General features: G+C 44.4%; 1 long non-coding RNA gene across 1 annotated transcript; it reads left to right on the top strand.

Annotated features, from left to right (window-relative positions):
• Positions 1-86,485: 86,485 nt before the first annotated feature.
• Positions 86,486-133,977, top strand: LOC130310514 (uncharacterized). The gene is made up of 4 exons (XR_008859031.1): positions 86,486-86,551; positions 122,071-122,213; positions 132,154-132,212; positions 133,891-133,977. It is a non-coding gene; the product is annotated as an uncharacterized LOC130310514 (long non-coding RNA).
• The last annotated feature ends 10,202 nt before the right edge of the window (positions 133,978-144,179 follow it).

Below are 144,179 nucleotides of genomic sequence, written 5' to 3'. Positions count from 1 at the left end.
AAAATAAAAAGAAAACAACAGTGCAATTTTGCAACTGGTGGTGGTGGGTTGTTTTTATGATGTGCACTTTATGGTAAAACTGAAATGTTTTCTTTATCCTATGGGTCAATCGGATTACAACGATACCCATATTTACATGTTTTTCAATTATTGTACTAAGTCAACTTAAAATTGTTCTATTCTGACTCTGATAACTTTCTCATTTTCCTGTGTATGCTGCTTTTTTAGGGCTCATTTTATTGCACCATGATCTGTCATTTTTAGCAGTACCCCTTTTGTGGCTATGTGACTTTTTGATAAATTTTTATTCCATATTCTCTGGGATATGATTAAACAATAAAAGCTGCAATTTGGGGCTTTTTATTTATTTATTTAAGTCATTCATTATATAGGATCATTAACATCATATTTTAATAGTTTCGTTATTTAAGTAACATGACAATACCAAATATGTTTGTTTGGGAAGGGGGTAATTACATTTTTTATTGGGGGAGGGCCTCATTCACATTTTTCTTTTAATTGCTACTACTGTTCATTGTATGCATTGCATAGCACTGATCAGTAATATTGGTCAATCTACTTGTACATCCTGCCTGGGTAGGAAGACTATATAAGAAGATCCCAGGATCGACAGAGAGCAGATGGGATCACCTGTGCAGAGGAAAATTTGACCAGTTGCCCATAGCAACCAATTAGATTGCTTCTTTTATTTTAAAAAGGCCTCTTAAAAAAATAAAGTTACTGTATATGCCGGCGTATAAGACGACTGGGCGTATAAGACGACCCTCAACTTTTACAGTTAAAATATAGAGTTTGGGATATACTCGCCGTACAAGACTACCCCTTCCACCGCGATGTACAGTATCTTGTAGTTCCCCCCACGTCAGGTAGGCAGTATAGTTCCCCCCACATTAGGTAGGCAGCATCTTCCCCCACATTAGGTTGCAGTTCCCCCATATTAGTAGGCAGCTCCCCCACATTAGGTCAGCAGTTCCCCCACAATAGTAGGCAGCTCCCCCACATTAGGTCAGCAGTTCCCCCACAATAGTAGGCAGCTTCCCCACATTAGGTCAGCAGTTCCCCCCACATTAGGTCAGCAGTTCCCCCACAATAGTAGGCAGCTTCCCCCACATTAGGTCAGCAGTTCCCCCACATTAGGTCGACAGTTCCCCCACAATAGTAGGCAACTTCCCCCACATTAGGTCGGGAGTTACCCCACATTAGGTCGGGAGTTACCCCACATTAGTAGGCAGCTCCCCCACATTAGTAGACAGTCCCCCCCCTCACAGACATACAGTCTCCAGCCATATACAATGTATGGCTGGAGGCTGTATGTCTGTACTGCCCCCAGAGTGTTCTGATTACCGCTCCTCCGTCCCGGGGTCACCATCTACTGCTATGGACCAGGGATGTCCGGCATAGGAAAAGCTATGATTATCTGCTCCCGTGATACTAAAAACCAGGGTGCCTCCAGCTGTTGTGTAACTACAACTACCAGCATGCCCGGATCGGCAAAGGCTGTTCGGGCATGCTGGGAGTTCTAGTTTCACAACAGCTGGAGACACCCTGGTTTTTAGTATCAGTAATTAGTTTTTATCTGCTCGGGCAGATAGTCATAAGTTTTCCTATCCCGGACCCCAATACCCAGCGTATAAGACGACCCCCGACTTTTCAAAAAAAAAGTCGGGGTTAAAAAGTCGTCTTATACGCCGGAATATACGGTATCTGATTGGTTCATATGGGCAACTGTTCAACTTTTCCTCTGCACAGGTTTTGATAAATCTCCCACTGATCTTTGGCCATGCTACCTATGTTTAAAGGAGAACTCCGGTGGAATTATTTTTTTCAAATCAACTGGTATAAGAAATAGTGTTGAGCGGCATAGGCCATATTTGAATTAACAATATTTCGTGAATATATGGACGAATATTCGTCATATATTCACTAAATTCGCATATTCGTAATATTTGCATTTATATGTGAAAATTAGCATATGCGAAAATTTGTACGCCAGTCTCACACAGTAGTATTAGAGCCTTCTTTACACCACACAAGCTGGAAGCAGAGAGGGATGATCATTGTGATGTGTACTGTGAAAAAAACAAAAACACGAATATTCGTAATTGGGAATATATAGTGCTATATTCGTGAATATTCGCAAATTCGTGAATAAAATTCGTATTGCGAATATTCACGAGCAACACTAATAAGGAAGTTAAACAGATTTGTAAATCACTTCTATTTAAAAATCTTAACCCTTCTAGTACTTATGAGCTGCTGTATACTACAGACATACTACAGAGACATTTGTGAAGTTATTTTCTGCCTGACCACAGTGCTCTCTGCTGACACCTCTGTCCATGTCAGGAACTGTCCAGAGCAGGGGAGGTTTTCTATAGGGATAGGATTCTAATCTGGACAGTTCCTAACATGGACAGGAAGCACTGTTGTCAGACAGAAAATAAATTCACAAATGTCCCTGTTTTGTACAGCAGCTAATAAGTACTGGAAGGATTAAGATTTTTTAATAGAAGTGATTTACAAATCTGTTTAACTTTCAGGCACCAGTTGATTTAAAAACAATTGTTTTCTACTTGTTTCCACCGGCGCTCCCCTTTAAGCCACGTGCAGTATTCCTAGCAAAAATCTTTAACATAATAGGCATTGAAATTCCCCAATATGACCAAAAATCTTATTTTATTTTATTTTTAGCTTTATGTGAATGAGGTTATAAAATCATGGTACAATGTACACAACAAATCCTTCAGGTCCAAACACAGTAGTTTTTTATTATTTTTATTCTAGTATGCTTTATACTACGCCACACAGTACATTCTATCAGTAAGTAATGTATTATTATATGAACATAATTTTTATACCTATTTGCAAGGAAAAATTGCCTCCCACACAAAGAACATTTAAGACGGAAGTTCAAGATGCATTTAGTTATAAAGAAATAAGTTTTGCCAGTTGTGAAGTGTTCTTTTATAAAGACAAGCGGTATATTGCTGTAGATATAATAACTGTGTGAGGAATAGTATGTATAGCTTCCCTCCTTTGTTCTCCATTCTTTGTTCCTCAAAAACAGCAAATATAAAAAAAAGTTGCTTTATGCTGACAAAGAATATAATGTTATCTCATTAAGATTGCAACTTAACTCTTCCCACAGACGGTAACAACTTGGCAAATTCTGTGGAGACTCATAAACTCAGCTCGAAATGAAAGGCGAAAACTGTGTTCCAACGCATCAGCAATGGCCCCAAGCATGTGCTAGATCGGGTCTGCATCTGTATTCTCTTATTTTCTTTCCCCTCGAGCCCATTCAATCATTCTAATAGCCAGAAAGGATTAAGCAAGAATATGTGTTTGCCGGCATCTAAACTGAGATAACAAAAAAATAAAGCCATTGAAATTTATAATAGAAATTCTTTCATTTTGGAAAGTACTGAAATGTTTTGTGCCGGTGGAGTCGGCGTAGGACGTACACAATTATTCTCCCATGTATTCACTTTTCATAATTTCATTAGTATTTTCCCTTGTACTGTGTGGTAATTATAGGTCGATTGCGATAAGAAAATGTAAATATTTTAATGATGACATCAGAGGGGAGTCTACTTAGGATAAAACCATGCGCTGGGTTCAGACTCTGATTTCTTTTTCAATAAGTCATTAATTATTTACCAGTTCACCATCTATCTGCGCTGCCGAATGCAGAGTACAAGTACAGACACCCACTGTCAATAGAGACCCCAGACTGCGAGACTGCTATCAGGCCACACAATGTTCAGATTTCTGTACACATAGCATAGTATTTATATCTGAGAGCTTTTCTTTAATATTGCAAACACAATGGTACTGAATAATTTAGAGTGAAACATACAGATTAACGGCATGTAAATGGAACACAATGTACTGTGAATTTATTATTAGGAAAATGTTGCATTTTTTGAAGAGAATAGTAAAATGGTCTGTTCACAGCTAGAATGAGTAGTTAGTTCTCAGATAGGTGCACACACTCCGCACAGTTATCCTTTTTATTACATGTATTGTTTTCTTCTACTAATTGGTCTCTTCCTACTATCCCTACACTTATATTTCCCCAGGGAAATTTGGATTTCTGTGGCATGTATTGATACACTGACCACATTTCTGTCCCATTTCAGAAGCAGATTAGCCAGTTTAAATAGGAATAATCTGTGCCTTACATTTGCAATACGCTTTCCCAAGGAATATGTTTGGAATAAGTTAGATTTAACTTCTTTCAACATATTAAGAATGTACACTCAAAAGAATGTAAGCTGCAAATCCTCACTGAAAACAATCGGGCATGCACATCTTTACTGCGTATTTTGATGCATGATGTGTGTGAACTTGGTCAAAATTTACGATATGAGTATAGGATACATATTGGCCCTGATTTACTATTGTAAACCCAACCTGTTTTGTCAGGTAATGCACCACATAGTGGCGCAGTGCGTGGCAAATTGTGTCTGCGACAGAATTTGTGGTGCAATGCGCTAAAATAAACTTACAAACTCGATAAACTCGAGGCCTGTCGGAAAATGGGGTCAGCCAGAAATTGGGCGTGATTTTACAATCCAACCAACAGTATATACTATTGAATTCCCAGAAATTCTGTGAATAAATGGCTGGACATTTACACCAAAAAAACGCTGGTCAGGAAATTCTTCCAACTTGTAAATTTGTGAATCCCCATAGTAAATAGAGTGGAAACCTGCAAATCGGAAAAAACATTTCACACTAGTAAAACCCCAACACTCATATTAAATGAGGGCCATTGTGTGTTCTTTGTTTTTTTTTTTATGTATCGGAGCTGTGGCACCAAATATATTTCTGCTAAAGGCCTTGAAATGATCTAGGCAGAGACAGGTGTGTAAGGAAGGTGCCACATGTGTCTCGATGGTGGAAAGGAAACTAAGGGTCTATTCATCTGGCAGAATTTCCGCTTGCGGAATTCCACCTCAAATGAAAGCACAATAGACTTCTATGGGATTCTGCACTTCAATTTACACTTTTGAATTTCTGCAGGTGGAATTTCCACACCAATTCTGCACCAATTCCACACAAGCCAGAAATCACCCAAGGAAGCGGAAGCGGAATTGGTGTGGAAATTCTGACATGTGAATAGATCCTAAGAGCTGATCGTGCCTGTCGGCGGATCAAAGAATTCTCTCTAGTTGTGGTTTGTCTGGGCCATCCATAGCCTATTTACTGTGTGTGCGTACCCTCACGTAACCACTATTTCCAACACCTTGTGAAAGGTTCGTCAGAACGGCCAAGATGGCAAGTAATTCAACCATTCTGCCTTTCTCAGTCCAATGATGTGCCCTCTTTCAAAGTCTGTCAACTAAACTACAAAATATGGTGATTTTAAAGGCTATTAAAGGAGAAGTAGGAAATAATGCCGGAACTGCTTAAACTATCAATAAAGTGGCTCCTCCACCACTGTCTTCTTCCTGGTCCAGCTGTGGTCAGCGCGTCACAAAGCAAATCACTGACCACAGCAATGTCCCACCTCGGCCGTCGATAACATTGAGTCACAGCATTGGTTGCCTATTGCCCATCGCACTGATGCTCAGCCTATTGACGGCCAAGATGGGACATCGCTGTGGCAGGTGATTTGCTGAGAGGCTTAGGAGGAGCGGAGCGAGATACCGGGACAGCCCGGGCATTACTCTCATCCTACATGGAAATGTACCTCAGCTACAGAGTCAGGGGTTGCATCTGTCAAGGAAATATAAGAAAAGACTAACGATTTACAATGTGATAGTGTGTAATAGTACATCATACTACTTACAAGTGATTATTTGATAAGTGTGACAAATAAATAACACAGTAAACTATCACCATTCCTCAGAAAAGTTAAGTATTTACTCTTGATAACACTTCTAGAATGACCTTGCCCATGTTTATTATTTCTGATAATCTGCACTTTCCTTTCATACCAGTACATATTCCCATTCATTTTTAGTGGTGCTGACCAAAGAGCTATTTTTGCAAACCACCAAGCAATTACATTGCAGATTGAAACTGTTAGCAGATATTTGTTTAAGCTAAACTGCTGTGTTTGTATTAAAATGTTGCCAGCAGAGTTAGAACAAAAGAAATGGAATCATAATATTGTTAGGAGATGTATATTTACATGCAATGATAATTGTATTTATTGGAGGAAAAGCGTGATCCAGCAAAATGTCCAGGGATATTCAATACTCAGGGCTATAGGAATGGATTTCTATCTTTTTTAACAAATGTATATGTTTTTTAATTATTTTGTAGCGAAGTGCGCTGCTTATTGCAATTTTTGACCTACTTCCTGTCATTATGAAATTTAACCCCTAAACAACAATAAACATACATTTACATCCATTGCCAGCTCCTGCTTTATGAAGCCAGCTCAGGAGCTAAGTGCGCTTCATGCCCAGTTGGTCCTGGTTGCTATCAGCAACCAGGATCCACGGCTAATGCCGGACGTTACCAATTAGGCCGATGTCTGACATTAACCCTTTAGACAATGCAATTAAAGTTGGTTGCAATGTCTAAAATGGGAATAACTGCATTCTGGCTAGCACAGTTAGCTTATGGGGACCACCGCAATGAAATTACAGTGTCCCAATCAGCTGAGAGTAAAGCAAGAGGTCCCTTATCTGGCTAATCCCATCCGATCAGCTCTCCAATGCTCCAGGAAACCATGGCAGGCTGGAGCAATGGAACGCCAATAACACTGTTCAATGCTGTGCAATGGCATGGCATGGAACAGTGTATACAATCTAAAGATTGCATTTAATAGTCACTTACGGGGAGTAAAAAAAATTGTAAAAAGTTAAAAAAAAGTTAATAAATGTAAATAAATCTCTTACCTAATAAAAATTTGAACCACCCCCCCTTTCCCCCTTTGTATATTTTTCATCACTTCACACACACACACACACACACACACACACACACACATATATATATATATATATATATATATATATATAGCAAACAAATAGGCAACAGCACTCCCATAAGGTGCAAATAAGGGTCCTTTATTCACATAAACGTGGAGGTGGCAACATTTCGGTTGACTCACTCAGCCATTATCCTGGTGATAGATCCTTCCTGATAGCAAACGAATAGGCAACAGCACTCCCATAAGGTGCAAATAACGGTCCTTTATTCACATAAACATGAAGGTGGCGACGTTTCGGCTGATGTGGAGATGGCAACGTTTCGGCTGACTCACTCAGACATTATCCTGGTGATAGATCCTTCCCGATAGCAAATTAATAGGCAACAGCACTCCCATAAGGTGCAAATAACGGTCCTTTATTCACATAAACGTGGAGGTGGCGACGTTTCGGCTGAAACGTCGCCACCTCCAAGTTTATGTGAATAAAGGACCGTTATTTGCACCTTATGGGAGTGCTGTTGCCTATTCGTTTGCTATCAGGAAGGATCTATCACCAGAATCTTCTGCAACCATCTGCACCCCATCACCCATCTCATTGGTATATAGGAGTTCTGCTCTCTTGGGACTTTGTTTATATATATATATATATATATATATAATATATATATATATATATATATATATATATATATATATAATTGAACATTGTTTATTTTTACATTTTCTGTGTGATTTAAAAAAAATAGATCTGTTTTTACACTGGTCACTATAGTAACAATAAGCTGCTAATTCCTTTTCTCTGTAGCTCACATTCCAGCTTTGATGAATAGACAGACACAGGATAAGTGAAGTCCTTTTTTCAGAAGGTGAGAAAGTGAAGGCCCTTTACATGGGTAGATTAATTGGCCATAATGATTAATGATATAGAATGTCAATCAGCACTTGTTGTTCTATTTTTACTTGTGTTTCTATAGGTTTATCATACGAGACACAAAGAAAAATGGCAACTCACCACTTCAAGTAGACAGGTACTTGGTTTATTTACAGCGTGCAGTCACTTGTGGCGTGAGGAAAGATTACAGATGCAGGGGTGTAAGATTGGGACAGTGCAGTTTCCTGCTTACAAGCACTTCCTTTAGCCAAGACACTAGAGAACAGCGTGTCTGTTTACATGCTGTAAATAAACCAAGTGCCTGTCTTCATGGAGCGGTTTGTTGCAGTTTTCTCTATCGGCTCCATTGGGGGACACAGACCGTGGGTGTATGCTGCTGTCTCTAGGAGGTATGACACTATGGCAACAAAGAAGTCGGCTCCTCCCAGCAGGATATACCCACCTCCAGGCCATGAGCTAATCAGTTTAAGCTTAGTGTCTGAAGGAGGTGGACATGGTCTGGATTTCTCCAGACCAGGTCTTATGTTTTATTATTTTCCTAGTTAGGGAATGTGTTAGTTTTTTTATTCCATTTTCATTCCTGTTTTCAGGTGGGGACTCAGGAACTGCGGCTCACTGTTTCCCCATTGCGAGTAAGGGGGCACAGACATTGCGTATATGCGCTGTTCACCCCCTCTTGTACCTCATGGGTCCGGGTCACCCTATCTCCTTGCTCGCCTCGCTCGCACATGGTAGCCCGGCATGATGCAGGTGATAAAAGATGGCTGAAGACTTCATAGGAAGACTTCATGAGGTAAGTTCTTCTGACTGAGGTGAGTATATTTCCCTTTCTCCTTAGGTGCAGATTTGCAACAGCTGGAGACTTTCAGTTTCTGGCCCACTTTTCTCATGGGTCTAATGGGGCTGGCCTGGACAGGGGGTCCTTTATTACTGGGGGAGCAGTGGCAGGTTGGACGGGGCACAACTCTCTACACTTTATTCATATATACTGTGTGTGAGTGTGTGTGTGTGGAACATCTGTGTGTGTGTTTTTACATTGAAGCGGCTGACAGCCGCGACGTTCTCTATGCGGGCACTCTGAGCGCCGATTTACTTCCACTTTCGGCAGCGGCTGCTGCCGGCGGTGTCTAGGCCGCTCAGTTCCCCACAAGCGCACATGCATTCGCATGTGCGCTCAGGGCAAGGAGCGGGCGCCATTACAGACTTCTTGTTAATGCTTCTCTGGGCGTGAACTGTACACCAATCAGCGCTGTGCGCGCGATTGGTGGCAGGAGCCAATCAGCGGTGCCCCCTGCTCCTAACACACCCCTCACTTGCTATTGACCGGCATTTCTCCTTTTTTGACAGCCTGCAGACCACCACGGATTCGAGTCCCGTGGTGGGACAGAGTGTTACAGTGTTGTGGTTTAATTTTTTAAATAGGCCCATTGTGGTCTATGGGGATCTCAAGACATGTGAAACAGTAAGATTATCAGACTGTATCAGCAACAGTGAAATAGAACACAGTCTTGGGTGAGAGAGGCCCAGAACGGCCTCCCTCTAAACAGTTAACTGGAGTGTTAGCCACTCCTTTAATCTGTTAATACTGTAACTCTAAACTGTCTGGTTCTGCTGAACCACTTGTTCTGCCTGCTCCACTGCTCCCCAGACCCCCCTGCTACTCTACCCCGGTTGTTCTTCCAGACCCAGTGGGTTCGACCGCCCCTCCAGCCTGGGTTCCCTCCCTCTCCCAGTCTATATCCGACTTGGCTCAGGTCTCCCATTATGTGGTGACTGCCTTGGAGAGGCCCTCCCTACACCGGCCCTCCGGAGGGTCCTGCTCTCCCCCTATTCTGATGCTCTTGCAGCATCATAGGGGTGTGTCATCTGACTCATCCCCCGAGTCGTCTGGCAGGCAAGGGCGCTCCCTTCACAGGCATCGCCCCGTTACTCTGATCTGTAGCAAGCGTCGCTCCTCTAGATAATGCTCCCAGGGTCGCCGCTCTGGCTCTCAAGACCTGCGTACCAGGTCCATCTCTCTCTATTCCAGGGCCGCCTCACACGTTCCCATTCACCTGGAGAACTTGTGGAAGAAGTTTCTGATTCGGCCTCTGACTGTGCCTAATGTGGTGTACTCATTCGTTGCGGCCATAAGAGACACCTTCCAGCTAAAGGACCCAGGAACTTCGGACGTGGTCCAGAGGTTTCCTTTCATCGTGTCCGATCTCTTCCAGGGCTGCCTCACCTCGTTCTCATTCACCTGGAGAACTTGTGGATGAGGTTTCTGATTCGGCCTCTGACTCAGAGGACCACACGGATATGTCGTACATGGTGCACTCATTGGTTGCGGCCATAAGAGACACCTTCCATCTAGAGGACCCAGGAACTTCGGACGTGGCTCCAGAAGTTCCCTTTCATCGTGCCCGACCTCTTCCAGGGCTGCCTCACCTCTTTCCCATTCACCTGGAGAACTTGTGGATGAGGTTTCTGATTCGGCCACCGACTCAGAGGACCGCACGTATGTGCCTGATGTGGTGTACTCAGTGGTTGCGGCCATAAGAGACACCTTCAATCTAAAGGACTCAGGAACTTCGGACGTGTCTCCAGAAGTCTCCTTTCTTTGTGCCCGACCGGCACTCAAGACTTTCAGCTCTCACGCTGAATTTTACGCCCTGCTGGTATCCGCCTGAAGTCATCCTGACAAGAAGTTTCAGGAAACGAAGAAGGTTCAGTCGCAGTATTCCTTCGCCAAGGACCTCATTGTTCAGTGGACCTCCTCTCCAACTGTGGATCCGCCGGTCTCACGCCTCTCTAAGGTGCCTACCTGGCCTTTGGCTGATGCGGCTGGCCTTCAAGGATCCAGCAGACATGAAGGTGGATACTTTGGCAATCTCTGCCCTTGAGGCAGCAGGTTCTTCCTGCTTTTGCTTTGGCCTGGGTGTCAACGGCCCTTTTAGTATGGTCTTCCAACTCCGCCAGGAAAGTCTTCAAGATCCCTCCAGAGGATTTATTTAATCTAGCTCTCCGATGTTCCGCAGCTGGAGATTTTTTCTATGTTCTGCTTCCATGTGCAGCCACTGTGCTGCCTTTACCACAAGCTACTTGGTAGCCACCGTCCCTGCATGTGGCTTTAGGCCTGGGATGCGGATGCCACCTTCAAGAAGTGAGGCGACGGGCGGAAAAAGAGTTCTTTATTACCTCTGGTAAGACTCACAGAACCGCTTCTGTCGTAAGTTCTCCTTCCGGTTCTGCGGACCTTTGGTACCAACAAAGGGTACCAGCCAGGCTCCCGGAGGTCAGCTATCCTTTCCGGCCGTTTGGTGGCCCCATCGGGCACTCGTAGGCCTTCCTCGGTCTGAAGGGTCCCCCCCCCCCACCCGTCGACCTCTCTCGGGTGGTTGGTCGCCACTTACCCGCCGGGATGCCTGGACATGCAGCTTCAGGGGAACGTGTTCGAGGTTTATTCCAACCTCCCTGTGGTCTCCAAGAAAGGCATTTCTGTTCGCCCAGTCTTGGTTCTCGAGTATCTCAGCCAGCATCTTGCGTTCCCCTCCCGAATGGAGTCTCTCCGTTCGGTACTGGCGTCCATGGTTCGAGGGGAGTTTTCGTTCCTCGGTGGACATCAGGATACCTGCCTCGACATCTCATTGTTTCCCGGTCATCAGCGGTACCTCCGCTCTGCAGTTCCGGATGGTAATTTTCTATTGTGGCTATCCATTTCAGTCTGGCCACTTCTCCGCGGACCTTTACCAAAGTCCTGGCACCTGTGATAGCCTTTTTCACGGACAGCAGTTGTTTCTGTGATTCCTTATTTGGACTACCTCCTGATCTGAGCTCCAGCAGGACCCAGATCCTGGAGAGTCTTAGTCTCAACCTCCAGACCTTGTCTCACTTCGGTTGGATGGTCATTTGGGACAAGCCCAACCGCTCTCCTGTGGCTCCAGTTCAATGCGGCCTCTGCCAGCTTTCGGCTCCACCGACTCTGATGCCTTCGGCTCCGTGCTCCAGTTTCCATTCGCTTTTGCATGGATGTCCAGGGTCGATTGGCGGCGGCTGGGGAGGCCGTGCCATTTGCCCAGTTTCATCACCGACCTCTTCCTGTCCATCCCTGCCTGTCTGTCAGGCTGGGGAGGTGTTTTCAGTGACCGCCTGGTCTGGGGTCTTGGCCCCCCGAGAAACTTTTTCCCTTTCAACATTTTGGGGCCTAGGGCAATTCTTTCTTTGCTTGCTTCTTGGGAATGTCCCTCCTCGGCGGAACTCAGGTTTCCGGCCATCTCAGTTATCTTCAGTCTGGCCGTCACTGGGATGTGATCTTCTAGGCCGGTCCTCAGTCGTCCAGGCCACTGGTCCCTACATCCAGGGGTGTTTGCTGTGATCTGCAACACCTGGGGCGCTCCAGGCGTGGATCTCTGCTTGTCCCGCCACAACCGAAGCGTTACTCTCTCTTGGTCGAGCCTTGCCCTTCCTTGTCTATTTGGTGGTCGGGCTTTGCCCTACCTTATCTGTTTCCTCGCTTTCTTCTCCTTTCGGGGTCCTGAGGAAACTCTCAGGCCCGGCGGGCGTGGTAAGTCGTCATGGTCAGGCTCCACGACTTAATGTTGTGCCTTCCCTATCGTCCAGACCTCCTATCTCAGATTTCCTGTGCCACCCCTATTACTGTCTCTGCTTTGACAGCATGGCGGTCGAGATCGCGGTTTGAGAGCTGTGGTTTCTCTTCCCAAGTCAGGCGCACCATTCTCAGGGCTCGTTAGTCCTCCTTGGCAAAAATTTACCTCCATTCCTGGCAGTCTTATTTTAGTTGGTGTGAAGCTCAGGTCTTGTGTCCTGTTACCGTTTTGGTTTTCCGTCTCTCTTTCTTGCAGTCGGGATTGGACATGGGGTTGTCTCTCAGTTCCCTTAAGGGTCAGGTTTCGACCTTTTCTATTCTTTTCTATTCCAGCGTCCTCTAGCTTCTTATTCTCATGTCCGGACCTTCAAGGAGTGGCGCATGCTGTCCCTCCTTATCGGTCACCATCTCCCCCTTGGGAATTGAATCTGGTTCTGGGGGTACTCCAAGGTGAACCTTTTGAACTCCTTGGGGAGGTGTCCCTGCGCCTCCTTTCTTGGAAAGTGGCGTTTTCTTGTTGTTATCACCTCCTTTCGGAGAGTGTCTGAATTGGCAGCTCTCTCCTGCCGTTTTCCATTTCTGGTGCTTCACCAGGACAAGGTTGTCTTCTGGCCAGATCCTTCCCTTTTGCCTAAGGTTGTTTCAGCCTTTCATCTCAATGAGGACATTCTTCCGTCCTTTTGTTCCGCTCCTTCTCATTCTAGGGAGCATTTACTCCACAAACTGGATGTGGTCCGGGCTGTTAGATATTACCTCTCTATCTGTTCTTCGTCTCGTCAGTGAGATTCCTTTTTCGTCCTTATGGAAGGTCGTCGTAAGGGACAACCTGCTTCCAAGGCCACCACTTCTCTGTGGATCCGGTCTGCCATTTCGGAAGCCTATCGCTGTAGGGGGAAGACTCCTCCCTTCAGGGTTGTGGCTCATTCTACCTGTTTCTGTTGGGGCATCCTGGGCTCTCCAGAACAAGCTTCGGCCTCGCAGATTGCAAGGCGGCTACTTGGTCTACTTTGCACACTTTCTCGAGGTTCTACCGGGTTCATACCTTCGCATCGGCTGATGCTAGTCTGGGCTGTAATCTGCTGCAGACGGCAGTGGAACAACCGTCTCCCTGAACGATTATCTGCCCACCCAAGGGACGGCTTTGGTACGTCCCACGGTCTGTGTCCCCCAATGGAGCCCATAGAGAAAAGGAGATTTTTTAACACTTACCGTAAAATCTCTTTCTCGAAGGATACATTGGGGGGGGACAGCTCCCGCCCTTTTGGGTTTCTCCGAGGGTGTGTTCAGTTATATCTTTTCTTCTGGTTCTCGGACAGTTCATGTTTTTTCCTTGACCTGTCGGTTCTCTCCTATTGCTCTGATACTAAAACTGATTACCTCAGGGCCTGGAGGCGGGTATATCCTGCTGGGAGGAGCCGACTTCTTTGGTGTCATAGTGTCATACCTCCTAGAGACAGCAGCATACACCCACGGTCTGTGTCCCCCAATGGATCCTTCGAGAAAGAGATTTTACGGTAAGTGTTAAAAAATCTCCTTTTTCTTTGCTTCTCGTTTGGTATATGTATGCAGTCTGGTCCAGCTTTACCTTGGGACCTGGTGGGATCATTGTCCCAGTTGGCACTTTTCAGGGGCAGCACTTTGTTGCTCCTTTTTTTAAATAGTTTTTTTTTTGGCCACCTAGGTCCACGGTCTGGCCAGCCCTGCCGCTGCGCCGCCACTGCTCACTGTTCTAAAGTGGCCATGGTGGCTGCACAACCCGAGCTGCTTAACTGCTTAAGGCCTCAGCGCTTTTCTGTTTTTGCATTTTCATTTTTTCCTCATCACTTTCTAAAAATCATCACTTTCTAAAAATCATAACAATTTTGCACCTAAAAATCCATATGATGGCTTATTTTTTGCACCATCAATTCTACTTTGCAGTGACATTAGTAATTTTACCAAAAAATCCACAGCGAAACTAAAAAAAAACATTGTGCGACAAAATTGAAGAAAAATTTTCATTTTGTAACTTATGGGGGCTTCCGTTTCTATGCAGTGCATTTTTTTTATCAAAATTACACCTTATCTTTATTCTGTAGGTCCATACGGTTAAAATGATACCCTACTTACATAGATTTGATTTTGTCAAACTTCTGAAAAAAATCATAACTACATGCAGGAAAATATATACGTTTAAAATTGTCATTTTCTGACCCCTGTAACTTTTTTTATTTTTCCGCGAACGGGCTGGTATGAGGGCTCATTTTTTGAGCCGTGTTCTGAAGTTTTTATCACTACCATTTATGTGTTGATCTGACTTTTTGATCGCTTTTTATTCATTTTTTTATGATATAAAAAGTGACCAAAAATACGCTATTTTGGACTTTGGAATATTTTTGCGCGTATTGCGCTCCGTGCGTAATGACGAGCAATACAGGGGCCGGAGCATCGTGATGTTACGGCCCACCCCCTCCAAAAACCTTGTATTGAGGGGGCGGACCGTGACATCACAAGGGGGCGGAGCTGTAACGTCATGATCCTCCGGCCCCTGTATTGCCCGTCATTACATAGGGAGCGAGTTTGTTCTGTGCCGTAATGACAGCAGGGTGCTGCAGCAGAGATCCCGGGGGTCCCCAGTGGTGGGACCTCCACGATCAGACATCTTATTCCCTATCCTTTGGATAGGGGATAAGATGTCTAGGGGCGGAGTAGCCCTTTAAGTTGAAAATGGGCTTGGTCCTAAATGGGTTAAGCAAACAAACTTAGCTTTTGTATTATTGTACTACTTTAAAAAAAAAAGGCAATGTAAATAAATCCTTGTTATCGTACCACTAACTTAAGTCAATTGTCCGTTTTGCCATAAAGGGCCCTGAACAAATGTTTTTTTTGTACATTTTCACGTCCCGCCCCCCTCCATAGACTTGCACTAAGGGGGTGGAGCCGTGACGTCACGATGCTCCGGCCGCTGTATTGCCCATCATTACGTATGGAGTGAGTTTGCTCTGTGCAGTAATGACAGAGGGGTGCTGCATCCGAGATCCCAGGGGTCCCTAGCGGCGGGACCCCTGCGATCAGACATCTTATCCCCTATTCTTTGGATAGGGGATAAGATGTTTAGGGGCGGAGTACCCCTTTAAGGACCAGAGCATTTTTTTTTTTCAAATCTTACCACTGTCACTTTAAGCATTAATAACTCTGGAATGCTTTTACTTTTCATTCTGATTCCGAGATAGTTTTTTTGTGACATATTCTACTTTATTTTAGTGGTACATTTTCGGCGATACTTGCATCATTTCTTGGTGAAAAATTCCAAAATTTTATGAAAAATTAGAAAATTTTGCATTTTTTTTTTACTTTGAAACTCTCTGCTTATAAGAAAAATGGATATTCCAAATAAATGATATATTGATTCACATATACAATATGTCTACTTAAAGTTGGCATCATAAAGTTGACATGTTTTTACTTTTGGAAGATCTAACTTTTAATCTAATTCTCATAAAAGAAATACACATACATGTGATGTAAAGTGTGGGGTAGCACTGATGATGTCTCCCCACAATAAGACGCAATAAATCTACACACTGTTAAATGAATCAGAGTATTATGTAGTATTTATATATTAATGGTTATCCCCACACCGTCAGACGCATTTCGGCCACCATCTATGGCCTCCTCAGGGACAATTGGGGTGTGTATTTATACCATATAAAGCCTACTCTTTAGCGGTCCAGTCATCAACAGTGATACAGTGCCACCCCTTGATTTTCATAAAATGTCACTGTTTTCCTATGTCCTGGAATAAAGAACAGTAGACACTGGAGCGCCTCAGATATTGTCAATCCAATTAGGGGACATCAGAAAGCTTCAAAGTTCTGCAGCGTTTTTCCAATTTTTCACAAAAATTTCAAAATCTAAATTTTTCAGGGGCCAGTTAAGTTTGAAGTGGATTTGAGTGGCTTGCATTTAAGAAATACCACAAAAATGACCCCATTATAAAAACAGCACCCCACAAAGTATTCAAAATGACATTCAGAAAGTTTGTTAACCCTTTAGGTATTTCACAGGAATAGCAGCAAAGTGCAGGAGAAAATTCAAAGTCTTCATTTTTTAAACATGCATGTTTTTGCATACCCATTTTTTTTTTATTATTACAAGGGGTAGAAGGAGAAAAAGCCCCCAAAATGTGTAACCCAATTTCTCTTGAGTAAGGAAATACCTCATGTGGATGTAAAGTGCTCTGCATTTGCACTACAAGGCTCAGAAGGGAAGGAGCGACAATGGGATTTTGGAGAGTGAATTATGATGAAATTGTTTTTGGGGGCATGTTGCATTTAGGAAGCCCCTATGGTGCCGGAACAGCAAAAAAATAAATAAATAAATAAAACACTTTTCATACTATTTTGGAAACTACACCCCTCAAAGAACGTAACAAGGGGTCCAGTGAGCCTTAACACCCCCCAGGTGTTTGATGATTTTTCGTTAAACTCAGATGTGTAAATGAAATTTTCTTTTTTCGCACAAATTCATTTTTTTCCCCAAATTTTACACTTTTACAAGGGGTAATAGTAGAAAATGCCCCCCCCAAATGTGTAACCACATCTCTTCTGAGTATGGAAAAACCCCATGTGTGGATGTCAAGTGCTCTGCTGGCGCACTACAATGCTCAGAAGTGAAGGAGCCACATTTGGCTTTTGGAAAGCAAATTTTGCTGAAATGGTTTTTGGGGGGCATGTTGCATTTAGGAAGCCCCTATGGTGCCAGAACGGCAAAAAAGAACCCACATGGCATACTATTTTGGAAATTACACCCCTCAATGAACATAGCAAGGGGTACAATGAGCCTTAACACCCCACAGGTGTTTGACGACTTTTCGTTAAATTAAGATGTGTAAATGAAATTTTCTTTTTTCACAAAAATCTTTTTTCCCCCCAAATTTTACATTTTTACAAGGGGTAATTGGAGAAAATTCCCGCCAAAATTTGTAACACCATTTCTTCTGAGTATGGAAATACCCCATATAGTAACATAGTTCATAAGGTTGAAAAAAGACCAGAGTCCATCAAGTTCAACCTATAACTCTAATTAGTCCCTATTGAGTTGTGGATGTAAAGTGCTCTGCGGGTGAACTACAATGCTCAGAAGAGATGGAGCGCCATTGAGCTTTTGGAGAAAGAATTTCTTTGGAATGGGATCGGGAGCCATGTGCATTTACAAAGCCCCGTGGTGCCAGAACAGTGTACCCCCCACATGTTACCCCAATTTGGAAACTACACCCCTCACGGAATGTAATAAGGGGTGCAGTGAGCATTTACACCCCACTGGCATTTGACAGATCTTTGGAATAGTGCGCTGTGCAAATTTTAAATTACATTTTTCATTTTCACAGACCACTGTTACAAAAAGTCAGACACCTGTGGGGTGTAAATGCTCACTGCACCCCTTATTATATTCCGTGAGGGGTGTAGTTTCAAAAATGGGGTCACATGTGGGGGGGGGAGGTTCACTGTTCTGGCACCATGGGGGCTTTGTTATCACACATGGCCATCAATTCCAAACAAATTCTCTCTCCAAAAGCCCAATGGAGCTCCTTCTCTTCTGAGCATTGTAGTGCACCCGCAGAGCATTTTATGTCCACATATGGGGTATTTCCATACTCTAGAAATGGGTCTACAAATTTTGGGGGGCTTTTTTCCTATTTTCCCTTGTGAAAATGTAAAATTTAGGGTAATACTCTTTTTTTTTCACATCCAACACTTGTGGGGTGTTACGGCTGACTATACCCTTGTTACGTTCCATGAGGGGTGTAGTTTCCAAAATTGGGTCACATGTGGGTATTTATTTTTTGTGTTTATGTCAGAACTGCTGTACAATCAGCCACCCCTGTGCAAATCACCAATTTAGACCGGTGTAGACCCCAACTTTTCCTTTTCATACAAGGTAAAAGAAGAAAAAGCCCCCCAAAATTAGTAATGCAATTACTCCTGAGTATGGCATTACCCATGTGTGGCCCTAAACTGCTTCCTTGAAATACGACAGGGCTCCGAATTGAGAAAGCGTCATGTGCATTTGAGGCTTATATTAGGGATTTGCATAGGGTCGGACCCGGATTAAAGCATCACAATTCCTTCCTCTACCAAAAATACAGGGTGGGCCATTTATATGGATACACCTTAATAAAAGGAATGGTTGGTGATATTAACTTCCTGTTTGTGGCACATTAGTATATGTGAGGGGGGAAACCTTTCAAGATGGGTGGTTACCATGGCGGCCATTTTGAAGTCGGCCATTTTGAATCTAACTTTTGTTTTTTCAATAGGAAGAGGGTCATGCGACCCATCAAACCTATTGGGAATTTCACAAGAAAAACAATGATGCGCTTGGTTTTAACATAACTTTATTCTTTCATGAGTTATTTACAAGTTTCTGACCACTTCTAAAATGTGTTCAATGTGCTGCCCATTGTGTTGGATTGTCAATGCAACCCTCTTCTCCCACTCTCCACACACTGATAGCAACACTGCAGGAGAAATGCTAGCACAGGCTTCCAGTATCCGTAGTTTCAGGTGCTGCACATCTCGTATCTTCACAGCATAGACAATTGCCTTCAGATGACCCCAAAGATAAAAGTCTAAGGGGGTCAGATCGGGAGACATTGGGGGCCATTCAACTGGCCCATGACGACCAATCCACTTTCCATGAAACTGTTCATCTAGTAATACTCTGACTTGGCACATTCCCTGAGTTTTTCCAGCAACATGGCACACCACCACATTCTGGGTGTCAGGTCCGAACATTCCAAGATAAACAGTTTCCTGGAAAGTGGATTGGTCGTCGTGGGCCAGTTTTTAGGATACATTCGCACTGGCAGGGGTTTACAGTGAATTTACTGCTAGGAGTTTGAGCTGCGGAGGAAAATTTGCTGCAGATCAAACTTGAAGCAGGAAACTCACTTTACCCTAGGGGGCAAACCTCCAGCTGTTGCAAAACTACAACTCCCAGCATGCGCTGACAGACCATGCATGCTGGGAGTTGTAGTTATGCAACAGCTGGAGGCACACTGGTTGGAGACAATGAAGAAAATCAGGTGGCACTCACGGTATTGTGAACAGTATCTTCTTTATTCGGTGCGGTGCAGGAACAAACAGCGGGGTGCTTGGCTCGGCAGTGTAATGGACAACACACCTGTGACCTGAAGAAGCGCCGGTAGCGGCGTGAAATAGCTGTTGTCTGTTACACTGCTGATCCAAGTGCCCCGCTGTTTGTTCATGCACTGCATCGAATAAAGAAGATACTGTTCACAATACTGTGAGTGCCACCTGATTTTCTTCATTGTCTTTATGTGAATGCTATTTCTGAACTCTGAAGGTAGAGCACCACGGAGCGTATAGATTGAGGATCTGTGTTTCCATAAGCACTGACAAGGACCCTGCAGGTATGTAGTAATAGCGGAGGTCAATCAGTGCCGACTCTCTGTTTCTCTAAGTCTCTGTTTAACCAACACTGGTTGGAGAACCTTGAGTTAGGTTCTGTTACCTAATTCAGTATTTTCCAACCATTGTGACTCCAGCTGTTGCAAAACTACAACTCCCAGCATGTACTGATCACCGAAGGGCATGCTGGGAGATGTAGTCTCGTCTGGAGGCACACAACTACAACTCCCAGCATGTCAAGACAGCCATTTGCTGTTTGTGCATGCTGGGAGTTTTAGGTTTGCAAGATTTAGAGGGCCATGGTTTAGGGACCACTGCACAGTGATCTCCAAACTGTGGCCCTACAGATGTTTCAAAACTACAAATCCCAGCATGGCCAGACAGCAAACTGCTGTGTGGGAATGCTGGGAGTTGTAGTTTTGCAAGATCTAGAGGACCACAGTTTAGAGACCACTGCATAGTGATCTCCATCTCCAACCTGTACCCCTCTAAATCTTGATAAACTACAAATCCTACAAATCCTAGCATGCCCAAACAGCAAACGGCTGTCTGGGCATGCTGGGAGTTGTAGTTTTGCAACACCTGGAGGGCTACAGATTAGAGACCATTGTATAATGGTCTCCAAACTGTGGCCCTCCAGATAATGCTAGGCAACAATTCTCCAGCAGGATCGCGATCTGCTATTAGTCAGTTGCTTCTGACCGACCAATAGCAAGAATAGGAGGGGTGTCTTGGACAGCCCCAATCCTCCATATTTTCTAGGTGACCGGAGACAGGTATGACCCAGAATCGTCGAAGATCGCCGGTCTGAATTGGTCTCAGGACCCCCCCCCAGGTGTTGGCATGGGATGCCTTCTGAATGATTTCAGCAGGCATCCCATTCCCTTCACCGCATGGTTAACGGCGGTGAACAGAAACGCTGAGGGTGTACAGGCACGCTCTTGGTCCTTAAGTCCCAGGACACGAGGGCATACCTGTACGCCCTTTGTCCTGGTGGTGTTAAAGTTGCCCTATTCTGACCCCTTTAACTTTTTATGTTTCTACCTATATGGATGTTTGTGGGTGTTGTTTGTGCCATCATTTGTAGTTATTATTGGTACTATTTTGATTTAGATGGGATTTTTAGATTTTTTTTTTTATTTCTATTTTTTTTTTATATATATAAATAACAATTTTTTTTATACCTTTTATATCCCTCCCCCTCCAAAAAAAGTTATATGTTAACTAGTAGCTCACAAATACCTTCTTTCTGTTGCTCACTTGGTTTGACATTTTGTGCTCTGCAGGGGGTGCATGCTCACTCTGTATGACATATTTTCCTCTCTGAGTCTGCTGTGCTGTGTCTCTTCATCCAATCACTGCAGGCTGCTCTGTAACCCTCTCCACTCTGTTTTCATGAGGAGAAGGGAGCACAGAGGAGTGCTAGTCCCACCCCCACTTACTGGACTTTGTCCATGCCTGTGCTTCAGCTTGGAAAAAGATCATTCTGCAGCCAGACAGGATTATGTTCTGGATGGTATGGGGACCCATAGTGGTCTTTTTTTCAAGACAAGATTTCTATAAAAAGAAAATAACATTTTCTTATTAAGTTTATTAGAAAGGTTAATGCTTTACCAAGATGTACAACATTAAAGCAGTTTTTGAATCTGACAGTGCCCTTCTAGGGGACTTTTATAAGCAATGCTCGGATTTTTCATACTGTCTTTCTGTGCTCTGCTGGCAGAGTCTGCCTGAGGCCTAGAGAAGATCTTCAGGTGACATATAAGTGGGTGGACAGCCATTGACTTTGAGTGTCGGCTGCTGATAGTAGCTGCCCCTCCCCATCTATGAATTGACCACAGGAGCTTTATAAACTAACTGCCCCACATGAACTAATGTACAGCATGGTGCGTTAAAGAGTACCTGTCATCCAACCATGTTTTCTAAACTAACTCATATTATATTCCCTATTTACTCCTAACACCCCCCTGCCCTTAAAAAATGTTTTCCAAGCTTTAAAAAGCTCTGTATCATATCCTTCCCCTTGCTCACTTTGTGGGAGTTCCCAGCAGGAGAAAGTGGACGTTCCGGAGAATGCGCAATGTTTCTAAAGCTTGCGAGAGCTGTGCCTCGCCATGCTCCTAAGCACTTTCTGAGTTTGGTCTTCTGCCAGGCCGGGAGGAGACCAAACTAGCTGTTTAACTTGTGCACGGAACAGAACAGAGCCACCTAGTGGCTGTTTTTTCAATCACATTAAAAACATATAAAGATTGAGAAATTTAACAGCAACTAAATAGCAAAGGGTCTTATAATACATAAGGAGCAATATATTAAAAGATTAGTTTGGTACTGTGTCCAATGTTGCAAAGGGGTTAATGTTGTACATCCTGTACAAGATCTTTATGATAGTGTCATGTTTTTTTCTCATGAAATAAAGAGTTAAAAAACAAAGACAATAGACTGATCAATAAATGAACACATCACATCCATGAGTACTCTAATTTCTTAATTTCTTTATTCTATTCCTAATGCTAAGCCCTGAACAATTTTTCTCTGTAAACAAAGCCTATTTAAAATTTCGATCACACTGAAGTAAATGAGGGACTGAACAATTGGCAGAACTCATCTGTTAATGGCTTTAATTAATCAGAAGAAGTGTACTTGCCAAAATGTCAGTCTAAATATGTTATGGGTTGTACTGTATCCCCCGAGGTGTTTTATTTGTTTTTTGGTACTTTGTTGTTGCCTGGTTAAAACGTCCTCAGAAATATTGGGAAGTGACATTGTTTATCATAAACTAATCCCATTTTAATGCTTAAAATCAATCATCCATATAGTATAAATGTGGGGGATAGCATTTGAAATGTAAAGGTGTATTGATTAAATTATCATGACTGCCAAAATAAGAAAATTATTTTAAAACACTTGAATCTTTACTACACTATAATCTTTACATTGGAAAATCTATTATTTTTGGATCCTTGTTTTGATTTGCATTCAGAACTCATTTGGTGTTGGCTGTTTACTACTAATAAGAGGTTTTACTACCAAATGAGTTGTAATTTGTTTTTGTGTGCCATATTTGTCTATATTAATGTTCCTTCAAATTAGTCTAGTGAACACAACATATCTTCTCCTTGTCATAATAAAGCATTTTTGCTTTACATCTTCCTATAATTGCTCTCTTTTAAAACCCAGGTAACATGGATCAGAAGCTTTGATATACACTGCTCAAATAAATAAAGGGAACACTTAAACAACACAATGTAACTCCAAGTCAATCACACTTCTGTGAAATCACACTGTCCACTCAGGAAGCAACACTGATTGACAATCAATTTCACATGCTGTTGTGCAAATGGAACAGACAACAGGTAGAAATTATAGGCAATTAACAAGAAACCCCCAATAAAGGAGTGGTTCTGCAGGTGGGGACCACAGACCACTTCTCAGTTCCTACGCTTCCTGGTTAATGTTTTGGTCACTTTTGAATGCTAGCGGTGCTTTCTAGTGGTAGCATGAGATTGAGTCTACAACCCACACAAGTGGCTCAGGTAGTACAGCTCATCCAGGATGGCACATCAATGCGAGCTGGGGCAAGATTGTTTACTGTGTCAGTCAGCGTAGTGTCCAAAGCATGAAGGCGCTACCAGGAGACAGGCTAGTACATCAGCAGACATGGAGGAGGCCATAGGAGGGCAACAACCCAGCAACAGGACCACTACCTCTGCTTTTGTGCAAGGAGGAGCACTGCCAGAGCCCTGCAAAATGACCTCCAGCAGGCCACAAATGTACGTGTGTCAACTCAAACGGTCAGAAACAGACTCCATGAGGGTGGTATGAGGGCCTGACGTCCACAGGTGGGGGTTGTGCTTACAGCCCAACACCGTGCAGGACGTTTGGCAGTTGCCAGAGAACACCAAGACTAGCAAATTCGCCACTGGCATCACAGATGAAAGTAGGTTCACATTGAGCACATGTGACAGACTTGACAGAGTCTGCCTGCAACATCCTCCAGCATGACTGGTTTGGCAGTGGGTCAGTAATGGTGTGGGTGGCATTTCTTTGGGGGGGGGGGGGGTGCACAGCCCTCCATGTGCTTGCCAGAGGTAGCCTGACTGCCATTAGGGGCCAAGATGAGATCCTCATACCCATATGTGGAACCATATGCTGGTGCGGTTGGCCCTGGGTCCCTCCTAATGCAAGACAATGCTAGATCTCATGTGGCTGGAGTGTGTCAGCATTTCCTGCAAGAGGAAGGCGTTGATGCTATGGACTGGCCCGCCTTTTCCCCAGACCTGAATTTGATTGATCTTGGACATCATGTCTCGCTCCTGATGCTTTAGTCCAGGTTGGGGAGGACATCCCTCAGGAGACCACCCGCCACCTCATCAGGAGCATACCCAGGCATTGTAGGGAGGTCATACGGGCATGTGGAAGCCACACACACTACTGAGCCTCATTTTGACTTGTTTTAAGGACATTACATCAAAATTGGATCAGCCTGTAGTGTGGTTTTCCACTTTGATTTTGAGTGTGACTCCATATCCAGACCTCCATGGGTTGATACATTCGATTTCCATTGATCATTTTTGTGTGATTTTGTTGTCAGCACATTCAACTATGTAAAGATGAACGTATTCCATACGATTAGTTAATTCAGATCTAGGATGTGTTATCTTAGTGTACCCTTTATTTTTTTGAGCAGTGTAGTATGGGACCTGGTGGGTACAGATTTCTTGAGTGAGATAAGGATTGTAGCTGTATGTATGCTCAGTGTGTACAGGCTTCTATATATTGAACTATTCCAATTGTGTGAGTGGGGATGGGAGAGGCTTTGGATGAAAGGAAGAATTAGGGCACATTCACACTAGGGAGTTTCTAAGAGAAATACGGCTTGGAGCTTCAGTCTCTCATTGTTTTCAGTTGGATTGTGTTGCACCATGGACGATGTTAAATTTCAGCACTCTGCTGAAACAAGTTGATTCTTTCGGTGGATCTGCTTACATATGCATTGCCATCAATAGTGACTGCACATGTCTGAAGGGTTCTATCTGCTGTGTACAGAATGTCACCCAGAAAAATACCAAAGTGTGAATGCACCCTTATGAGTATTTTTCCCCCTTTGATCTAAATTTGGAAGGAGCAAATCGGACCCTACGAGGGCAAGACTTCCCGACCCAAAGTGGTGATCAGACTGGACCAACATTCATATAATGTACAAGGATTCTTTTTGTTTATATTATGTTGATGTTATTTAAACCCTTTTTAAAGCTCATACCTGTTTCTGCTGTGACCACCTTCTGAAATATCAATTTGACAGATTCACAACTCTTATGGTAAAAGAATGCTTATTGCCTTTGAAGTCTGAACCATTTTTTTCAGTTTTTTTTTTCCACTTTTCACATGGGGTTCAACAAGCTTTTTATATATTTACATAAACTAACCATGTCCCTCCTTAGGCTAAAAAAATCCTTGGGGGAGCCATGGGAGGCACCATGTTTAACCAAGGAGCAATAGGAATCATTGACATTAAGATTAGTGGGAGAAAGAAAAATAAAAAATAAATAAATATAATTAAAAACTATAGGGGGTGCTCCCCTTTAGTGTATATCGACTTGGTGTGCACCCTCCACCACACCCAAGTGATATACTAACCTGTCAGGTAGTTATGCCAAGGTACACAATATCCAGAGGTAGTAGTACCTGGGTGTGTAGTTATGGTGGTTGTAGGATGGAATCAGATTGGAGCTGCTGCACTCTGACTGGTGTCAGACTCCCATGGGGAGACCAATGGGGAATAGCGAAAATGCAAATGGAAAAAACAGTCCATGAGGCGCTGCTACACAAGTGGACTGTAATGGCAGTGGTGAAGTGGATCCGCTGAGCCTGTGTGGATGATGGCGTGGGCCGTACCAGGGAGCAGAGTTTAAGGTGCCGCTGGCTTTCACCAGAGCCTGCTTCAAAGCGAGATGGACTTGCTGCGGCAGGAGGCACCCAGGTCGCTACCCCTGATACGACTCTTTCACACAAGCTGCTGAGGTGAAGCGTTGCACAGAAAAGATACGGCAAACTCATAGTCGGGGACAGGCAGGAAGGTCAGGACAGCTGGCACTGGAGCGTGGTCAGGAAACGTACCAAGGTGGTCTGGTACACAGTAAGGCAGAACACAAATATGGAATGCTTTCTCTGAGGCTGTGGGGCACAAAGATCTGGCAGGGGTTAAAGGAAGTGCAGACATAAATAGAAGCAGGAAACAACAAGGACCAATTAGTGGCATACTGGCCCTTTTAATTTCAGAGAGTCGTGCGCCGGCAGGCAGGAAGAACAGAGGAGACACAGGAAAGGTAATGGGCAGTGGGCTGGGCATGATCGGGCAGCGGAGAAGGAGTGCGTCAGCGGCCAGCATGTCTAGCCACGGAGTGACTCCTAACATGGGCAAAAATGAAGGATCAAGGCCAGCACAGTACAATGGTTTTTGGGTCACTCCCCCTGTGGGCATGGTGTTGTGGTGGTGGTAGCTGCCGCCTGGCGCTACGCCAATGTTGGGTTAGGGACCCGCTCTAAATGGGTGGTCTTGACGTGGCGAGTGGGCTTGTACTTTTTGATCAAAATGTATACTAACAACCTGTTAGTGTTTGAATTTATGCTGAGAAGCAAGTAGATCAAAATACAAATTGTGGATTTGCGGCTGTGTTTTTTTTTTCTCTATTTTTGTTTTTTATTTATGACAATACGGACAACACGTTTCGGCATACACTGATGTCTTCCTCAGGTCCAATTATACAGTACTAAAATTACAACAATAATAAAAAATGCCATTCCCATTGAAAATATAAAATGAAGTGGGAATAATGCAAAGAATAAAAAAGTAATAATAATCATCATTTGTGTGGGCATAATTTTAAGCAAAATGCCATGTAAAGCATTTTAAAATACGTACATTAATGGCAAACATTATTAAATAAAATGATTTTGATACATATCTCTAAACAATATTATATATTAAACCAAAAAGGAATTATTGGCAACAATGCAACATTGTCATGCTGGTGTGTATATATTGTTACAGTGGCGCTCCGGCAGGACTCTCTGGCCATGAGCGCTCCCTGTCCCCACTGTCGGCGGGGCTAAGATTGGCATCGCGGGATGCGCCTGCATGCGAATCTCAGCCTGTCACTCCCCTTCTTGTGTCTCTGCTTCCTGGTGTCCCCGCAGCTCCAGCGTGCATGCCTTCGCCCCCTAGGGCGCGCGTGCCAGAGCTCTGTTTCTTAAAGGGCCATTACCTATTAATAAAAGCGTCTGCACCTGTCCCTTGTCCATAAGTATCTGCTCCTCTCTGTTCGCGGTGCTGGATCTTTGGTTATCTAGCCTTAGTGAAGTCCTGTTTCCCAGAGTCTGTGTATCTGTTCCTAGTTCCACCCTATCTTGTACCTGTGTTTCAGTCTTGCTCTTCTGCCATCCCGCCACGTCCTGCCAGCCATATTCTGCCAGTCGCTGTCAGTGCCACATCACCTCCCAGCTACCTGTGTGAATGAGTCGTGCCAGGGGTAGCGACCTGGGTGCCCACTTGCTGCAGCAAGACCATCCCGCTTTGTGGCGGGCTCTGGTGAAAACCAGTGGCACTTTAGACCCCGCTCTTTGACACGGCTCAAATCTCCTTCCACACAGGCCCAGAGGATCCACCACCTGCTGTCCACCTGCCGTGATTCCTAATAGTAAGATCCAGCCATGGATTCCGCTGGGGCGCTTTTGTCTGATCTCTCGGATCTTTCCAAGTTTGCCATGGATCCCGCTGGTGTGCCTTTGCCTGATGATTCGGATCTGCCCACCGTTGTGGCTCAGCAGTCGCAGCAGTTAGCCTGTCAAGCGCAATAACTGGATTTACTTACAGCCATGATGCAACAGATTTTTGCCATGCTGCAGGAACAACAGCAGCAGCCACCTGTTCCTGAGCCTCCTCCTGTATCTGCAGCTTCCCCTGGTTCCAAGCCTCATTTGTCCCTGCCTCCTAAATATGATGGAGATCCTAAGCTGTGTAGAGGCTTTGAGACGCAGTGTTCTATTCATCTTGAACTTATGGCGGATCTGCCATTTTTCTGAGAAGCAAGAGGAACTTCCCTTGGAAAAAGAACCTATCCGAACATTACCTCATCTGGTGTCCCAATATCCTTCTCTGCTACCAACTTTTCCTCTTGCCAAAGAGGCTATGGATGTGGACCATTTTCGTTTAATGCCAAAGGAAAAATCCTGTCAACGCAATGAAAATTTGTGCCTGTATTGTGCCAGTCCGGAGCACTTTCTCAAAGACTGTTCTGTACTTCCTTCGCGTTCGGGAGAATTCTCTCATCTTGGTCAAGTTGGAGTAGCGTCCCTTGGTGTGAATTCTTCCTTTCCTCACTTGTCCATTCCTGTTCAAGTCTTCACCTCTGTCAGGACCTCTTTCATTGCTTCTGCTCTTTTGGACTCCGGTTCTGCTGGTAACTTCTTTAGTGCCTCCCTGGTCCATAAATTCCAGTGTCTCGTCTTGCCAAGCCCTTCTACATCTCATCTGTAAATGGACAAAATCGGAACTGTATGGTGAAATTTTGCACGGAACCCCTCGACATGCATGTAGGAGATGTGCATAAGTAGAAAATTGTATTCTATGTACTACCACAGTGTACTTCAGAGCTCCTGCTTGGTCTTCCTTGGTTGCAACACCATTCCTCATCTCTACTGGAAAACCGGAGAGAACGCTTCTTGGGGACAATATTGCCACGATCATTGTCTTGTTCCTCCTGTGTTGTCTTCTGTCAGACATAAAGTCTTAAAATGGAAGACGGAAGACTCCTTTCCAGAAGTCTGCTAGTTCCTTTCAGCCTTTGCCCAGTACAGTATCCCCCTGTTCTCATGTAGTGGGGAACTCTTTGAGTTCCAAAGAAGAGGGGGAGACCAAAGGGGGGGGGGGTTACTGTTACAGTGGCGTTCCAGCCAGACTCTCTGGCCGTGAGCACTCCCTGTCCCCACTGCCGGTGGGGCTGAGATTTGCATCTTGGGACGCACCCGCATGCGAGTCTCAGCCCGTCACTCACCTTCTTGTGTCTCTGCTTCTTGGTGTCCCCGCAGCTCTGGCGTGCGTGCCTTCACCCACTAGAGATCTCTCCCATGATCAATTTATATCCAGGACTGTATCTATAACAAGGGGGCATCCTCTACGTTTAGAGGAAAGAAGGTTTCTACATCAGCACAAACGAAGGTTCTTTACTGTAAGAGCAGTGAGACTGTGTAATTCTCTGCTTGAGGAGGTGGTCATGGTGAACTCTGTAAAAGAATTCAAAAGGGGTCTGGATGCATTTTTGGAAAATAGTAACTACATCACCGGTTATGTATACTAGATTTATAGGGATAGAACGTTGATCCAGGGATTTATTCTGACTGCCATATTTGGAGTCGGAAAGGAATTTTTACCTCTAGTATCAGGTTTTTTTTGCCTTCCTTTGGATCAACTCAGTAGGGACTCATTAGGGTTATAGGTTGCACTTGATGGACTCTGGTCTTTTTTCAACCTCATGAACTATGTTACGATGTTACTGCTGTCATTGAGCTCCTAAGTTACCCCCCCCCCTCCCCCAAGATGCACAGCTGTGTCTCATTCCCTCTATTTAAGGGGGCAGGTCCTTGGCTAAATGGTTTGGCAAAAGTACAGACACACACACTCAAGTACTTCCTCCCTTAGTTGCCTAGCCAAGTTTTTACTGTTATGCCATGAGTGCTGGTGAAAACACTTAACAGGCTAACTGTCATGATAAGTAGGGAACAGTGCAGACCTATTCTCACCTCAGCCACTGTTCCCACCTACTTGGATCATTTACCCAGTCAGAATCAGGAGAAAAGCATAGTACTACACTAGATCCAGAGACAAAGTAATACAAGCTGATGTCAAATCAAGAGTGTCATGGTCATGTCCAAAACGAAAAGCTAAAGGAAATTTGAGATTGCCTTGATCTTAAACTTGATCTGTCTACTAGTAGTACGCAGTATAGCATTAAGAGAGTATTCTGATTTAAGAAAAAAAAACTATGATGACCTTCTATTGCTGTACAATTACAAAATAAAGCATATTCACCTCACCTGGTCGAGTGACCTCCAATCCACTTTGTTTATTTCTTATGATAAAGTGCCCTCCTACTGACATAACAAACTGAGGCTACAGTGTGTTCAGCAAAGCAGGACAGCACTAACCCAGGTGAAGTGAGTATGCTTTCTTTTGTTAATTTACAGCTCTAACAGGTTGTCATGGTTTTATCATGTAGTGTAAAGGGCTTTTCTAGGCAAAGGTGGATAGGTCATTAACAATAATTGATTTGCAGAGTGCTGATATTCGGTACAACATTCCCCTATCAGCCGTTTGGCACAGCTCTGGTGCCCACTCCATGCTTTCAATAGGGCTGGAAGCAGTGTGCTTACTTTAATAACTAACAAGCATGTCTACCACAGCATATTGCAGCAATATATTGGCTATGTTCACATGATACAACCTGTAACAAAGCAATGTGAAACATCCCTAGCCTTTCCTTGCAATCCTGCTAATGATGAAGAGATGTCTGCTTAAAATGTATCTCTACAGTGCAGAAAATGTCAGCATATGAGAAAGGGGAACTTACAAACAAGTTATGGAGAGAATCTAAATGGAGAGATGGGAGAAATCCCTTGCCAGCCTCCTCAGGCTTATCTTCCCAAGATCAAAATGATTTTGTGGTTGAAACCCAACATGCATAATCCTTCTTTCTCCCTACATCTGCCACCAGGGGAGAGTCAGGAGGCCATCATACTGATAAAATGGGCAACTGTGTATGACCAGCTTAAGGCATAGTGGTCAGTGTAAACTTCAGAATTCCAGGAAATTTTTCAACATGAAAAATTTGAAAAAAGAAACCAACAACAACTCATTAAAGATGCTGAATAATCTAAAAGTACAGATTTAATGTTACGCCGAGCGCTCCGGGTCCCCGCTCCTCCCCGGAGCGCTCGCAGCGTTCTCTCATTCGCAGCGCCCCGGTCAGACCTGCTGACCGGGTGCGCTGCGATATTACTCCCAGCCGGGATGCGATTCGCGATGCGGGACGCGCCCGCTCGCGATGCGCATCTCGGCTCCCGTACCTGACCCGTTCCCCGTCTGTGTTGTCCCGGCGCGCGCGGCCCCGCTCCTTAGGGCGCGCGCGCGCCGGGTCTCTGCCATTTAAAGGGCCGCTGCGCCACTGATTGGCGCAGCAGGCCTCATCAGTATTCTCACCTGTGCACTCCCTACTTATACCTCACTTCCCCTGCGTCCCCCCCCTGTGCCAGTGAAAGCGTTCCCTTGTGTGTTCCTAGCCTGTGTTCCAGACCTCCTGCCGTTGCCCCTGACTACGATCCTTGCTGCCTGCCCTGACCTTCTGCTACGTCCGACCTTGCTCTTGTCTACTCCCTTGAACCGCGCCTATCTTCAGCAGTCAGAGAGGTTGAGCCGTTGCTGGTGGATACGACCTGGCTGCTACCGCCGCTGCAAGACCATCCTGCTTTGCGGCGGGCTCTGGTGAATACCAGTAGCAACTTAGAACCGGTCCACCAGCACGGTCCACGCCAATCCCTCTCTGGCACAGAGGATCCACCTCCTGCCAGCCGAATCGTGACAGTAGATCCGGCCATGGATCCCGCTGAAGTCCCACTGCCAGTTGTCGCCGCCCTCACCACGGTGGTCGCCCAGCAGTCGCAACAGATAGCGCAACAAGGTCACCAGCTGTCTCAACTGACCGTGATGCTACAGCAGCTATTACCACAGCTCCAGCAACAATCTCCTCCGCCAGCTCCTGCACCTCCTCCGCAGCGAGTGGCCGCTTCCGGCTTACGATTATCCTTGCCGGATAAATTTGATGGGGACTCTAAGTTTTGCCGTGGCTTTCTTTCGCAATGTTCCCTGCACTTGGAGATGATGTCGGACCAGTTTCCAACTGAAAGGTCTAAGGTGGCTTTCGTAGTCAGCCTTCTGTCTGGGGAAGCTCTGTCATGGGCCACACTGCTCTGGGACCGCAATGACCCTGTCACTGCCTCTGTACACTCCTTCTTCACGGAGATCCGAAGTGTCTTTGAGGAACCTGCCTGAGCCTCTTCTGCTGAGACTGCCCTGCTGAACCTGGTCCAGGGTAATTCTTCTGTTGGCGAGTACGCCATCCAATTCCGTACTCTTGCCTCCGAATTATCCTGGAATAATGAGGCCCTCTGCGCGACCTTTAAAAAAGGCCTATCCAGCAACATTAAAGATGTGCTGGCCGCACGAGAAATTCCTGCTAACCTGCATGAACTTATTCATCTTGCCACCCGCATTGACATGCGTTTTTCCGAAAGGCGTCAGGAGCTCCGCCAGGATATGGACTTTGTTCGCACGAGGCGGTTTCTCTCCCCGGCTCCTCTCTCCTCTGGTCCTCTGCAATCCGTTCCTGTGCCTCCCGCCGTCGAGGCTATGCAAGTTGACCGGTCTCGCTTGACACCTCAAGAGAGGACACGACGCCGCATGGAGAACCTATGCCTGTACTGTGCCGGTACCGAACACTTCTTGAAAGATTGTCCTATCCGTCCTCCCCGCCTGGAAAGACGTATGCTGACTCCGCACAAAGATGAGACAGTTCTTGATGTCTACTCTGCTTCTCCACGCCTTACTGTGCCTGTGCGGATATCTTCCTCTACCTTCTCCTTCTCTGCTACGGCCTTCTTGGATTCCGGATCTGCAGGAAATTTTATTTTGGCCTCTCACATCAACAGGTTCAACATCCCGGTGACCAGTCTCGCCAGACCCCTCTACATCAATTCTGTTAACAATGAAAGATTGGACTGTACCGTGCGTTACCGCACGGAACCTCTCCTAATGTGCATCGGACCTCATCACGAAAAAATTGAATTCTTGATCCTCTCCAACTGCACTTCTGAAATTCTTCTTGGATTACCGTGGCTTCAACGCCATTCCCCAACCCTTGATTGGTCCACAGGAGAAATCAAGAACTGGGGTACTTCTTGTCACAAGGACTGTCTTAAATCGGTTCCCAGTACTCCTTGCCGTGACCCTGTGGTTCCCCCTGTATCCGGTCTTCCTAAGGCTTATATGGACTATTCAGACGTTTATTGCAAAAAGCAAGCTGAGACTTTGCCTCCTCACAGGCCTTATGACTGTCCTATTGACCTCCTCCCGGGTACTACCCCACCCCGGGGCAGAATCTATCCTCTGTCTGCTCCTGAGACTCTTGCCATGTCGGAGTACATCCAGGAGAATTTAAAAAAGGGGTTTATCCGCAAGTCCTCCTCTCCTGCCGGAGCTGGATTTTTTTTTGTGTCCAAAAAAGATGGCTCCCTACGTCCTTGTATTGATTACCGCGGACTTAATAAAATCACGGTAAAAAACCGCTACCCCTTACCTCTTATCTCGGAACTCTTTGATCGCTTACAAGGTGCCCACATCTTTACCAAACTGGACTTAAGAGGTGCTTATAATCTCATCCGCATCAGGGAGGGGGACGAATGGAAGACCGCATTTAACACCAGAGATGGACACTTTGAGTATCTGGTCATGCCCTTTGGCCTATGCAACGCCCCTGCCGTCTTCCAAGACTTTGTTAATGAAATTTTTCGTGATCTCCTATATTCCTGTGTTGTGGTTTACCTGGACGATATTCAGATTTTTTCTGCCAACTTAGAAGAACCCCGCCAGCATGTCCGCATGGTTCTTCAGAGACTTCGTGACAATTAACTTTATGCCAAAATGGAGAAATGTCTCTTTGAATGTCAATCTCTTCCTTTCCTAGGATACTTGGTCTCTGGCCAGGGACTACAAATGGACCCAGATAAACTCTCTGCCGTCTTAGATTGGCCACGCCCCTCCGGACTCCGTGCTATCCAACGTTGTTTGGGGTTCGCCAATTATTACAGACAGTTTATTCCACACTTTTCCACTATTGTGGCTCCTATCGTGGCTTTAACCAAGAAAAATGCCAATCCCAAGTCCTGGTCCCCCCAAGCGGAAGACGCATTTAAACATCTCAAGTCTGCCTTTTCTTCCGCTCCCGTGCTCTCCAGACCTGACCCATCTAAACCCTTCCTATTGGAGGTAGATGCCTCCTCAGTGGGAGCTGGAGCTGTCCTTCTACAAAAAAATTCTTCCGGGCATGCTGTGACTTGTGGGTTTTTTTCTAGGACCTTCTCCCCGGCGGAGAGAAACTATTCCATCGGGGATCGAGAACTACTGGCCATTAAATTGGCGCTTGAGGAATGGAGGCACCTGCTGGAGGGATCAAAATTTCCAGTTATCATATACACTGATCACAAGAATCTCTCCTATCTCCAGTCTGCCCAACGACTGAACCCTCGCCAGGCTAGGTGGTCGTTGTTCTTTGCCCGTTTTAACTTTGAAATCCATTTTCGCCCTGCTGACAAGAACATTAGGGCCGATGCCCTCTCTCGTTCTTCTGATGCCTCTGAAGTAGAGGTCTCTCCGCAACACATCATTCCTCCGGACTGTCTGATCTCCACTTCTCCAGCTTCCATCAGGCAAACTCCTCCAGGGAAGACCTTCGTTTCTCCACGCCAGCGTCTCGGGATTCTCAAATGGGGACACTCCTCCCACCTCGCAGGCCATGTGGGCATCAAAAAATCCTTGCAACTCATCTCTCGATTTTATTGGTGGCCGACTCTGGAGACTGATGTTATTGATTTCGTGCGGGCCTGTACGGTCTGTGCCCGGGATAAGACTCCTCGCCAGAAGCCTGCTGGTCTCCTTCATCCTCTGCCTGTTCCTGAACAGCCTTGGTCACAGATTGGTATGGACTTTATTACGGACTTGCCCTCATCCCGTGGCAACACAGTTGTTTGGGTGGTCGTTGATCGATTTTCCAAGATGGCACATTTTATTCCTCTTCCTGGTCTTCCTTCAGCGCCTCAGTTGGCAAAGCAATTTTTTGTACACATTTTTCGCCTTCACGGTTTGCCCACGCATATTGTCTCAGATAGAGGCGTCCAATTCGTGTCTAAATTCTGGAGGGCCCTCTGTAAACAGCTCAAGATCAAATTAAACTTCTCTTCTTCTTATCATCCCCAATCCAATGGGCAAGTAGAAAGAGTTAATCAGGTCCTGGGTGACTATTTACGGCATTTTGTTTCCTCCCGCCAGGATGACTGGGCAGATCTTCTACCATGGGCCGAATTCTCATACAACTTCAGAATCTCCGAATCTTCTGCTAAATCCCCATTTTTCGTGGTGTACGGCCGTCACCCTCTTCCTCCCCTCCCTACTCCCTTGCCCTCTGGTTTGCCCGCTGTGGATGAAGTGACTCGTGATCTTTCCACCATATGGAAAGAGACCCAAAATTCTCTTTTACAGGCTTCATCCCGGATGAAAAGATTTGCTGATAAAAAAAGAAGAACTCCCCCCATTTTTGCTCCCGGAGACAAGGTATGGCTCTCCGCTAAATATGTCCGCTTTCGTGTCCCCAGTTATAAACTGGGACCACGCTATCTTGGTCCTTTCAAAATCAAGTGCCAGATCAACCCTGTCTCTTACAAACTCCTTCTTCCTCCTTCTCTCCGTATTCCCAATGCCTTCCATGTCTCTCTCCTTAAACCACTCATCCTTAATCGCTTCTCTCCCAAAGTTGTTTCTCCCACTCCAGTTTCCGGATCTTCTGACGTCTTTTCTGTGAAGGAGATTCTAGCATCCAAGACGGTCAGAGGTAAAAGATTCTTCTTGGTCGACTGGGAGAATTGCGGCCCTGAGGAGAGATCCTGGGAACCTGAGGACAACATCCTGGACAAAAGTCTTATCCTCAGGTTCTCAGGCTCCAAAAAGAGGGGGAGACCCAAGGGGGGGGGGGTACTGTTACGCCGAGCGCTCTGGGTCCCCGCTCCTCCCCGGAGCGCTCGCAGCGTTCTCTCATTCGCAGCGCCCCGGTCAGACCTGCTGACCGGGTGCGCTGCGATATTACTCCCAGCCGGGATGCGATTCGCGATGCGGGACGCGCCCGCTCGCGATGCGCATCTCGGCTCCCGTACCTGACCCGTTCCCCGTCTGTGTTGTCCCGGCGCGCGCGGCCCCGCTCCTTAGGGCGCGCGCGCACCGGGTCTCTGCCATTTAAAGGGCCGCTGCGCCACTGATTGGCGCAGCAGGCCTAATCAGTATTCTCACCTGTGCACTCCCTACTTATACCTCACTTCCCCTGCACTCCCTCGCCGGATCTTGTTGCCATTGTGCCAGTGAAAGCGTTCCCTTGTGTGTTCCTAGCCTGTGTTCCAGACCTCCTGCCGTTGCCCCTGACTACGATCCTTGCTGCCTGCCCTGACCTTCTGCTACGTCCGACCTTGCTCTTGTCTACTCCCTTGTACCGCGCCTATCTTCAGCAGTCAGAGAGGTTGAGCCGTTGCTGGTGGATACGACCTGGTTGCTACCGCCGCTGCAAGACCATCCCGCTTTGCGGCGGGCTCTGGTGAATACCAGTAGCAACTTAGAACCGGTCCACCAGCACGGTCCACGCCAATCCCTCTCTGGCACAGAGGATCCACCTCCTGCCAGCCAAATCGTGACATTTAATAAACTTACATTGTCCAGCACCGCTTCCACTTCTTTCTCCGGCAGTGGCATTCCTGTTTTTTTCTGAGGATAGCCCTGCATTTTGCCATTCATCAAGTTGTGAGAGCGCCAGGCCAATCAGCTGTGGCACTGATGCTCACACCTCCTGGCATTAGGTATGCACTAAACCCTGTTCTGGACATGACAGCGGACTTCTCCTCTTTTAAATGCCCCGGGATCCTCCCAAAAACCAATCAGGTAAGTGTCCCCTCTCTCATCTTATAACCTAAATCCTCATCTCCCTACTGTCTCCTGTGTCAAACAGTTCCTTCATTTAGTCCTCTGGGCCATTTGTTAGCCAAGATAAGAGCTTTTTAATGTCCTAACCACTGGCTTTCTGAAGAGTCAAAGAGGCGGGATCTTCCCCCAATCCCCCAGTAATGAGGACCTCTCACCAATAAAAAAGGCCTCTAGGGGTTTTCTGACTGCACACTCGATCTGCCATTCTTTGGTGAAAGACAGGATCAGGGAGGCTTTAGGTACAAGGGGTAAGATCCTGCCTCTCCAAATCTTCAGCAGCCAAGACATTAAAAAGCTGATCAAGAGCAAAGTTATGTATACTTACCCTTTCCTAGTGCCTATTTAGGATTGACAGCAGTTTTGTGCCCATTAAACTCTTATCTATACTTATCTATATTTAAATAATGATATCCATACCCCTGGACAACATCTCTATGAATATATTCCTTTATCCTTTCTCACAGTGTGCCTGTGCTTCCAGGATGGCATTTGTAAATCTAGCCATGTTTTGGTTTTCCATTTTGATTAGTTTTGTTCTCTGACTGTAGCTCTGTCTTTATTATATTTTAGGCAGTTTATGCTTTGCTAATTTACATAATGAAAGTTTATCCAATTACCAGTTTACATTTCATGAGATCTAAAAGTTGAAAAAGTTACATTGTCTCCATGGTAGCAAAACAGTTTTGAATGCTTTTCCCTTTTGAACTTTTTCTTTCAAAATCATTGAGAAATAATTAAAAAATCTGAAGTGTTAAGAAACGTACAACAAAACAAGTCATTTTTATAATAAAAATATGTAATTAGAATCAAGTTAATCATCACTTACAAAATCTTTTCTTAACATACAATAACTGTGAATTTCAGTGGTTCATAGTACCATACCTTTCTTTTCTTTAGGAACGATTTACATTATTTATCTTCCAGCATGTTCCCCAAAATGGTAACATGTAAACTCTGCTTGCTTTATGGTTGTTCTTTGCCAAGTTGGAAGGCTGAGAAATGGTTTGATGCTAAAATACAGTAGTGTGCAGGAGTCCTTTGTATTTATTTAATTAAATTCTCATCATTACCTTTATTATTTTTTAGAATGATAGGTTGTATTTATGAAGTGTAATATCCTATTCCTCCTTATCATAAAGGCTAGTGCCAAGCACAATGCATTTTTTGTAATTTTTACCTGAATTTTTGGGGTGAAAAATGCTACAGACAGATTTTAGTTGAAAAATCATAAGCATTTGATCTATGAATCTATGTAGAGTCACATAATCAATGCCACTGACTGTCACTTGTGATAAAACACCTGAAAAAAACCTGCATTAATGCAATAAAAAGCACACATAGCACATAAATGCTAGTATTTGCAGAGCAATATCTTTAAAGCATTACCATCATTAAAAAAAATCCATTTTGACATGTCATGCAGACATTTTTTTTTAAGTTTTGAGCACTGAGACCCTCACCATTCTTTAGATATAGCCACATTAAACACACTTCACTTCCCAACTTGGTTCTCAGTTTATCACAATACAGTTGATAGGCTCCATAAACTATAATAGAGCCCATGCCCTGCAACGAGCGTTGGGTCTTGGAATGAAGGATGGTTTACCTGATTATACTAGCACTTAGACCCTGACTAATCAAAATTCTTGACATGTCTGTATGCGTTAAATGTCAGTAATGCTTTGGATTGAACCTTTCACCAGACCATCTATGCCTGAACTAGACACAGTGCCATATAATGGCTGCAAACACCATCCAGACCATGCCTTATATCACAAATAGATGCTACAATATGTAGAAAATCGTGTTTAAATTACATGCGCACCATATGGAAATAAGCAGTATACAGTTCTGCGTCATTTGATTCTGCAGTCACGAAGACACTGCTTTGATCCCACCCCTTCAGGCTTGCTTGATGTCCATGAGTACAGGGAATGTCTTTACACGCCTCTCCTAATCTCTCTTATCATTTAGGTGCATGAGCAGTAAGATTTTCTGCATATTGGGGCAGCTATACTAAAAACTCTGAAGCACAGAGTCACAAAAAGCCCTTTAAACAGATTATCTAAAATTTTAGATTGTTTTGTAGGTCACAAAGCCCCACAAAAGACATTTAAATTGAAAAAAATGGCAAAGCTGCATTTTAAAGAGGTATTCTGGCCAAAGACATCTTATCCCCTATCCAAAGGATAGGGGATAAGATGTCTGATCACGGGGGGCCCTCATGCCCCCTCCCATAGACATGAATGAAGGGGGAGTGGCGTGATGTCATGAGGGGGCATGGCATGACGTGATACCTCCAGTCCCCGAAACACAGAGGTTTCTGAGACTGGAGCAGCAGCCCAGCATAGAATGTCTCCATGTCTCCATTTTATTGTAATTATGGATTTCAAGTGGGTGTCATTACTAAAGATCTAAGATTTACCGATCGCTGGAGCATCTGGAGAGGAGAGAAAAAGGGTCTCTTTTTATATCAATAAAACAACTTATTTATTTTACCTTACAGAGTCTGCGGATGCTCTCTGTCACGGGTACAGTTTGAGTCCCATTAGACCCTTTTTCTCCTCTCTGGACAGTCCAGTGCTTGGTAAATCTTGCATACAAGGATCCCTCCATAGGACATGCTCGGGACAGAGTCAGCCACAGTATTTGATATTTTACATGTATTATAAGGTGTTGAGCTCTAAGCCCAACACCATCAGGTAAGCAATTTTACTTACCTCCTACCATTGTGTTACCTTGGGTAATGGCACCGGGCAGTGCCTTCCATGTGTTCATTTTTTTCTTTTCACATACTTATCACTAAAGATCTGCCACAGTCTGGACCCAGGCTCAACAGAACCAGAGAAAATCCAGATAAGAAGGACCAATAAAAAATGCACTTGTGGTTCTGGTTTTGTTGCTGAAAATAAAGTGTGGCATTCCACAAAATTTTTATGTCTAAATGTTTCTCCAGTAATCTTACAGTTATGCCTCATTGGTCTGTATGAACATTTGAAAGTGATAAATCCAGTATTATATCACCTCAAGTTGATAGTCTGAGCCCTCCTGCTCTGTGGATGCTAGAGTTATCTGCCATCAGTCGCATTCCTGTACCAGCTGGATTCGGACCCCTGATTCTCTGACTTCTGCCTTCTGGTTTCTGAATTGGACCTTGAGGAAACTGCTTGTTCTGATTTGGCTTGCTATCAGATACTGTTCCAGATTCAGACTTGGTTCTGACCTCTGTTTCTGAGCACTGGCATGATTTTGGTTGTGTCTCTGATTCTGATGTTGACATGCCCATTTGGGTTTGACCCACTATATTTGACTACACTTTTTACTTTATTCAGTGTAAGTATCATTGCCAAGTTGGGGACCATCAGTTAGAGCAGATTGTGCAAGTGGGTAGGGACAATGGGTTGGGTTCAGCTTAGGGCTACATACTAAGGCTGGGTCCACACTACGTTTTGTCCCATACGGGAGCGCATACGGCAGGGGGGAGCTAAAAGCTTGCGCTCCCGTATGTCACCGTATGCGCTCCCGTATGTCATTCATTTCAATGAGCCGACCGGAGTGAAACGTTCGGTCCGGTCGGCTCATTTTTGCGCCGTATGCGCTTTTACAACCGGACCTAAAACTGTGGTCAACCACGGTTTTAGGTCCGGTTGTAAAAGCGCATACGGCGCAAAAATGAGCCGACCGGACCGAACGTTTCACTCCGGTCGGCTCATTGAAGTGAATGGCATACGGGAGCGCATACGGTCACATACGGGAGCGCGAGCTTTTAGCTCCCTCCTGCCGTATGCGCTCCCGTATGGGACAAAACGTAGTGTGGACCCAGCCTTATGCTGTTTTGCCTTTTGTCATAAGTATATGTCTGCTGGTTGGAGATTATTCATGAGCGGCATAGGCCATATTCGAATTCGCGATATTTCGGGAATGTATGGCCGAATATTCGTCATATATTCACGAAATTCGCATATTAGTTTTTTTTGCGCATGTGCGAAAATATATGCACATATTCGCGAATATTGAGCCCTCCCTTCTTTAATGGTATAGGGAACTGTGACTAGTGCATTAACTCTGTGATTTTTTGCTCATTGAAACCAATAGGCCCATAGTGGGCTGTGGGGATCTCAAGGCATGCAAAACAGTAAGCTAAATAGGACCGTCTTGGCAGCATAGTGGATGGGAGACCACCATGGGTCCGAGTCCTGGGGTGGGACAGAGTTTTACAGTGTTGTGGCTTAACCTTACTTTCCTGGAAACGCTGCTGAGTTGCCCATAGCAACCAATCAGATTGCTTCTTTCATTTTTCACAAGGCCTCTGCAAAATGAAAGAAGCGATCTGAATGGTTGCTATGGGTAACTCAGAAACTTTTCCTGGAAAAGTTTCTGAGTTGCCCATAGCAACCAGGCTACTTCCTTCATTTTTCAAATGCCTTTTCAAAAATGAAGGAAGCAATCTGATTGGTTACTATGGGCAACTGCACAACTCTTCCTCTACACTGGTTTTCCGCATACGCGCATATTCGCAAATATTGAGTCCTTCCTTCTTTAATGGTATAGGGAACTATGACTGGTGCATTACCTCTGTGATTTTTTGCCCATTAAAACCAATAGGCCCATTGTGGTCTATGAGGATATCATGGCATGTAAAACAGTTACATAAGCAGGACCGTCTTGGCAGCACAGTGGATGGGTTCGATTCCTGGGGTGGGACAAGAGTGTTACAGTGCTGTGGTTTAACTTTACTTTCCTGGAAAAGCAGCTGAGTAGCCAATCAGATCGCTTCTTTCATTTTTCATAAGGCCTCTGCAAAATGAAGGAAGCAATCTGATTGGTTGCTATGGGCAACTCAGAAACTTTTCCTCTGGGCAGGTTTTGATAAATCTCCCTCTATGGGGGAGATTCATCAAAACCAGTGTAGAGGAAGAGTTGTGCAGTTGTCCATAGCAACCAATCAGATTGCTTCTTTCATTTTTGAAAAGGCCTCTGAAAAATGAAGGACGCAATCTGGTAGCTATGGGCAACTGAGAAACTTTTCCAGGAAAAGTTTCTGAGTTGCCCATAGCAACCAATCAGATCGCTTCTTTCATTTTGCAGAGGCCTTGTGAAAAATGCGATCTGATTGGTTGCTATGGGCAACTCAGCTACTTTTCCAGGAAAGTAAATTTAAACCACAGCACTGTAACTTCCCCAGGACTCAAACCCATGGTGGTCTCCCATCCACTATGCTGCCAAGATGGTCCTGCTTAGCTTATTGTTTTATATGCTGTGAGATCCCCATAGACCACAACGGGCCTATTGGTTTCAATGGGCAAAAAATCACAGAGTTCATGCACCAATCACAGTTCCCTATACCATGAAATAAGGGAGGACTCAATATTCGCGAATATGCGCATACGCGCATATGCGCATAACATTTTGCATATGTGAAAAAATATTCGTAATTACAAATATATAGTGCAATATTCGTAATATTCGCGAATTTGCGAATATGCGATATTCGCGATTAAAATTCGAATTGTGAATATTCGCGAGCAACACTATTGGAGATTTCACAGACTTCCCCAATGTAATGTATGACATTTCACAAGATTGTTTTTACTCGGTTTTCACAATACTGTTGGAAGAATTAAGATTTTTTAAATAGAAGTCATTTACAAATCTGTTTAACTTTCTGGAGCCATTTGATATATTAAAAAAAAGTTTTGGACTGGAATACCCCTGTAAAATATCCATAATTACATCTGAGCATGTGAGAGGTGACATCAGCAGACTCCTACAGTGTTGTGGGACTACTACTACTTTCATCATGGAAACAAGTCTATTCCATGATGGGAGTAGTAATTCCCCAGCTGTGGAAGCGGTGGCTGGGGGGGGGGACTACATTAGTGTTTGTACTACTATCCCCATCATGGATCAGAGTCTGTTCCATGATGGGGGCTGTAGTACAGGGGCTGAAGGATTGATCGCACCGGGTCTCACTTCTGAGACCCGATCCGATCAGAAGTTATTAAGCAGGGGAGCGGGCAGCATGGTCCACAACCCTGCGATCACCGATGTATTTTACTTTCATTTTTAAATTCCGGCGGGGAGGTCTGAATGGCCCATACTGAGGAGCCAATCAGGGCTCTGTGCGGGGATTTTTTAAATGGACAATATATGTTAAAAGCGCAGTGGGGGTCAATATATATAGCGCTATATATCTAGCCCCCAGCCATTTATAAAGATATCACCCCCGCTATCGCAATAATATACACCCCTGCAGTATATATATATGTGACCCCCCCCCCCGCCAGCACATTAATAATGTAACCCCCGCCTGCGCCTTTATAATTATATACCCCCCACCAGCGCAATTATCAATATATACCCCCCACCACCCCCCACCAGCGCATTTATGTGACCCCCCACTGGCGCATATGTTATTAATGCAGGCTATCGGAATAGTATTTTACTAGCAGAGCATCGCACCAGCCACCAACGACGTGATGCTGCTGATAGAATACTATTCATACATCGCGTTGCAGGGGCATATTATATAGAAGTGCTGTGAGGGCCAGATAATAATACATGTTTGCCCCCACAGCACTTCTATATAATATGCCCCTGCAGCGCGATGTATGAATAGTATTCTATCAGCAGCATCGCGCAGAGCAGAGCACCAGCCACCGTCGCCGCGATGCTGCTGAAAGAATACTATTCATACATCTCGCTGCAGGGGCATATTATATAGAAGTGCTGTGGGGGCAGATATATAGTATTATCTGGCCCCCACAGCACTTCTATATAATATGCCCCTGCAGCGTGATGTATGAATAGTATTCTATCAGCAGCATCGCGCCGGCGGCAGCTGGTGCGATGCTCTGCTAGTAAAATACTAATCACAGATAGCCTGCATTAATAACATATGCACCAGCGGGGGATCAAATAAATGCGCTCGGGGGGTGGGGTTATTGATAATTGCGCTGGCGGGGGGTATATAATTATAAAGGCGCAGGTTGGGGTTACATTATCAATGCGCTGGAGGGGGGGTCACATATATTTATTCTGCAGGGGTATATATTTTTGTGCTAGCGGGGGTGATATCTTTATAAATGCATTGGGAGGCTAGATATATAGCGCTATATATCTTACCCCCCACAGCGCTTTTAATTTACATTGTCCATTTTAAAAATCCCCGCAGGGAGCCCTGATTGGCTCCTCAGTATGGGCCATTCAGAGCTCCCCGCTGAAATAAAAAAATGAAAGTAAAATACATCGGTGATCGCAGGGTTGCGGACCATGCCGCCCGCTCCCCTGCTTAATAACTTCTGATCGGATCGGGTCTCAGAAGTGAGACCCGGTGCGATCAAACACTCAGTCCCTGTACTACTACCCCCATCATGGAACAGAGTCTGTTCCATGATGGGGGTAGTAGTACAAGCACTAATGTAGCCTCCCCAGCCGCCAGCAGACTCCTGCAGCCAGGAACTACTACTCCCACCATGGAAACAAGTCTGATCCATGATGGGAGTAGTACTAGTCCTGGCTGCGGGAGTCTGTAGGTGGCTGATTTTTTCATTAAAAAATGGATTAAAAACAGTTACAAACGGTTCAAAACGGATACCAGTTTGATCAGCTGTTTCTATATATTTTTTTTAATCCGTTTTTTTTTTTTAAACGGAACGGGGGCAAACGGCTGTGTGAACGCACCCTTAGAGACTTTACATGGATGGTAATCGAGATGGCAGGGAATCACCTCGGCTCTCAAATAAAAACTATTTTGGTCTCTTAAATAACAACTATTCTTGTCTCTCATTTATGTTATCCTTGACTCACAAAAGGAATTACTTTCATTTGATACAAAGAGATGATGCTGACTGTAACCCCGCATCCTAGCTCTTTGTTACAACTGTCACACTTAGATTGTGGCTGAACTGCAGGCAGGAAATTGTTAATATACAATTATTAATGTACTTCTCTTGTTATTGTTTTTGGTTTTGTATGATTTTGAGCCTTTTTTTCCTTGTTTTTCACATAACTGTGTTTTGTGCAACATTTATAATGTGAAAGAAATAAGAAGATTGGACATTTGTAATATAGGCATCATAAAAATCAGCATCCTGGGAGACATCTGCTTCTTGATTTGTTATAAAGTAACCTCTGTCCATGTCAGGAACTGTCCGGAGTAGGATAGGTTTGCTCCTACTTTGGACAGTTCCTGACACAGACAGAAAAAAACAACTCAATTTCCTCTGTAGTATACAACAGCTGATAAGTACTGGAAGGATACATTTTTTTTTTTTAATAGAAGTAATTTACAAATCTGTATGCCCTGCGGATTTCCGATCCCCGACGCTCGCCGGGTGGGGACCGGACCAGAATTCCAGCCGAAACCATTCGGTAGGCATCCTGGGACATCGCCGAGGGGAGTCCTGAGATCGCCGCAAATCGCCAGTCAAATAATATAGTCAATCTGTGGTGATTCTGGGTCATTTGTGTCACATGTGACCTGATGACCCGGATAAGGAGGATGATTGGTGGTGTAATATATACCATCAATCACCCTCCGTACTGTACTGAGAGATGGCAGTGTTGCCACCCCCCCAGGACAGCTGTGGTTGGCCGTTTGTAGTGACCGCACAAATCACAGCAGTATGGGAGGGAGAGGAGGGGGAGGAGCTCATTGCTCCGCTCTGCTCAGTACCACTTTGTTCCAGGTGTTGAGCAGGACGGAGCCTTCTCCCCCCCTGTACAAAAAGTGCCCCCTGACACCATTTCTGTGCCCCTTGGCACATTAGATTGCAGGGAGAGCTTTAGTTAGGCAGGGACACTTGTTAGAAGTAAAGAAAATATAATTTTTTTTGCAGCTCACCACTACTGTAGGTGTCCGCGGGTCCTTAGCACCTTTAGCTGCATGACCACAGCTCCACAGGGTCGCTGCGGTCCACCCCCAGCCTTTTTTGGGCACATACCTTTTTCTTTTTGGCTAACTGTGTGGCTGACCCTCTTACATATAAAAGAGTGGCCAGCCACCATTAGCCAATCACCCACCCAACGCTGATCAGTACCGTAGTACTGATCAGTATTTTTTTTGTGGCGCTTTTTCGTGGATTATAAGCAGCTTTTTTTTTTTGCACCTATAGTTGGCCCATTTCTGTAATGGTGTCACATGTGGGTGTTTCATTTTTGTATTTTCCTCTGAATATATGTAATGTGAGCTACTGATATGCCATAGGCCTCAAATGCAAACGGACATCTTTGACTTCTGAGCCTTGTTGTGCCTGCCCAGCACGTTGCCCCATATGTGGATGTGTTTCCATAGTGAGGAGAAATGCCCTCCAAAATTTGTAACCAAATTTCTCCCATTCCCCCTTGTGAAAATGTAAAAATTGGGTAACTCCAGCTTTTTAGTGTAAATTTTTTTTTTCAATTTATGGCCCACTGTTCAAAAAATATGTGAGGTGTAAGTACTCACTGTACCCCTTGTTACCTTCCTTGAGGGGTGTAGTTTCAAAATTGTGGTAACTTGCCAGGGTTTTATTATTAGATTTTATGTCAGATCCTCGGCCTTTGCAGTGCAAATCACTACTTTAGGCCTCAAATCATCTCATCAGTGCTGTCTCCCTCCTAATCCTTGTTTGGCACCTGCATAGTGCTTTAGCGCCAAATATGGGGTATTTCCTTATCCTGGAGAAATTGGGCTACAAATTTTGTGGAACTTTTTTCTCTTACTACTTGTGAAACTAAAGACATGTTTGGTTAATACCAGAAACACAGTGTTAAAAATAAAAATTTTAACTTACAGCCCACTGTTCAAAAAAAATGTGAGGTGTAAGTACTCACTATAACCCTTGTTAAGTTCCTTGAGTGGTTTAGTTTCCAAAATGGTGTCACATGTGTGGGGTTTCTGCTGTTCTTGCACAATCAGGGCTTTGTAAACGCACATGGCCCCCGACTTCAATTACAACAAATTTTTCACTCTAAAAGCCCAATGGTGCTCCTCCTATTCTGAGCATTGCAGTGGGCCCACAGAGCACTTTACATCCACATATGGGGTATTTTCTTTCTCAGGTGAAATTGCACTACAAATTTTGGGGGCCTTTTCCTCTATTACCCCATGTGAAAATGAAACATTTGGGGTAACGTTATCTATGAAATGCGAAAAATCTAATTATTACTTTTACAGTCCACTGTTCAAAAAACATGTGAGGAGTAAGTACTCACTGCAACCCTTGTTACATTCCTTGAGGGGTGTAGTTTCTAAAATGGTGTCACATGTGGGGTTTCCTGCTGTTCTGCACCATGGGAGGTTTGTAAATGCACATGGCCCCGACTTCCATTCCAGCAAAATTCTCTCTCCAAAAGTCCAATGGCGCTCCTTCTGTTCTGAGACCTGTAGTCCGCCAACAGAGCCTTTTACATCCACATATGGGGCGTTTTCTTAACCGAGAGAAATTGGGCTTCAAATTTTGTGGTCCATTTTCTCCTATTACACCATGTGAAAATGAAAAACTGGAAGTAACACCATCATTTTAGTGTTAAAAATTTAATTTTTCACTTTTATAGCCCACTGTTCAAAAAACCTGTGAGGTAAAAGTATTCTTTGTAACCCTTGTTACATTCCTGGAGGGGTGTAGTTTACAAAATGGTGTCACATGTGGGGTTTTTCTGCTGTTCTGGCATCATGGGAGGTTTGTAAATGCACATGGCCCCCGACTTCAATTCCAGCAAAATTCTCTAAAAGTCCAATGGTGCTCCTTCTGTTCTGAGACCTGTAGTGCGCCAGCCAAGCACTTTACGTCTGCATATGGGGCGTTTTCTTAATCGGGTGAAATTGGGCTTCAAATTTTGGGGTCCATTTTCTCCTATAACACGCTGTGGAAATGAAAAATTTGGAGTAACACCATCATTTTAGTGTTACAAATCAAATTTTTCAATTTCTAGTTCATGTTTAACGCAAGCTCTTCAAACATCTGTGAGGTGTTAAGGCTTACTGTACCCCTTGTTACATTACTTGAGGGGTGCAGTTTCCCAAATAGTGCTCCAGGTGTTGGTTTTTTGCTGTTCTGGCACCATCGGGGCTTCCTAAATGCAACATGCCCTCCAAAAACCATTGCAGCAAAATTTGCTCTCCAAAATCCCACAGTTGCTCTTTCCCTCTTGAGCCATGTTGTGAGCCCGCAGAGCACTTTATGTCAACATATGAGGTATTTCCATACTTAAGAGAAATTGGGCTACAATTTTTGGGGGTCTTTTTCTCCTTATGCCACTTTTAAAAATGGGGTTACAAGAACATGTTAGTGTAAAAAATGCAGATTTTGATTTTTCTACTCCACTTTGCTGCTATTCTTGGGAAACACCTAAAGGGTTAACAAACTTTCTGAATGTCATTTTGAATACTTTTAGGGGTGCAGTTTCTATAATGGGCTAATTTATGGGATAGTTCTCACAGAAAGGCCCCTCAAATCCACTTCAAACTTAACTGGTCCCTGAAAAATTCAGATTTTGAATTTTTCATGAAAATTTTTAAAATCGCTGCTATACTTTGAAGCCCTTTAATGTCTTCAAAAATGAAAATATGTCAACTTTGATTGCCACCATAAAGTAGACATATTGTATTTGTTAATCAATATATAATTTATTTGGAATATCCATTTTTCCTTACAAGCAGAGAGTTTCAAAGTTAGAAAAATGCAACAAAGGATGCAAGTAATTACAAAAATTTACCACTGTGTTAAAGTAGAATATGTAATCTACGGAATCAGAATAAAAGGTAAAAGCATCCCAGAGTTATTCATTCTTAAAGTGACAGTGGTCAGAATTGCAAAAAAAGGGCTGAGTCCCTAAGATGAAGTTTCTACTCGTTTTTTTGTCCTACCTGAAAAAATGCCAGTGCAATGTCCTGCGTCTGGCGTTTTTTCATTTGTGTGGAAAGTGCATTTTTTGCACCTGTGGCGTTTTTTTTCTTTTGGTACCCAAAATTTGTTGGATTCAGTAGTTATGGAAAAAATGTATTTAACGAGATATGAATTTTGATAACTAAATTTAAATTAATGTTTAATAAAGTGTGTGTATTTCACTTTTTTTTCTCTATTTTTTACATTTTTTAGGCAGTACTACTACTCCCAGCATGGAACAGACTGCGATCGTCCATAATATAGCAGAGATGCGGCTCTATACAGCACTCACATCTCTGCACAATACTCCGGTCAGTGATGGGAATGGAACATCATTCATTCATATTTTTCGCCCAGAGTGAGGATTGTCCGGATGGTTGCAGCCAATCACCGCTCCCTGAGGGGAATATGAATGAGGGAGTGGCCGGCCGGAGTACAGTGCAGAGATGCGAGCGCAGGAGAAAGCCGCTCCATCTCTGATATAGATAGGATGTTCTCAGTGGGTGTCAGTAGTGACATCTGCTGTGATGTGTCCTTAACTGCAAGTATTACTACTCCCAACATGGAACACGCTTTGCTCAATGCTTGGAGCTGTAGTACCTGCATTAATAGACAGATCGCATCGAGTGTCACTTCTGACGCTTGCTGCGATCTGTCTATTAATGCAGGTACTACAGTTTCCAGCATTGAGCAGAGTGTGCTCCATGTTGGGAGTAGTAGTACCTGCAGTTAAGGAAAGATCACAGCGAGTATCACTCCTGACTTCTATGGTCCCTTGCACTGACGTATTTCCCACAGAGAGCTGTGATTAGCTGGAACCATCTGGCCAATCACAGCTCTCTGCAGGATATATGAATAGGTGTATATATACGGCAGTGCAGGGGACCAAAAAAGGTCGGCCACATCTATACATTATACAGGAGGATCGCAATGGGCGATCTGTCAATTAGTACAGGTACTACTACTCCCATCATGGAACAGTGTGTTCCATGCTGAGAGTAGTATTACTACCTAAAAATTTTTTTAAAAAGTGAAAAACACACACACACTACATTTTTATTCTTTCCGGCTACATTTTTAGGTCCCCACCCACCCACATAAATTGATCCCTGTTTAAAAATGTATAAAAATTTGGTAATAAAAAAGATACATTTCGTTAGATACAATTTTTTCCTCCAGTACTGGATCTTTTTTATTTTTTAATGGTACCCTACGAAATTTTATTAAAAAAGGTATCTCCATCAGTTTTTTGGCTCGCTAAAGTCCAAAAAAGAATTTAAAAAAGTTGAAACCCACATATCGTTTTTCTTGGCGTTTTTTCACTCCCATAGACTTCTATGGGAGAAAAACGCCACGATTTTGACAAAAAAATCGCCAATGGCTCAACATGCTGCAATTTTGGAAAACCGCCAAGGAGCTGGAAAACGCCAAAAAAGAGTGAAAAAACGTCAAAAGGATAAAAAAAAACACCAAAGTGAAAAGCGCCAAGTGGAATAAGAATTTTGCGATTTCTCATTGATTTACAGCTAACATCTGGCCGCCGCGTTTTTTGGCCCCCAAAAAAACGCCATGCGACATAATTGCTGTTTTTCTTGACATTTAAAAAAAACAAAAAAAACAAGTAGAAACTTAGCCTAAGGGGTAAAGAACTATATAACTTAGTAACTATGCGTCATATGACGTTTTGTCAAGGTATACTGGGAGGAGACACCTCATATGTCTTTAACCCCCAACTGACCAATTTCATTGTCACACAGCAACAATACATATATAGAAAATACTTATGCCACAACTATATAAACTACATCTATAAGAGAACAATTCATTATGGTCATTCAGACTCATAATTCCTGTAGCTCCTGTTTTATCATTTTTTTTTTCAAAAACAAATACTGTGTGTGACACAAGCCTTAGTGTTTTTATTTTGTATTATTGTACATTTTCTTAAATCTGACTTCAAGTCTACTTTCAAGCTTTCATATATCAAAGAGCATCCAAGCTTTTGCTACTTGAGACGGATTACACGCCGTTATTTGCAAAACCAACAATTTACTAAAATATGACACAAAGTGAATGGAATGCTTTCAAAATTTCCATCATCTTCATTTCAATGGATAGCTTTTTATACTAATACTAAAAGGATTAGGAATCTTTCAGGCAATTTTATCCGCTTGTAAATATAAAGTATGGCATCAATCACAAAATAAAGACTTTTTTGTCATAATCTTTGTAGTAAATGTCTTTGCCAAATTGCATGTGAAATGTAAGGAAATGTAAGTCAAATTGCACAGAAATGATTAGTCTTAGGTATTATTCTAATGTTTTTGCTGTCTGAGGTGAAATATGACATGGTGCTCCCTCTATCCTTTATTTTAAAAGAAGTTAGATTCACAACGAGTGTGTTCTAGACATTTTAGTAAGATGTCTTTGACGGTTTTCACGCACATTGTTCAGCAGGGTTATAGAGCTGTTTGTTGTGTGGGGGATGCTGCAGAAAGATATTGTTTTAGTATGTGGCATTTTCATAGGTGTTTTTAGGGTTGTGTTTTTTTTTTTTTAGATATTGTATGCTAACGTTATGGTGTTTTTAGGCATTTTTCTTTTTAGAATAAAAAATGCCAGCAAAAACAACTTTTTAGAAAAACTCAACATTTTTGAAAAAGATTTGATATTTAATAAAATATTCAAAACAAAAGGCTTAAAATACATAGAAAACAGCACAGGCATTCCAGTGGACATAGGGGGGTATTTATACATTTTGCCTGTTGACAGTTTCTTTTTACCCTTTTTTTTCCCTTTGGTTTTCGTGGACATGGACCAAATTTATCATTTGGTGCAAGTTGTTAGTAATTTTGGCTCAAATGTTGAAATCAGCTGTTCACAGCTCCATTTACACAGAACTTACACAGAGGTAGCGTATTTTACCCTGTAGAGCAGCCATTTCGGGGTCCCTCCTGCAGTATATCAGCAAGCAACATGAGTTATTTTCTATTGTGGGGTTTATAGCCACCATGTGAAATGGATTTTATTTTCAACTTGGGTAGATTTATTTATTTATTTTTTACTTTAGTGCAGTGGTCTTCAACCTGCGGACCTCCAGATGTTGCAAAACTACAATTCCCAGCATGCCCGGACAGCCGTTGACTGTCCGGGCATGCTGGGAGTTGTAGTTTTGCAACGTCTGGAGGTCCGCAGATTGGAGACCACTGATTTAGTGCTTACCTTTCCTGAACCTGTGCGGCCATGTCCAATGCTGGCTCAACGGAGGGTGAAGGTCCCTCCAAGACAACTATGTCGCAGGATAGTATTGAGCAGCCCCGGAGGCGTCGCTGCTTTCAGAAAAAAAAATGTTTTAATGTATTTTGACGCCTTTACATTTTCTGACATTGCTAAGTGTGTTTTCCATGTGCAAAATTTCTTGGTGGGGATTTGCGCCCAAAAAAAATGGAATTTGCACCAAAATTGCGCCAAAGATCGATTGGCTCAAATGATGAATTACTGACTAAAATTGAAATCACACACAGGACTGTGTGATTTTGAGAAAGTTGTAAAAATGACAGTGGAGAAGATGCGCCAAACTTTGGGGCAATAAGACACTGCGCCAAAGTATTGTGCCAAAGTTAAGTGAAAAAAAAACACATAAATCCTTTGATAAATACCCCCCATAGTGGCTCAGTGACAGCTATTTCTTTGCCAGTCACTAAGTTACTTTTTTCAGTGTATTCAGAATCCTGAAAGGGACATGAATTTAAAGAGAAAGTGTTAGGCTGAGTTCACATAGGTCCGGCATCTGGCATAGGGGAACTCAGCCTAGATCTGGACCACAACTGATGCCACAACTGATGACAAGTTATCATCAGTTGTATGGCATCCGGCATCCATTGTTTCTGGCAGCAAGCTGTGATCCCCTCTCCGGTGCTCTCCATACGGCGTCAAAATTGAGACGCTGGATGATTGTGAACTGTCCTGAATGGCATCATTTCTAGCATCAGCTTCCCTCCGGTGCACGCCGAATGGGAAACTATGCCGGACGCCTGATATATGTGAACCCAGCCTTACTTAGACAGTTTTCACTTATTAGAGGCAACTACTGAAAAATATTTCATTTTTTAAAATCTGTTTCTGCTTACTGTTTGCACATTTTTATTTACATTTGTAGTGCACCATTATAGGGGCAGACATCTTACCTGAGCTGCTTTTAACAGTATTTAGATTTATATGCTTCAGAGCAAGCCCCATTGATATAGGAACAATAGGCTGGAGGACGACATCCTATTAATCTATATGGAAGAGTTTTCAATGCATGCTTCTACCTGTGCAGAGGTCATTCAGAAAGAAGGAAGAGAAGGTGATCTGTGTCCAGCGCCTATTATGAATGGTCTGGCTCTGTCTTATCTATACACTGATGCAATCCTATCTGTAATGATAAGGAGGTGATTGCCAAAAAGTTTCCTGAACAGAACAGTGAGTATTTGTGCAAGATTTCAAGATTATTTTATGATTAAGATAGTGAAATGGAAAAAATTAACAACAAATAATGTTAAAATATCCAATATTAGGTTTACCTCTATTTTAAATGAGGAACTTACAAACCTATTTTCCTACAGAACTAAATATGACTGTGTTCAACTTCCTTGTTCATATTCAACATGACAGGTCCACTTTAAATGTGCTTTAAAACATTACTCTATTTTATTATTTTATTTTTCAACTGTATACCTGTATCTCACCCTTTGACAGGTGCCATTGCTGTGCTGTTGGAATCTGTAGTTGAAGCATGCAACAGAGACAGTCACAATCTTCCATTTTCTTTCCATCTGAAGAATAAATAAGGTTACTATTCCACTGGACTGGAAAGACAAGAAAGGTCAGGTTTGTAAGGAAACCAATCAAAAAAGTCAGTGACCTGTAACATTCCTGAGGTGGTTGAGTTTGACATCCATCCTATTTATCTGCTGTATTAATCATCAGAAGGTCTGCCTCCGGTGGGGTTCAGCAAATAAGCCAATAATTCAGCTGATCCAGATTGAAATTTATTTAGAAATTATGACGTTTCATTATATTCAATTCCAATGAGCTAACCTGTATATATCACCTAACAATCTGAAGGCAACCACAGTGTTGGACAATTTACATTTACAGAACCTCATTTATATTTACAATTTATATTTAGGGCAGTTAAATGTTTTTTACTCTTATCAATAAAAAAAACTTGTCTTCTGTTTAAACAAAAAAGCCTGATTGTCACAAGTCATGTAAGAGCTTATGTATATGGATACTATTATAGACATGTATGTAATATTCACAGGATATGACATACCGTATTTTTTGCCGTATAAGACGCACTTTTTCTGGGGGGGGAAATACACATTAAAACCTGTCCTATCGCGGCGGTCCCTGCGGCCATCAATGCCCGGGACCCGCGGCTAATACAGGACATCACCGATCGCGGTGATGCCCTGTATTAACCCTTCAGACGTGGCGATCAAAGCTGACCGCCGCGTCTGAAGCAAAAGTGACACTAACCCGGCTGCTCAGTCGGGCTGTTCGGGACCGCCGCGGTGAAATCGCGGCATCCCGAACAGCTTACAGGACCCCAGGAGGGACCTTACCTGCCTCCTCGGTGTCTGCTCCGAGCCGGGATCCCCTGCATGGCTGGCGCTCTCCTTCGTCGTCATCACGTCATCGTATGCCATGATGGCATCGACGGAGAGCGAGGATACCCAGCAGCAGAGACGTTCTGGAGTGACGAGGACACCCCGGGGACGTGGCGACAGCGATGGAGGGCGACATCCAGGGCAGCAGTGACGGGTCCGGAGCGGCGGGGACACGTGAGTATTACCTCCTATACCAGTGGTCTTCAACCTGCGGACCTCCAGATGTTGCAAAACTACAACTCCTGGCATGCTGGGGGTTGTAGTTTTGCAACATCTGAAGGTCCGCAGGTTGAAGGTTCAGAGTCTTTTTTTTTTCTAGATTTTCATGCTTTAAAATTGGGTGCGTCTTATATGCCGGAGCGTTTTATATGGCGAAATATACGGTAAATATCTAAGGGCTTGTTCACACTGCGGACATTTTACTGATGGAATTCCACTGTGGAGTTCCATTGTTGTTGATGGGATTTTTTGCACATTGCGGAATCACCTAAGCAGAATTCGGCTGGCGAAATGGATGTTCGCCTCAAAAAATTGACATGTTTATTCTTTTGGCAGAGTTCGCAAAACTGCGTTGCTGTATATGAGACGGTACACATCTGCCCAATCCTAACTCTGATGGTTTTGGGGGCTCCTGCTACAAGCGGACATTCAGCTGTTGGAATTTCTCCAGCAGAATGTTTGCAGTGTTATCAAAGGAGTTATCCAGGCAAAGCCTTTTTTTATATAGATCACCTGGCTCAGGAAAGTTAAACAGATTTGTAAATTACTTCTATTAAAAAATCTTAATCCTTCCAATAGTTATTAGCTTCTGAAGTTTTCTGTCTAACTGCTCAATGATGATGTCACGTCCCGGGAGCTTTGCATGATTGTAGAATATCCCCATAGGAACTGCACAGCTCCCGGGACATGAGTCATCAGAGAGCAGTTAGACAGAAAACAACAACTCAACTTCAGAAGCTAATAACTATTGAAAGGATTAAGATTTTTTAATAGAAGTAATTTACAAATCTGTTTAACTTTCCAGAGCCAGTTGATATATGAAAAAAAGTTTTGGCCTGGAATACCCCTTTAAGCCCTAATTTGTGTACATCTCTAAAGTGCCACTGGCTCTGCCTCCTTCCCCTGCTCTGTTTGGGGACTCAGACGGTTAAGCAGTATGGGGCCCCCAAAATTTCTGATGGCAGCCCTGTGCATCTCACATATGGATATGCCATGAATGTTTTAACTAGGAATACCTCTCTAAGCCTGGATTCACACATGCAGTTTTTGTGCCTTTGTTTAAACCAAAGCTATCAAGCCAAGAATCGACCAAGAAAAAAAAGAAACCTGTAAAGTAATGTCAGGGCTATCACTGCACAGTCTCTGCCCTACTCCAACACCACTAGTGTCCTAAACCCCCAGATGTCTCTCTGGCTGCCCTGGCTGAGTGGGCGTTGTCCATTATGTCTGCCCTTTCTTACGCAAATCACATGGCACACTTTTTTTCACACCTGTCATATCAGGATTGCCTTTGCAGCCACAATTTGATACACTTTTTTGAACACAGTCCACTAGCCAATGTCTCTAGGATTCTCTTTCTCACATCACTGCCACTAGTAGCGGCTTATCATGCAAAGGCCAGGAGCTCAAATTACCCTCTCCCAGACTGGTGAGAAACCTGCCTGTTTTATAAATGCATGGGGTCTCACACCAATCACAGTCATACAGAGGGTTTACCATGCAAGCCCCTGCTAACTACCTTATAGTTTTATAGGATCAAGAAGCACATTTCCTCAGCCTCATAGTACCAAGCTGCAGTAAAAATATGGAAAATTATAATAATAATACAGTATATTTGTACAATACAAAGAAGTGCACAACAAAACCAAATCTTCATCTCATGCAAATAAAATCATAACTGGTTTGCATGAACATTTCAAATTTAAAAATTTTACATTAAAATTATTTTCATTTTTTTTGTAAGGACGGTACCTGCCAGTCCCAAGAGGTTCTTGCGCCAAATTTTATTACCCTGTTTCACCCTCCTTGAAAACTAGTAATATTGCAACAGAGCTAGAAGACATTGTGAAGAACATTGATTTATATTTTTAATTAATAGTTTTTATTCAAAAATCTATTTGCACATAAATATGATTTCGGACTGAATGATCTTAAACAGCTGGCGGTAAAGTAAAGACCTGGGATATTCTGCGCTTGTTGGCACAAGGTGTAAAATATTTGGCACCATTAGATTCCTCATTGTACTTCCGTTATCTGTGGAAACAGCCATGTCTGCAATAAATAGCTGCATTCTGTTTATTGTAGGAATTCTTGAGTTGTTTTTTTATTCTGAGAAAGTCATTATAAGTATCCTGTAAGTGTCTGAAATTTAAAAGAAACCACACTAAAATTCACAACAAACCAGAACAGGAAACCCAGATAATAAAATTCAACACATAATGGCACTCATAGAATATTCTTAATAAATTCCGCAAATACAAGTATTACATACAAAGATAATTTAAAGGGGCTCTATTTATATTATAGATTATCATCATACACATAATTTCATCTCTCCAATAAGGCTTACAAAAAATTTCCCTATCTTAGACACACACTCTAACAAGGGCAGGAAACCTTTTGGTAGTGCTGTGCCCAAATTTTTTTTTTGAAGTGCCTTGGTGTGGCGACAATGTGGGTGTGGCTTGCTGTGGGTGGGGTTTGTGGGGTGTGGCTCGTCACAGGGTGTTTTTTTTTTCAGAATTTTCCCTATATATTGTTCTCGCTGTAAGGACCTTACAGTGAGAACAACCATTTTAACTCAGACCTGTACAATACAGACCCCAGAATCAGTCCTCTCCACAATACAGACCCCAGAATTCCCACCCCCCATAATACAGACTCTAAACTCAGTCCCCACCATAATATAGACCCCAGAATCAGACCCCACCATAATACAGACCCCAGAATCAGTCTGCACCATAATACAGACCCCAGAATCAGACTCCACCATAATACAGACCCCAGAATCAGTCTGCACCATAATACAGACCCCAGAATCATTCCCCATCATAATACAGACCCCAGAATCAGTGCACACCATAATACAGACCCCAGAATCAGATCACACCATAATACAGACCCCTCCCCCTTACATAATAAAGACCTCAGGTTCAGACCCCAGTAATGTTGTGCAATAATATGCATACAGTTACATTAACTGACTCACTATTCACATCTTTTACAGTCGGCGTCATCCTCTTTCCTTCTGTTCTCCTTCTGACTCAGTCCACCATGACAAGCTTTTCCAGCCAAAACCCATCACTGCAGCATCTGCAGGACAAACATCTTAGTTTCTGCATTTTTCCAGTGCACTCCCCAGAAGTGCAGAATTCAGTGAAGTTTATTCCATTCCAAACAGTGTTACAGAGTAGGCTACGTTTCAGTAACCTGTCTTTGCCTTTGTCAAGCATGAGAGGCAACGAAACGTAGCCTGCTCTGTAACAGAGTCTGAAATGGAATAAACTGCACTGAATTCTGCACTTTATACTTTGGTGAGCTACGATTTTCCTTGGATATAAGTATGTAGGCAGGTAGCTATGCTGGTAAGTAAGTAGATAGTGAGGTGGGTTCATAGGTAGGTAGCAAGGTAGATAAATGGGTAGCTATCTATGTATGTAGGTAGGTACTTAGATTGCTATGTAGGTAAGTACCTATGTAGGTAGGTAGCCAGGTGGCTAAGTAGGTGGATATGTAACCAGGAAATTAATATGGTAGGTAGCCAGGCAGGTAACTGTGTAGGTAGCTAGGTAAGGAAGTAGCCAGTGCTCCTTCACATCCAAACCATCATCCCCCTCCCTGTCACCTGCACCCTTGTCACCTGCATCCGCCTCCCCTGCACCCCCCTCCCCGTCACCTGCACTCCCCTTCCCCTGTCACTTGCACCCCCCTCGCATCACTTGTACCCCCATCAATTGCACCACCAACCCCATCACTTGCACACCCCCTCATCATCACTTGCACACCCCCCTCATCATCACTTGCACCCCCTTCATCACTCGCACCCTCCCCATCATCACTTGCGCCCCCCTAATCATCATCACTTGCACCCCCCCTCATCATCATCATCACTTGCACAACCCCCCCTCCCCCTCATCAACATCATCACTTGCATGACCCGCCCTCCCCCTCATCATCATCACTTGAATCCCCCCTTCCCCCCTCCTGTCACCTTCCCTCTCTGCTCTGCTGATGCCAGGATGATTTAAAAAAAACAAAAACATTTACTCACCTACAGTATTTCCCATGCAGGGATCTCCTGTCCTGGGCTGCACAAGCTAGCTGCGTTCTTCTCCAGCTACAGTGCAGGCGCCGATTAGTGACATCATCTGCACCTGCACTGCATGGGGGCAGAGTTCACAGGTCTCCTCTCAGTGAAGCCGCAGGTGGCATGTGTGCACACAGATTAAAGCGGCACTCGATCGCCTGGGGATCCGGGACAAGTGTTCTGGATCCTCATTAGTGGAGTGAGTGCTTCTGCCCGAAGCCAGTCCTGCATGCCACTCAAAAGCACCCCACGTGAAAGGGTTGACAACCCCTGCACTAGAACAAATCAAAAGGTATATCTTTGAACTCTAGGAGGAAACCTACAAGACAACATAAAATCTCAATGCTGATGTTGCCCTAAGTGGAATTTCAACCAAGGTCCTCAGCACTGTGAGGACAGGTTCACTTGGGCGCACAAAATATTCCACATGCACATTCTGCTGCTGTAGAGTCTCATTGATTTCAATGGGATTCTGCTGCATTGTTCACATGCCAGAATTTCTGGCACAGAATTCAAAATTCAAATTCTGGTATCCGCAGAAAGAATAGTCAAGTCTATTCTTTCAGCTGAGTCCGCAAGGAAATGCTTTTCCGAGATGAGGGGGGGTGCAAGTGATGATGGGGAGGGTGCGAGTGATGATGGCGGGGTGCAAGTGATGATGAGGGGGGGGTGCAAGTGTGTGTCTAGAAATAGTTGTTTAAGGTCAGCCATGAATAGGTTGGCATATTGTGGTGTCATCCCTGTCCCCATTGCAGTGCCAATCATTTGTAGATATATGTCACTGTTTAAGCTGAAGTAGCTGAACAACGATTTCTAGACACACAACTTCACAAACACTACAGATACTACCGTTACATTGATGATGTTTTCATCATCTGGACCGAAGGAAAAGAAAAACTCAGAAAGTTTCATAATGCCTTTAACACATTCAATCCATCTATCAAACTCAAAATGGACTTCTCTATGGAAAGTGTGAACTTCCTGGACACCACTGTCACAATAAACAGGAACACACTACAAATATCTGTATAGAGAAAACCCACAGACCGATTCAGCTATCTACATAAATCCAGTTTCCATCCTTCACACACAAAGAAAGCCATCATATACAGCCAAGCTACCAGGTACAATCGCATCTGCTCCAACCCTGATGACAGAGACATGCATCTACAAACACTGTCTGAGAAATTCAAACAAAAAGGATACAAACCAAGGATAATCAATAGGAAAATACACTCCGCCCTTTAAACACCACAGGAACACCTGCTACAATACAGAGAGATACAACCATCACCACACGTACCACTGGTCGCCACATACAATCCGGCCCTAGAAGAAATACACAAAATTATCAAAACACTGCAACCGACATTGTTGGAAGATGAGATGCTAAAAGAAATCTTCCCTGAACCTCCCATCTTGGCCTTCAGACAACCACACAATTTAAAATGAAAGTTGGTCAGCCAAAAATTACCTACAGAAAGAACAGACACAGATAATGGGACCAAACCCTGCACCAAACCTTGCTGTAAACTCTGCCAACATATCTGCACCAAGATGGAAGCCACTCACAACAAAAAGACATATAACATTAAGGGACTATATTCCTGCACATCCCCAAATGTGGTCTACATGATACAATGCACCAAGTATGACATGGGATGCTACATTGGTGAAACCAGCCGGAAACTCAACAAAAGGATGAATCTACACAGACATTCCATCAACCGCCATAAAGAAAATGACTACTGCACCCCAGTTGGACATCATTTTACCCAAACAGGCCACTCCCTACATGACCTTACAATCAGGATACTGAAAGGGAATTTCAAAAACACACAAGAGAGAAAGATATTTGAAGCCAAAATGATACTTTTTTTCATTCCAAAAACCTGGGACTCAATGTGGATTTGGGCTTTTTATCTCATTATCAAAATTTCTTATAACCTGTACTATACTGGATTCTCTTTTGCATCTCACTTTGTCCTGCATAATTACCAGTCTCTCCCTCCTTACCCTCTTTTTCTCATCCTTATCTATTTAGTCTATGTTCCTATAGCAGGACAATTTATGGCCCATATTAGTGTGAATTCTCCACATCTATTGTCTTAACCCCTGCATTATTGTGAGATGTAACATGTGGATTCTGCTTGTGAGCTTAGATTTGCTTTGGACTTGATTTTGTAACTTTTGGGGGGCTTCTGTTTCTACGCAGTACATTTTTCGGTAAAAATGACACATTATCTTTATTCTGTAGGTCCATACGATTAAAATGATACCCTACTAATATAGGTTTTATTTTGTCGTACTTCTGGAAAAAATCATAACTACGTGCAGGAAAATGTATACGTTTAAAATGGTCATCTTCTGACCACAATAACTTTTTTGTTTTTCCGCGTACGGAGCGGTATGAGGGCTCATTTTTTGCGCCATGATCTGAAGTTTTTAGTGGTACCATTTTTGTATTGATCAGACTTTGTGATCGCTTTTTATTCATTTTTTCATAATATAAAAAGTGGCCAAAAATACGCTATTTTGGAATTTTTTTGCCATTGACCGTGCAGTTTAATTAACTATATATTTTTTATAATTCAGACATTTCCGCATGCGGCGATATCACATATGTTTATTTTTATTTAAACAGTTTTTTTTTATGGAAAAAGGGGGGTGATTCAAACTTTTATTAGGGAAGGGGTTAAATGATCTTTTTTCACTTTTTTTTTTTGCAGTGTTATAGCTCCCATAGGGGACTATAACACTGTACACACTGATCTTTTACATTGATCAATGGTTTCTCATAGGAAACCATTGATCAATGATTCTGCCGCTTGACTGCTCATGCCTGGATCTCAGGCACTGAGCAGTCATTCGGCGATCGGGCAGCGAGGAGGAAGGTAAGGGGACCCTCCTGCTGTCCTACAGCTGTTCGGGATGCCGCAATTTCACCGTGGTGATCCCACTGAGCTAGCCAGCAGCAGTTTACTTTCATTTTAGATGCGGCTTTCAACTTTGAACGATGCGTCTAAAGGGTTACTAGTGCGCAGCACCACGATCAGCGTGCTATTAGCCACGGGTCCCGGCCGGGCCTGACCCGCTATGATGCTCAAAACTAGTGCTTTTGCAATTTGCTCAAAACTAGTGCTTTTGCAATTTTCTGGTAGAGATGGAGATATTTCACCCATTCAAAACAGGTAAAATTGCTTTAAAGTCCATTGTTCATGACTGAGATCTCTGCCTGTAAAAGAGGTACATTAAGGGGATATCATGTGAGTCTGCATTCACAGAGTACTCTACTTCTAAAACACAAGTGACCCTGATTGTTGTAGGGCCTTTAGAAGATAACACAAATCAAAGATCAAAATAAATTAAATAGGTTTATATTAAATTGCTTTCACAAACAAAAAAATAACTTAAAATATAAAACAAGCCTCAAATAGCTGCCCGAGTGAGTCTCTCAACAACGATGCCAATGGGCCTTTTCCCATATGGTACTCTGTCCTCTAAAAAGACTTTGCCGAAACATGTAGGAAAGTTGAGTACAATGTTTTTCTATCATTCATTATTTTATGGTTTACGCTTTGATTTATGCAGACACAATTTCTTCTGTGGTAGCCCTTAGGAGTTAAGTACTGTCTGCAAACCTTTTTGTAAAAATCTAATGCAAAAAAATAAAATAAAATATTGTTATGAGTCAAAAGCAGGCATATAGAGCTGAATAGATATACTTCGTAGATTGTTTTAAACTATCTTGCTGAACACCAACCCAAAACCTATACTTAGGTAAACCTTTCCAGCTTGCTGTAACAAGATCTGTAATACATACTTTAGTAATATGACTTATGTAGATTAAAGCTCATGTACACAACAAAGCCAGGTGCATGGACCCTGTATAACAACACAGGGTCCATGCACCGGGGTACGGTATTACTTTACAGAAACAATACTACTAAGGGAGAATGCAGCATGCAGAAGAGCATTCTATGTTTTTCTCACTAATTCTACACAAGCCTTCTCTGGAGTCCAAATTAACATCTGTTATGTACTTTTAGGAGTTGATATAGAATTCTTTACAAGGATTAAACACCACAGCAAGATATGCACATATGTACTATTCTATAAGAATTGGTTTACAAATATATCAAGACAACATACTGTTAGAAAGTTTCTGCTTACATTTCATACCACGTAGTAAAAGCCTTACAATCTGTGTTTCACTCCAGACACTGATGTAAGACAGATATTTAAATGCCAGCTTCCCTGTCTAAAAGAACAATACAACAATTTTCTTTATGCTAAATTAATCTAAATTGTAGTGGATACATTCTTGCACACACAAGAAAGTAATTTGTTCAATTAGGTGAAGATATAACCAATCTGTTCTTTATAACTGCATATAAGTGAAAGTTCTGGTAGGATGTTACATTTTATTCGTAAAGATGAAAACAATGCCTGGCTCCCTTATTACAATCAACTATGATTTACTCTGAAACAAGCAAACCTATTACGAGAGGAAAAGCTAGGACCACCCAAATAAGTTTTAGCTTCTTTCAACTTGTTCCTATGGATTCTATGAAATTTTGCATCTAGAAATAACCCCATGAATGAAGAGCATGCTATGAAAGTAGTATGTAGCAGCTATGTTCATAGGATGGAGAGTAAGAATATTCAATAAGGGGTATGCATTATGGACCAGGCAAGTACCAGCAAACTTTGGGGCTAGGAAATGCCTTTAGTGCACCAAGACCCTCATTTACATATTAGGATTTTTGAAGATGTATATTAGAAAAGGCGACATCAAGAAAGATAACTATTTATGTTATTTTAAAAATTTTTGTATGTTCCGATCCCTTCACGTGCATTTAAAACCAGCAGGCATCTGCCGAAAAAAGGGATACTTTATGCACCTTTATTTTAGTGTTCAAAAACATAAAAAATCTGCTTGTGTATTGTGTTTTTAAACAAGCTGTTAGTAACCATGGGTTATCGGATGTCGCCATAACTCTGGCATTAAGTTTGCTCTAACTTCAACATTAACATTGCTGATTTGGTGCACCGAACTTTTGAAACGTTTGCTCAACTCTAATGCTTATATATAGGCTCCTCAAAGCCACTTCAGAACTTAACTATTGTTTTGCACATTCTAAAATTTTTTAAAATTGCTATTAAATGTATAAGCCATATAAGCTCCTTAAAAATTTCAATTGAAGAAATAATGCCCACACAAAGAAGATTTATAGCAAATCTTATTTTTTACTCAATTTGTTTGGTATTATATTTTGTAACAAAGCTAATTTTTTCACATTTTGGATTTTTATCACAAAATATGTTGACTTATACCTGTTCTTGCCCCCAAAAATTAAGTGCAATTTGTTACAAAAACCTTCTCAGGATCACTTGGATAAGTTAAAGCATTTCAAAGTTATAACCATAAATGACACATGATTTGAAAAATGGATTTGCACCCTGAATGCTAAAACTTGCTGTGTCCATATGGGCTAATATATCTTTCCCCTTGACATGTACAATTGCAATGGCATAATCAATCTACACTTCACCTGTTAATGATTTTAATGCTATGGCTTTTCAGTGTATAGTTACTAAGTCCGGCGTTTCAGATGACTGGGTTAAAGTGAACATGTCACCAGTTTTATGCTGCCCAAAGCATGGGCAACAAAAAACTGATGCAGGCATTGTCAGTTTGGCACACTGTGATTAACTTTGAGACACTGGGGCATCCGAGAGAGTAATCATAGTTTAAAAATGCTGCACTCGGCTAGACAGCTTGAGTGACTCATCTCTACCTAGCAGTGTATAGGGAGAGACATGTCACTCAAGCCGGTCAGTGGGACAAGTTGAACTTTTTACTGGCACCCTTTATTTTAGCAACAAAATCATAAAAATGACATACTTTATTTTATGGGTCATAATTAGGGATGAGCGAATCGAATCTGCCGAATCCGAATTCCTTACGAAATTCAGGAAAAATTTGATTCGCAAGGAATGCGAATATTGCCGAGATTCAATCGCACAAATCGCTTCATTAAAGGAGATATGCAGTGCTGAAAAACTTATCCCCTATCCTAAGGATATGGGATAAGTTTCAGATCGCGGGGGGTCCGACCACTGAGGTCCCCCCGCGATCTCCTGTACGGGGCACCGGCAACCCACGGGAAGGGGGTGTGTTGACCGCCGCACGAAGCGACGGCTGACACGCCCCCTCAATACAACTCTATTGCAGAGCCAGAGCGCTGTCTTCAGCAATCTCCAGCTCTGCCATAGCGATGTATTGAGAAGGCGTGTCAGCTGCCGCTTCGTTCGGTGGTCTGCACCCGCTATCTGGCCAGCGAGCCGGGGCCCCGTACAGGAGATCGCGCGGGACTCCAGTAGTCAGACCCTCCGCGATCTGAAACTTATCCCCTATCCTTAGGATAGGGGATACATTTTTCAGCACTGGACTACCCCTTTAAACTCCATTTAGTGCGGTCCAGGCTCCAGGGCATCTAAAGTGGCGGAATCACATGTGAGGACATGGGGCAAGGAACTCTGGGAAGGTGGGAAGGCAAGGTGGGTAGGCAGGTAGGCGGGATGACCCTGAATCACATGCAGCAAGCAGCCTATCAGCAGCCAGGCACCCCTGTGATGTCGCAGCCCTAAATAATCAGCAGCCATTTTGTGGCCAGTCACATCAGTGTTCTATTGCGATTCACCTCAAGCTGAAATCCAGCCTAGAAGCAATAATAGTGAAGGGAGAGAGATTGAGAGAGAAAGTGCAATTGTGGGTGTATTACAGCAGTGATTCACCTCAAGCACAAATCCAGCCTGGAAGCACTGATAGGGAAGGGAAAGAGATTGTGAGAGAAAGCAGCACTGGTGTGCACAACAACTGAAAAGCTAGTAGTAGCCAGCCAGTTAGGGTGAGCAGAGCACTAAAAGCGTATCGTCCTCTATTAAGTGTAACCTGTGTGTACATCTAAGGGGTGTAACATTTTGTTCCTGTTAAAGTCTCAAGGGCCTAGTTACTGTGAAAGGCCAGCCAAAAGTACACACCTGCTCGTGCTGTATACAAATACTGTTTTAAGCGTACTGGAGCACATTGTACTCATCTCATAAGTGCATACCACATACGTACATCTAAGTGGTGTACTATTTTGTTCCTGTTAAAGTCTTGAGGGCCTAGTTACTGTGAAAGGCCAGCCAAAAGTACACACCTGCTTGCGTTGTAGACAAATACTGTTTTAAGCGTAGTGGAGTGTATTGTCCTCCCCTCATATACGCACTAGGTATGTCAGGCAGAGAAGTGCCAGAGGCCTAAATTTATCAGGCAGAGGTCGCAGCAGACTAGGCGTGAGTGGCAGTTGGAGTCACAGTGAGAGACCTGAGCTCATTCAGCCACTATATGGTCTCCTCATGAATCTGCCACCTCCAGGCTGTGTCACTGTACCGCCATAAAACTTTTTAGGTTAATGTATTAAACGTCTTCAATTTAAATGTTAAAAAACATTTTAAATCTTTTCAATTGTGAGGCCCTATGGTCTCGTCAGGCTGTTGCCACCTCCACGCTAGGTCATTCAGCCACTATATGGTCTCCTCATGCTGCCAACACCTCCACGCTGTGTCGTTCAGCCTCTATATGGTCTCCTCATAGTGATGCTACCTCCAGGCTCTGTCATTGTGCCATTCTGCGACAGTGATTCTAATAGTGATGCTTCTAATCTGCATGTCATACTGAATATTACAGCTAGGCAAAGTGTTCTACACCCCCTATTGAGGCTCTCTGTAGGCCAGAAATAGCAATTTTTAATAGAGATTCGCTGCAAACAAATTCTGACCAAACCATTTTTTTTTTTGGAAAATGCAGCAAATTGTCCAAATAAAATTTTTCAAAAATTCACTCATCCCTAGTCATAACGATTCCAATTTAGTTTTATGATAAGATAAAAATATGAAACTTAAAAAATAAATACAAAATCAGTGTATTGCTATGTTTATAACCTTTTTTTTATATTTTTGCCCATAAGCTTTAGTTTTAAACAATACCAATTTTTTGCAGTTCTGACTTTTTGATCACTTTTTATTCAATTTATTTTGGCCTGTGACTAAGATCAACAATTTTTGCATTTGTGAATTATTTAGCGTTTACGCCATTGACAATGTAGAATCAGAAATGTAAAAATTTAAAAGTATGGTAATTTCCAGATGCAGTGATACCAAATATGTTAAATTTGTATATTTTTTTACAGTGTTTTATATGGAAGTTGGCACTCTATTGCAAAAGCCATAGGTAAGCTATAGCAGTCACCAAGAGAAAGAAGACACCGGGGCCAAAGTAAGGCTTTGAGTTTCCCTGCAACCCATTGGTACTTTGCAATTACAACAAAGGGGGGCCAATGGGGCCACTAGACACCAGGGATGTTCAGGATTTAACGTTTAAATGATGTGATCGCTATTAATCTATTAATCTATTAATCGGCATTTAATCAGTTAAATGACAGACAATGGTATTATCGTCTATCTCCATCATTACCAGCAGACATCAACTACTGATAGTAGAAGTTATCTGCCGGTTATGGTGCAGATCCGACTCCCTTACCCCCACCATACTCCGTCACGTGCCCGATGACATACATACACGTCATTAGTCAGGAAGGGGTAAAGTAAAATGCTGCTGGCTTTAGATTGGCTAGTATTATAAAGTTGTCTGTTAATCACCTACTGGGTATTGAACCGGGAAAGTCAATACCTCCTTGCAGAAAATAAGAGCAAAGCATTGGACAATTCCTTTCACAGGAAATAGCAATGCTTTTTAACAAAAAAAAAGGTGCATAATGTACCCCTTGCCTGCCAGTGTTAAAATGCACACAAAGATATTGCAATGGATTATTCCAAGTGTTCCATAACATTTTCCCTATTGGGAGGAGCAATAGGATTGGTGTCTTAAAATAGTAAACATTGAAAAAATTCTCCCTTTTTTGGGATCATAGTGGGTTGTGTATGTGTAGGTCAGGCTGGTAGTGGCAGTACATCCCTTAGGTGATGATTCATGTCAGGTTGGAATGCCGGATTTAAGGCTGCTTTAACATTATAAAAATACTTCCGTTATAAATGTCCGTCATAAAAATCTTGAAAATCGTCCCTTAAACAGCCGTTAGAAAATCCCTAATGGCTGTTAGAAAATCCCATTATAGTCTATGGGATTTTTCTAATAGCCGTTTTTACCCGTTATCACCTGTTATTAATAACAGCCGTTATTTTGTGATGGGCGAATGAATAGAAGAAATAGTGCATGCACTATTTCTCCCGTTACTATCGCCCTTCACAAAATAACGTCCGTTAGGGATTTTCTAACGGCTGTTTAACGGCCAATTTTCAAGATTTTTATGACGGACGTTTATAATGGAAGTAGTTTTATAGTGTGAAAGCAGCCTTAAAACGTTGTCATCATGTAATCCAAATTAAAGATGCTACTGCTGCTGCTCCTGCTTCTTGGAGCAGAGAGGAGCACTGACTCAGCAGGGATTAGAGATTGGACCCCCGTTTGGCAGGTGTTTTCTCTTGGAAAGGCGTGGCAAGCTCGCTGCTTAGCTTGCACCTATACAAAATCCAATTTAACCTCCTCTCCTTCTCTGAAGGTGAAACAAATTTCTCCCTTTTGGTTTTATATCGAGGCTCTAAGAGTGTGACTATTCAGAACTCATCTCTTTCCTTCATGCTTCCAATTCACCTGTCAGTGTCAGCAGGCAGTAGTGGACTAGTTGTAGTGGTGGACTGGTTGTACCAGTGGACTGCAGGCATTGGTCAACCAGTCTTAGCTGTAGCCAGCTAAAAGCAGGTATTGGTGGACTAGTGATAGTTGTAGCTAGGCTTTGTGATGTCGCTCCTTGTCATAAGTCCTAAACCCGGGCCCTGGCCATGCTTTACTTTCTGTTTGCAGGGTTGAAACAGGACTGGTCCACACCTATCTTCTCAGTATGAACTCCTAATATCTGATAGGGGCTCCTTGCTACCCTTCAGCATATCCACCATTATGCCTTACAATCTCACCACCAGTCCCAGTAGTGCTTTGCTTGTCCACTGCCTGCAACATTCTCCAAAGTATGAATGCACAGCACCTTCTCATGGCTAATGCTAGTCTTCTGCTTAGCACTATAGCGTGGGAGAAGCAAAGAAAGAGGTGATGGAACAGATCCTCTAGGAAGGACATTTCTACTGCGCCATGTATCGGATTAATAAACACTTGCTTTGGGGGTCACTCACCTACTAGTCAGGTGGAGGAGAAACTGCATTGTATGATATCTTTCTATAGGCTCCTTCTGCAATCATACTGCTGGGATTTGTAGGGCAGAATTTGGACATCGTAATGCAGGTAACAGGTCACTGAGGTCATTTGCGAGCCGAACCTGGAAAAGTCTCAATGTTTGGCAAGCTGCTTTTACCTTGCAGTAAGTAATGTATAGCTACTTGGAAACTTTTCATCAAACAGATGATACAATTAACCTGTTTGAAATCAGTTAAGCATATCAAAGGGCTATACATTACAATAAATTATCATTATTATTCAGCAGCACCAGGCGGTAATCTTCATGTACTGTAACAGGAATTATTAAAGCAATATGTTTTCAATTAAATTGGAAAATGTTCAGTGTGACATGTGAACTGTATTATAACTACAAGACCTTTCCAATTTTTTTCTTTTTTATTTGGAGCTTCACTTCCTACTGGGTTTATGTAAATTAATTGATCGGAGGGATATTTTTTTTTATATCAGTTAATTAAATTGGCTCAGCCACCAGCACAAGAAGAAGCAGTGTGAAGTGTAGGAGAACAGTATCAGGTAGTAAGAGAAATGTCATGTTATAGGCTCATTTTCTGACCTTATTATAAAGCTCACTATGGCTGTTTAATGTGATGGTATACCCAACCTAACAATTTGGGTACTTTCTGAAAACAAAACTATGTCAGTGGATACTTTATGTCTTAAAACAGTTGTCCAGGAGTAAAAAATTCATTACTTCTATTTAATCTTAATCCTTCCAGTACTTATCAACTGCTATATGCTCCACAGGAAGTTCTTTTCTTTTTGAAAGTCCTTTTTGTCTGACCACAGTGCTCTCTGCTGACACCTCTGTCCATTTTAGAAACTGTCCAGATTAGGAGAATATCCCCATAGCAAACCTATCCCACTCCAGACAGTTCCTAAAATGGACAGAGGTGTCAGCAGAGAACACTGTGGTCAGACAGAAAGGAAATTATAAAAAGAAAAAAACTTCCTGTGGAGCATATAGCAGCTGATAAGTACTGTAAGGATTAAGATTTGTAAATAGAAGTAATTTACAGATCTGTTAAACTTTCTGGCCCCAGTTAATTTAAAAATGTTTTTTCCAGGGGAGTACCCCTTTAATAACTGAGGGGGTGGTTGCCATGGCGTCAACTCATCACCAGCAGCTGTGATGAGTAGGGTAGGTATAGCTTCTTTTATACACCAAAGCCATATATAATATACATATATAATATTTTTTTATTGATTTGTTAAATCCCCGGGATTGCTTCAGAGGAAAGGGGAACCTGTCACTGGGTTTGAGCCTACTAAACAGCCAGTATGTCCTTTAACATATAGCATCCCAAAGATGTCAAAATCAATTATGTCTGTAACTTTAAAAATATGTACCTTAGTGGCAATGATTTATCTCCTATAGCTCCATGTGCATTGCCCTGATGAAGCTAAAGACACTACAATTACTTCATTGGGTAAAGTGGTGTATTTCCTCAGCTTTGTTGACACAATGCACATGCCACTGGTGCTGCTGGAGACCAGAGAATGGGTCTGAGCGGGATGATCAAGAAAAGCTCAACTAGTCTAGCCTAAATAACATGCATTGAACTCAATGCCTCATTAGCATACATCAAAGAAAAAGTTTATATATAAATATAGAGTTTCCAGGTACTGTATCATTTAGGAACTGGAGGAACATGATTGCAATATGTTTTTGGTTTGGTCCAGGCTCCAGGGCATCTAAGATGGCGGCTCCACATGTCAGGATATGGGGCAAGGAATGCTGAGAAGGCAGGAACATAGGTAGATGGAATGACCCTTAATCACATGCAGCATGCAGCCTATCAGCAGCCAGCAACCCCTGTGATGTCACAGCCCTATATAATCGGTAGCCATCTTGCGGCCAGTCACATCAGCGTTTTATTGCAGAGAGAGAGAGGGACAGAGAACAGTGTGTGTTGCACAGAAAATCATTATTACAGCAGCGATTCACCTCAAGCCCAAATGCAGGCTAGAAGCACTAATAGGGAAGGGAAAGAGATTGAGAGAGAGAGTGCAGTTTTGGGTGTAGTACACAGTGACTGTGTGCTGCAGCACTGGTGTGTACAACAACTGAAAAGCTAATAGTAGCCAGCCAGTTAGAGTGAGCAGAGCACTAAAAGCCATAATCACCAGCTATTATTGCCTAATACAGGTTGCGTAGCGGAGCGTATTGTCTTCTATTAAGTGTAATCTGTGCGTTCATAGGTGGTATACCATTTTATTTCCTGTTAAAGTCTTAAGGGTCTAGTTACTGTGAAAGGCCAGCCAAAAGTACATACCTGCCGCTGTTCTAGACAAATACTGTTTGTAAACGTAGTGCATACCACGTACGTTCATCTACGTGGTGTACCATTTCGTTCCTGTTATAGTCCTCAGGGCCTAGTTACTGTGAAAGGCCAGCCAAAAGTACACACCTGCTGGTGTTGTGGACAAATACTGTTTTAAGAATAGTGGAGCATATTGTACTCCCCTCATAAGTGAATACCATGCACGTACATCTACGTGGTGTAGCATTTTGTTCCTTTTAAAATCTTAAGGGCCTAGTTACTGTGAAAGGCCATTCAAAAGTACACACCTGCTACTGTTGTAGACGCATACTGTTTTAAATGTAGTGGAGCATATTGCACTCCCCTCATAAGTGCATACCACGTACGTACATCTACGTGGTGTAACATTTTGTTCCTCTAATAGTCCTAAGGGCCCAGTTACTGTGAAAGGCCAGCCAAAAGTATGCACCTGCTGCTGTTGTAGACAGATACTGTTTTAAGCATAGTGGAGCGTACTGTACTCCCTTCATTAGTGCATACCACTTATCTACATCTACAAGGTGTACCATTTTGTTCCTGTTATAGTCCTAAGGGTCTAGTTACTGTGAAAGGCCAGCCAAAAGTACACACCTGCTGGTGTTGTAGGCAAATACATTTTTAAGCGTAGTGGAGCGTATTGTCCAACCCTCATATACGCACTAAGTATGTCAGGCAGAGAAGTGCCAGGATGTGCACAGAGGAGTGGCAGAGGCCTAAATTGATCAGGCGCAGGCAAAGTCGCAGCAGACTAGGGGCAAGTGGCAGCAGTGTCGCAGTGAAAGGCCTGAGCTTCTGGTATCAGCTAGCGGACCTGTCTCGACCAGCAACCCATCTTCCATCATTGATTGGTTAAAACGGACATCCACTTCATCACAAGTGACATCTGACACCCCTAGTCTACAGTCGGTGGGTTCCTCAGACACAATCCTCAGTAGGCATGGCTCGGGAGCAGTCCCTTTCCTTCCATTGCCTCTGTCCTATGCTATTCCCTCCCCCACGTATGCTGTGGGTTCAGTTCCACTATTTAGTGAGAACGATCTATTAGAGGACAGTCAGCAGCTACTGCCCAGCCAAGAAGTTGAGGAGACATCCGCCGCATACTCCACTAGGCGGGCAAGTAGTGATGAGGAGTGTGGCATGGGAGGTGGTGATGTGAGCATTCAGGCTTCAGAAGCAGACACTGTTGAGGAACCTGAGGAGGACATCAATGACGTGCAGAAACAACTCAATGATGATGAAGCCTATCACACTTGGGAGCCGGGTGCAGAAGCGGCTTCAGCATCTTCAAGAGAAGAGGGTTGCAGGTTGCCCATCCGGCAGCAACTGAGCCAGCAAGGTGGTAGCATGGTTGGGAGTCAGCATGGTGGCACAAGTGGGAAGTCTAGAGCCAAATGTGCCCATGGCAGACCACCTGCTTTGCGGCAGCCTACCTTCTTGGGAGGTAGTGGAACAGGGGTTCCAGGAGTTGGCGGCAGTAGCAGTCAATCAGTGCAGACTTTTGGGGGGGAAATCAGCTACTCGGCGGTGTGGCAGTTTTTCATCAAGCATCTGTAGAATGTTAAGCTGGCCACATGCAAGATGTGTCGGCAGAAGGTGAAGCATGGCCAAGGTCCCAATGTTGGCACCACAGCCCTGCGTCAACATATGCAGTGTCACCATAAAGCAGACTGGGAGAACCGTGGCTCTGATGCAGTGGTCCAGCCTTCTGTATCACCCAGTGGCGTGCCACTCCGTTTCAGCCAGCCAAGGCTCCACCACCTCAGCCGAAGGGAGCTGTGTGCATGCCCATCTTCTGTCGCTCCATATGCTCCTGCTCCTCTTACTTCGAGTCAGTCATTCCGCCAGCAATCCATAGGCGAAGCCATGTCCAAGAGACAACAGTATGTTCCCACTCATCCAATGGCGCAGAAGCTGAATGTGCTACTGTCCAAGTTGCTGGTGCTGCAGTCCCTCTCTTTTCAAGTGGTGGACTCTGCACCTTTAAGAGAAATGATGGCTTGTGCCAAGCTGAGGTGGAGAGTCCCAAGCCTTCATTTATTTGCGAAAAAGGCAGTACCAGCCCTGCACAATTTTGTGGAACAGAAGGTGGGCCAGTCCTTGAGCCTGTCGGTGTGTACCAAAGTGCACGGCAGTGCCAACATGTGGAGCTGTAACTAAGGTAAGGTACAATACATGTCCTTTACGGCCCACTAGGTAAATGTGGTTCCTGCACAGCCACAACAACAAATTGGACAGGTCACGCAGCTTCCGTCTCCCCGCTATCAGGCTGCTGGTCCTGTGACAGTGTGCAACGCCGCCTCCTCATCCTCCCCCGTGTCCTCAGCCTCCACTACACGGACAAGTCTCAGTGCCCCTCCAGCATACCATGTGTGCAGGGCACTGCGGTGTCATGCTGTTCTTCACATGGTTTGCCTTGGCGAACTGAGTCACACAGGGGAGGAACTGCTAAGAGTTTGCATGCACTTCACTCACTTGTACACCACAATGCACACCCTCCTTGAGCTGCGGCGTCAGAACGGTATCCCCCAACAAAGTCTGACTTGCGATGTTTCCACACGTTGAAATTCCATCCTCCATATGTTGGACCGACTATATGAACAGAGAAAAGCCATCACTGATTTCTTGATGATCCAAGCGGATGGGGGGGCATGTGTTTATGCTTTTAAAATCAACAGCTTGGTCTCTAGACATGAGTTTGGTTTGGGGACTGCTACCGCAACAATATGCACTATTAGCATGTAGTTACATGCTTTAAGAATACTTGTAATTCCATATAGAGACCACCTGTTGGGTTGTTAATAATATGCATAATAATAATAATAATAATAATAATAATAAAAATTACGTTTTATATCAAAATAATTAATCAGTGGATGGTAAAATTAGGGTATTAATGATCACTTAGTTGATCAATTGTAAATAGTGGTTGGATAAATTACCCTCCATCCACATTTTGTGTGTGGACCAAACGGATAGGGTGACTCCCCTGTGTAACTTCAATGCCAACCAGTGGCAGCTCATACCTGACACCTGCCTATTGCTCAGGCACTTTGAGGAAGCCACATTATTAGTCAGTCACCAGGATTATGGAATGAACTACATCATTCCACTGGTAAAGGCACTGGAGACGTGGTGCCTTCATCTCACGGCCACATGATCCCTGTGGGGGCTGAACTGGAAGAGGAGAAGGAAGGGGAGGGTGACAGTGGAGCACAGTTTAGGTTTCACGAAATGGGTGGTTTTTCTAGTCATCTGACAGTAGAGGAGGAGCAGGAGCAGCCAGAAGAGCTAGAGGGTTATAAGGAAGGTGAGACAGAGGACACAGACACATCGTGGCAGTATGCAGTGGAGATGGAGGGAAGGAGTCTCTACCGAGTCACTTGTACAAATGGCACGATGCACGCTTACTTACTTGCGTAGTGACTGCCGAATTGTCACCATTCGGCAGCGGAATGACTTCTGGCTCTCCACTTTATTGGACCCTCGCTACCGGCACAAAATGGGGGCTTTTTTAACACCCACTGAGAGGGAGGACAAACAGACCTACTACAGAGACATCCTACATAGTCAGTTGATGCAAAGACCTCTAATAGGTGGAGGGGAACAACGTTGTAAACGATGGGGGTAAAAACTTCCCCTGTAAGGCCCTACTCTCACATTATTAATTCCCTTCTTGGCAAGTTTTACCCGCCCTAAAAAGGGCAGCCCCACGCAGGAAATTCTCCCTATTTCAACCTACAAAGACTGCCATTTCTAAGGGTTTTTAAGTGGAAATAGGTAGAGTTTCCTGTGAGGGGCCACCTTTTTTAGGGTAAGTAATACTTGCCAAGAAGGGAATTAATAGGGCGAGACTAGGGCCTTACAGGGAAAGTTTTTACCCCCACCTGCTACAATGGACAATACGTTGTTCCCTTCCACCTTTTCGAGGAAAGTATTACTTGTCTTAAAAAGGAGGCCCCACACAGGAATCTCTCCCTATTTCCACCTAAAACCGCTGGGAAATGGCAGTGTTTGTAGATGGAAACAGGGAGAGGCTCCTGTGTGGGGCTGCCCTTTTTAGGGCAAGTAACACTTGCCAAGAAGGGAATAGTGCAAGAGCAGAGCCTTACAGGGGAAGTTTTTACCCCCACTGGTTACAATGGACCATACGTTGTTCCCTTCCACCTTTTAGAGGTCTTTGCATCACATCCATACTTGGTGGTATAGGTGGCACATGGTGTTTTTTGCACAGCTTTCTTTGCATATGCTCAATACTCACTCGTGTACACTAAAACTTTTACAAAAGAGACTGTTTTCTTCCGCAAACCTGCCTCAGCTACTATTCTGATGCTGCCACCCGCATTTGATGCCACACATTTGCTGCCAAGTTCTCCTTTTTTCACCCACCTTCGTCACTGGGTACTGGTATTGCCACCCACCACCCCACTCTGTCACCAGGTCACTTTCAGGACTCCTGATGCTGCTGATGCCAAATCCAGGCTGTCTTATACTGCCACCATATGTTCTCCTCATGCTGATGCCAGCTCCAGTCTGTCTTATACTGCCACCATATGTTCTCCTCATGCTGATGCCAGCTCCAGGCTGTCTCTTTCAGCCACCATATGTTTTCTACATGCTGTTGCGAGCTCTGGGCTGTCTCATACTGTCACCATATGTTCTCCTTATGCTGATGCAAGCTCCAGGCTGTGTCATTCTGCCATCATATGTTCTCCTCTTGCTGGTGCCAGCTCCAGGCTGTCTCATTCTGCCACCTTATGTTCTCCTCATGTTGATGCCAGCTCCAGACTGTCTCATTCTGCTACCATATGTTCTCCTTATGCTGATGTCAGCTCCAGGATGTCTCATACTGCCACCATATGTTCTCCTCATGCTGATGCCAGATCCAGGCTGTCTCATTCTGCCACCATATGTTCTCCTCATGCTGATGCCAGCTCCAGGCTGTCTCATACTGCCACTGTATGTGCTCGTCATGCTGATGCCAACTCCAGGCTGTCTCATACTGCCACCATATGTTCTCCTCATGCTAATGCGACCTCCAGACTGTCTCATTCAGCCACCATATGTTCTCATACTGATGCAAGCTCCAGGCTGTGTCATTCAGCCACCATATGGCCTCCTCTTGCTGCTGTCAACTCCAGGCTGTGTCATTCTGCCAGATAATGGTCTCTTCATGCTGCTGCCAGCTCCAGGCTGTGTCACTGTGCCTCCATGTGGTCTCCTCATGCTGCTGGCACATATAATATATATAATAAAAATATAATATAATATATAATAAAACTTTTTCAGTTCATCTATTTGAAATCAATTTAAATGTTAAAAAATATCTTTAATCTTTTCAATTGTGAGGCCCTATGGTCTTGTCAGGCTTTTGCCACCTCCAGGCTGGGTCATTCAGCCACTATATGGTCTCCTCATGCTGCCGCCACCTCCAAGCTGTGTCATTCAGGCACTATAGGGTCTCCTCATGCTGCCACCACCTTCACGCTGTGTCATTCAGCCGCTATATGGTCTCCTCTTGCTGACGTCAACTCCAGGCTGTGTCATTCAGCCACTATATGGTCTCCTCTTGCTGCCACCAACTCCAGACTGTGTTATTCTGCCAGATTATGGTCTCCTCATGCTTCCACCACCTCCAGGCTGTGTCATTCAGCCACCATATGGTCTACTCATTTTTCCGCCACCTCCAGGCTGTGTTATTAATCCACTATATGGTCTCCTTATGCTGCCGCCACCTCCTTGCTGTGTCATTCAGGCACTACATGGTCTCCTCATACTGATGCAACCTCCAGGCTCTGCCATTGTTCCTCTCTTCTACAGTGATTCTAATAGTGACACCTCTAATCTGCATGTCATACTGAATAACAGTATTACTTCACTAACACAGCACACTTCCTATGCGTGTTACGGCAAGGCAAAGTGTTCTACACCCCTTTTGAGGCTCCCTGTAGTCCAGAAATAGCCATTTTTAATAGCAATTCGCCACAAATAAATTTGGACCAAACTGGATTTTTTCAGAATATTAAGCAAATCGGCTGAATCAAATTTTTCAAAAAATTTGCTCATCTCTAGTGATTGCCTTTAAGTATGGCCAGAGAGTGTAAGTGTCTTCAAACTGTGTCTCTGTAGGTGTTGCTAAACTTAAAGGGTTCTGCGGTTGAAAAAAAAAATTCCAAATCAACTGGTGCCAGAAAGTTAAACAGATTTGTAAATTATTCTATTAAAAATATTAATCCTTCCAGTACGTATCAGCTGCTGTGCATTGAGCACTGTGGTCAGACAGAAAAGACCAACTCAACTTCCTCACGTCCTCTGTAATATACAGCAGAGGATAATTACCTGAGGGATTAAGATTTTTTAATAGAAGTAATTTACAAATCTGCTTAACTTTCTGGAGCCAGTTGATTGTTTTCCACCGGATTACCCCTTTAAGCTTGCATCATGTGTTGACAATCACAAGCACTGCATTATGGGAGGCATCATTTGGCAACAAATGGAGTTCACAGGTTAAATACCATAAGTAACCTAAAGTATTATCTTCAACTCTAACCTACACAAGGTGGTATGGACTTGCCTGCTCATTATTTAGACCTAATGGGGGAGATTTATCAAACTGTTTAGACCAGTTTAGATGGTCTATATTTGTCTCTCAGAAAGTCTCAGTCTTTATAGTTGAGACTTTTGCTTAAGACCCCTTCTCCGCAGAAATAGTATAGTGGTCTGCAAAAGAGGATAAAGTGCAGTGGTCAGGAATTTATCAATTGAGACTTTTATTGGAAAGTCTCAAAAAAGTATCATCAACGGAAAATATGCCGAAATGTCAGACCATATCAGACCCGACGGAAATTCAATCTAAATAGTTAGTAGGAAGCCAATTTTTTGGGATGTACCATGCGACACAGTGCAGTTTACGTTTCAAAATTACATTTTAGCTTGAATATGAAGGGTAATCTAATCTAATAATATATAAAATTCTAAAATAATACAGTTTAATCCTAATTTTTTTATTTTTTACATTTTTGTTATCCTTGTAGATATCTGAAGCTATTTTCTTTTTTGTTTTTGTTTTCTATATATTTTAGTGCTCCAATTTCACTTTTGCAGCTGATTCGAAGAAAGCGTATGAATTTACGGCATGCGCATGGTGCAATTTAGTCTCTGGAGAATTGTAAATAAAACATGTGTAGTGGTAGCATGGTGCAGTTTTTCATGGCAACCAATCCGATTCCTTCTAAAAAAACTAATTTAATTGTGTTGAGACCTGCAAAAAATTGAAAAAGCAATCTGATCTGCTCTGGTCACTGTACCACTCCTCCTCTACACATGTTGTCATCAATCTCCCCCTTTTCATTTCCATGACACTATGCTGCTCAATAATGACTGTGCCTAAGGCTATGTTCTCCTCAGAATGTCCACATGGACAATCTCTAAGCGCACATTCCGTACAGTCCTGGCAGAATCTTCCAGCGCTTGGACCGCACAGGATTGCGCTGTCTCATAGACAGTTATGCATTCCGTGAGGCTTCCGCACAAAGAATGACCACATTCATTCTGTGCAGACACGGACAAAGGAATTTCCATTCATTAAAGATCTGACATGGAAATTCCACCATATGCACTGAGCAGCAGAGTCACATTGAATTAAACGTGACTGCTGCAGCAGAATCTCCGTCCCAAATTCCTATCCGGAATTCGGAATTTCCATCATGTGAACCTAGTTTACCATTCTGGACGATTACCACATGGATGATCCTCCTTTTGAACTTAGACTAACAGAGTTGAGGGCTAACTTAGAATGCTTTAAAAAAAAAATTATAAACATTAAAGAATAGATAGAGAGAAATACTTTAACAAAAATGTGGTTTGGAGAGATCAAATTTATTCTACAAATAACAGAACCTAAGTACGAAAGCAAGTGTAACCAGCCGGAAGCTCACAGAAGACATACAAGATGTTCGCTTTATAGTTTACTTTCTGTGGGGCGGGAAGTCCGTCATACTAAACACGTGACTTTTGACATATTTGTCTCCGGCTCTGCGACTTTTATGAGACTTTTCTCATCTAAAGTGCTGTGTAGAATAGACAATAATGTCCATTCGCAAGATTTACTAAACACTGTGCGACATTTCATAAATTGCACGGATAATAGACCCATGCTCAGAGACTTTTCTCTTCTAAACTACTGTAGAGAATAGACAATGATAGTAGATCTCCCCCAATGAGTATCAATGTGTTAGACTACATCTTAGGATTTTGCAGAATTTAGTCATGCCCTTAGCCACGTAGAACCAAAGCAGGTAAAAATCAAGCTGGGGACAAAGTCAAAGGCTCAGGTTGTTGGAAATTTAGGATCCAAAAATAGTATAGTAGAGGCACTGGCGTAGTGTTTTTAACCACCAAAATTAAATAGAAAAGAGTTAGCAACAGCAGTAAGGATACGTTCACATGTGCAGGTTACCGTGGTGGATATTCTGCAGCTTAATTTCTGCATCAAAAAACCTGATGAGTGTTATAAACTTTAAAACAAGAAGACAACAAGTAATGGACTAAAGGGGTACTCTGCCCGATTAGAGCATTGGGTGTGGTGCCAAAGGCTTGTGAAGTCACGGCCACGCCCTGCTTGTGATGTCACGGCCATGCCCCTTAAATGCAAGTCTAAGGGAAGGAGCGTGATAGCCATCACGCACCCTCCCCTAGACTTGCATTGAGGGGGCGTGGTGTGACCGTGACGAGCCTCCACTCCACATCGCCAGTAATCGGGCACAGAGCAAATTTCGCTCTGTGCACTGGATGTCTGTGGTGCCGCAGCCAAGATCACAGGGGTTCCCAGCAGTGGGACCCCTGCGATCAGACATGTTATCCCCTATCCTTTGGATAGAGGATAGGATGACTCAGGGTGGAGTACCCCTTTAAGTAGCTGTAGCGTGGTAGGCAAGCTAAAGTGGATCGGGTGATGATCAGCTTCCAGTTACAGTACTTCTATTTGCCAATAATACCTTCTTCTTCACAATAACATAAACGTAAAATATTTTAACATTATTTGTATGTCTAACAAAAAATTATAGTTATGAAGTTAAATATCATTATTCCAGTCTACTTAATATCATCTTGTTCCTAGCTGAGTGATGAAATCAGATGGAATTTGCATTTCAGTTTTGCCTGCTGAGTTCAAGGAGATGTAGAAGGCAATGTGAACATAGGCTTTTTTTTTTCCATTAATGATCTCGTGCTTTAGGTTTGAACATTAAAAATGCAATGTGTTCAAGTTGCTTTTGCAGTTTACATGCACTTATAATGCATGGTAGACTATTTGCATGAAATCTGATTAAAACAAATTAGCTCCAATAATAATCCATGTGTCAGTACACAGTTGTTTATTTAGCAGAATTGAATCTGATTAAAATTAATTGGATATGCAACTTATGCAAGCAGATGCATTATGTTATATCTTATGTTATAAACTCTGTTAAATATAATGTGCAGTAAAACTGTTAAAGGATATAATAATGTTTATATATATATATATATATATATATATATATATTACTCACTAGGTAATACGGATGCTTTGTATGTCTTTTTTAAGTGTCTAGCTTCTCTATTTGGTTCACAAATCAATCCATTGTATTTTCCAGTCACTCTGACATCCACTGCTCAGGAACAGACATGTCCAAGGCAAGCACTGAGCCTGCCTGCACTCACCATGCATTCACTTCCTCCCTGAGTCTGCTGTACTGTGCTGGGTATTGTCATCCAATCACTGCAGACCATTCTGTAACCCACTCTTCTTTGTTTTTTTTTTATAGACAGGACAGGAGTGAGCACAGAGATAGTGCTAGTCCTGCCCTTACTTCCTGGACTTTGTCCCAGCCTGATGCTGCAGTGGACAGGATTATGATCTAGATGGTATGGGGACCCCTAGTGGACTTATTTTTTTATAAGACATGATTTCTATAAAAAGGAAATAACATTATATACAGCATCGCTAAGATGTACAATATATACAAAGTTTCTGATACTAACAGTGCCCATTTAAAGGGGTACTCCGGTGGAATATTTTTTTTTTTAAATCAACTGGTGTTAGAAAGTTAAACAGATTTGTAAATTACTTCTATTAAAAAATGTTAATTCTTCTAGTACTTATTAGCTGCTGAATACTGCAGAGGAAATTATTTTCTTTTTGGAACACAGAGCTCTCTGCTGAAATCATGACCACAGTGCTCTCTGCTGACCTCTCTGTCCATTTTAGGAATTGTCCAGAGCAGCATATGTTTGCTATGAGGATTTTCTTCTACTCTGGACAGTTCTTAAAATGGACAGAGATGTCAGCAGAGAGCACTGTGCTTGTGATGTCAGCAGAGAGCTCTGTGAAAAAAAAAGAAAAAAAATCCTCTGTAGTATTCAGCAGCTAATAAATACTAGAAGGATTAAGATTTTTTAATAGAAGTAATTTACAAATCTGTTTAACTTTCTGGCACCAGTTGATTTAAAAAAAAAAATAAAAAAAAAACGTTTTCCACTGGAGTACCCCTTTAAGGATGAATTAAATGCATTTCCTACCTAAGTATGCAACAGCAGAAAAATCAAATATACCAGCCAGTTCATATTCATGTATAGTTCATGTAAAGTTTTTTATCCTTTATTACATACCATTAAAATATGTTAATATGAAGTCAAGTGTGAACAGCATACACATTTAGGAATGAGTGCTTATGCAAGCAAGCAGGAGCTTTAAAACAGTTTTACTTAAATAGGCTGTCTCAAGATGTTGCAAAACTTCAACGCCCAGCATTCTCAGACAGTTTGGCTGTATGTGCATATTGTAGTTTTGTAACAGCTGGAGGCATCCTGGCTGGGAAACACTGCTTTGGAATAACTCAGCTCTGACCAATCTAAAGATGTATTATAAAATATATCAGGAAAGAATAGTGGGTGCTTATTAGGTTGAAAAAATAAAATGTTTTTCGTTGGTGGACACTTTACTTTTAGAGTAGGGTCACACGTAGCGTATATGCAGCATATTTTATGTTGCGTATTTAAGATTTAAAATACACTGGGTGTTTCAGTTCTATATATTTTATGTTTTGTACCTGTAGAGATGTCAATTTCATTTAAAACCTTACCTCACATGGTCACTTTATAATGAACCAAGGCTCCATATTATTTAGGTCTAACAATCTGCTTCCTAAATGCTTTGTTTGCATCCAAACACATGAAGTCACATGTGGAGTCCACCCGCAGGGAAACCTCCAGACAGATGAATTTCTTTTCATCAGAGATAACATAGAGAGCGTACACACATTCATGTTTGAAATCAAAGAAGATACAAGAACCACTATGACAAAAGTGCTTTTGTTTATTGAATAATATAGAATCAGACACTTAACCCCTTAAGGACTGACCGATTTCACGTTTTTGCATTTTCGTTTTTTCCTCCTTGCCTTTAAAAAATCATAACCCTTTCAATTTTACACCTAAAAATCTGTATTATGGCTTATTTTTTGCGCCACCAATTCTACTTTACAGGAAAAAAAATTCATTGTGCGACAAACTTGAAGAAAAAATGCCATTTTGTAAATTTTGGGGGCTTCCATTTCTACGCAGTACATTTTTCGGTAAAAGTGACACCTTATCTTTATTCTGTAGGTCCATACGGTTACAATGATACCCTACTTGTATAGGTTTGATTGTGCATTACTTCAGAAAAAAATCATAAATACATGCAGGAAAATGTATACGTTTAAAATTGTCATTTTCTGAGCCCTATAACTTTTTTATTTTTCTGCTTTCAGAGGGCTATGAGAGCTCATTTTTTGCGCCATGATCTGAAGTTTTTAGCGGTACCATTTGTGTTCTGATCAGACTTTTTGATCACTTTTTATTTTATTTTATATGTGGTATAAAAAGTGATCAAAAATGAGCTATTTTGGACTTTGGAATTTTTTTTGCGCATACGCCATTGAATGTGTGGTTTAAAAAGCGATATATTTTTATAATTCGTACATTTCCACATGCGGTGATACCACATATGTGTATTTTTATTTTTATTTACACTGTTTTAGTTTGTTACTAGGAAATGCCGGGTGATTTAAACTATTAATTCAGAAGGGAATACCTGAAAGGGTTAACTTTTTTTGTACACTTTTTTTTTGCAAGCTGATAGGTGCCATAGAGACCTATCAGCTTGCAATGGCTGATTTCATTCACAGACTGCTGCCTTGCTGTTGCATGGCAACAATCAGCGAAATCGGTGATTGATTGCTCTAGTCTGTAACTCAGGCTGGGAGTAATCAATCGGAGCCCGGACGACCTATTTCTCTCCGGGTAGCTGATCGGGGCCTCGCGATTTTATCGCGATGACCCCGATCAGCCCGACTGAGCAGCCGGGAAGCATTTAGTTTCACTTTCGATGCGGTACGCGGGTCCCGGCTGTGAATAGGCTGCACCCCGCGTCATAGACAGGGACCGCACTTAGGACGTTTATAAACGTCAATTTGCGGGAAGGGGTTAAAGTAATTCTCTGGCTACAGAACTGAGGACACGCAGTGCCGAAGCTTTAAAGTTGGTAAAAGACGATCTTGCAATACAGAAATTTAGGTGCACTAAAGTGGTAGATGTATACAATGACATTGGCTATCCCTCAACACTGATGTTAAAATTGAGACATTCGTCAGTGTATCCTTATATGAAGGACACACCAGAGCCCGCACACCGACGCCAAGGTTTCTCAAATGGCGCGGGACCTAACGCTAACCTACCTGTGAGTAATAAGCAAAAACCAGGGGCCAGTGGGCAATTACAGCAGCACTAGGCCGACATGCAGCCTGCTCCCAGTTCCCTCCAGTGTGACTGAGCACACATACAATGGGAGGAGGGAGAGACAGGCTACAAGCCCCACCCAAGTTGGCTGATATAGGTGCATGGCCTCACAGGTGCAACCTTAATGCTGCCTGGAAAATGTTCAAGGCGCATTAACATATGGAGTTTACACACCTCCAAGTATAAATTTTTAAACAACAACAAAAAACGTGGTTTCAAATGGCTGGAGGTGCTCAACCCCAAATGCAGTTGTGCATTTATACTGCAACCGCATACGTTTTTTTTTAACATGGACGTCAATGGGAAATGCACATGTATACAGTTCCATACGGGAAAAATGTATACGTTTTTACTTTGCACATGCGGATTTGAATCCTAAAGTCCCCACCAAAGACCCCTCCCATTAAAAATGGACAAAATTTTCAAAAACATCTGGGTTTTTTTTCTATAAAAACTGACGGAACTGTATGCACTTTTAAAAACAGTATACTGTTTAAAAACGCATACGGTTTACTTTTTTCCATACTGTTCCATCCGTTTTTTTGCCATACGTTTTTTTTTCAACCTAATGAACTATGTTACTATAGTACAAAAAAAACCTATTTGGGTGCAACTCATGAAAGAAATGGAGGATGGGGGTCATGTAAACAAATTATTCTGAGAAAAGTCCAAGGTGCACAGACGCTGTGCTAGACAAGTATCCTGGAAAGTTTGTGGATACTGAAACAACATATCTCGTCATCCAATTCTGTTTATGCATCTTCCATGAGCCTCCATGAGTTTCATAAAGCATGTAAAACTGCCTGTCCCACTGTTTTTGGCTTCCCAACCACCTCTGGCCACTGCAATCAGGGTGAAAGAGGTCAAAGGGATCCTCGGTGCACATTCAAGAAATTGACCCACATCTTTTAGACTTTTATTCTGTGTATATGCCATAAATGCTGAGATGTGAAGTAGGGAAGTAGTCATGTTTACCGTATTTATCGGCGTATAACACGCACTTTTTAGGCTAAAATTTTTAGCCTAAAGTCTATGTACGTGTTATACGCCGATACACCCCCAGGAAAGGCAGGGGGAGAGAGGCCGTCGCTGCCCGCTTCTCTCCCCCTGCCTTTCCTGGGGTCTAGAGCGCTGCTGCCGGCCCTTCTCTCCCCCTGGCTATCGGCGCCGCTGCCCGTTCTGTCCCCCTGACTATCGGTGCCGGCGCCGATAGCCAGGGGGAGAGAAGCGGCGCCGACAGCCAGGGGGAGATAAAGGGCAGCGGCACCCATTGCCAGCGCCGCTGCCCCGTTGCCTCCCCCCATCCCCGGTGGCATTATTACCTGAGTCGGGTCCGCGCTGCTGCAGGCCTCCGGCGTGCGTCCCCGGCGTCGTTGCTATGCGCTGCACGGCGCGGCGCATGACGTCAGTGCGCCGCGCCGTGCATAGCAACGACGCAGGGGACGCGCGCCGGAGGCCTGCAGCAGCACGGACCCGACCCAGGTAATTATGCCACCGGGGATGGGGGGAGGCAACGGGGCAGCGGCGCCGGCAATGGGTGCCGCTGCCCCTTCTCTCCCCCTGGCTGTCGGCGCCGCTTCTCTCCCCCTGGCTATCGGCGCCGACACCGATAGTCAAGGGGACAGAACGGGCAGCGGCGCCGATAGCCAGGGGGAGAGAAGAGCCGGCAGCAGCACTCTAGACCACAGGAAAGGCAGGGGGAGAGAAGCGGGCAGCGACGGCCTCTCTCCCCCTGCCTTTGCTGGGGGTGTATCGGGGTATACACGCGCACACACGCACCCTCATTTTACCATGGATATTTGGGTAAAAAACTTTTTTTACCCAAATATCCTTGGTAAAATGAGGGTGCGTGTTATAGGCCGGTGCGTGGTATACCCCGTTAAATACGGTAATTAAAATATTTGATCTAGGAAATTGTTGGAACTAAATCAAGGAAAACTCAATCCTCCAAAGTAAAAGCTTTGCCTAGAAATAGTTGTCCACCAGTGACTTTATTTGCTACTTTTACATACATTGTATAGCATTGTTTCCCAAGCGCTGTCCTTCAGTACGCCCAACAGGGCATGTTTTCAGGATTTCTTTAGTCTTTTACAGGTGATATTATTATAGTCAGTGCATCAGGCATCACCACAAGTATTCTCTGAAAGGGATATCCTCAAATCATGACCTGTTGGAGATACTTGAGGGCAGCGCTGGTATATAGGATACATGCACACTGCTCTCAGGGCTATCATGTCTGTAGTTTTGCCTTTGTATTGTGGTGCTGTACTTTGTGACTTCATCTGAATAGGCACACAAAAGCTGTCATAGGAGGAAGGACAAGACATTATCTGTGTATCATGGTATGCCAGCTTACATCTGGAACTGCAGGGAAGCAGGAGAAAAAAACGATCCTCGTGGCGCGCACCCGGTAGGTTTAAAGAAGCCGTTCAGACGAATGGCTTCTTTAAACCTACCGGGTGAGCGCCACAAGGATCGTTTTTTTCTCTTGCATCCCTGCAGTTCCAGATGTGACTCCCCAACCTCCACTGTATACTACAGAGACGGACAAGATCCAGGCTGCTTCCCGACTTCACACCTTGACATTGGGTCCACAAGCTTCAGTAGGTGTTGTGCTCTGAGCATAACACCTTCAGGTGAGCAGTTGCCACTATCGCTACTATTAATTACCTCTGTACCATCGGAGTAACAGCACATGTTCTTTGCGCTTTTGATTGTTTTTGTTCTTACATATTGTACAAGGTATGCCAGATTACATATAGACACATTGGCCGGCATTTATCATTGTGGGTGTAAGTGAAGCATTTTTCTACACCTTTTTTGTGTGCTGGTAATGTGTAGGAGAACCAAATTTATAAAATGGTCACAGAGCATTTGATAAATTATGTGCAGGTCCCGTTTTCAGAAATTTCTTTTCACATACACCAAATAACTAAGCTAATTCTGGGCTGGTGTAGTTTGTTGGCTTTGTGCCTTTTTTACGCCTTTTCACAAAAATGCACAGTTCATAAAACCCTTCCAGATCATGTGTATTGCCAAAATCAGTGGATTACAACTCAAAATCAGCAGAAATGTGTTAATCAAAAGGCGCAAAAAAGGTGCAGATAAACCCTAAAGACAATAATAAATGTCGGCCATTATTCCTTTACATAATATATTGTTCACAACTCCTTAACCCCTTAAGGACCAGGCCATTTCACACCTTAGGACCGAAGCGTTTTTTGAACATCTGACCACTGTCACTTTAAACATTAATAACTCTGGGATGCTTTTACCTATCATTCTGATTCCGAGATTGTTTTTTCGTGACATATTCTACTTTATGTTATTGGTAAAATTTTGTCGATACTTGCATCGTTTCTTAGTGAACAATTCCTAAATTTGATGAAAAAATTGAAAATTTTGCATTTTTCTAACTTTGAAGCTCTCTGCTTGTAAGGAAAATGGATATTCCAAATAAAAAAAAAATTTATTCACAAATACAATATGTCCACTTTATGTTTGCATCATAAAATTGACATGATTTTACTTTTGGAAGACACCAGAGGGCTTCAAAGTTCAGCAGCAATTTTCAAATTTTTCACAAAATTTTCAAACTCACTATTTTTCAGGGACCAGTTCAGGTTTGAAGTGGATTTGAAGGGTCTTCATATTAGAAATACCCCACAAATGACCCCATTATAAAAACTGCACCCCCCAAAGTATTAAAAATGACATTCAGTCAGCGTTTTAACCCTTTAGGTGTTTCACAGGAATAGCAGCAAAGTGAAGGAGAAAATTCACAATCTTCATTTTTTACACTCGCATGTTCTTGTAGACCCAATTTTAGAATTTTTACAAGGGGTAGAAGGAGAAAATGTATACTTATATTTGTAGCCCAATTTCTCTCAAGTAAGCACACACCTCATATGTCTATGTAAATTGTTCGACGGGGGCAGTAGAGGGCTCAGAAGCGAAGGAGCGACGAGGGGATTTTGGAGAGTACGTTTTTCTGAAATGGTTTTTGGGGGGCATGTTGCATTTAGGAAGCCCCTATGGTACCAGAACAGCAAAAAAATCCCCACATGGCATATCATTTTAGAAACTAGACCCCTTGGGGAACATAACAAGGGGTAAAGTGAACCTTAATACCCCACAGGAGTTTCACGACTTTTGCATATGTAAAAAAAAATATATATTTTTTCACTAAAATGTGTGTTTCCCCCCAAATTTCACATTTTTGCAAGGGTTAATAGCAGAAATTACCCCCCAAAATGTGTAACCCCATCTGTTCTGAGTATGAAGGTACCCCATAAGTGGACCTGAAGTGCACTATGGGCGAACTACAATGCTCAGAAGAGAAGGAGTCATATTTGGCTTTTGGAGAGCAAATTTTGCTCGGGGGGCATGTCGCATTTAGGAAGCCCCTATGGTGCCAGGACAGCAAAATAACCCCCACATGGCATACCATTTTGGAAACTTGAGGAACGTAACAAGGGGTACAGTGAGCATTTACCCCCCCACTGGTGTCTGTCAGATCTTTGGAACAGTGGGCTGTACAAAATGTTTAATTTGCACAGCCCACTGTTCCAAAGATCTGTCAGACACCAGTGGGGTGTAAATTCTCACTGCACCCCTCATTACATTCTGTGAGGGGTGTAGTTTCCGAAATGGGGTCACATGTGTTTTTTTTTTTTGCGTTTGTCAAAACCGCTGTAACAATCAGCCACCCCTGTGCAAATCACCTCAAATGTACATGGTGCACTCTCCCTTCTGGGCCTTGTTGTGCGCCCCCAGAGCACTTTGCGCCCACATATGGGGTATCTCCGTTGTCGGGAGAAGTTGCATTACAAATTTTGGGGGGCTTTTTTCCCTTTTACCTCTTGTCAAAATGAACAGTATAGGGCAACACCAGCGTGTTAGTGTAAAAAATGTATTTTTTTACACTAACATGCTGTTGTAGACCCCAACTTCACCTTTTCATAAGGGGTTAAAGGTGAAAAAGCCCCCCAAAATTTGTTAGGCAATTTCTCCCGAGTACGGCGATACCCCATATGTGGCCCTAAACTGTTGCCCTGAAATACGACAGGGCTCCAAAGTGAGAGCGCCATGCGCATTTGAGGCCTGAATTAGGGATTTGCATAGGAGTGAACATAGGGGTATTCTACGCCAGTGATTCCCAAACAGGGTGCCTCCAGCTGTTGCAAAACTCCCAGCATGCTTGGACAGTCAACGGCTGTCCGGCAATACTAGGAGTTGTTGTTTTGCAACAGCTGGAGGCTCCATTTTGGAAACAGTGGCGTACCAGATGTTTTTCATTTTTATTGGGGAGGGGAGGGGGGCTGTGTAGGGGTATGTGTATATGTAGTGTTTTTTTACTTTTTATTTTATTTTGTGGTAGTGTAGTGTAGTGTAGTGTTTTTAGGGTACAGTCACACGGGCGGGGGATTACAGCGAGTTTCCCGCTGCGAGTTTGAGCTGCCGCGCAAAATTTGCTGCATCGCAAACTTGCAGCCTGATACTCACTGTAAGCCCCCTGCCCATGTGAATGTACCCTGTACATTCACAGGGGGGGGGGACCTCCAGCTGTTGCAAAACTACAACTCCCAGCATGCACAGTCTATCAGTGCATGCTGGTAGTTATAGTTTTGCAACAGCTGGAGGCACACGGGTTGGGAAACACTGAGTTAGGAAACAGACAATGTTTCCCAACCGGTGTGCCTCCAGTTGTTGCAAAACCACAACTCTCAGCATTCTCAGGCATGCTGGGAGTAGTAGTTCGGCAACATCTTTAGAGCCAGATGTTGCTGAACTACAACTCCCAGCATGCTTAGAGTTGTAGTTTTGCAACATCTGGAGGACTACAGTTTGCAGACCACTAATACAGTGGTTCCCAATCTGTGCCCTTCCAAATGTTGCAAAACTACAACTCCCAGTATGCCTGGACAGTAAGGGCATGCTGAGGATGTGTAGTTTTGCAACATCTGGAAGGGCACAGTGGTCCCAAAACTGTGGACCTCCAGATGGTGCAAAACTGCAATTCCCAGCATGCCTAGACGCCAAGGGCTGTCTGGGCATGCTGGGAGTTGTAGTTTACAGGGTCCCAATACAGCAATGCATGTCGCTTTACGGCGACGTGCATTGCTGTAAAGGGCCCGACCGCAGCTGAAGATCAACTCACATGTCGCCGCTGTCGCCGGGATCTGGGTCTTCAGGGATGAGGTAAGTACCGGGGCCGGTCCCCAGCACTCCCCCGTCCCCCGCCGCGTCCTCCGGTCTTCCTCCCGTCCTCTCCGGACTTTCATGTGCCGGGCAGGGCGGGAGGAAGTATCCCCCCCCCCCCTGCGATTGGTCGGTTAGTTAACCGACGAATCGCAGGGGATCGGAGGAGGTGGCAGGCTTGCCACCTCACTCCTAGTCTTCAGTATGGTCATGGCTGTCTGTGACAGCGGGGATCATGCGAAATTACCGGGCGATCGGGTCCCAGAGACCCGATCAGCTCGGTATCGCCGCAGATTGCAAGGGCGATTTCCCTTGCGATTTGCGGCGATCGCCGACATGGGGGGCCAATATGGCCCCCCTCAGCATTTGCCCTGGATGCCTGCTGAAGGATTTCAGCAGGCATCCAATTCCGATCTCTGCCCGGCGAGCGGCAGAGACCGGAAATACAACAGGACGTTCTCTAACATCCTTGGGCATTAAAGCCCAGGTAGTGAGGACGTTAGAGAACGTCCTATGTCCTTAAGTGGTTAAAGTATAGAATATTTGACTGTCAGATATTCCCTCTTCCCAACTAAGTTTACTGAGTGTACTTCTACATGTCACAAATGTGGATTGTATCATTCATCTTCTCAATGTATTCAGTTTGAAAAATAATAGAGTTTTGTATTTATAGTTGTTTCTTATTCAAGCAATAATCCATGTCAGGAAGAAATCAGAGAGGAATATCAATCAGCCTGTATAAGAATGAGTTTAAAGGAAGTAAAAAAAAAAAAAAAAAAACAACAGTCATGCAAAGGAAAATATGTATCACCACAGTTCAATTCCTCGAATTTACAACTCATTTATAATATAGTGAATTGCAACAATAACAAGAGAGAAATAAATAGCATTTCTTGGTTGACGTGGAAAGTCTGTTATTTTATGTTATTTAGTGACAACTCACAGCAAATACTGAATGTATTTGGGATTGCATTAACGTGTATTGCTGGACTTAGGAATTAGAGAGAGAGAGGGGAGCTGTTCCATTCATTGTGTAGACATGTTTAGGAACCAAAGAGGGGCCAAAGCGTCTTTACAATATAGGAGTAATATCATCAAGGAGAAGAAAAGGCACCATGAAAATAAGTCCTCCCTAGAATTCTTTATTGCAGTCTAGAAAAAAAAAGACGATTTAACTACTAAATTATATTGTCTTATAGTAAACAGTTTACTGTATTCTACTGGTGGAATAGCAATGTAACACTCACGTTTCTGAAGACAGGAACTCTGTTGTATGTGGATCCGCTGGACCTGTGTGGCAGATGACTCGGACCGTGCCAGGGAGTGGAGTATAAGGTGCCGCTGGTCTTCACCAGAGCCTGTCGCAAAGCAGGATGGGCTTGCAGCTGCACGCGACACCCAGGTCGGCCAGGCGACACCCCGGCAACGGCTCGACCAATCAGGTGGCTGAGGAGGTGCAAAGCACAGAAGGGATGAGACAACTCTTAGTCAGGATAGCTGTAGGTCAGGGCAGGCGGCACAGTAGCGTAGTCGGGACATTGCAGAAGTTCAGTAGGCAGGCGGCAGAGAAGCAAGGTCACAAGAGCAGGAGATTTGGTACACGGCAAGGCAATACAAAGGAACGCTTTCTCTAGGGCACAAGGCAACAAAGATCTGGCAGAGAACTGAGGAGGGTGGAGGAATTTATCAAGAAGACACAGGTGGTTACACTAATGAGCGTACTGGATCTTTAAATCTTAAAGCTCCGGCGCGCACGCCCTAAGGGACGGGGACACGTGCGCCGGAGCAGAGAGGCGGAAGCAGAGAAAGGGGAAACACCCGGAGAGGGACGGACTGGAGCTCGCATGCGGGTGCGTCCCGAGGTGCGAGTCCCAGCCCCGTCGGCAGTAGTAGGTAAGGGGACCATGCGCTCACAGCCAGCGTGTGAGGCCGGAGCGCATAGCCTAACAGTACCCCCCCTTTGGTCTCCCCCTCCTTTTACGAGAGAGGAAACTCCTGAGAAGGTCACGGTCCAGGATATTCTCCTCAGGTACCCAAGATCTCTCCTCAGGACCGTAACCCTCCCAGTCGACCAAAAAAAATTGCCTACCTCTCACAGTTTTTGCAGAAAGGATCTGTTTAACTTTGTAGATATCTGATGAGCTGGAGACAGGTATTGGGGGAGGATTCTTCTGAGAAAACCGGTTTGCAACAAGAGGCTTGAGGAGAGAGACATGGAAGGAATTGGGAATACGTAACATAGCAGGTAGACAGAGTTTGTAGGAGACAGGATTGATCTTTTGTAGAATCTGGAAGGGACCAAGGTAACGGGGACCGAGCTTGTAACAGGGGATCTTGAAGCGGATGTATTTGGATGAAAGCCACACCATGTCACCAGGAGAGAAGGACGGAGGAGATTTTCTACCTTTATCCGCTTGCGCCTTCATGCGTGAAAAAGCCTGGGACAATGACTGTCGCGTCTGTTGCCAGATGGTGGAGAAGTCATGGACCAGCTCCTCAACAGCAGGCATGCCAGAGGAGACGGGAGAGGAAAAGGAGGATGGAGATGGAGTCTGTAGACAACAAAAAAGGGAGACGACCTCGTGGACTCGGAATCCTTAAGATTACATGAGAATTCAGCCCAGGGGAGAAGGTCGACCCAATCATCTTGGCGAGCTGAAATAAAATGCTGAAGATAAGTCTCAAGGATTTGATTGACCCTTTCCAATTGACCGTTGGACTGAGGGTGGTAGGACAAGGAGAAGCTATATGCGTGGAAGACCATGTAAACGGAAGACATGCATCAAGAAGTAGTTCGCCAGCTGTGGAGCAGAAGGAAGACCTGGTAGAGGAATAAAGTGAGCCATCTTGGGAAACCGATCTACCACGACCCAGATGACAGTTGTTATGCCGAGCGCTCCGGGTCCCCGCTCCTCCCCGGAGCGCTCGCAACATCCTCGCAATCGCAGCGCCCCGGTCAGACCTTCTGACCGGGTGCGCTGCGATACCTCTTCCAGCCGGGATGCGATTCGCGATGCGGGTGGCGCCCGCTCGCGATGCGCACCCCGGCTCCCGTATCTGACTCGCTCTCCGTCGGTCCTGTCCCGGCGCGCGCGGCCCCGCTCCTTAGGGCGCGCGCGCGCCGGGTCTCTACGATTTAAAGGGCCACTGCGCCGCTGATTGGCGCAGTTGGCTTAATTAGTGTATTCACCTGTGCACTTCCCTATATAACCTCACTTCCCCTTCCCTTCCTTGCCGGATCTTGTTGCCATCGTGCCAGTGAAAGCGTTTCCCAGTGTGTTCCTAGCCTGTGTTCCAGACCTCCTGCCGTTGCCCCTGACTACGATCCTTGCTGCCTGCCCCGACCTTCTGCTACGTCCGACCTTGCTCTTGTCTTCTCCCTAGTACCGCGCCTATCTTCAGCAGTCAGAGAGGTTGAGCCGTTGCTAGTGGATACGACCTGGTTGCTACCGCCGCTGCAAGACCATCCCGCTTTGCGGCGGGCTCTGGTGAAAACCAGTAGCAGCTTAGAACCGGTCCACTAGCACGGTCCACGCCAATCCCTCTCTGGCACAGAGGATCCACCTCCTGCCAGCCGAATCGTGACAGTAGATCCGGCCGTCTTCCAAGACTTTGTTAATGAAATTTTTCGTGATCTCTTATATTCCTGTGTTGTTGTGTATCTGGACGATATTCTGATTTTTTCTGCCAACTTAGAAGAACACCGCCAGCATGTCCGCATGGTTCTTCAGAGACTTCGAGACAATCAACTTTATGCCAAAATGGAGAAATGTCTGTTTGAATGTCAATCTCTTCCTTTCCTAGGATACTTAGTCTCTGGCCAGGGATTACAAATGGACCCGGATAAACTCTCTGCCGTCTTGGATTGGCCACGCCCCTCCGGACTCCGTGCTGTCCAACGTTTTTTGGGGTTCGCCAATTATTACAGACAATTTATTCCACACTTTTCCACCATTGTAGCTCCTATCGTGGCTTTAACCAAGAAAAATGCCAATCCCAAGTCCTGGTCTCCCCAAGCGGAAGACGCATTTAAACGGCTCAAGTCTGCCTTTTCTTCTGCTCCCGTGCTCTCCAGACCTGACCCATCTAAACCCTTCCTATTGGAGGTAGATGCCTCCTCAGTGGGAGCTGGAGCGGTCCTTCTACAAAAAAATTCTTCCGGGCATGCTGTTACTTGTGGGTTTTTTTCTAGGACCTTCTCTCCGGCGGAGAGAAAATACTCCATCGGGGATCGAGAACTACTGGCCATTAAATTGGCACTTGAGGAATGGAGACATCTGCTGGAGGGATCAAAATTTCCAGTTATCATTTACACCGATCACAAGAATCTCTCCTATCTCCAGTCTGCCCAACGGCTGAATCCTCGCCAGGCCAGGTGGTCGTTGTTCTTTGCCCGTTTTAACTTTGAAATTCATTTTCGCCCTGCCGACAAGAACATTAGGGCCGATGCCCTCTCTCGTTCCTCGGATGCCTCGGAAGCAGAGGTCTCTCCGCAACACATCATTCCTCCTGACTGTCTGATCTCCACTTCTCCGGCCTCCATCAGGCAAACTCCTCCAGGGAAGACCTTCGTTTCTCCACGCCAACATCTCGGGATTCTCAGATGGGGTCACTCCTCCCACCTCGCAGGCCATGGGGGCATCAAAAAGTCCCTGCAACTCATCTCTCGTTTCTATTGGTGGCCGACTCTGGAGACGGATGTTGTTGATTTTGTGCGGGCCTGTACTGTCTGTGCTCGGGATAAGACTCCTCGCCAGAAGCCTGCTGGTCTCCTTCATCCTCTGCCTGTCCCCGAACAGCCTTGGTCACCGATTGGTATGGACTTTATTACTGACCTACCCCCATCCCGTGGCAACACTGTTGTTTGGGTGGTCGTTGATCGATTTTCCAAGATGGCACATTTTATTCCTCTTCCTGGTCTTCCTTCAGCGCCTCAGTTGGCAAAACAATTTTTTGTACACATTTTTCGTCTTCACGGTTTGCCCACGCAGATCGTCTCGGATAGAGGCGTCCAATTCGTGTCTAAATTCTGGAGGGCCCTCTGTAAACAGCTCAAGATTAAATTAAACTTCTCTTCTTCTTATCATCCCCAATCCAATGGGCAAGTAGAAAGAATTAACCAGGTCCTGGGTGACTATTTACGGCATTTTGTTTCCTCCCGCCAGGATGACTGGGCAGATCTTCTACCATGGGCCGAATTCTCATACAACTTCAGAGTCTCTAAATCTTCTGCTAAGTCCCCATTTTTCGTGGTGTACGGCCGTCACCCTCTTCCCCCCCTCCCTACTCCCTTGCCCTCTGGTTTGCCCGCTGTGGATGAAGTAACTCGTGATCTTTCCACCATATGGAAAGAGACCCAAAATTCTCTTTTACAGGCTTCATCCCGCATGAAAAGGTTTGCCGATAAGAAAAGAAGAACCCCCCCCATTTTTGCTCCCGGAGACAAGGTATGGCTCTTCGCTAAATATGTCCGCTTTCGTGTCCCCAGTTACAAACTGGGACCACGCTATCTTGGTCCTTTCAAAGTCTTGTGCCAGATTAATCCTGTCTCTTACAAACTCCTTCTTCCTCCTTCTCTTCGTATTCCCAATGCCTTCCATGTCTCTCTCCTTAAACCACTCATCATCAACCGTTTCTCTCCCAAACTTGTTTCTCCCACTCCTGTTTCCGGTTCTTCTGACATCTTCTCCGTAAAGGAGATACTGGCCTCCAAGACGGTCAGAGGAAAAAAATTTTTTTTGGTAGATTGGGAGGGCTGTGGTCCTGAAGAGAGATCCTGGGAACCTGAGGACAACATCCTAGACAAAAGTCTGGTCCTCAGGTTCTCAGGCTCCAAGAAGATGGGGAGACCCAAGGGGGGGGGTACTGTTACGCCGAGCGCTCCGGGTCCCCGCTCCTCCCCGGAGCGCTCGCAACATCCTCGCAATCGCAGCGCCCCGGTCAGACCTGCTGACCGGGTGCGCTGCGATACCTCTTCCAGCCGGGATGCGATTCGCGATGCGGGTGGCGCCCGCTCGCGATGCGCACCCCGGCTCCCGTACCTGACTCGCTCTCCGTCGGTCCTGTCCCGGCGCGCGCGGCCCCGCTCCTTAGGGCGCGCGCGCGCCGGGTCTCTACGATTTAAAGGGCCACTGCGCCGCTGATTGGCGCAGTTGGCTTAATTAGTGTATTCACCTGTGCACTTCCCTATATAACCTCACTTCCCCTTCCCTTCCTTGCCGGATCTTGTTGCCATCGTGCCAGTGAAAGCGTTTCCCAGTGTGTTCCTAGCCTGTGTTCCAGACCTCCTGCCGTTGCCCCTGACTACGATCCTTGCTGCCTGCCCCGACCTTCTGCTACGTCCGACCTTGCTCTTGTCTTCTCCCTAGTACCGCGCCTATCTTCAGCAGTCAGAGAGGTTGAGCCGTTGCTAGTGGATACGACCTGGTTGCTACCGCCGCTGCAAGACCATCCCGCTTTGCGGCGGGCTCTGGTGAAAACCAGTAGCAGCTTAGAACCGGTCCACTAGCAAGGTCCACGCCAATCCCTCTCTGGCACAGAGGATCCACCTCCTGCCAGCCGAATCGTGACAACAGTGTTATTATGAGAAGGTGGCAGATCGGTGATGAAATCCATGGCAATATGGGACCAGGGAGTCTCTGGAAAGGGTAAAGGCTGTAAGAGTCCTGCAGGTCTTTTCCGATGAGTTTTGTCACGGGCACAAGTTACACAGGACCGACCAAAATCAGAAACATCACGTTCAAGATGGGGCCACCAGTAGTGCCGGGAAATAAGATCTTGCGTATTCCAGGATGTCCTGCTGTCAAGGAAGAATGACCCCATTTCAAGACCTTGTGTCTCAATCTGGTGGGCACAAAGGATTTTCCCGGAGGAACTTGTTGAATCTCAGCAGGAGCGGCAGGAATCAAATGGTCAGGAGGAATAATGTGCCTAGGCGTGGAGTCCAAACCAATGACGTCAGAGGACCTGGAGAGTGCATCAGCCCTGATGTTCTTGTCTGCAGAACGGAAGTGAATGAAGAAGTTGAAACGGGAAAAGAACAGTGACCATCTTGCCTGGCGGGAGTTCAAACACTGAGCAGATTGAAGGTATAGAAGATTCTTTTGATCGGAGTAGATGCTGACCGGATGAGAAGAACCTTCCAGTAAATGTCACCATTCCTCCAAAGCTAGCTTAATAGCGAGGAGTTCACGATCTCCAATGGTTTAATTCCTTTCAGCAGGAGAGAAAGTCTTGGAGAAAAACCCACAAGTTACACTCTTGCCCTTGGCGTTTTTCTGTGTGAGGACGACACCCGTTCTAATAGATGAGGCATCAACCTCCAACGCAAAGGGCCTCTCTGGATCAGGTCTTGTAAGCACGGGAGCAGAGGCAAACGCAGACTTTAAACGGGAGAAGGCCTCTTCAGCCTTTCGAGGCCAAGACTTAAGATTGGATGCTTTTTTAGTGAGAGCTACAATAGGAACAACCAAGGATGAAAAATGTGGGATAAACTGACGATAATAGTTAGCGAATCCCAGAAAGCGTTGAATTGCACGTAGGCCCGAGGGACGAGGCCAATCCAAAACTGCAGATAACTTATCTGGATCCATCTGCATACCCTGATGAGAGACAATGTAGCCAAGAAACGGAAGGCTAGACTTTTCGAACAGGCATTTCTCCAATTTTGCGTAGAGATGATTCTTCTTTAGTCTCAGAAGAACCAGACGAACATGAGCACGATGCTCCTCTAAGTTGGAAGAGAAGATCAGGATGTCATCAAGGTATACGACAACACAGGTGTAAAAAAGATCACGGAAGATATCATTAACGAATTCCTGGAAAACGGCTGGAGCATTGCAGAGACCAAATGGCATAACAAGATACTCAAAATGTCCATCACGAGTATTGAAGGCAGTTTTCCATTCATCTCCCTTGCAGATACGAATGAGGTTATACGCACCGCTTAAGTCCAGCTTGGAGAAGACCTTGGCACCACGTAAACGGTCAAAAAGTTCTGAGATAAGAGGTAAAAGGTAACGGTTCTTGACCGTGATTTTGTTAAGTCCCCTATAGTCAATGCATGGACAGAGTGAGCCATCCTTCTTCGCTACAAAGAAAAAACCTGCTCCTGCAGGAGAAGAGGACTTACGGATAAATCCCTTTTCGAGATTCTCCTGGATATACTCAGCCATGGCTTTGGTCTCAGGAACTGAAAGAGGATATATCCTCCCACGAGGAGGAGTGGTACCAGGCAGAAGATCAATAGCCTGTTTCTTGCAGAAGACATCCGAGAAATTTGGTAAGGTGGCGGCAGGCCAGGTAAAGGTGGAAGACGAGAAACAGCTTTACGCAAAACAGGTTGGAGGCAAAAATTTTGACAGGATTGTCCCCAGCGAATTATTTCTCCAGATCTCCAATCCAGTTGCGGGGAATGGCGTTGCAGCCAAGGAAGACCAAGAAGAATCTCAGAAGTACAGTATGGCAGAACATAGAATTCTATCTTCTCTTTATGCGATACTAACACTTGCATGACGAGAGATTCAGTATGGAAGTGAACCTTACAGTCCAGATTTTGTCCATTAACAGAGGAGATTAACAAGGGCTTGGCAAGCCGAGTAAGAGGAAGATGATACTTGTGGACTAAAGCCGCATCAATAAAATCACCTGCAGATCCGGAGTCCAAAAATGCTGTAGCGCTGAAGGAAGACTTGGCTGAAGCGAAGACTTGTACAGCAAAAGTTAAGCGTGGAGAGTTAGTATTCACACCCAGGGATGCTTCTCCCACATACCCTAGGTGCGGACAAACAGTACAGTCCTTGAGAAAGTGCTCCGGGCTAGCACAGTACAAACACAAATTCTCGTTGTGTCGTCGTGACCTCTCCTGCTGCGTAAGACGAGGATGATCTCCTTGTATAACCTCTTTGGCAAGAAGCGCAAGAGACAGAAGAGGAGAACGTTGGGACACAAGTGTCAGGCGGACAGATTCCCTCTCAAAGTGCAATTCCTCCTGTCTTTCGGCAAAACGCACATCAATGCGTGTGGCCAAGTGGATAAGTTCAGACAAAGAAGATGGAGGATCTCGTGCTGCAAGGGCATCTTTATTCCTGCTCTACAGTCCTTTTTTAAATGTGGCACACAAGGCCTCTTCATTTCAGGCAAGTTCAGAGGCTAGAATGCGGAACTGAACCGCGTAGTCACCAATGGTAGAATCTCCTTGACAGAGGTTCATCAACGTCATCTCAGCTGAAGAGGCACGTGGGGGTTCCTCAAAGACACTGCGAAATTCGGCCAAGAATGCCGACAAATTGGAGGATACTGGATCACCACGGTCCCAAAGGGGTGTAGCCAAAGCCAGGGCTTTTCCAGAAAGTAGACTAATGACAAAGGCCACCTTACTACGATCAGTCGGAAACAGTTCAGACATGAGCTAAAAATGCATGGAGCACTGTGTAAACAAAGCCTCTGCATGACTTGGAAACCCCATCATACTTGGAAGGCAATGGAAGGTGCAGCTGGGAGCCAGGAGAGACTGCAGGAGCTGGAGGAGGGAGTGGGCCAGATTGTGGTACCTGCTGCTGTTGCAAGGCCAAAAGCTGTTGCATTATGGCTGCAAGTTGAGAAAATTGCTGCACCTGTCGGGACAACTGCTGTGAGTGACGTATCACAATGGAGGAAAGATCCGCAACTTCAGGCAGAGGTTCCTCAGCGGGATCCATGGCCGGATCTTACTGTAACACTCAGGTTTCTGAAGACAGGAACTTCGTTGTATGTGGATCCGCTGGACCTGTGTGGCAGATGACTCGGACCGTGCCAGGGAGCGGAGTCTAAGGTGCCGCTGGTTTTCACCAGAGCCCGCCGAAAAGCAGGATCGGCTTGCAGCTGCAGGCGACACCCAGGTCACTACCCCCGGCAAAGGCTCGACCACACAGGCGGCTGAGGAGATGCGAAGCACAGAAGGGAGGAGACAACTCGTTGTCAGGATAGCTGTAAGTCAGGGCAGGCGGCACAGTAGCGTAGTGGGGACGTAGCAGAAGTTCAGTAGGCAGGCGGCAGAGAAGCAAGGTCAAGGTCTCAACAGCAGGAGATCTGGTACACGGCAAGGCAATACAAAGGAACGCTTTCTCTAGGGCACAAGGCAACAAAGATGCGGCAGAGAACTGAGGAGGGTGGAGGAATTTATCAACAAGACAAAAGTGGTTACACTAATGAGCGTACTGGCCCTTTAAATCTTAAAGCTCCTGCGCGCGCATGCCCTAAGGGACGGGGACACGTGTGCCGGAGCAGAGAGGCGGAAGCAGAGGCAGGGGAAACACCCGGAGAGGGATGGACTGGAGCTCGCATGCGGGTGCGTCCTGCAGTGCAAGTCCCAGCCCCGTCGGCAGCAGAAGGTAAGGGGACCATGCGCTCACGGCCAGCGTGTGAGGCCGGAGCGCATAGCGTAACGAGCAAGATGACATGGGAGACCAGCTACATGATTACTTCTGTGTTAGTGCACCTATATAGGAGTCTTTCTATAAGAAAAAATGTTGGCATGTACTCACTTATATATATCTTATGCGTTCCAGTCATTATAAAAACAGCTTTTGACATATTGCAGGGACATGTCGAAAGCTTTACTTGGTTGGGGTCTTAGTGCTGCTTATACCCCCACCACCACCACCACTACCATTGATCTCTAGACATAGCTGGGGGAAGCACATGGCCGTGCTGTTCTCTCACTGGCTCCTTAGGATCTTTGTCTCACTGCACAAGACAAGCCCTATAGACTTATAATGGAGTTTGTCTCCTGCAGCAAGATGGAGATTGCAAGAAGCTGGGGAGAGAAGTGCAAAACTGCATATATCTAAGGATAGCAACATAACACAAATTACATGCCTACGTTCTTCTAAGTATGGACTTTAATAAAGACAGACAATGTTCTACATCGAGTCGATCCAAACTTTGTCAAAAAGCTATTTACTAACAAGTTCTGCAGGAAGGGGGAACCTTCTCATGGACCAATTTTTAGAAAGCATGGATAGATTACACATTCATAAAAACAGCATGTAAAAGAAAACAATTAAAATATGAAGGTTAGACTAGTTTGCTTCTGACACACATCCACATTTGCATAATGATTGTGATTTTCTTAAGCAAAAAAAGGTACACAATGTCAATAAACAGTTTATGTTCTGCAAACCATGAGGATCTGAGCTGACCATGCCTTTCATGTTGTGAGATTTTATATTTTAGGATTTTTAAAACTGGTCAAATCAAGAGTATTCATGTTCAAATCAGGTAATAACAATATAATTATCTCAAAATTTATGGGGAATATTTATCCAAACCTGTGCAGAGGAAAAGTTGCTAAGTTGCCCATAGCAACCAATCAAATTGTTTCTTTCATTCTTCAGAGGCCTTTTCAAAAATGAAAGAAGCAATCTAATTGGTTTCTATGGGCAACTGAACAACTTTTCCTGTGGCCAGGTTCTCATCAATCTCCCCCTATGTGTAGAAAAGTGTCAAAAATTTTAATTCTACATTGTAAACTAAATATTTTATTCAAAGACTGACAACAAAATATGCAAATGAAATAAAACATGCACAACAATTTTGCTTCCCCCGCTGTGATGTAAAGTGCGTAGGCGTATGTTACTGTTTGCATTTTGTTCGTTGCCCGATTTAAAAATGAAACTTTTTAGTAAATTCAAATTCCCTTACCTGTGGGCTTTGCATATCTAATGAGATCATGTTCAGCTATAACCAACAATACAATGAGGAGATTAACTGGAGCATATCTTTCTTTACATCTAGAAGAAGCATCTTTGCTGAGGCCTTAGGGCTTATACATATGGCCAAAATTAAGACTCTCTATTGTGTAGAGGAGTAAAAGGCTAGCCAAAGAGGTGCATGGGCTTTCTACTATATTTCTACTATATTGTACAAATTCTATATAAATCAAATACGAACTGTTCATATATGTGAACACTTTAAAAAAAAAATATTTCACTATGTGGGAGATTTATCAAAGCCTGTGCAGAGATAAAGTTGTCCAGTTGCCCATAGCAACCAATCAGAGCGCTTCTTTCATTTTGCACAGGCCTTCCTAAAAATGAAAGAAGCGAGCTGATTGGTTGCTATGGGCAACTGGGCATGTTTTACTCTGCACAGGTTTTGATAAATCTCCCCCTATATCTTTTCATGTGACAACACTGAAGAAATTATACTCTGCTACAATGTAAAGTAGTGAGTGCACAGCCCGAATAACAGGTATGTCCTCTTTAAAATAACTTAGCACAGCAATACATGTCTAAACCTTGGCAACAAAAATGAGTGCACCCCTAGTTGGAAAAGTCCAAATTGGGCCAAAAGTGTCTATATTTAGTTATTTTATTATTTTCCAACACTGCCTGAAGCATCCTGGGCATGGAGTTCACCAGAGCTTACAGTTTGCCACTGGAGTCCTCTTCCACTCCCCCACCTTCTGTTTAAGGATGCCCCACAGATGTTCAATAGTGATTGAACATCTGTGGGGCAAATTTTCGGGTCGCGAACGGCAGGCAAATTTTAAAGCCCACAGGGACTTTTTCTGGCCACAATGGTGATTTAACCTCTTAAGGACCAATGACGTCCTGGGACGTCATGGCACCCTGGGCCTTAAGGACCAATGACGTCCCACGACGTCATGGCCTTTTCCGATCCCTGCCGCTCGCCGGGCAGAGATCGGAACTGGATGCCTGCTGAAATCCTTCAGCAGGCATCCAGGGCAAACGCCGAGGGGGGCCATGTAGGCCCCCCATGTCGGCGATCGCCGCAAATCGCAAGGGAAATCGCCCTTGCGATCTGCGGCGATACCGGGCTGATCGGGTCTCTGGGACCCGACCGCCCGGTAATTTTGCATGATCCCGGCTGTCACAGACAGCCAGGACCATGCTAACGTATAGGAAAGCCTGCCACCTCCTCCTATACCCTGCGATCCGTAGGTTAGTTAACCGACCAATCGCAGGAGGGGGGGCGGTTACTTCCTCCCGTCCTGCCCGGCCCCTGAAAGTCCGGACAGGACGGGAGGAAGACTGGAGGAAGCGGCGGGGGACGGGGGAGTGCTGGGGACCGGCCCCGGTACTTACCTCGTCCCTGAAGACCCGGATCCTGGCGATGAAGATGGCGGCGGCGACAGGTGAGTAGATCTTCAACCGCGGTCGGGCCCTTTACAGCAATGCACGTCGCCGTAAAGCGACATGCATTGCTGTATTGGGACCCTGTATACTACGACTCCCAGCATGCCCAGACAGCCCTTGGCGTCTGGGCATGCTGGGAGTTGTAGTTTTGCGACATCTGGAGGTCCACAATTTGGAGACCACTGTGCCCTTCCAGATGTTGCAAAACTACACATCTTCAGCATGCCCTTACTGTCCAGGCATGCTGGGAGTTGTAGTTCTGTAACATCTGCCCCTTCAGATGTTGCAGAACTACAACTACCAGCATGCCTGGACAGTTTGGGCATACTGGGAGTTGTAGTTTTGCAACATCTGGAAGGGCACAGATTGGGAACCACTGTATTAGTGGTCTGCAAACTGTAGTCCTCTAGATGTTGCAAGACTACAACTCCAAGCATGCTGGGAGTTGTAGTTCGGCAACATCTGGCTCCAAAGATGTTGCCGAACTACTACTTTCAGCATGCCTGAGAATGCTGGGAGTTGTAGTTTTGCAACAAAAGGAGGCACACTGGTTGGGAAACATTGTCTGTTTCCTAACTCAGTGTTTCCCAACCCGTGTGCCTCCAGCTGTTGCAAAACTATAACTACCAGCATGCACTGAGACTGTGCATGCTGGGAGTTGTAGTTTTGCAACAGCTGGAGGTTCCCCCCCCCCTGTGAATGTACAGGGTACATTCACATGGGCAGGGGGCTTGCAGTGAGTATCAGGCTGCAAGTTTGCAGTGCAGCAAATTTTGCGCGGCAGCTCAAACTCGCAGCGGGAAACTTGCTGTAATCCCCCGCCCATGTGACTGTACCCTAAAAACACTACACTACACTAACACAGAATAAAATAAAAAGTAAAAAACACTACATATACACATACCCCTACACAGCCCCCCCTCCCCAATAAAAATGAAAAACGTCTGGTACACCACTGTTTTGAAAATGGAGCCTCCAGCTGTTGCAAAACAACAACTCCCAGTATTGCCGGAAAGCCGTTGACTGTCCAGGCATGCTGGGAGTTTTGCAACAGCTGGAGGCACCCTGTTTGGGAATCACTGGTGTAGAATACCCCTATGCAAATCCCTAATTCAGGCGTCAAATGCACATGGCGTTCTCAATTTGGAGCCCTGTCGTATTTCAAGGCAACAGTTTAGGGCCACATATGGGGTATCGCCGTACTCGGGAGAAATAGCCTAACAAATTTTGGGGGGCTTTTTCTCCTTTCACCCCTTATGAAAAGGTGAAGTTGGGGTCTACACCAGCATGTTAGTGTAAAAAAATAAATTTTTTACACTAACATGCTGGTGTTGCCCCATACTTTTCATTTTGTCAAGAGGTAAAAGGGAAAAAAGCCCCCCAAAATTTGTAATGCAATTTCTCCCGACTACGGAGATACCCCATATGTGTGCGCAAAGTGCTCTGGGGGCGCACAACAAGGCCCAGAAGGGAGAGTGCGCCATGTACATTTGAGGTGATTTGCACAGGGGTGGCTGATTGTTACAGCGGTTTTGACAAACGCAAAAAAACAAAACCCAACATGTGACCCCATTTCGGAAACTACACCCCTCACGGAATGTAATGAGGGGTGCAGTGAGAATTTACACCCCACTGGTGTCTGACAGATCTTTGGAACAGTGGGCTGTGCAAATAAAAATTTTTGTACAGCCCACTGTTCCAAAGATCTGACAGACACCAGTGGGGGGTAAATGCTCAGTGTACTCCTTGTTACGTTCCCCAAGGGGTCTAGTTTCCAAAATGGTGTGCCATGTGGGGGTTATTTTGCTGTCCTGGCACCATAGGGGCTTCCTAAATGTGACATGCCCCCCGAGCAAAATTTGCTCTCAAAAAGCAAAATATGACTCCTTCTCTTCTGAGCATTGTAGTTCGCCCATAGTGCACTTCAGGTCAACTTATGGGGTACCTCCATACTCAGAAGAGATGGGGTTACAAATATTGGGGGGTATTTTCTGCTATTAACCCTTGCATAAATGTGAAATTTGGGGGGAAACACACATTTTAGTGAAATTTTTGTAAACATTTTTTACATATGCAAAAGTCGTGAAACACCTGTCGGGTATTAAGGCTCACTTTATTCCTTGTTACGTTCCTAAAGGGGTCTAGTTTCCAAAATGGTATGCCATGTGGTATTTTTTGCTGTCCTGGCACCATAGGGGCTTCCTACATGCGACATGCCCCCCGAGCAAAATTTGCTCTCAAAAAGCCAAATATGACTCCTTCTCTTCTGAGCATTGTAGTTCGCCCATAGTGCACTTCAGGTCAAATTATGGGGTACCTCCATACTCAGAAGAGATGGGGTTACAAATTTAGGGGGGTATTTTCTGCTATTAACCCTTGCATAAATGTGAAATTTGGGGGGAAACACACATTTTAGTGAAATTTCTTGAAATTTTTTTTACATATGCAAAAGTCGTGAAACACATGTGGGGTATTAAGGCTCACTTTATTCCTTGTTACGTTCCTCAAGGGGTCTAGTTTCCAAAATGGTATGCCATGTGTTTTTTTTCCTGTTCTGGCACCATAGGGGCTTCCTAAATGCAACATGCCCCCCAAAAACCATTTCAGAAAAACGTACTCTCCAAAATCCCCTTGTCGCTCCTTCGCTTCTGAGCCCTCTACTGCGCCCGCCGAACACTTTACATAGACATATGAGGTATGTGCTTACTCGACAGAAATTGGGCTACAAATATAAGTATACATTTTCTCCTTTTACCCCTTGTAAAAATTCAAAAATTGGGTCTACAAGAACATGCGAGTGTAAAAAATGAAGATTGTGAATTTTCTCCTTCACTTTGCTGCTATTCCGGTGAAACACCTAAAGGGTTAAAATGCTGACTGAATGTCATTTTGAATACTTTGGGGGGTGCAGTTTTTATAATGGGGTCATTTGTGGAGTATTTATAATATGAAGACCCTTCAAATCCACTTCAAACCTGAACTGGTCCCTGAAAAATTGTGATTTTGGAAATTTTGTGAAAAATTGGAAAATTGCTGCTGAACTTTGAAGCCCTCTGGTGTCTTCCAAAAGTAAAAACACGTACATTTTATGATGCCAACATAAAGTGGACATATTGTATATGTGAAAAAAAAAATTATTTGGAATATCCATTTTCCTTACAAGCAGAGAGCTTCAAAGTTAGAAAAAAGCAAAAATTTCAATTTTTTCATCAAATTTTGTAATTTTTCACTAAGAAACTATGCAAGTATCGACAAAATTTTACCAATAAAATAAAGTAGAATATGTCACGAAAAAACAATCTCGGAATCAGAATGATAGGTAAAAGCATTCCAGAGTTATTAATGTTTAAAGTGACAGTGGTCAGATGTTCAAAAAACGCTCTGGTCCTAAGGTGTAAAATGGCCTGGTCCTTAAGGGGTTAAAAGTTGTTTCAAGGGGACTAATACCTGGACTGTGGCGTGTTGGAGGGGGATCCATGGCAAAACTCCCATGGAAAATTACGTAGTTGATGCAGAGTCTGGTTTTAATCCATAAAGGGCATAAATCACCTATTATTCCTAAATTCTTTAGAATAACGTGCTTTAGCCCCCTTTAGGCAGCACATAGAGCCCCCCTTTAGGCATCAAATAGTTAGATCCCCCCTTTAGGCAGCGCATAGATTCCCCCATATTAGGCAGCACATAGTTAGAGCCCCCTTTTAGGCAGCACATAGGTAGAGCCTCCCTTTAGGCAGCACATAGAGCCCCCTTTAGGCAGCACATAGTTAGATCCCCCCTTTAGGCAGCACATAGATTCCCCCATGTTAGGCAGCACATAGTTAGAGCCCCCTTTAGGCAGCACATAGAGCCCCCCTTTAGGCAGCACATAGACTCCCCCATATTAGGCAGCACATAGTTAGAGCCTCCCTTTAGGCAGCACATAGATTCCCCCATATTAGGCAGCACATAGTTTGAGCCTCCCTTTAGGCAGCACATAGAGCCCCCTTTAGGCAAGCACATATTTAGATCCCCCTTTAGGCAGCACATAGATTCCCCCCATATTAGGCAGCACATAGTTAGAGCCCCCCTTTAGGCAGCACTGGTTTTATTTCACAGCCAAAAAATTTATTTTTTTATTTTTTATTTGAATAACTGTCCCCCCAAATGTGATTTGCACTAGTGTGACAATGAGCAAAAAAGGTTGCCAGCGGAGTTCCCCTTCTAAGTAGAGGTCCCCAACCAGGGTGCCTCCAGCAGTTGCAAGACACATGGACTGAACTTATAGCCCTTTTAATACTGTAGTTAGTTGCTTGAAGGAACTTAAGTTTTATACCGGAGTACCCCTTTTAACCAGCGGTTCCCTCCCAACCAGGGCGCCTCCAGCTGTTGCAAGACATACGGACTGATATTTGAACCCTAAAAAGGGCTTTTTTGGGTGCTGTCCTTAAAGCAGATGTTAGACTAGTGCTTTAGGAGTGGAGTGGACCCTGAATACACCACCTAGCAGCAACCTAGCTATCGCTTTCCCTATTACAGCAGGAGCAGCTTCTCTGTCCCTCCACTTTCTAACCCTGCAGCATGCCGAATGAAGGTAAAATGGCGTCCGTGCAGGAGGTAGGAGGGTCTGGAAGGGAGGGACTGCTGCTGATTGGCTGCAATGTGTCTGCTGACCCTGACTCACAGGGTCAAAGTTTACCGCAATGTTAAAGTATAGGGGGCAAATCGAACTTCACATATGTTCGCCTGGCGATGCGAAAGCGAAAATGCTAAGTTCGCCAGCAAACAATTCGCGATATCTCTATTGTTCAATAGGATTTAGGCCTGAAGACATGTTGGGCCAGTGCATCACCTTTACCTACTTCTCAGCTTCTTTATCATGGCAGTGGTTGTCTTGGAGGTGTTTTTGGGGACTTTACCATGTTGGAATTCTGCTCGGTGACCCAGTCTCTGAGGTGAGGGGATCATGCTCTGCTTCAGTATGTCACAGAGTATGTTGGCATTCATGGTTCCCTCAATAAACTTTAGCTCCCCAGTGTCAACAGAACTCATGAATGCCCAGACTATGACACTACCACCACACTTGTCTTTGTACTTCTTACCTAGTTGCCACCACATACGCTTGACACCAGCTGAACCAAATAAGTTTATCTTGGTCTTAATGGACTACAGGACATGGTTTTAGTAATCCATGTCCTTAGTAGATATGAGTGAGCCGAATCTGGTGAACCCGGATTCGACCCAAACTTTAGGATTTTTCCAGCTTGGCGAATTCTTGAGCCTTTACCGATTTGGCTCACATGAGCCAGTAAATATTGCAAAAAACAAGAAAGCATGGTTTATTGGCTGACGGAAGAAACAGGGCAGGCATGGGGTGGTGAGATGACATAGGGAAAGTAGAAGATCACATGATAAACAAGTTCTATCATGTGATTTTCTGCTTGCTGTGTCAATCACGCACAAAGGCCAATAGGACACAGCCAGGGACACAGATAAAAGGGCAATGACTTAACCAACAGCAGTCAGAGTGCTGTGAACTTGTGCAGAGAGGAGACAGAGAGAGGGAGAGAGCCAGACATAGGGACAGTTAGTGTTAAGAAAGAAAAAGCCTGAGATACAGATTAGGGTGGTTTCACACCACGTTTTGTACTTACGGTTCACGTATACGGCTGGGAGGAGGGGGCGGGGCTTATCGCGGCGTGGTCTACCACGTTTTTGCCTGCGGTTGTGAAACCGCATACGGCCAAAAACGCAGCCGACCGGAGGCTACGGTTCACTCCGGTCGTTTCATAGACATGCATTAAATACGGTTCCCCTATACGGCTGAGTGCGGGCGCCGTGATTAAGCCCCGCCCCCCTCCTCCCAGCCGTATACGGGAACCGTAAGTACAAAACGTGGTGTGAAACCACCCTTACAAAGAGAGGAAAAATAGGGACAGTTTGTGATTAGAAAAAGAGTGATAAAGATTAGAAAGAGAGATCTTGTGTGTGTGCGTGTGTGAACAGGATTCAATACCCATACAAGAAGAATACTATAGGGACTCCTATACACCAAAACAGCATATAAGGGACATTTTAATCACAGCCTCTAAAGGAAGGGCTCGTCTTTTGCTACCACAAATCCACAGCCTTTTTCAAGGCTCATACCTGTATATACCTGAATTAAATAGTGTTCCTGAACCAGCTCCAGTTAGGTGCATTAATCTGTGCCACTCAAAGTATATTTAAGTGGCACCTATATACCTATAGGGCCTGTCAATACAGTAGTGAATATACTAGATTTCCACAAACACCTTCAGTACGCATTGTGCTGTCATCACTGTGTTTAAGTTACACATATCTAGCCTGTAGTGGTATACGGTTCTGGTGCATTTAATATTGTTCCACAAACACTTCTGATTGTGCTGTCTCCCCTGCCACCCAAAAAGCGTGTTGAAGTTACAAGTATGTAGCCTGTAGTGTTAATACAGTTCTGTTGCATTTCATATTGTTCTGCAAACACCTTCAGTACTCATTGTGCTGTCATCTCAAAAAGTATTCAAACCATTAAAACTTAGATTTGGTAAGTAGGTTGGTGGAAAATCCCCAAAAAGGATAAAAGTAACCCAAAAAAAAACATTTCTGGAAAAGCAGTTGGTGGACAGGGTAGAGGGCAGAAGACAGTAAGAATGTTCGTGGCAGTCCTAGTACAGGTAGCGGCAACAGCAGCCAGGTGTTGTTTGGTAGTAGTGGAAGCCGCGTCAGCCATCCCAAGTTCTCACTGCCTGAGAGAGGCTTTGTGGTTTCACAGAATGATCTGGCGTTACTGGAATATTTCTGTCATATGACTTATGAAGAGGAAGACACTGACATTATTAAGGTGAGCCCCAGGTCAGCTGATTCCTTCGCGTCTACACTCACATGGTGAGGTGGAAAGGTTCATCCTAGATGCTGTGCTTCCTCATCTCTGGCTTTGCCTCCCCTCCCCCCCCTCTACTGCTACGCAGAAGGATAGCACTGGCCACGAGGAGTTGTGTGGGGACAGTGAAGCTTTGGAGTGTGTTGGCGAGGTGGTGGAGGTAGAATTTGTGGTCAAGCCCAGCACAAGCAGGACTGGTGGTGGTAGGCTTAGTGGAAACTGTAAGGCGTCAAGGTGGCCATGCTGACGGGGAACAAGGAGCCCAAGAAGTCCATGCAGAGAGGAGTGGCATGGAGGATGAGGAGTTTGACGTTGAGAATGATGTGGTATTGGACAGGGTGTTGGAACCAGCTGGACATGAGCTAGATAAAGGTAGATAAATGCATATTATGGATAAATAAATAGTTTGCATTCACTTCCAGGCAAATAAAGAGAGAGGTGATATCTGGTAACTATAAAAGCAAGTACACTAAGCCATTGTTTGTTCTAGTGAATGTGTGTCTGTAAACAAGAGTGTGAAGTATACAAGTGAGTGTAAGTATAAAAGTGAGAAGGCCTTTAAATTCAGGGAGTTTAATTGAAATATTTGATTGTTTTTTTTACTGTTAATTTTTGTAATCCCCATCTCTAGTATGGCCTCCATGTTGGAAAAGGCAGTCCAGTGTGCATCTTGCACAATGTATCCAATCCTTGAACAGCAGTTTTAGGGTGCATATTGTTGTGTGTGATGTGTGCGAGCTGTTCTTTTGGAAGCCCAGATCCTGGATCTAGAGGAGCAACTGGCAACACTGGGATGCATTGACAACTTGGAGAGGAGTCTCCTGCTCACTGAGCAAGTACTCTCTGGGGTAGAGAGTACTTGCTTTGGCTTTTCCAGCTATAGGAAGTGCGCGGGCGGCACAAAACAACATGTTCCGGCAACCCTGTCCACCACAGCAGCTCAACCACCTGTAGCCTGTGTGATGTCACCGCTACTTGAATAAATATTACCTGCTTGGTGAGTGTCGCCTCTCTTGCTCCTTTGACTTGCTGAATGTTAGTCTTCTATTTGGCTGAGCACCACCGTTGCAGGCTTTGCTGTCAGTAGGTACTGTAGTGCCTCCCCGTGCTTCTCTCTGCGCTTAGTCCCATATGTGCTGGCTCCTCTTCTTCGCTGCTTGCAACTCTCTGGGGTAGAGTTGGGGGAGGATAGTGGGATGGAGGTGCAGGACAGTAAGGCAGCTAGCTGGGTTACATTTAAAAAACAGGGGAGAGGGAAAAGTGTCAGGGAGGCTAGTCCTGAACTGGCACACCCCAACAAGTTTGCCCTGTTGGCAGATGAGGGGGATGCCATTTCAGAGCTAGCAGTACTGCAGCAGGACTCTGCCTCTGTCCGCCAGGGGAGTGTCTGCTCCAGTAAGGAGGGAGGGAGGAGTGCAGGGCAAGCCAGACAGGTACTGGTAGTGAGGGACTCAATTATTAGGGGTACAGACAGGGCGATCTGTCACAAAGACTGGGATCGCCGAACAGTGTGTTATCTTCCTGGCGCTCGAGTTCGGCACATTACGGATCGGGTTGACAGGTTGCTGTGTGGGGCTGCAGAGGACCCAGCAGTCATGGAACATATTGGTACCAATGACAAAGTAAGAGGTAGGTGGAGTGTCCTTAAAAATGATTTCAGGGACTTAGGCCGGAAGCTTAAGGCAAGGACCTCCAAGGTAATATTTTCTGAAATATTACCTGTACCACGAGCCACACCAGAGAGGCAGCGGGAGATTAGGGAGGTAAACAAGTGGTTCAGAAGCTGGTGTAGGAAGTAGAGGTTTGGGTTCATGGAGAACTGGGCTGACTTTGCTGTCGGATACCGGCTCTACTGTAGTGTCGGACTGCACCTCAATGGGGAGGGTGCAGCTGTGCTTGGGGAGAAGATGGCTAGAAGGGTGGAGGAGTGTTTAAACTAGGGACTGGGGGGCAGGGAACCTACAATGTTTAGGGGGAAGATAGTGTAGATAGAGAGGGGGGACTTATTAATATACCTGGAGGTGGAGCACAGGGAGGGGTTAGAATAGTTAATAGGGATAGGCTTCATAGGAAGAAAAAACATACACCTTTAAATTGCATGTTGAATAATGCCAGAAGTCTGACCAATAAAACAGAGGAACTGGACTGGTTGATGTCTGAGGAGAATTATGACATAGTGAGTGTAACAGAGACGTGGTTGGACAATAGCTGTGACTAGGCGGTCAACATACAGAGTTATAGTCTATTCAGAAAGAATTGGACAAAACGGAAAGGGAGAGGAGTTTGTCTTTATGTGAAATCGAGTCTGAAGGCCATACTGCTGGAGGATACATGGGAGGGAAATGATAATGTGGAGTCATTAAGGGTAGAAAGATATGGAGATGAAAATAAAAAAAATCTGATAGGGGTTTTCCTATGAGCCACCAAACATAATGGAAGAGCCAAAAGAGCAATTACTGAGGCAAATAAACAAGGCAGCAAATCAGAATGATGTGATAATAATGGGGGACTTTAACTAGCCTGATATCAACTGGGAAACTGAGACCTGTGAATCTCATAAAGGAAACAGGTTTTTGACTATAGCTAAAGACAATTATCTGTCCCAAATGGTGCAGGGCCCAACCAAAGGGGGCGCCCTACTAGACTTAATATTAACCAACAGACCTGATAGACTAACTAATGTGCAAGTAGGACTCCTAGTAAATAGTGATCATAATATAATATATTATAGCTTGTTCTTCAATAAGGGAATCTCTCGAGGGGCCACAAAAACATTGAACTTTAGGAAGGCAAAGTTTCATCAACTCAGAGAAGCCCTTAACAATATAAATTGGGATAATGTCCTAAAAAAAAAAATACTGACATTAAATGGGAGATTTTTAAAAATATCTTAAATTCGCACTGTAAGATGTATATACCTTATGGGAATAAAAGGGTCAGAAATAAAAGAAAACCAATATGAATGAATAAACATGTTAAGGGGGCAATAAATGACAAAAATAAAGCATTTAAACTACTAAAACAGAATGGCAGTGAAGAAGCATTAAAATGCTATGGAGCAAAATGTAAAATATGTAAAAATAAAAAACAGATAAAAGCCACAAAAATAGAGACAGAAAGATTTATTTCCAAAGAAAGTAAAACTAACCCCAAAATGTTTTTTTTAACTATATCAATAGCAAAAAGGTTAAAAATGAAAGTGTTGGCCCTTTAAAAAATGATGAGGAAGAAATTATAAACGGGGATTAGGAAAAAGCAAATATATTAAACAAATTCTTCTCCACTGTATTCACCAAAGAAATTGAAATGCCAGGTGAAATACAGCGAGATAAGGTAAACTCCCCAGTACAGGTCACCTGTCTAACCCAGGAAGAAGTACAGTGCCACCTACAAAAAATCAAAATAGGCAAATCGCTAGGTCCAGATGGCATTCACCCCCATGTTCTAAAGGAATTAAGTAATGTAATAGACAGACCCCTATTTTTAATATTCAGGGACTCTGAACAGGGACGGTTCCCCAGGACTGGCGCACGGCAAATGTGGTACCAATATTTTAAAATTGGTCAAAAGGTGACCCCGGGAATTATAGGCCTGTTAGTTTAACCTATGTTGTATGTAAATTGTTTTAGGGTTTTCTAAGAGATGCTATTTTGGAGTATCTTGATGAAAATAAATGTATGACTCCATATCAGCATAGCTTTATGAGGGATCGGTCCTGTCAAACTAACCTGATCAGCTTTTATGAGGAGGTGAGCTCCAGACTGGACCAGGGGCAATCACTGGATGTCGTATATCTGGATTTTTCCAAAGCATTTGATACGGTGCCCCATAAAAGGTTGGTCCATAAAATGAGAATGCTGGGACTGGGGAAAATGTGTGCAAGTGGGTAAGTAACTGGCTCAGTCATAGGGAACAGAGGGTGGTCATTAATGGTACTTATTCTGATTGGGTGACTGTTACTAGTGGGGTACCACAGGGGTCAGTCTTGTATCCTGTTCTATTTAATATATTTATTAATGACCTTGTAGAGGGGTTAAATAGTAAAGTAGCAATCTTTGCAGATGATTTTAAACTCTGTAAAGCGGTAAACACTATAGAGGACAGTGCACTGTTACAAATGGATCTGGATAGGTTGGAGGTTTGGGCTGGGAAGTGGCAGATGAGGTTCAACACTGATAAATCTAAGTTTATGCACATGGGGAAGAAAAATCCGGGCTGAGATTATGTATTAAATGGGAGAACACTTGGGACGACTGACGTTGAAAAGGACTTGGGAGTCTTAGTTAATAGTAAATTTAGCTGTAGTGACCAGTGTTGGGCAGCTGCTGCCAAGGCAAATAAAATCATGGGGTTACTCAATAGGGGTATAGATGCCCACGACAAGGAAATAATTCTACCGCTGTACAAATCACTAGTCAGACCACACATGGAATACTGTTTACAGTACTGGGCACCAGTGCACAAGAAAGATATAGTGGAGCTGGAGAGGGTTCAAAGACGGGCAACAAAGGTAATACGGGGTATGGGAGGACTACAGTACCCAGAAAGATTATCAGAATTAGGGTTATTTAGTTTAGAAAAAAGAAGGCTTAGGTGAGACCTAATAACTATATATACCGTATTTATCGGGGTATACCACGCACCGGCCTATAACACGCAACCTCATTTTACCAAGGATATTTGGGTAAAAAAAGTTTTTACCCAAATATCCATGATAAAATGAGGGTGCGTGTGTGCGCGTGTATACCCCGATATACCCCCAGGAAAGGCAGGGGGAGAGAGGCCGTCGCTGCCCGCTTCTCTCCCCCTGCCTTTCCTGGGGTCTAGAGCGCTGCTGTCGGCCCTTTTCACCCCCTGGTTATCGACGCCGCTGCCCGTTCTGTCCCCCTGACTATCGGTGCCGGCAGACTATCGGTGCCGGCGCCGACAGCCAGGGGGAGAGAAGGGGCAGCGGCACCCATTGCCGGCGCCGCTGCCCCGTTGCCTCCCCCCATCCCCGGTGGCATAATTACCTGGGTCAGGTCCGTGCTGCTCCAGGCCTGAGTCGGGTCCGCGCTGCTCGGGTCCGCGCTGCTCCAGGCCTCCGTCGTTGCTATGCGCTGAACAGCGCGGCGCATGACGTCAGAGCGCCGCGCCGTGCATAGCAACGACGCTGGGGACCAGCGTCGTTTCTATGCACGGCGCGGCGCTCTGACGTAATGCGCCGCGCCGTTCAGCGCATAGCAACGACGGAGGCCTGGAGCAGATGAGCAGCGCGGACCCGACTCAGGTAATTATGCCACCGGGGATGGGGGGAGGCAACGGGGCAGCGGCGCCGGCAATGGGTGCCGCTGCCCCTTCTCTCCTCCTGGCTGTCGGCGCCGCTTCTCTCCCCCTGGCTATCGGCGCCGGCACCGATAGTCAGGGGGACAGAACGGGCAGCGGCGCCGATAACCAGGGGGTGAAAAGGGCCAACAGCAGCGCTCTAGACCCCAGGAAAGGCAGGGGAAGAGAAGCGGGCAGCGAAGGCCTCTCTCCCCCTGCCTTTCCTGGGGGGGCATCGGCGTATAACACGCACACAGACTTTAGGCTAAAAATTTTAGCCTAAAAAGTGCGTGTTATACGCCGATAAATACGGTAAATATATCAGGGGACCGTACAGAGATCTCTCCCATGATCTATTTATACCCAGGACTGTATCTATAACAAGGGGGCATCCTCTACGTCTAGAGGAAAGGTTTCTACACCAGCACAGACTGGGGTTCTTTACCATAAGAGAAGCAAGACTGTGGAACTCTCTGCCAGAGGAGGTGGTCATGGTGATCTCTGTAAAAGAATATAAAAGGGGTCTGGATGCATTTTTGGAGAATAATAACATTACAGATTATGGATTCTAGATCTACAGGGTGGGCTATTTATATGGATACACCTTAATAAAATGGGAATGGTTGGTGATATTAACTTCCTGTTTGTGAGGGGGGAAACTTTTCAAGATGGGTGGTTACCATGGTGGCCATTTTGAAGTTGGTCATTTTGAATCCAACTTTTGTTTTTTCAATAGGAAGAGGGTCATGTGACACATCAAACTTATTGGGAATTTCACAAGAAAAACAATGATGTGCCTGGTTTTAATGTAACTTTATTCTTTCATGAGTTATTTACAAGTTTCTGACCACTTATAAAATGTGTTCAATGTGCTGCCCATGCTGGTAACCATGGAAGAGCTGGAGAGAGAAAGTGATGATGGCTCATAAAGCGCAGAACAAAATGGCAAGTAGGTCCCATGCAGCTGCCCTGGGTTTGCTGGGAACGCAACTCTACGAACAAGAGGCTCTGCTGGCGGACAATGAGCAGTTGAGAGAACAATTGCTAACTCTGGAAAATACTGTCAGGGACTTGACAGAGTTGCTAAACAGTGAGAGGATGAACTCCGCTAAGCTCAAGAGTGAGCAGCGAGAATATTTAAAGATGGAAGAGGACATGAAGGTCCTAACAGTGAGCAGAGACCAAGCTATTGTGGAATTGGCTAAAGAAAGGTTTCTGAGGCAAAAGCTACTGGATACAGGGATGCTTTCTTTAAAAGTAGCGGAGTCTGAACGCCATGAGTTGAAACCATGTGAGAAGTCCTCTGAAGCTGAGACTGAGGTTAAGCCATGTGAGAAGTCCTCTGAAGCTAAGACTGAAGTGAAACCAGGTGGGAAATCCTCTGTAGCTAAGACTGAGGTGAAACCAGGTGGGAAATCCTCTGAAGCTAAGACTGAGGTGAAACCGTGTGGGAAGTCCTCTGAGGCTGTGACGTAGGTGAAACCGTGTGGGAGGTCCTCTGAAGCTACAGAGATAAGGATGGTGGTCAATGAAATCACTGAAGCCGAAAGATTCTCTGAAGCAGAGCCTAGACCTAACATAACAGCAGAGGTCCGGCAAGCCAAGGACAGAAGAAGACAAAGGGTGGGACATCTGTCTTCTCCCTACTTAGTGGCAAGAGCCCTGCGCACACCAGGGTAAGGAACCTGGTGGTGAAGAGGGGTGACTGGAGTGGAACCCCTGGCAGGGAGTTGGTCAAAGGTGACCGGGAGACTTGTACTTGGTGGCTAGTGAGAGTACGGAAGAAAGAGGTCAAGGCATCCAAAGTCTGTTGGACAAAAGTTGTCAAAGAAGAAGGAAAGGCAGATGGACTCTGCCTTTCAAACACAAGTGCTCCTTCCCAGTGGATATGTGATAAAGTGGCAAGGAAAGGGTGTATTTCCTTGGCTCACTTTGGAGAAACCTTCACCTGAGGCCTAATTAATGAGTCAGCAGAGAGGGGAGGTCTTTATAAGGAAGAGACTCAGTGTGATCTGGGCTCTCCCTAGGAAACAGTAAGCTGGCTGTAAGGGGGAGACACAGGCCTTGTTGAGGAAACACACAGCCAGAGCTTTGAGTGGTCGAAGAACTGGTGTGAACTGTGAGTAAAATGTTGCAGGAGGCACGTTTTACTGGCTGAGGGTAGCTCACCAGTTAGTAGTCAGGGCATACTGACATGTGTAGTCAGTGACTAGACAGTCTAGGATTTTATTTTGGTTCCTGCGTTTTGTTTGTTTCTCCTGCAACCTGTATAAATAAAGCTGACAAGGTGCCAGACTTGGATCATGAACTGTTGTCTGCCGATTTATTGAGAGGAAAGTGTCCCGTGGCAGTGTCCGGGACGATCCCAGAGCTATCCCCAAAGTGGAAACCTTACAATATATATATATATATATATATATATATATATATATACATACACACACATATATACATATACATCCATTACACAGTTCCTAAAAAAAACAATCAATATAGGGGTTTGCCCCCAAGTTTTCTGATCCTGGGAAAGCAGGGTATTTTTCTTAGTTACATACTGTGTACCTGTTGGTGGTATAATGGAATCCTGTAATGGAGAAACAGTATGTGCTGTGCACCGTTTTCTGAAGATAATTTTACTGGAGACTATGTATCTGTTGGTGGTACAGTGGAAACCTGTAAAGGAAACCTGTGGGGCAAAATGGTAGGTGCTATGCACCGCTCACCGATCCCGATGTGTCAGTCCCGCGGCGCTCTTGCACTTATCCTGCTGTGGCTCCAGCCGGATAGTGGTATCGCTGTCCAGTTAGCGATCTGCTGTTGCCGGAGAACCCTGGGGAGGGAGAGGTCTGTAAGCACTGTCTGAAGTCGGAGATGTCTTGCAGATGGTGCGGGCGACGTCCTCCTCATGTATTTTGCGTGCTAGAGTGTGAACTTGGCGAGATATAGTTCTGTCTTAAAATGAATAGTATGGAAGTAGTCCTGGGTAACCTATCGTGGCAGTATTGCAGTAGTAGTAGGCTAGACGTGTTTCAGAGTGTACTCTGCTCCTTTTTCAATAGCTATAAGCAATAGCTATAGGTTTGATATCTATATTTATACTGATTGGATATATTAAGAACATTCTCACCATTTCTTTTTACTACAATTTTCTCTAAGGTTTTATAGGGTACACAACCTATTTACCAGTTCTCGTTCAATCCTTTCTCTATATTGTTCCCTAAATTCCTTCACTATTTTTAAAACAATAAAGTGAAGATTTTTGGCACATAGCTGCGTTGGACTTTTTACCCTTTTTCCTGCATTTTGCTAGATGTGTGCTGCCATATGCTAGTCCGGGTCGCAGACAGGATTACACAGTGAGCTGGAATGGATCTCTATTCGTGCACACAGAATGTCAGCATCCCTGAAGTATATAGTATGTCACTATATCTTACCCCCTTAATGTGGATGCTTACTTTACTGGCAAGAAATCAGTTGCTGTCCTTATCATGGGATTGGGGTACGGTGAGTACCATTTTTTTCTTGGGCAAAAATGTGCTCATTTTATTATGTGGGCCCACATTCTTGTTTTTGGGCACATTGGTGGGATTTTTACTGTTTCGGGGGGGGGGGGGGGGGGGTCACAATGTGGGTGTTATAACTTTCTAGGGAGGGGGCATTATTATTTACTTACTTAATAGGTGGGCACAAAGGGGAAAGATTTTTGTGAGGGGCACAAAAAGGGTCATTATTATTGTGTTGTATTAGAAATGGGACATTTCTTTGAAGAGGCAGAGTTATGGTAAAGATAAGTATATGGGCATACAAAAGTGATATTATTGCTGTGCATGAGGGGGTCATTTACTAAAACTGTATTGGACATTGAATATTTTTTTTTTCACTTTACGAAGGTATTCTCTGTGAGGTACAAGAAATGACACTTTTAAAACGTGGTGCACTATTACAGCCTGGACACTCGTGTACGATGATTTGCATTATAATTTTTTGCACACTTTTTCTCAGTCCTGTTATTGTGGCGCAATTATTTTAAGGTAACCATAAAAGTACTATATCTGAGGTGCCATATTTAGGAATACTGTGCACAGTATGTAGAGTAATTGGGGTAAATGAGGCTGCAACAGCCATAAAACTGGGGGTAGGTGGAGATAATGTAAAGAGATTTTTGGAAGAGTGGGGAAACTAAAATGTCTAGGCAGCAAACTAGTCTTGAAGAAGTCTTCAGGGAAATTTAGACCAGGTGAATAAGACCTGTGTTGAATTACAATCTATGATTATATATATATATATATATATATATATATATATATATACACACAGTGTGGTAATATTGGTCTTTGCACAGTGGTTATTATAACTGTATGTCTGGTATGACAGTTGTCATTAACTTCCATTAACTAGAATTTGTGTGAAAATAAATGTATGCTGTTTGAATACTATAAAAGCACATTCTTTTTTTAAACTCTCTTTACTGAAGGTAATTCAGTACACAACATTATTAGTGTTGCTCACGAATATTCGCAATTCGAATATTATTCGCGAATATCGCATATTCGCAAATTCGCGAATTTCGCGAATATAGCGCTATATATTCGTAATTACGAATATTCGTTTTTTTTTTTTTTTCTCACAGTACACATCACAGTGATCACCCCTCTCTGCTTCCAGCTTGTGTGGTGTAAAGAAAGCTCTAATACTACTGTGTGAGACTGGCGTGCGAAAATTCGCATATGCGAAATTAGCATATGCTAATTTTCGCATATGCGTATTTTCGCGTATGTTAATTTTGTATATGCTAATATGCACATATGATAGTTTTCGCATACGCGAATTTTCGCATATGCGAAAATAAAACGGGAATATAACGAATATGCGAATATTCGCGAATATATGACGAATATTCGTCCATATATTCGCGAATATTCGCAAATTCGAATATGGCCTATGCCGCTCAACACTAAACATTATTATTCAAACACATAATACTCAGCATGTAAAATTCACAACCAATTGAACAAAATAAGCACAGGTACAGCGCACAGGGTTCACATCTAAGAAAAGGGAATAAATATGAGTTAGGAAGAAGAAAACTAGACTTGACAATCATATCACTCACTAACATATGATGGGTAGTAATGGTATAAAAAGTGAAAGGACCCTGTCGAATATCATGTTATAAGGGATGACGTGCCCAGAGGGATCCTTGAGCTGCAGACAAGGTGCATAGTTAAATCGTGGAGGTAAGTGGTTTGTAAGAAAAGAATTACACTTTATACTTGCTCAAATTTATTAAAGCGGATATTGCTGTGTATAGTAATATTTGATTAATCTGCAGTTTAGACATACTTGAGGTCTAGGTATTGACGCTATGAAAAAAGAGCATTGCTCTGCATTTATGTGCTATAAATAGGGATTCCTGCTGAGTTATCAGTATGTGATGTACTCACTCCACCTCTGACCAAAAAAAAAGAAAGTTATTACATGGTAGAGGTAGTAAGTCTATTACTGCAGTCTAGAATCTGGTGATTAGAGGACAAGAACATACACCAACAGTCTGTTCTAGAAATTTAGAACCTAGGGCAGGATGTCAATGTTCCCCTTCCATCCTAAACAGTTGATATTAAAGAAATACTCTGATTTAGTAGTTTTAATAGTTGTCTGTTCGACACAGCTCCTTTCATAAGGAGAGCCAGGGCACTGGGCAGGAGATTGCACGTGGTCCCATCAGTCAGACCCCCCGCGATCAGACACTTATCCTCAATACTGTCACGATTCGGCTGGCTGGAGGTGGATCCTCTGTGCCAGAGAGGGATTGGCGTGGACCGTGCTGGTGGACCGGTTCTAAGTTGCTACTGGTATTCACCAGAGCCCGCCGCAAAGCGGGATGGTCTTGCAGCGGCGGTAGCAACCAGGTCGTATCCACCAGCAACGGCTCAACCTCTCTGACTGCTGAAGATAGGCGCGGTACAAGGGAGTAGACAAGAGCAAGGTCGGACGTAGCAGAAGGTCAGGGCAGGCAGCAAGGATCGTAGTCAGGGGCAACGGCAGGAGGTCTGGAACACAGGCTAGGAACACACAAGGGAACGCTTTCACTGGCACAATGGCAACAAGATCCGGCAAGGGAGTGCAGGGGAAGTGATGTATAAATAGGGAGTGCACAGGTGAACACACTAATTAAGCCTGCTGCGCCAATCAGTGGCGCAGTGGCCCTTTAAATTGCAGAGACCCGGCGCGCGCGCGCCCTAAGGAGCGGGGCCGCGCGCGCCGGGACAAGACCGACGGGGAGCGAGTCAGGTACGGGAGCCGGGATGCGCATCGCGAGCGGGCGCCTCCCGCATCGCGAATCGCATCCCGGCTGAGAGAGACATTGCAGCGCACCCGGTCAGCAGGTCTGACCGGGGCGCTGCAAATGCGAGGAAGTTGCGAGCGCTCCGGGGAGGAGCGGGGACCCGGAGCGCTCGGCGTAACAAATACTTTAGATAGGGAATAAATTTTACTAAGTTGGAGTACTCCTGTAAAGTATAATAAACATGATAAACAGTATAATAAACATGATATGTTGCTGGGGCTGGGGTTTCTACCCCAGACCCCACAACTCCCGTTTAATCTACTTGCACCTCCTGCTCATCTCTGCTCTCAGCTTCCAAGTCGAGATATTGAAGCAGGACCTGTGGCAAGTGACTTCCTGAACATACTGATCCTACTCCCACATTTCATCTCAAAAGTAGAATGAAGAGACAAGAAGTTGGGGACTGGAAAGAGCAGCAATAGGAACTGCAGGGGGTAGGTGTCACCTCTTTTATTTTACCACAGCCCCAGAAAAATATTAAAATATTGTTATTATCCTAGAATAATACTAGTATATTAGTACAATTTTATACTCAAATAGCCTTTTAAATAAAAACAACAGTGACACATATTGCATATCTACGGCTAGTTTTTACTTCTGCCACTAACTTTTTAAAATTGATTTCTAAAACATTTGTTAGATGTTGTTTTCTCCAGATGACATCTCTTACGACATATAATTATGTTTACAGGCTAATAATCATAGGATTTATAAGTATGTTTATCATAATCTCACTATCAAACTAATAAAACCAACTATTTACTCCTATCGGCAAGATAACATGAAGATCTGACAGATGGCACTGGCTAGAAACATCCTTTGTATAAACTACTTCAAAATTGTCTTAATGCTCTGTTGCGTTTTATACTTATTATTACTCACAGAGATACAGCTACACCCTGGGATTAATAGTAAGCTATTTCAAACAACAATAAGTTAATTAAAGCAATTGCTTGTTTAGTTGTCTTTCAGAAATGTGATCTTAGGTTTGCAGAGGTAAATTTCTGAAAAATGTTGCTATTAAAAATGGCTATTTCTGGCCTACAGAGAGGCTCAATAGGGTTGTAGAACACTCTGCCTTGTCCTAACACGCATAGGGAGTGTGCTGTGTTAGTGAAATAATACTGTTATTCAGTATCACATGCAGATTACAGGCATCGCTATTAGAATCACTGCTGCAGAGCATCTGAATGTGGCAGATTTTTTAAAATAATTTTAATTGAACCCCTTAAGGACCAGGCCCATTTTGGCCTTAACCCCTTAAGGACCAGGCCATTTTATACCTTAAGGACCGGAGCGTTTTTTGCAATTCTGACCACTGTCACTTTAAACATTAATAACTCTGGAATGCTTTTAGTTATCATTCTGATTCCGAGATTGTTTTTTCGTGACATATTCTACTTTAACTTAGTTATAAAATTTTATGGTAACTTGCATCCTTTCTTGGTGAAAAATCCCAAAATTTGATGAAAAAAATGAAAATTTAGCATTTTTCTAACTTTGAAGCTCTCTGCTTGTAAGGAAAATGGATATTCAAAATATATTTTTTTTGGGTTCACATATACAATATGTCTACTTTATGTTTGCATCATAAAATTTATGAGTTTTTACTTTTGGAAGACACCAGAGGGCTTCAAAGTTCAGCAGCAATTTTGAAATTTTTCACAAAATTTTCAAACTCACTATTTTTCAGGGACCAGTTCAGGTTTGAAGGGGATTTGAAGGGTCTTCATATTAGAAATACCCCATAAAAGACCCCATTATAAAAACTACACCCCCCAAAGTATTCAAAATGACATTCAGTAAGTGTATTAACCCTTTAGGTGTATCACAGGAATAGCAGCAAAGTGAAGGAGAAAATTCTAAATCTTCATTTTTTACACTCGCATGTTCGTGTAGACCCAATTTTTGAATTTTTGCAAGGGGTAAAAAGGAGAAAATTTTTACTTTTATTTGAAACCCAATTTCTCTTGAGTAAGCACATACCTCATATGTCTATGTTAATTGTTCGGCGGGCACAGTAGAGGGCTCAGAAGGGAAGGAGCGACAAATGGTTTTTGGGGGGCATGCCGCATTTAGGAAGCCCCTATGGTGCCAGGACAGCAAAAAAAAAAAAAAAACACATGGCATACCGTTTTGGAAACTAGACCCCTCAGGGAACGTAACAAGGGGTAAAGTGAACCTTAATACCCTACAGGCGATTCACGACTTTTGCATATGTAAAAAAAATATATATATTTTTTACCTAAAATGCTTGGTTTCCCAAAAATTTTACATTTTTAAAAAGGGTAATAGCAGAAAATACCCCCCAAAATTTGAAGCCCAATTCCTCCCGATACAGAAAACACCTCGCATGGGGGTGAAAAGTGCTCTGCTGGCGCACTACAGGTCTCAGAAGAGAAGGAGTCACATTTGGCTTTTTGAAAGCAAATTTTGCTCTGGGGGCATGCCGCATTTACTAAGCCCCTATGGTGCCAGAAGATTAAATTGAAGATTTATGGTAGCTAGTGCTACCATAAAATTTTTTAGGCAATGTCCCAGGCCCAGCAGCATGAGTAAACCATATAGTGCCTGAATGACATAGCCTGGAGATGGTGGCATCATGAGGAGACAATAGGGCTTCACAATCCCTAAAATTAAAAGATGAATTTTCAAATTTAAATTGAACATTTATGGCAGCTACTTCGATCATAAAAAATTTGTGGGTAATGTCCCAGGCCCAGCAGCATCAGTTAACCATAATAGTGACTGAATGACACAGCCTGGAGCTGGCGGCAGCATGAAGAGACAATAGGGCTTCACAATCCCTAAGATTAAAAGATGAATTAAAAAATTTAAATTGAAGACTAATGGTAGCTAGAGCGATCATAAAGATTTTAAGGTAATGTCCCAGGGCCAGCAGCATCAATAAACCATATAGTGGCTGAATGACACAGCCTGGAGCTGGAGGCAGTATAATGAGACAATAGGGCTTCACAATCCCTAAGATTAAAAGATGTATTTTCAAATTTAAATTGAAGATTTATGGTAGCTAGTGCTGCCATGATTTTTTTTGGATAATGTCCCAGGCCCAGCAGCATCAGGAAACCATATAGTGGCTGAATGACACAGCCTGGAGGTGGCGGCAACATGAGGAGACCATATAGTGGCTGAATGGCACAGCCTGGAGTTGGCAGCAGCATGAGACCATATAGTGGCTGAATGACAAAGCCTGGAGTTGGCGGCAGCAGGAGTAGAACATTTCATGGCTGAATGACACAACTTGAAGATGGAGGCAGGATGAGGAGACCATAAAGTGGCTAAATGGCACAGCCTGAAGTTGGCGGCAGCATAAGGAGAACATATAGTGGCTGAATGACACAGCGTGGAGGTGGTGGCAGGATGAGAACATATTGTGGCTAAATGGGACAGCCTGAAGTTGGCAGAAGCATAGTTCGAACATGTAGTGGCTGAATGACACAGCTTAAAGATGGTGGCAGCATGAGGAGACCATTAAGTGGCTAAATGGCACAGCCTGGAGTTGGCGGCAGCTTGAGGAGAACATATAGTGGCTGAATGGCACAGCCTGGAGTTGGCGGCAAGATGAGTAGAACATATAGTAGCAGAATGACACAGCATGGAGGTGGCGGCAGCATAAGGAGACCCTATAGTGACTGAATGACACAGCCTGGAGGTGGTAGAAGCATGAGGAGACCATATAGTTGCTGAAGGGCACAGCCTGGAGTTGGCGGCAGCATGAGGAGGCCATATAGTGGCTGAATGGCACAGCCTGGAATTGGCGGCAGCATGAGTAGAACTTATAATGGCTGAATGACAAAGTGTGGAGGTGGCGGCAGCATGAGGAGACCATATAGTGGCTGAATGACACAGCCTGGAGTTGGCAGGAGCAGGAGGAGACCATATAGTGGCTGAATGGCACAGCCTGGAGTTGGCGGCAGCATGAGAACATATAGTGACTGAATGGCACAGCCTGGAGTTGGTGGCAGCATGAGGAGACCATATAGTGGCTGAACGACACAGCCTGGAGTTGGCGGCAGCATGAGGAGAACACAATGTGGCTGCATGACACAGCCTGGAGGTCGCAGCAGCATAAGGGGAATATATATTGGCTGAATGACACAGCATGGAGTTGGCGGCAGCATGAGAACATATAGTGACTGAATGGCACAGCCTGGAGTTGGCGGCAGCATGAGGACACCATATAGTGGCTGAATGACACAGCCTGGAGTTGGCGGCGGCATGAGGAGACCATATAGTGGCTGAATGACACAGCCTGGAGTTGGCGGCAGCATGAGGAGAACACATAGTGGCTGCATGACACAGCGTGGAGGTGGCGGCAGCATGAGGATAATATATAGTGGCTGAATGACACAGCGTGGAAGTGGCGGCAGCATGAGGAGAACATATAGTGTCAGAATGAGACAGCCTGAAGGTGGCAGCAGCAGCAGCATCAGGAGTCCTGAAAGTCATTGGTGGGTGGAAATCCTGGCTGATCCATGCCTGATTCATCTTCACACAGGTCAGTTTCTCCACAGTTTTCGTGGACAGACGAGTTTTCCCTAAACATACGCTCTGATGGCACTCTACTGGCCGGGCAGGACAGCATTTTCAGGGCAAACTCTGCTAGTTGCAGCCACTAATCAAGTTTGGCTGCCCAGAAGTCCAGCGGATCTTCAAGGTGTGTTGGCATGGGCATATCAAGGTATGCAACCACCTTCTGGTTCAGGTCCTGCTTCAGGTCTACCTAATGCTGATGAGTTGCTTCACTATGCGGGTGAAGAAAGGTACTCATCAGCGACTGTAGAATCAGGCTGCTGCTGAAGGAGCTGATACTGCTCCTGCTACCTCACCCCTCCCCAGCAGCCATGGCAGTGGAAGGTGACTGCCAAGAGCCCCCCGAATCAGACCTGCGAGAGGATGGATGATGGCGCCGATAAGCATTGGCCAACTGACTACGTAGGATGTCTCTGTAGTAGGTCAGTTTGTCCTTCCTCTCAGTGGGTGTAAAAAAGGCCCCCATTTTGTGGCGGTAGTGAGGGTCCAATATGGTGGAGAGCCAGAAGTCATCCCGCTGCCTAATGGTGACAATTCCGCGGTTACTACGCAAACAACTGAGCATGCATCGTGCGATTTGTGCAAGAGACTCGGAGGGACTCCCTGCCTCCATCTCCACTGCATACTGCCACGGTGTGTCTGGGTCCTCTGTCTCGCCTTCCTCATAACCCTCTAGCTCCTCTGGCTGCTCCTGCTCCTCCTCTCCTGTCAGATGACTAGAAAAACTGGCCATTTTGCGAGACTTAAACTGTGCTCCACTGTGTTCCTTCCCCTCCTCCTCCTCCAGTTCAGCCCCCACAGGGATGTAGGCGCCACGTCTCCAGTGCCCTGACCAGCCATCGTTTCCAAGAAATGAAGCAGTGGAATGATGTTGTTTATCCCGTAGTCCTGGCGACTTACTAATAATGTGGCTTCCTCAAAGGGCCTGAGCAAATGGCAGGTGTCACGTATGAGCTGCCACTGATTCACATTGAAGTTACACAGGGGAGTACCCCTATCCCCTTGGATCATCAAGAAATCGGTGATGGCTTTTCTCTGTTCGTACAGCCGGTCCAACATATGGAGGGTGGAATTCTAATGTGTGGCAATGTCACAAATCAGACTATGTTTATGGAAACCGTTCTGACGCAGCAGCTCAAGGAGGGTGTGCTTTGCAGTGTACGAGTTGCTGAAGTGCATGCAAAGTTTCTTTCCCATTGTTAGGATGTCTTGCAAATGGGGGGAACACTTCAGGAACAGCTTGACAACCAGATTGAGCATGTGTGCCATGCAGGGCTCATGGCTCAGCCTTCCCAGTCGCAGCCCATGCAAGATGTTCTTCCTGTTGTCAGTCACCATGGTTCCCAATTCCAGTTTTCGTGGAGTAAGCCATGCTCCGATTTCTTTGCAAATTACTTTTAGCAGTTCCTCCCCTGTTTGACTTCGTTCGCTAAGGCAAACCATGTAAAGAACAGTGTGACACAGCCGTGCCTTACACACATGGTATGCTGAAGGGTCACTGAGACTTGTCTGGGCAGTGGAGGCTTAGGACACGGTGGAGGATGAGGAGATGGAGTCGCACACTGTCACAGGACCAACGGCCTGAGAGCATGGAGGAGGAAGCGGCGTGACCTGTCCAAGTTGGTGTTGTGGCTGTGCAGGAACCATATTCACCCAGTGAGCCGTAAAGGACGTGTATTGTTCCTCACCATAGTTACAGCTCCAGACGTCGGCACTGCCGTACATTTTGGTACACACCGACATGCTCAAGAACTGGCCCACCCACTGATCCATAAAATTGTGCAGGGCTGGTACTGCCTTCTTCGCAAAGAAATTACGGCTTGACACTCTCCATCTCGGCTCGGCACAAGCCATCAGTTCTCTGAAAGGTGCAGAGTCCACCACTTGAAAAGGGAGGGACTGCAGCACTAGCAACTTGGACAGGAGCACATTCAGCTTCTGCGCCATTGGATGAGTGGGCGCATACTGTTGTCTCTTGGACATGGCTTCACCGATGGATTGTTGGTGGAATGGCTGACTAAAAGTAGGAGGAGCAGGAGCATCTGGAGCGACAGAAGGAGGGTATGACACACAGCTCCATTCGGCTGAGGTAGTGGAGCCTTGGCTGGCTGAAAGAGGGAGTGTCGTGCCACTGGGTGATGCAGCAGGCTGGACCACTACATCGGAGCTACGGTTCTCCCAGGCCGCTTTATGGTGGAGAAGCATATGTTGATGCAGGGCCATGGTACCAACATTGGGACCCTGGCCACGCTTCACCTTCTGCCGACATATCTTGCATGTGAACCTCCCCCGGATGCTTGATGAAAAACTGCCACACCGCCGAGTAGCTGTTTTTCCCACCAACAGTCCGCACTAATTGACTGCTACTGCCGTCGTCTCCAGGAACCCCTGTTCTACTACCTCCCGGGAAGGTAGGCTGCCACGAAGCAGGTGGTCTCCCCCGGGCACATTTGGCTCCAGAGTTTCCACTTCTGCCACCATGCTGACTGCCAACCAGGCTACCACCATGCTGGCTCAGCTGCTGCCTCACGGGCAACCTGCAACTCTCTTCTCCTAATGATGATGAAGCCCCTTCTGCACCCGGCTCCCAATTGCGATCGGCTTCATTATCATCAACAAGTGTCTGCATGTCACTGATGTCCTCCTCAGGTTCCTCAACAGTGTTTGCTTCAGGACCCTGAAGCCTGGCAACACTGCCTCCCACGTCACTCTCCTCATCACTACTTGCCCTCCTAGCGGGGGAAGCGGCGTATGTCTCCTCCACTTCTTGACTGGGCAGTAGCTGCTGACTGTCCTCTATGAGATCAGACTCACTGAATAGGGGAGCTGAACCCACAGCATAAGATACTTCTTTAGGGGAGGGAACAGCATAGGACAGAGGCAATGGGATGACAGGGACAGTTTCCGGGACATGCCATCTGAGGGTTTTGCCTGAGGAATCCACCGACTGTTGATTGGGGGTATAAGATGTCATTTGTGATGAAGTTTATGACCATGTTAACCAATCGATGACGGCAGATGGGTTGCTGGTCGAGACACAACCGCTAGCTGATACAGGGAGATCAGGCCTCTTGTTGCGACTCCTGCTGCCACTCGCCCCTAGTCTGCTGTGACCTCTGCCTGCGCCTGATGTATTTAGGCCTCTGCCACTCCTCTGTGCATGTCCTTGCACTTCTATGCCTGACATACTTACTGCGTATATGAGGGGAGTACAATATGCTTCACTACTCTTAAAAAAGTATGTGAACAACACCAGCCGGTGAGTACTTTTGGCTGTATTTTCACAGTACCTAGGCTCTTAAGACTTTATCAGGAACAAAATGGTAGAAGACTTAGATGTACGTCTGTGGTATGCACTTATGAGGGCAGAAAAATGTGCTACAGTACGTTTAAAAAAGTTTTTGGATACAACACCAGCCGGTGAGTACTTTTGCCTGGCCTTTCACAGTATCTAGGTCAGTGGTTCTTAACCCCCAGGGGTTCGGTGAGTAAGTCTCGGGGGTTCGGTGGGGGAGGTCGCAACAGGACAGGCAAACGAAGCAATTGCTCCGGGCCCCGAGCTGGCCCGGGGCCCCCAGCAGAGCCAGTGTTTGCCCGTCCTGTAGCGATGGGGTAATTCCCCCCATCACTATTACAGAGGGAGCGCATCCGCAGAGTATTTCACACCGCGGAAGCGAGATCACTGCTGCAGCTGGGTAGCTCAGTATGTCCGCTTGGCGGGAAATCCGCCGCAATGAGTGCACGCACAAAGCTACCTAGCCGCAGCAGGGAGCTCATTGTTGTGATCCTACACAAAAATGCATAATATGTAGGATCATACAGCGGACAACCGCAGCATATTACATGCTGCGGATGTCCGCTGTGTGATCCCACACATTATGCATTTTTTTTATTATATTTATTTAATAAACATGATTTTTTTTTATTAAATTTTTTTACACTTTTTTCCTTTTTTTACACTTTTTAAAAAAAATATTTTTACACTTTTTTTACATTTTGTATTTATTTTATTTATTTATTTTAACAATTTTTTAACACTTTTTATAAATTTTTTTTTTTACACTTTTGTTTAATGCTTTGGAATACTTACTATTCCAAAGCATTGAAGTTATATGCTGCCTGCCAGTTTTCACTAGCAGGCAGCATATCAGGATGTGCCTCTGGCACGTCCTGACAGGCAATAGCCAGGGCAGACCTGGGGGTCTTTGTAGGACCCCCGGCTGCCCAGGTATGAAGCAGCACCCCGCGATCGTTGCGGGGTGCTGCAGGAGAGACAGAGGGAGCCCCCTCCCTCTGTCAAACTCCTTACAGCTCGCGGTCACTTCTGACCGCAGCTGTAAGGGTTAAACTGCCGGGAGTGAAGTGAACTTCACTCCCGGCAGTGCGGCAGGCCCCGGCGAGCCGCGTATTAGACACAGCACCCCGCGATCGCGATGCGAGGTGCTGCAGGGAAGACAGAGGGAGCCCCCTCCCTCTGCCATAACACTTACAGCCACGGTCACTTCCGACCGCGGCTGTAAGGGTTAAAACTGCCGGGACTGAAGTTTACTTCAGTCCCGGCAGTGCAGCAGGGTCCCGGCTGTGTGATACAGCCGAGTCCCTGCTGCGATCTCGTGGGTGCACTGTGCAGCACTCATGAGAACCATGGACGAGTATACTCGTCCTGGTGCGGGAACGTGCATCCGCCCTGGACGTGTATACACATCCATGGTCATTAAGCTGTTAAGAGGGGTTCGGTGAATGCGCATATGAAACTGGTGGGGTTCAGTACCTCCAACAAGGTTAAGAACCACTGATCTAGGCCCTTGAAACTTTAACAGGAATAAAATAGTTCAACACTTAGATCTACGGATCTACGTATGTGGTATGAACTTATGAGGGCAGAAAAATGCACTACAGTACGCTTTAAAAAGTTTTTGTGCACAACACCAGCAGTAGACACCAGTGGTGCAGCACACAGTCGCTGTGTACTACAGCCAAAAGTGCACTTTCTCAATCTAACTCCCTTCCCTATCAGTGCTTCTAGCCAGGATTTGTGCTTGAGCTGAATCGCTGCTGTTCTTCTGTGCAACACACTGCTCTCTGATCCTATCTATAATAAAATGCTGTAGACAGTGACTGGGAGGTGGATCGCTGCAGTAAGCATGCCTTACTGTGACAAGCAAACTGCTCTTTGTCCAACAGAACGCTGACTTGACTAGGAGGTAAATCGCTGTTGGAAAAAGCTTTTCTGTGTAACACACACACAGGGCTCTCTGTCCCTATGTATCTCTCTGCAGTGTAAGGATGAAGTGACTGGCCGCAATATGGCTGCCGATTATATAGGGCTGTGACATCACAGGGCTGACTGGCTGCTGATAGGCTGCATCCTGCATGTGATTCAGGGTCATCCCGCCTACCCTTGTTCCCGACTTCCCAGGATTCATTGCCCCATGTCGTCACATGTGGATCCGCCATTTTACATGCCCTGGAGCCTGGACAGCGCTAAATGGAGTTTAATTAAGCGATTAGCGCGATAGAATCGTGGCAATATTCACATACGTTACAAATCAAAATTTTCATGAAATTCATAACGAATTGAAATGAAATCGTCAGATTCGATTCATAATTCTCTAGTTATAGACTCTGTTTACTCGCATGAAACCAGTGTTTAGTGTTATCTTAATAAGATGTCATTGAGTTTAAAACTTATAGCTAGTCTACCAAAAACAAGTAAAAATGAAAGAGACAAATTCAGTCCAATTTGCAGGAAATTAGCAAACACTCTATTCTATTCAGCAATTAATCCTCCCCACCTGATTATCTTCTCCTCCTTCACAGATTCATAGATCCAGCCAAGAACTTCTGAGACGTACAGAAAAAAGTTGAGATCCAATGAGGTAAAAATTTGTAGCTTTATTCTAGTACATGTATAACAATCAAACCGCGGGAAATGCAATAATGTAAACAATTCCAACAGGTTTCGATCAATACAGTCTTAATCATGGCTAATTGTAAGACATACTAAAAAACGTTTAAAAGTGGTATGAAATTAATTTAGTTCAAACAATCTCTGCCTCCTAAATGAGCACTGTCAGATTTAAAAAACTTTTTATATGTTGTACATCTTGGCAAAACATTAACCTTTCTAATATACTGCATAATACATGTATTCCATTTTTATAGAAACCATGGTTTACAAAATCATGGCTTTGTTCAAGCTGAAGCACAGGCATGGACAAAGTCCAGTAAGGGAGGGTGGGGTAGCACTCCTCTGTGCTTGCTCCTGTCTGATAGCACTCCTCTGTGCTCTCTCCTGTCTGATAGCACTCCTCTGTGCCCTCTCCTGTCTGATAGCACTCCTCTGTGCTCTCTCCTCTCTGATAGGACTCCTCTGTGCTCTCTCCTTTCAGATAGGACTCCTCTGTGCTCTCTCCTGTCTGATAGCACTCCTCTGTGCTCTTCCTTGTCTGACAATACTCCTCTGTGCTCTCTACTGTCTGACAGCACTCTTCTGTGCTCTCTCCTGTCTGATAGCACTCCTCTGTGCTCTTCCCTGTCTGATAGTACTCCTCTGTGCTCTCTCCTGTGCTCTTGCAAGAGCAAGGTCGGACGTAGCAGAAGGTCAGGGCAGGCAGCAAGGATCGTAGTCAGGGGCAACGGCAAGAGGTCTGGAACACTGGCTTGGGACATACAAGGAACGCTTTCACTGGCACAATGGCAACAAGATACGGCAAGGAAGGGAAGGGGAAGTGAGGTTATATAGGGAAGTGCACAGGTGAACACACTAATTAGAACCAGGCACCAATCAACGGCGCACTGGCCCTTTAAATCGCAGACAGCCGGCGCGCGCGCCCTAGGGAGTGGGGCTGCGCACGCCGGGACAGTACAGACGGGGAACGAGTCTGGTAAGCGGGCTGGGATGGGAAGGGGAAGTGAGGTTATATAGCGGGCCGGGAAGGGAAGGGGAAGTGAGGTTATATAGGGAAGTGCACAGGTGAACACACTAATTAGAACCAGGCGCCAATCAGCGGCGCACTGGCCCTTTAAATCGCAGACAGCCGGCGCACGCGCCCTAGGGAGCGGGGCTGCGCACGCCGGGACAGTACAGACGGGGAACAAGTCTGGTAAGCGGGCCGGGATGCGAATCGCGAGCGGGCGCGTCTCGCATCGCGGATCGCATCCCGGCTAGGGACATTATCGCAGCCCTCCCGGTCAGCGGGTCTGACCGGGGCGCTGCGAACAGGAAAACGCTGCGAGCGCTCTGGGGAGGAGCGGGGACCCGGAGCGCTCGGCGTAACAATAATTACTGGAAGATTTTTAAATAGAAGTAATTTACAAATCTGTTTAATTTTCTGGCACCAGTTGAAAAAAAAAATATGTCTTCCAGTGGAGTACCCCTTTAAAAAATACACAATCATACATCTTAAAACATATTAAAAAAAACTGCAAACATGTTATAGTATATTATAGAATGTTATATGTTGCTATGTTTGATTTTAACTTGAATCAACTATGCATTTTAACTTGCATCAACTATGCATTTTTAATTATGTTTTATTATGGTGTATTTAACAGGCGGAGTTGTTGTCTGCTGTCCTGGCTTTAAATGTGCAGAAAACAACTTTTATATAAGTCCCGCACTGCATACTAATAAACTGCAAGTATTGATTTTTAAGTGTCCACAATAGGCGTAATTAGGCATATTTGGGTGCCAAGGAATGGCCCGATTTAATTGCTATCTACATGAACTCGCATGTATGCCAACAAGTATTTATTTTGCCTGGGCATGCCCACTAGTGTCATGAAAAGTGAAAAAGAAAACAAAGTGGCACTCATCCAGTAGAAGTTTAAAACTATTCTTTATTAACCCCTTAACCTGTTCAGGACCCAGGGCGTAATTTTACGCCCCGGCGCCCTGGCACTTAAGGACCCAGGGCGTAAACTTACGCCCTGGCGGTTTCCGGTCCCTGCCGCGCGCCGGGCAGAGATCGGAAGCGGATGCCTGCTGAAATGCTTCAGCAGACATCCAGGGCAAATGCCGAGGGGGGCCATGTAGGGGGGCCATGCCGAGGGGGGCCAAGGGGAAATCGCCCTTGCGATCTGCGGCGATACCGGGCTGATCGGGTCTCTGGGACCTGACCGCCCGGTAATTTTGCATGATCCCGGCTGTCACAGACAGCCAGGACCATGCTGAAGACTAGGAGCGAGGTGGCAAGCTTGCCACCTCCTCCGACCCCCTGCGATCCGTTGGTTAGTTAACCGACCAATCACAGGGGGGGGGGGGCGGTTACTTCCTGCCCGGCCCCTGAAAGTCCGGAGAGGACGGGAGGAAGACCGGAGGATGTGGCGGGGGCGGGGGAGTGCTGGGGACCGGCCCCGGTACTTACCTCGTCCCTGAAGACCCGGATCCGGGCGATGAAGACGGCGGCGGCGACAGGTGAGTAGATCTTCAGCCGCGGTCGGGCCCTTTACAGCAATGCACGTCACCGTAAAGCGACATGCATTGCTGTAATGGGACCCTGTATACTACAACTTCCAGCATGCCCAGACAGCCCTTGGCGTCTGGGCATGCTGGGAGTTGCAGTTTTGCAACATCTGGAGGTCCACAGTTTGGAGACCACTGTGCCCTTCTAGATGTTGCAAAACTACACATCCTCAGCATGCCCTTACTGTCCAGGCATGCTGGGAGTTGTAGTTCTGTAACATCTGGCCATTCAGATGTTGCAGAACTACAACTACCAGCATGCCTTGACAGTTTGGGCATACTGGGAGTTGTAGTTTTGCAACATCTGGAAGGGCACAGATTGGGAACCACTGTATTAGTGGTCTGCAAACTGTAGTCCTCCAGATGTTGCAAAACTACAACTCCAAGCATGCTGGGAGTTGTAGTTCGGTAACATCTGGCTCTAAAGATGTTGCCGAACTACTACTCCCAGCATGCCTGTGAATGTTTGGGAGTTTTGGTTTTGCAACAACTGGAGGCACACTGGTTGGGAAACATTGTCTGTTTCCTTACTCAGTGTTTACCAACCTGTTTTCCTCCAGCTGTTGCAAAACTATAACTACCAGCATGCACTGATAGACTGTGCATGCTGGGAGTTGTAGTTTTGCAACTGCTGGAGGTTCCCCCCCTGTGAATGTACAGGGTACATTCACATGGGCAGGGGGCTTACAGTGATTATCAGGCTGCAAGTTTGCGATGCAGCAAATTTTGCGCGGCAGCTCAAACTCGCAGCGGGAAACTCGCTGTAATCCCCCGCCCGTGTGACTGTACCCTATGAACACTACACTATACTACACTAACACAAAATGAAAAGTAAAAAGCACTACATATACACATACCCCTACACAGCCCCCCTCCCCTCCCAATAAAAATGAAAAACGTCTGGTACGCCACAAAATGGAGCCTCCAGCTGTTGCAAAACAACAACTCCCAGTATTGCCGGACAGCCGTTGACTGTCCAAGCATGCTGGGAGTTTTGCAACAGCTGGAGGCACCCTGTTTGGGAATCACTGGCGTAGAATACCCCTATGCAAATCCCTAATTCAGGCCTCAAATGCACATGGCGCTCTCACTTCGGAGCCCTGTCGTATTTCAAGGCAACAGAATAGGGTCACATATGGGGTATCGCCGTACTCGGGAGAAATTGCCTAACAAATTTTGGGGGGCTTTTTCTCCTTTCACCCATTATGAAAAGGTGAAGTTGGGGTCTATACCAGCATGTTAGTGTAAAAAAATAAATTTTTTACACTAACATGCTGGTGTTGCCCTATACTTTTCATTTTGACAAGAGGTAAAAGGGAAAAAAGCCCTCCAAAATTTGTAATGCAATTTCTCCCGACTACGGAGATACCCCATATGTGGGCGTAAAGTCCTCTGAGGGCGCACAACAAGGCCCAGAAGGGAAAGTGCACCATGTACATTTGAGGTGATTTGCACAGGAGGTGATTTGCACAGGAGGTGATTTGCCCGGGACCTGCCGGGCATGACGCGAGCACCGCTCTGGTGCTCACGATCATGTCGGCGCGTAAATGTACGTCATGGTGCGCTAAGTACCACGTCACCATGACGTACATTTACGTCCATTGTCGTTAAGGGGTTAAATGGAACACCATTTTTTGTATATTACCAAGTATATGTAAGTCTATGGCGTCATGGATAGCCATTGGTCTGGTACCGTGTGATCAGTCCGGCTTGCTGGGATCTCACATTTTCCACCTTGTTGGACCTCTTTCCTGTGTCTTTGTGTGTTCTCTACAGCCCCTAACATCTGGTTTACCAGACTTTTTAATTAGTTAGACACACAATCCTAAATTGGAATTCTCCAATGAATGTAGTAATACATGTGGTAATGACTATGACATCACATATAAGCAATTAGCATCATTACCATTAAGGGTTAACTGTCAATAAACCTTCTCTGCCCCTATAGACTTGCATTGAGGGGGCGGGCATGATGTCACGAGGGGAGGGGCCATGATGTCACGAAACCCCATCTGCTGTATCGTCCGTCATCAGTCACGGAGCAAACATAGCTCCAGGCTGCTGATGTATGGGGGTTCTGCAAGAGAGATCGTGGGGGTCTCCAGCAGCAGGACCCCCGCGATTGGACATCTTATCCCCTATCCTTTGGATGGAGGATAAGATGTCTAGAGGCAGAGTACCCCTTTAAGGACTGAGCATTTTTCAGTTTTTGCACTTCAATTTTTTCCTCCTTACCCATATGATGGCTTGTTTTTTGCAAATATATCATAGATATGTCACCTATTCACACTTGGGCGGGTGTCCTGCGTTTTTCAATAGTGAGGGCTCAAACTCACTCGGAATCCAAGTAGCAATTATGAAAAAACGCCACCAACAACTTGATTGCTTTATAACTTGCTTTAGTGAAAAATTGTATAAAATGTTCACAGTATAGAAAAATGGAGTAGAAATTACAACATTTCAAATCACCCAAAGTGCACCTTCAAAGTGCACTCTCCAGGCTGTAGGTGGATTTCAGCCCATGTCCGGGCTTCCTTCAGCGCATAGACCTTCCTCTCACGAAGGAGAACAATTTGAAATGTTGTAATTTCTACTCCTTTACAAGGATTCCATTTTTCTATACTGTGAACGTTTTATACAATTTTTCACTAAAGCAAGTTATAAAGCAATCAAGTTGTTGGTGGCGTTTTTTGATTATTGCGGCTTGTTTTTTGCACCATCAATTCTACTTTGTAATGACGTCAGTCATTTTACCCAAAATTCAACGGAAAAAAATTATATATATATATATATATTTGTGGGACAAAATTGAAAAAAATCTGCCATTTTGTAACTTTTGGGGGCTTAATAACTACATGCACGAAAATGTATACGTTTAAAAATGTCCCCTTCTGACCCCTATAACATAGGGATGTAGGCATATAGGGATGTATGAGGGCTAATTTTTTGCACCGTGATCTGAAGTTTTTATTGGTACCATTTTTGTTTTAATCTGACTTTTTCATCGCTCTTTATCTTAATTTTTTTAATGGTATAAAAAGTGACCAAAAAATACGCTATTTTGGACTTTGGAATTTTTTTTACGTGTACGCCATTGATCGTGTGGATTAAGTAATGATATATGCAAACAGCAATACTACCACATATGTTTATATTTATTTTTATTTACATAGTTTTTTTTTAACACCTTAAGGACCAATACAAGTAAACCTGCATGCCCCTGAAAGACCAGGCCTGTTTTTTTAAATCGGGGATGTCTGGCTTTATTGGAGAATAACTCTGGTAACATTCTGCCAATCACGATAATTCTGACAAAGTTTTTTTTTGTCACAAGTTGTCCTTCATCTAAATAGTAAAAGTAAGCCGATATCATTTATAGTTTTTTTTACAATGCAAAAAAATCACTTTTAATCACAATTTTAAAAAAATTAGATTTATTGCTATTTTAACAATATTAGGTTGCATACCATATATGCCGGCGTATAAGACGACTGGGCGTATAAGACGACCCCCAACTTTTACAGTTAAGGCAGTATAGTTCCCCCCACATTAGGTAGGCAGCATGTTCCCCCACATAAGGTTGCCAACTCCCTCACATTAGTAGGCAGTTCCCCCACATTAGGTTGCAGTTCCCCCACATTAGGTTGTAGTTCCCCCACATTAGGTCGGCAGTTCCCCCACAATAGTAGGCAGCTCCACCACATTAGGTCAGCAGTTCCCCCACTTTAGTAGGCAACTCCCCCACATTAGGTCAGCAGTTCCCCCACAATAGTAGGCAGCTCCCCCACATTAGGTCAGCAGTTCCCCCACAATAGTAGGCAGCTCCCCCCACATTAGGTCAGCAGTCCCCCCCCACATTAGGTCAGCAGTTCCCCCACAATAGTAGGCAGCTCCCCCACATTATGTTAGCAGTTCCCCCACAATAGTAGGCAGCTCCCCCCACATAAGGTCAGCAGTTCCCCCCCCCATTAGGTCAGCAGCCCCCCCCCACATTAGGTCAGCAGTTCCCCCACAATAGTAGGCAGCTCCCCCACATTAGGTCAGCAGTTCCCCCACAATAATAGGCAGCTCCCCCCACATTAGGTCAGCAGTTCCCCCCACATTAGGTCAGCAGTTCCCCCACAATATTAGGCCGCTCCCCCCACATTAGGTCAGCAGTTCCCCTACATTAGGTCGACAGTTCCCCCACAATAGTAGGCAGCTTCCCCCACATTAGGTTGGGAGTTAACCCACCTTAGGTCGGGAGTTACCCCACATTAGTAGGCAGCTCCCCCACATTAGTAGGCAGTCCCCCCCCTCACAGACATACAGCCTCCAGCCATATACAATGTATGGCTGGAGGCTGTATGTCTGTACTGCCCCCACAGTGTTCTGATTATCACTCCTCCGGCCTGTGGGTCACCATCTACTGCTATGGACCATAGCAGCAGTCCTGGGCCTGTAGGAGCGGTGACCGGATCACTGAAGAAGATGACGCGCCGTCGGTCACTCACCAGGCCCCGGCGTGCGTGCATCCTTCTGCGATGGTCCTGCGGTCCTCCTGCATCTCTATGGTCGCAGGAGGACGTCACTGACATCCCGTGCGTACAACCATAGAGGCGGAGAATCGGAGGAGGACCGCAGGAGGACGCGAACCGGTCGGGGAATGGTGAGTGACCGGCAGACATCCCTATGTCCTGAAAAAATCTTTTGGGACAGAGGGAAGTCCGGCATAGGAAAAGCTATGATTATCTGCTCCCATGATACTAAAAACCAGGGTGCCTCCAGCTGTTGTGTAACTACAATTACCAGCATGCCCGGACCGGCAAAGGCTGTCCGGGCATGCTGGGAGTTGTAGTTTCACAACAGCTGGAGACACCCTGGTTTTTAGTATCAGTAATTAGTTTTTATCTGCTATGGCCGGCCCCCGCACACGGGAGCCGGCCCGGGCAGATAGTCATAAGTTTTCCTATCCCGGACCCCAATACCCGGCGTATAAGACGACCCCCGACTTTTCCGAAAAAAAATCGGGGTTAAAAAGTCGTCTTATACGCCGGAATATACGGTATATTTATACTTTCTGTCCGAATAGTTTATGAAAGTTAGACTTTCAGATGTCTACTTTATTTTGAAAGCATTTCTTTTGTTTTTAATTAACATTGCAAATGAATTAGAAGCCTAAAAATGTAACTTGAAATTTAGAAAATTTTTAAAGTACATCTTTTTTTTATGTGCTATGCAAGGTTTGCAGAAATTTGAAGGTGGTAGAACATAGGAACCCCCCCCCCCCCCCTCCCCAAATGAACCCATTTTAAAAACTAGACCCCTCAAGGTATTCGCTAGGGTACAGTGAGTATTTAAACACAGTGTTAAAATTTGAAGTTTTATTATTTTCACAAATGCATCATTTGTGGGACATATTTTTGTATATCGCTTCTGATATTTTATTGAGCTGCTCAGCCTGTGTTTGGAAATACCCCCACTTAGGCCATATTTGGTTCCTTGGCCGCGTGGTAGGACCAAGAAGGAGAGGAGCGCCATTTGGCTTTCAGGGCATCATTTTAGGCTGTATGGATTATAGGCCGCACTTCATGCCTGCAAAGGGTTTTAGCTGCCAGAACCATACAGAACCCCCACAAGTGACAACATTTTGGAAACTACACCCCCCAAAGTATTCACCTAGACCAAAAGTGAGTACTTTGAGTCCTTTTTGTGCTGCTGGAATGGTTACAAGGTCAGTGGAAATTTTTTTATGTTATTCTTTTTCACAAATGCATCATTTGTGGGACATATTTTTTGGACATTGCATCTGAAAAGTTGAAAATGCTCCCCATATTTTATTATGCTTAAGTTTGGTACTACCCCCGCTTAGGCCATATTTGGTTGCATGGCCAGAAAGTGGGACCCAAATGGAGAGGAGCAACATTTGGCTTTCAGGATATCATTATACAAATTATAGGCTGCACTTTATCTTTCAAAGCATTCTAGCTGTAAGAACAATACTGCCCCCCCCCCCCAGAAGTGACCCCCATTTTTGAAACTACATCCCCGAAAGTATTCACCTAGGGCAAAAGTAAGTACGTTGAGCCCTTATTGTGTGGCTAGAAATATTTCAAAGTCAGTGGAAAAAAATAGCAATTGGCTTTTTCCCCACAAATTCTTTATTTGTGGGACATCATTTTGGTAAGTCACTTTTGAAATGGAGGAAATGCACCCCATATTTTATCACGCTGTTCGTCCCGGGCTGGACAGTCCCCCTACTTAGGCCATATCTGGTTGCCTGGTAGGACCAAGAAGGAGAGGATCCCCCCTTTGGCTTTCAGGACATAATTATATGAATTATAGACCCCACCCCATGCCTGCAAAGCATCGGAGCTGTCAGAACAATACCGCACCCCTACAAATGTATTGGCTGGACCAGAGACCGCTCTGATCGGTCCTTGGTCGGCTAGCAGTGACACACGGCTATCTGTGACAGTTAAAGTTCCTGATGGATATATCCATATGTCATGTTGTGGGAATTAGCACCCACTCATGGCCAATATATCCATCACTGGGCGTAAAAAATAAATAAATCTTTAAAAAACTGGTTTATTTTGGAGGGGGGGTTGGGTGATAGTCCCCATTCATACTGCATTTCTGCTGTATAGGTGTCCGTTGTCATGTCAAAAAAGGGATGCCAATGTATACTGTAGCAGTCTCATTCAGAAATGAATGGAGCTGCTATAGTTTACATCAGCATCAATTTTTTTGACATGATGCTGATGGATACCTCTAAGATACTGCTGAAACACAGTATGAATGGGATGCAGTGTAGGGTCACATAGAGTGCATCCGCAGCATATTTCACACCGCAGATGCCCCCGGCAGTCACAAGGCGAGATCACTGTTGCGGCTGCGTAGCTCAGTGTGTCCGCTCATGACTGCTGGTGGGAAATCTGCCACTATGAGTGGACACACAAAGCTACCCAGTCGTAGCAGGAAGCTCATTATTGTGACTGCTGCGGATGTGCGCTGTGTGATCCTACACATTATGCATTTTTATTTTTTATTATATTTATCTTATAAATAAATTTTTATTTTTTATTACATTTTTTTACACTTTATTTTTAATTTTTTTTACACTTTTTTTAACACTTACTTTTATTCATTTTATATTATTTGTTTACACTTTTTTTTAATGCTTTGGAATACTTAGTATTCCAAAGCATTGCAGTTATATGCTGCCTGCCAGTTTTACACTGGCAAGCAGCATATCAGGACGTGCCTCTGACTCCCTACCTCTGTCAAAACACTTACAGCCCACGGTCACTTCCAACCACGGCCGTAAGGGTTAAACTGCAGGGACCAAAGTTTACTTTGGTCCTGGCAGTGCAGCAGGGACCCGGCTGTGTGTTACGGCCGAGTCCCTGCCGTTATCTCGTGAGTGCACTGGGCAGCACCCACATGAACCATGGATGTGTACGATCGGACAACGAGGAGGCAGGTAGGGACCCTCCTCGCATCCATACAGCTGATCAGGACACTGTGGTTTCTCTGCGGTGGTCCCGATCAGCCTGACTGAGCTGCCGTGAATGCTTTTTTTTTACTTTAGATGCGACAATCAAAGTTGTTAATACCGGGCATCACCGCGATTGGTGATGTACGGTATTAGCCACGGGTCCCGGCTACCATTAGCCACCAGAACTGACCCGATATGATGGGGGTCACTGCTTGACCCTACGTTACAACGCGGGAGAGAGCGCAGGGCGTACAGGTTAATTTAAAAGAACATTTCATATTATTAAACAAAAATAAAATGATATTCCTTTTTAAATTGACCTTATTCTTTTGACTTCAGAATACCATTATGCATTGTTCCAGATGTGATCTATCTATCAGGTTCTAAGCAATCAAGAATGAATACAGATACGGCTTTCACAAACTGGTCGGCCAGACGTGCGGAAACGTGCGTTGGGGTGGCATGGTCCAGGCCTCCATAATTCATCATTTGCATTTGCACTTTGTCTGGTCAGTATGTTTTGACACTATGTTGTTATGCACTTTTGCTTAGGGGCCAGGGTATGATGTGCAATATTCAGTTAGTACTGCAACATATACTGGTTGTCATATATACTGTCCCTTTTGGCTCCTTGTAATTTTCTACTGATTCCAACTATATTACCATCTTTATTGTTTATTATGTACGTCCTGGATTTGGTGTCTTTTTTTGATATTTGTATTCCTCCTTTTTTTCATGTTTTTATAATTGTGATCTAATAACTATATACCTTTTAATACTATTTCTTGAAGTGATTCCATAGTTTTGATTCGTTTTTTTGTTAGTGTGTTAGGAGTTCATAGGTTATTTAGGTAGTACTTTTTCATAGGATGTTACTATAAGATTCATAGGGATTAGGGATTTATATTCTTTCATTCTGTGTTTCCCTATGTTTTCTTGGTGTGTTCTCTTTGATGAATTATTTGATATATATTGCATGTAGATTGTCATTCTGACACCTACTGCTTTGACTCCCACTCCGCATCTAATGCTTCATTACCAACATTATCAGGTCATTTGCCAATATCAGAATGTTTAGTTTTTTACCCAGCAATTCAAGTTCTGAATTTCCATATATCGATCCTTGACCCTTAAAACTGTTTTTGTCTATCAAGTACATATTCAGAGGTTGGTGATAATCATTCTCCATTGGGAAAAGCGGCTAAAATAAGAGATACCAACATAACAAATAAACCTATGCAACAACTGTGCCACAGCGTACCAAAGAAGAACCTCCATACATGTATGACTTAGAAGAGGAAAAGGCGCAAGAATTTAATTTCATCACCACAAATCTGCTAAAACCAAGTCATAACTGAAGACTTTCCAAATGCATTGTAGGCAACTTTGATATATTCTAATAGAGCAGATGGAGCAGATGACTCTCTGATGATCCTTTTAGCATGACATGAGGTTGAGCCTGTGATAGACTTATCTATGACTTGATGCCAGTTAAATCCACTTTAGGTCATCCAAGCTACCTCAGTCCAGAAATATATTTAGAGAATAAACTTTAGTGATTTTGCCTATTTTTAGTTTACTATACCCGCAGAATATTGAGGCATTGCAAAATATGCCTGCAAACAACTGGAAAATACAGAAATGTTAGGGAATATGACTGTAAAACTGCTAATCTGTTAAAACTATAACATTATTTTCGTCTCTCAGTGTCAATCCCTTATGCTGTTACAGCATAAAATGCAGATCAAAGAAATGAAACTCAGTAGGAACTACCGCAGAATATAAAAATAATTACCACAAGTTGTGAGGTGACAGAGATCATGCAAATATGCACAATACCTCCATAATACTGTATGAATATTGTAAGCTTCCTTCAACTTTTATGATTTATATAAATCA

This window comes from Hyla sarda, chromosome 1, assembly GCF_029499605.1.
Source record: "Hyla sarda isolate aHylSar1 chromosome 1, aHylSar1.hap1, whole genome shotgun sequence".
NCBI classification, from domain to species: Eukaryota; Metazoa; Chordata; class Amphibia; order Anura; family Hylidae; genus Hyla; species Hyla sarda.
Note: the sequence above shows the minus strand (reverse complement) of the source record. Positions and strands in the feature narration are given on the sequence as shown.